A 121896-nucleotide genomic window follows, 5' to 3' on the forward strand; every position below is an offset into this window, starting at 1 on the left:
ATTCGGGCGATCGGTAGCATTACATTTGAATCTGTTGCAATCAGCTGGTCAGGTTTGCTTCACCTGGAACAAGACATAGTTTTAATACAACCTCCTGTAAAACAATTTATTTCTGTCCAGTTCTATTTACTAAATAATCTAACAAATGTATTTCATCGAGCTTTAGAAAGACAGTCTGGTTTGCAGTTTCCCCATTTTCCATCTTTGTGCTGAGCTTAGCTAATGATGATAGCTTTTAAGCATAGACACAGGAGAGATATCAGTCTTCTCTAGAGACAGAAGCATATTTCCTAAAATGCTTGTCTTTTTTTCTCTTATTAATCCCAAAATTACAAACCAGAGGCTGATGGTTTCTTGCTACTTGTCTTGTCCATTTCCCTCTACAGGGCGTAAACTGACGGGAGCAGAGCAAGGGGAGGAAGAGGAGGGCAAACACGGAGGAAGGCGAGGAGAGGATTCTTTGGCCGGCACTTCACTGTGTGAAAAGGCCGTCAGTGAAATTCTGCAGAGTCTGGCTGAACTGAATGTGGTGAAACCTGGACAGACCATCATGGTAAGATACTGTTAGGACACACAATATTTAACTGCTAAGGGGAAAAAATTAATTGAACCTGTGTCACGGGTTTGACACATTTTATTTGTCTTATTTACTACTACTATACATAAAGTTTTATGTTAAGGTGACAGTAGGTTTCTGTTATTTAGTGTTTAATGTACCAACTGAGCTCTAGGCATTGATTGGTTAAATGCACTTGTCATCTGCAAAACTGTCCAAACATTTTGTTATTCCATAATCTGACCGAGTGGAAGCATGTGGATGTTTGACAAAAAAGGGCCCAGATTGGAGCCTTGGGGAACTCCAAATGCCAGATGTGTAATTAATACCACCTGTCCCGTAGTTCCTCTTCCCGGGGGTTGGAGATGGCAGTTGAGCAAAATCATCAAATTAAGTGACCCGTATAGTATATAAAGGAAAATACTGCATATCGAAGAGGAATTCAAAAGATATCTTGCATTGGAGGGAATCATTAAAAAGTCACTTTTAGGATGCAGGTCCACCTCCTTTCTTATGCATTCTAGCATCGCTCATAATACAGATGTTGGGAGGAATTGACCACCCTGCCTCTGGGCCAAATGGCCATTCTCTTTCCAATTGCCTATCCACTGAAGTTTCCAGCACACTGGGCCTCGGCTTGTCCTGGGAACAGTCATGAGTGACCTCAGCTTTAGAGCCCGGATACTCCAGCTGAGCAAGATTGTGATGCCGGTGTGGAAAGAGCTGGGTGGGGGTCAGAGAAAAGGTGGAAAGTGAACGTGAAAGGTGCAATATTGTTCAAATATGGGTGTAACAGGGAACATTTTCAGTCTTCATAATGTTGCACTCCTCCTTAGAGATGAAGTGCCGCGAATATAAAATGGCAGGAGTTGAAATCCTGCCTTCCTTGTCACCCCCCGCTCAGCTGTCCAATCACAGCTGACCCAGTTCCACTGTCAGAAAGGTGCGGGGGGTTTCCGAAGCTGCTCAACCGTCCGCCAGGGGCTTCCGTTGAACCTTTACAATCCTCTTTTATTGTGGCAACATTTCTTGTCACGGCCACTGAACAGCTAAAGCCTCACAGCAGCAACACTCATCATAAACACCACACTCATGACATTTACTTCTAATTGTAGCTGCAGTGAAAGTTCCTCTTTGTCAACACTGGAGGGTGAGGTAGCACCAGCTCCCACTTTTGGGGAGTGTTTTTTTTGCTCCTGACTGCTTCTGTCCTCACAGCTACAGGATATCGACTGGGCTCTGTTGATTCATTACTTTGGCTGGAGTGTGTTTTGATGCTATTATCTGGGCACAGCGCTGCCAAATGGATCATTAAACCATCAAAGTACAGTGCAGTGCTTTGTCATCTTCTGCAGCACCTGACCAGATCATTGACTGCAGCTCTCATGACTTCATACACAGCTCCAGGTTGGCAGGAGATGCTGCAGATATGAAACGACCCGGTCACTCATGCGTTGGATTAAACGATATCTTGGCAGACTCTGAATCCTCATGAAATCAGGAACTGATGATGATCTTTCAGTGATATTTTGAGTATGACAGGATGAAAAAGATGGGAACATTGCAGGCTTCTAGCGTGTCATGATCTGCTCCTTTTTTGGATTTGTCACCAAAGCGAGTGTGGTAGACACAGCCATGCTGATAAAAAAAAAAAAAAAGAGAGAGTGGGATTTGAGTCGGGAACCTGAATATTCCTGCTGGCTGTAAAAAGGGGACACTTAATCCCAAAACCCCCCCAATCTGTTCCCTTTTGATTTCTGAGTAACGGCACCATAATCCCACGAAGGGTTCAGGAGCATCTGCTCCTTGCAGATAAGCAAAGAAGTGAGGGAAGAGATGAAGCAAAGAAAGAGATGAAAGCAAAGGAGATGAGGATAACGAAAAGGGAGACTGGCCAGAAGATGCATAATATACAAGATGCTGTTACAAACAGGCGACGCATCGGGAGACAAAATAAACATCTCAGAGTGTCTGTGGTGGTTAAGTCAAAGCTTTTTAGTCCAATTAGTATTTAAACCCATTAAATTCAGTTTATAATGATGTCTTAAATATTGCTTCTGGAATATCTTCCATGTGTTTGCTACAACACCATCTGATGTGCATACTACTACAGTTGCTTGGATGCTTATTGACTCATAATGGGAAAAGTGTCAAAGCCTCAATGTTCTGCCATTTATGTACATCAAGGCCATGCTTATTGAATAGTTATACTCAGAATTCGGAAGTCCAACTAAAATGTTTATAATTGTCAATTTGTTTTATGTTAATCAATTGCAGGTCTCATGATTACCATATCTTTTGTATCATTTCACCAGTATATCCATTAAAAAGGTATAAAATTGCATTCTGTATCCATAAAAAGTGAAAAGCTATTCAGTGGTGAAAAGAAAACCCTACAATGATTATTTTCATTATCAGTTAAATCACTGATAACATTTAATCAATCTGTTTTTTTTTTACACAAAATGTTCAGCCAAAGTTGGAACAATTTCTCCTAAAATGTGTCTTTAATCTGAGTTGTTCAAAATGGAAGTTGCTCTGTTCAAGAAAGTGTTGCTCAAGTTTGTGCATCAAAGTTGAGATACACTTTTTATAATGTTATAGAATTATAACATATTTAAGAGATTTGAAAGTTTGAGGTTTTAATCTGCTCTTTAGAGACAAAACCTTTGAATTTTCCAAAATGGATTTGGTATTCATAGAAGATGAAGACAAACTAAGGCAGCCTCTACTGAAGTGAATGTGCTGCACTTTATATTGTGCTACTTTGCCCTCTAGTGGTTTGATGAAGGAAGCAATTGCATGAGAGACATATACACACACACACACACACACACACACACTTCCACATATCTTCAGAGACATTAACACACAATAGCTCTGTCGCTGCTGTGAGTAGAAGCTGAAATGCAAAGCAGCTTAAGCAACATCTATATCTTCTGGATACGTGTGTTATCAAGGATCTATAAATTGATCTAAAATCCACAGAGGAAGGAGACTGAAGACGGTGTGTGGTATAATGAGCTAAGAGATCATTCCACTTGTGATGAGGAGTTACAGCGGGGAGCTCCGGGGGGCTTCAGATCAGTGGCTCTCAGTCCTGGTCTCAGCGGCTCAGAGGACTGGGCGGCTTCTATCCGACCAGTCTGTTAATTGCATTGGTCTGGTGTCCAATGTCTAAAGATGGCTTCTTATCCCCAGGATTAAAAAAATGTAAAACGTTGAAAACCACCGGGCCTTTGATTATATTTAAAGGTTCAAGTTGAGTGTGTCAGGAGAATTATGTTTGAGATTTATACGCATGACTTCAGCTTCGTTATTCAATTTTGACTATATTTCCCTTCATCAATAATATAGATTTTATTTTTCTGTCTCTGGTCAGGACTTTGATCGACGGTCCGTCTTCACTGTGACGTCTCAAGGCATCACTCCCAGCAGCCCCTGCTCTCCGTCTCTCACTCCGCTGGCGTCGCAGCACTTCCTGCAGCTTCTTCAGCAGCAGCTGCAGCAGCAGCAGCAACAGACACAGGTGGCCGTCGCACAGGTGAGAAGCCGACGTCAACTGCGGGTCGTCTAAAAAGCAGATGTAGATATGCACAAAAACGCATCATGAGCAAAGTGAGAATCTCTGAACAGTCTGTCCGACCTACAGCACAAACTGTAGCTGTAAAGAGGTTATTTTCACCAGTAGTTCATTTCACAGTTAGTGTTTTCAATCAATCATTCAGTTTAATGAAACCTCAAACTGCTCCCAGAGCCCAGATAAGGACTTGTATAGTTGTGTGTCTGCGAGGGACAATATTTTGTCTAGTTTGACCAATTACTTTTGAACAGCCTCTGGTTGCCCCCAGGAGTGGAGAGCAAGGGAGGTGGAACACATTGACCGTAATGCATCAGCTATTGGCTTTTTAATTAATCTGCCTTCATATTCACACGTATTCATTCGCTGTTAATTGAGATAAGTAGAAATGTCAACTTTTACAACTCGCTAGTTGTAAAAAAATCTGGTCCTACATGTCGTCTCTAAACTCCAACTTTAGTCTGAGTGTAAATAGTGTACAGAGAACTGAAGTCAGTCCTGGCACAGATATACACTGTCTACACTGCAAGCCCCAAAATATTGTCCGTTTCCCCCAGAGGATCATTTGTTGTCAAACAATCTCGGAGTCCATCGTCGATTGTCTGACAAGTCCAAAATGTCAAGATAATTTAATAAGTTATGCAAAGAAATGCATCATATGATCTTTGTTTGCTTGAAAAAAGACAATTAAATGATTACCAAAGTTATTTTGAGACTATTTTTCTGTCACCTGAGAAATCATTTCAGCTCCCCTCAGACTGGTTCATCTATAAATTCAGAGCCTGAACCTGACAAGTTGATCCTGACTTATGTTGTGGATTAGCCTCCTCAATCATGGCAGCATTATATAGCTCACAACATGAATCATTGAACATTTGGCTCATACAACAGCTCTGACTTTTAACTCTGTTAGTTTTATTTTAAGTTCAGTTAAAACTACATGGAGCAGATGGTGTAAATTAAAACTGGGATTATTTCCCCACTTAAGACTTGTCATGTTTTCTCTATCACACACAATGTAATTTGCATCCTCGTCACGATTCTGTCATTTTCTCTACTTTGGTAGTCCGAGGATTGAAAAAACACCTGTGGCATCTTCTGCATGAAGTTAATACACAATAATGCATCATTGTTTGTAAAATCCTCTATATTCATTTATTTATTCACAACAAAATCTCAATGGGTTGAGTTTTCCCCAAGCACTGTATGTCTTGTACTAACAGTGTTCCACTAGGGGGCAGCACCAACACAGTTATGCTAGGAGAGGTGGTGCAGCATTGGAGAACACAACCTGTGCTGAAATTAAAAATGCACAAATGTTTGTTAAACATCTCAAGAGATTCACAAGCCTTTGAACGAAATCTGAGGAACTGCAACAGATTCATGTTTACTTTAATATCCGATACTATTGATTGCGCTGCTTTATCAGAATCAACGTCTCTGAGGGAACCCTTAACCCTAAAACGCCGTCCTAAGATTACTTTGAGTCTAAGGATTACAGATAAGAACAGGATTATGAACCTGTTTTAAATCCATATCGTAAATCAAAAACTTGAGTTGTCATTGAGTGGGTACAGATAATAACTATTCAAACAATGAATCTAATTGCTATTGAATAAAATGTTCACGCACAAACAACCTGCCCTTTGTTTTCCCGCTGCAGGTGCAGCTGTTGAAGGATCAGATGGCAGCAGAGACCGCCGCCCGTATGGAGGCTCAGGCCCGCGTGCACCAGCTGCTGCTGCAGAACAGGGACCTGCTGCAGCACCTGGCGCTGCTCGTGCAGCAGCTGAAAGAGCTGGAGACCAGTTCCCCAAAGACGGCACAACCAGAGCCGCCCCAGCAGGAGCCTCAGGAGAACGGACACAGTAAGTTACTGCAGAGTTGATGTAGGAGCAGTGAAACCACTCATACCAACTCACGACAAGTCAAGGTCAGGGTCCCTCCCCATATCTGCTGCGGTCCTCGTTTCACCCTCCCCTGTTGGCTCGGGGATGATGTCGACATGCGTGACACAGACCATGATATCCCTCACTGACTTCCTGTCTGCAACAATTTCAGTTGTGCTCGATGGGGCAGAACCACAGTTTCCTGGAAGTGAGGTGATTTTCCTTCTGTGCCACCTGGGCACGTTTCAAATGAGCACTTCACTTTTTGTCCGTAATGAGACAAAAGTACTGTCTGCCAGGAAGGAGCATAAGAAAAAATTGTAGATGCCTGTTTTTAATGTTGAAAATGTCTTGATCAGACAGTAAGAATTGACACAAATCCTCAGTCAATTTGAACAGTAAAGATTGAGGAAGAAATGAAAGACGATCCATTTTGAATGATTTGATCAACGAGACATCTCCATGTACAGTTGTGAACGCACCCAAGATGCTTTGAGTTTGGATTTGAGATCCGATCACTCAGACCACATTTGGAGGTGGTCTGGGACTCGTGGCCTTTAGCAGGGTGACCCCCCCCCCCCCCCCCCCCCCCCCCAATGTAAATGCACTGCATATTGTGCTTTTTCTAGTCTCATCAACCCCTCGAGGAGCTTTACAGTACAAGTCCCGTTAACAGATTCACCCATGCAGCCCTTTTCACACTGTGCATACAGCTGTCAGGGGCACTTTAGGGTTCAGTGATTTGACCAAGGACACTCCAGCATGTGGACTGGACGAATCGAATCGCCGACCCTCTGGTTAGTTGATGACCCGCTCTACCTCCTGAGCCACAGCTGTCCTTTGTCCTGGGTCACGTTGAAGGACCCTCTGCTCACGCGATCCTCTGACCTGCGGCGGTGTCATAATGAACTCAAAATAATTGAAATTTCCATGAGCAAGTCGAATTTTTTTCTGTTGTCGTAAAGCTAATTTTTATACTCAATTTGTCTGCCTGTATATTGCATTAACCAAGACCAGACGGCAGTCGTGACTCTGTGAGGCGGCACTGAGACAAAGCAGTGATTTGAGTAAACTGCTCACATACTTTCAGCATTTTGACTTGATGATGTTGCTAAGTGTAAAGTCGGTGGATCGCTAATTGGTAATTAGATCAGTAATTACAAGTCGCTCTTAGGGGAATATCAAGGCCTGAACCAAATTTCACTGCACTCCATCCAACAATTGTCGGCTTTCACTCAAAATCACAAATGTTACCATTATGCTGGTGCTGGGGGAGTAAAGGGATCGCCACAGTCGTTGGGATAAATCCTCAGAGGACCCTGAATGTTGTCACTAGCATGGTTGATATAAGTACACATCCTGTAGGTGTGTATTCAAGACCTGCGTTCTGACTTTGCTTTCAGGGAGAATTTTGATTGCACTTTTATTTTGGGAAAAGGATTTTATGAGAGATACATTTACAGCATCTCAAAGAACGATTTGTCATGTCAGAATGAAAATGACTACACATACCTAATTCTAACCCTTATCCTAAAAAGTCTAAACTCTCAGTCAAACCCTAAACCCTATGGTGTCCATATATGTATATATAGATATGTCGGGTGGGTTTAATTGGTGTGAATAAAACAAGATATACTATTTATTATATATATTGTATTTATTATTGCCCGTGCCCCTCATAGAGTTCATTCAGAGTGCTGCCTTTTAACCCCAACTTAAACCTAAGTCTGAACCTTCAAACAGGCCTTTGAACAAGTGTGGTCCAGCCAAAATGTCAATCTTCAGGGTCTATGCTCAAAGTGGTTCCCACAAAGATAAGAATGACAAGTACACACATTTGGACCCCACTGTATATAAAGTCACACACAGCTCGTCTGTGTATTTTAAACCTGACACATCATGTTTCATGCTTGTATTAATCATGTCAGTCCTCCTGATAGAAAATGCTGCTGCAGCTAATCTCAGATACGGCTGCTCCAAGTGCTGCCACTAACACACTGTTCCTGTATGAGAACATGTTGTGGTTTGAGGTTGATTATTACCTTATCTTTTTCTTATTAAGACAAATTTTATTCATCTATTCCAGATGCTCAGCAGTCATCCGTCTCTACGTTAGCAAAGTCCCTGTCTCTAAATCTGAAGAATCACTACAACCAGACCTCGGACCAGCTCATCACCTCCACGCCGGCATGGCAGCTGCAGACCTCCCCCCTCTCGCAGGTGGACTGCGGCGAGTCCTACCTCAACCTGCTCAACCTGGAGAACTGCGGCCCGTCGGCCGCGTCAATCAACGGGAGCCTGGACCCGTTCATCAGGGCCAACGGGGCGGCGGATGACATGGAGAGGTCCTGCAGTGAGATCGTCCCGTTCACGTCGAGAAACTCTGACAACATGGATGAGAAGTAAGTCGGCTGACCTCGTGTTGATTGCAGAGAAAATGATGCTTGTTATACATTGAGGGAATAGTTGAAAGAAAAATGTTACTTCACTTTCCGCACTCATGTGTCACTGTTCTCACTCAGGAAAGTATATTAATGGATGGAGACAAGTGTTAAAGAATGAATTCAAGAATGTTCAGGACATCATGAGCTTTTATTGCTGATCATAAATTGCAGGTAAAATGCTCATAAATGTAAGTGTGTAAATCTTGCATAATAACCATGAGAAAATGTTTAAATCCAGTGGAATATCAGATTTAAATCCAGTAGCAAAACAAAAATGTCATTGCCATCAAAACAAGCATATAAACGGTCTGAGTGGGACTGCGATTAACATTAGTTACTGCTGTGTCCAATAAATGAAGCTCGTGTTAAAACGTTTTCAGTGTGGGGCAGAAGTTTGGAGAGTAAGGACAGGACTAACGTTACATTGAAATAATAAATGTAAACACGCATGGTGGTTTCATTACGAGTTCGCCCAATCAGCTCTTGGCCATTTCTGTCTGCAAAGAACCATGTATGACATCACGGGATTACTTGAATGCTGAAAAACGTAAACAATCCGTATGTGGCACCAGTCAGCTTGTGTTGGAGGTAACCACTCTACCCAGTGTGACATATGCAGCCTGTGGGTTTTACTGTTATTAGTGGAGAACAGCTCATCTCAGCAGAAACGGTCTGCAGCTAATGAAAGTGGGACTATAATCAGGGGATTAGAGAACACCGGGACAAAGGGGTCGGACAAACAAAGAGGGGATCAGGTTTGAGCTTGAAAGAGTGAATCAGAGAGAATGAGATTTAAAACACGGAAACTCCATCAGCTTTACCTCCGTCCCAGTGTTTGTTTCCAGGCTTTGAAGAAGCCATTAAAAACATGTGTGGAGAGTAAAAACTGAAAATTGGAATCTTTTTTTCGGGGGCGGGCGGTATTCATGATTATGGGGTTTTGCTTTTCAGGGATGTTTCGTTCCATTTCTCATTGTCTTCCACAATTTATTTTATGAAGAGCTTTTCATTACACTGAATGCTACTCTGATACACAAGCAACTTCTTCCTTAAATGCATATATGAAGTCGCAGAATGTAATTGCATCTAAATGAGCTTTTAATCTCTTTAAAACCTTCACGAAGACCGGCTATGGTTAAAGAAACCGATTTCCTACATTAGATCAAGCCGAGCTCGCACACAGAATAATCTCTTTAGTCTGTTTCTTTTCCTCTCTCATTCTTAACTTAACTCTTAATTCATCTTTGCTCTGTATTTTTTTTTTTTTCTTCAAAACAATCAGCAGTCATATTTCCAAGAAGAGAATGTTAAAGTCAATTTCTCGACAGTCGAGGAGGAAAAATAGTGTTGGAATCGTCTCAGCGGTGTAGTGTGTTTGGCATGATCACAGATGTTGGAATTTTTTTTGTGTGTGAGTCCGCAGCTTAGCCAGACTCGCATGCTGTGGTTTCCTGCAGCCCTGCGTCTCGGCCAATCCCAGCTCCCGTCCCCTTCACAACCTGAAACCCGACCCGCCCACATGTCAGAATACATTTTTCTTATATTAAGGGGCAGAGAGGGGGGAATAAAAGGAAAGACAAAAGGGAAATTCAGATCTCTTCCAAAGAGACATTTTATTACTGTACATTTCCATCTGAATATCAGTTTCATCTGGGGGGGTGTGGTGTGCCAGGCTGAGCCCCCTCCCTCTGTTTCCCTTTATTCGTAGTTTAATAACAACCAGCCTCTTTTCTTTTCTTCTCCTCCTGAGCTTCTCTGCTTCACCAGATCTTCTGTTTTCTGTCTTAGCACCTCAGAAATGCACCAATAGGGCAGTTTGTTCTTTTTCTTTTTCTGCTTCATCCTCCTTTATTGGCTTGAATGACAATATAATCCAACTTTATAATGCAGGATCAATCCAATGAATCATCAATCCAATGACATTAAATCAAATATATAAAACAAACAAGTTAAATGAATTATTGAAATGGCATATCCAGTGTTTTTGCTGGCAACATTTGTCAACTGTCAAAAGAAGGGGAAAAATCAAACTCATGAATTATGATAAATATCTGATAATATATTTAATCCAAGGTCATAGAAAATAATTCAAAGTAAAACGGTGTCTGTATACGATTATAAAACTGAGATTAAAAGATCCAGTCGAGTTTCATAAGCTGCATAATACAACCAATAAAGCAAAGGAAAAATACAAAGCCGAGAGCTGGAGAAATGGAAACTCCAGCTCCATTATGTTATTGTGTGTCGCCCTCCTGCCAAACTCTTTGCATTACTTTGGTGCAGTCCACCTCCTCTACCCTCCCTCCACCGCCCCCAGGTTTTTATTGCTTCTATTTGCTTTTGTTTTCTGGACTTCCCTAGCAAATCAATGTTTACAGCCTGAGTGGCCATATTTTAGCAGACGGCTACTCCTCTGCCATTCTCCCTCACCGTCTCTCCTCCACCTCTTCCTCAGTGCTGCCCATGCAGGGCGATAGAATCGTTTCAATTCCCATTATTAGTGCCCTTTAGCTCTACATCACACAAGCATTGCCGCCCAACATGGACCATAGCCATGTGTGCGGACACCATCTGGGGCCTCGGGTACTTTATTGTATGATCACTGCATATGGTATGTTGGCATTGTACTCAACACTATAAAAAAACATGAGTCACACTTTACAAGACAAACAGAAAAAACGAAGTAGGATGCTATAGTAGACTTAGATTACACTTTGTCAATAAAACAGTTTAGAGTTACACCCACAATCTATTGGAGTCATCAACCTCTTTATATGACGCACGTTTAGAGGCGACGGCCACGCCAGCAGCCTCGAGGCTGTACTTAGGCACAGCAGTACTTTTAGCTAAATACTGGTTGTACCAATGCTAACATGCTGATCACTTCTTCAAACGTAAAGAAACAGAAAAAACCAAACAGAAAATGCCTCCATGCTGCTCGTGTGGTGTCATCCAAGTGTCTATAAGTCCCGACATTCAGATTTGAAACTGCGCCATTTACACCAAGTTTTAAGCCTAAATGTCCGTTCTTACCCTCCTCCTAGTTACTGCTGCAGCTATCGCGAGTTCTCGCAGGATGAGAGCAACGAAAACTCACCATAGCTGCAGAGTCAGGAAATCACCAAAGCTGTTAGAAATACCTCATGGTGGCACTAAATGAAAAGAGGAACTGAATGTCTGTACGATGTTATGTGCCAAGTGAGAACATTCACCTGCCTTTGGTGCTGAAGTCAAGTGACCAAGAAAGTCAGTATTTATATCCGAGTGTGTGAAAGCTTGGTTGAATTTAAGGAGACTGTTGCACCTTAGCGGAGGTATGTGCTCAGAGTGGCATTTCTGGTTTGGACTGTTACAGTTCATCCTGTGGGGGAAATGAATGTGTGTCTAATCAATTTCATGGCAATACATCTTCAGTACTAGTTGTAGAAATATATGATTCAAAACCACAAATATAAACCTCATGGTGGAGCTGGATGAAAAGTCGGGATCACCAATAGTTCAATGAAGGGGAACAACATCTGGGAACCATGAACGTCTGTACATTAGGTGCCAATCCAAGTCATATGTGGACCATGAATGTCTGTACCAAATTCAATAGTGATGCATCCTGTAGCTGTGGAAAAAAAAACAATTGTCAACCTGATGGTGTTGCTAGATGAGAAGTTACGGATCAACAAAGACGATAGAATTCATCCTCTGCAGGAACGTTTCTCAGCAGTCCATCGGATAGATTGATTCAGTGTGAAACCACAGATCCAGTTCAGCCCCACATTGTGATCCCTGGAGCCACGCTGCTAAAAACTGCAGCACTGCCCACACAGAGCAGAAAACAGACATATGGTGGCCAGACTGTACAAACACACAACTATATTACTCACTAGTGACTCATGTTTTCCTCTGGCATCGTATAGAATCCACTCTCTTACACTTTGTCTCTCTTTGCCAGTATTGTATGTTGCGTAATCACATTTTCTGACCCCGTCTTCTTATCTCCTCTTCTAATTGTTTCCCTCCTCTTCGTCATTAACGTCGTCCGTGTGTCAGAGCTGCATCGGCAGCCTCGTCGGTCAGTAATCTGATTGCAGTGATCTGATCGGAGTCTTAATGGAGGATGTTGCAGTTCACTTCGTTCAGAGATGGAACGTGATGTCTTTAAGAGGATTGCAGTGAGCTTTAGCTGCTGTCAGACTCCCGTCTCGCTGAATGTGATACCTGAAGAGGTGGAGCATCGACCTGACGAGTCACTGAATATTGTTTTGATTGGGTCAGACAGGGTTGAGAAGAGCTGGTTGAAAGTTTCCGTTTTTGCCAACACTTGCATCTGACATCTACGCCTCTCACGTTCATCCACTCGCATGCTTAAACGTCCCACAAACACTCGGATGGATGTTGAGTGTTCATTTCTTTGCAAAAGCAAGAAGCTTTTACAAAACTGTAGTATTGAGTGTCTGCTTTAATCCTGTTTAACAGTCAAATAAATGATCATGCTGTGCTTATGAGAATGGGCATTTTGCTCTTTGTTGTTTAGTGAATTGGAAAAGGGCTTTTGGGTTTTTGATACCTAATACATTGAATAATTTACACACTTAATTTCAGCTTCAAAACCTGGTAACATTGAAAGAGTTGAAAGCTTTGGTAAAATTACCTGTGTGCAAGTGTTTCACATATCATTTATAATGTTATATTTATAATGTTTTATAATTAATCTTCTGTGTGTGTTTGACTGTTAGTTTTACTGTTGAAACTGTTAGTGCTCTTCTCGGCCCAGTCCCTCTTTTAAATATTTTTATCTCCATGGGACTAACTTGGTTAAATAAAGGCTAATAATGATAATAATATATGATAATACTGAGCCCTTTCTGTGCTGCAGACACCCCGAGTGTTTGTCTTAACTTCTGAAACACCTTTGCTGCTTTGGTCCCTGTATTGATTTTCATGTGACATTTATTAGGTATAAAGGAGGATCAGCAGAGAAAAACCCTGGCACACACACAGCCTGTGTATTTTTAGGCTGGACCGACCGCTGACTGAGTCGGGAAGTTACACCATCAGTCAGCCAAATGTCGCGTGGAATAGAATGCCTTTACTGTCACTGCACAGCTGTACCCTGACTGTTGCATACAAAATACATAAAAAAGACATGTAACAGAATCTTCAAGCAGATTTGGCACAAATGTGAATGAATTGCATATTAAGCCTACAATAAAAGAAAAGGCAGAAATGGGTTTGAATAATAAATACACATATATATGTGAGGAAGAGTACTGACTGTGTATAATAGTTGTGTAGTTCACAAGTCACACCAATTGTCATCTGGTTGAGTTTTTTTTTTTTTTTTTTTTTTTTACTTTTTGGTAGTTGCTCTTTCAACATGAATTGGCGTAAGCTGTTTCTCTTGTTGCCAACATGGAGCCTCTGTCACTAGATTTACAGTTTTTCAGCCTTTTAGCGACTTAATAAACCCATGTAGCACCAAATGTGTCTTTTTGAGCAAACCTGGAGAGTAGCCAGTATTGCGTCACGAGCAGGAGGTCGGGCTTGCCCTCAGCAATGTAGAATCACTAAAGCTTGAAGCAAATCATTTTTCTGTTCGCTCTGTTTGTTGAAAAAAAACGACCCACAAAATTATACAGTGTGTGTTGCATGCAGCCCACTCATCTCAGTGTCCCCAGCTTGGATCTGTCTTTGTGGATTCTACACGTGCAGGTGCCAAGTGGGAAATGTTCACATAGTGGTTACATTGAGCTCAAACCAGCGAAATCACTTGTGTTTCCCTTTAAGTCATTTTAGTCTCGATTCCTTTTAGAAATGTTGAGATACCTTTTTTTTTTTTTTTTCTTTTTTTTCCCTTCCAAAAAATTGAGTCCGATAACAGCTGATGCTAAGTACTGATCCAAAACCTGTGTATTTTGAAAAGTAAACTTGTTATATATATATATATATTTTAACAGCTGTAACTTACTAACCCTGTATGGAAGTGATGATTACTATCATTTTCGCTGATGCCCAACCCTGCATTTTTCAGCAGGGTCGGAGGCATTTCTGATCCTGGTATCGGAACATCTCGAATCACTTTTAAGTGGCTCCTCTGTAGTCTAACTGTTGCCTCTCTTTGGTACAGGTGCGAAGACCCACGCCTGCTCATCCTCTTCCTCATCTAACATCCCTCATTTCCCCCCCTGTCAGTCTGCCCAAACAAACAAACCCAGACAGCAGCAGCTGCCTTAAACCCACAACTCGTGCTTCCCATCGCCCCCTCATGCCCAGTCCCCCTCATCGTTTGCTGCACCAACCTGCCTCTCCCTCGGAGCATGGGAAGCTCTCTACCACTGCCTAAGCCCCCTCTTCTCCTCCTCCTCCTCTTCTCTTCCTCCTCTCTGCCCCTTCTCCTCCCTCTGTGAGTATTACTCATGACGACCAGCATGCCGAACCAGTGTGTGGCACAAGCATGGGACTGGGCATGTGGTGGATGAACAGTGTGGGTGATTTCTGGCTCATGTGTGGCTCTCACCAGTGATTTATCTGCTAATGGCTGCATAATAGCCTCCCATTTACATGCGGATGTGGTTCTGCAAATTCATAACCACATTAGCATGGAGGTGATCAGTGAGTCACGCATGTGTGCAGCCGTTACAGGGCTGTCTGTGTTTTGGACTGTGAGCACTTGTTTTGCCTCTCACACTTTTCGGCAGGAGAGAAGAAATGTTCTTGTCAGGATTTGGTATTTTGTCAGCGACAGTTCAGGCTGAATAGTAAAACTGTCAGAGCAGCAGCAGAGGAGAAGTACCTCTTCATGTTCCTGTCTCACACTCAGTGTTATGGTTGCGTTTGTGTTACGTTTTCATTTGTTGTTTTTTTGGCATGTGCATGTTTTCTTTTCCTGAGGTTTACCAAATCGCCATCTTCCAGATAATGGGCCCAATGACATCAGAGCTCTGACATCTTTTACTGCTGCATGACAACAGGAAAGCACACTAGGGAAACAAAACCATTTGTATTTGTGGCTGGCAATAACTGACAAAAATAGAATCTAAATCAAAAGTTATTAGCATTCTATTTTATTTACCAGCAGAAAAATAAACAGGAAAGACAAATATGTGACATGTTGATCACATAAAAATTATAATGTGAATTTTGAGTCCTTTGATGTTGCTCTGATTCTCTGATGCCCTCCAGCCACAATTAAAACAAACCACTTTAGAAAATATGAAATCTGTTTATCTCAGACTCTGTATAAAGATGGATGCCGTGGCTGCAGTGTAGACCATAAATCTCACCTTCTCATGTTAATGGATGGGACATGTAGGATCAAACTAAAACATGAAAGTACATTATTCTTTGTTTTAGGTAGTTCTCATCACACTAGTTCTCCAAGCGCTCATTTTTCTGTTTGGTTTTAATTCGTTATTTGATGCTTTTAAAGCACGTTTGGTGGAGCCCATGTATCGGCGGGACCTCGCTACCATGGCTCGTTCCCCTGATCGCTGCCGGGCAGACTTTGGCAATAACTGCGTAATATGGCAGCATTCGTGCTGAGGATATTTTGGCTTCATTTCTGGAGAGAGGGAAGAAGCGGAGAGGTGTCGTCCATCTTCATATACAGCCTGTGATTCATCTGCAAAATGATAATCTTACTTTGAAAAAAAAACCTCACTGTGTTGAAAATCCCTGCAAGGTATTTTAAGTTCAGGCAGAACTGAAAGCAGGTGGAATATGTAGATATTATTCTTTAGCCATAATATGCAATATCATTTTATGAGAGCTGCCGTAAGTGGTCCGACTTGAACAGGCTCATAATGATCTTTTAGTCGGAGAGCTGATGTTGTGCTGCACTTGTGGTAAAATGAGCACTGGAGGATTTGAGTACTTTGGGCCATATCACTGACAACTGTGTGATCCCAGGAATATTCTGCAGCGACGTGTTTTGAAGTGGAATTAACTTTGCTTTTTAAGAAGAGTGGGAATTTAAAGTTCTGTCGGAAAGCAACTTAACATCAACATGTTCCAGTTAAAGTGGTCTAATGCCCCTAATATTAAATGGTTCTAAAGATCGTACTCAAAGAAAATCAAATGTAGCACTTAAAGCTAAAAATGCCATTTCTGTTTTTTGGTCTCTGCCACAGAGAGGCTGTACATATTGATTATTGTCGGAACTCGTGCAAATACGATATGAATTATTAAATTACGTGGCTGGAATTGACCTTTATGTCAATTAGTCCGTCCTTGTTTGATTTATAGATTTGCGAGACTGAATTTCCATATTAAGCCGACTGGAAAAGTCAGACCAGAGGCAAAAAAAAAAGACAACAGTGGCTGAGCTGCAGGTACAGGCTGAATGACTCCACACTACAGTGAGATGACTGGAGAGACATAAAGAGAGAGAGGGAGAGATGGTGCAGTGAGGAGGAAGAGGAGCGTCGGTGTGACAGAAAGGAGTGCTGAGTCAAACTTATGATAATGAGTCTGAGAAAGAAGGAAAGAAAGACGGCGGCTTCTTGATCCAGATGCAAATGAATCCCCACATCCTGGAAATGCACACCTGCCAAAAGAAACTGCACATGAAACCACAGATGAATCAAACGTTTAACTGTTATACTCCATAAATATACTATTACCCCAGGGGGGAGAACAAGAGATATATCATGACATTATAAATCAAAGGGTTTCAGTTTCATTTAGAACAGTCAGCTGCTGCATCATTCTTTTTTTAATATAATTCCATCAAATCAAGCAAAATTGAAATACGTCACAGTGGTGCTTTGAGCTGAAGGCTAATGTCAGCATGCTAGCATGCTAATGTTTGCTGATTGGTGCCATGCATTAAATTCAGCTGAATGGAATTGGTGTTGCATGTAATTGTTTATTACTCATAAGTATAAGATACGTTTTGCGCTGACAATGGTGCGAGATTAAAGAACCACATCACAATTTCTACTGAAGGACACACTAATGTCCATAATTAAAAGGATCCATTCAATATTTAAGTTTACTCAGAACCATTGACTGTGTATAAAGATAAACGACATGACAGCTCCCCAAAAAGTGAAGCCAAAGCGTTTCAATCCCCACCTGGTGGCTGGCTGCAGTATAGGTCATAAATCGTTAGTTTGACGTTTATGGTGTAGATGCTGTGGTGTAAATTTGATTGTCTGCTCATGGTGGCTTTGCTTGATGGCATTCTCAATTTTCCTGGCAATACAACATAAGATTACTGACAAGTCATGTGGGCCTGCAGTAGATCAAGATGAGTGATCGCCCTCTGCTGGATCACTTCAGTCTGATGTGTTAAATTCTGTATTAATTTGATTTCAAACGGGTCATTATAGTTTGAATATGAACTTTTCCTACCACGTTCAAATGAATGTTTGAATTGTACAAACGTGACAGCCCTGTCTCCATGTTAATGGCTTGAACATGGGCCATATGCCTAAAGAGGGTTCTCATCACACTATTTGTCAGTGTTAATTTCTGTTTTGCAGTTGTTTGATGCAGTTATTTGAGTATGAAAATGGTCATGATTGACAACTGAGACTGCATCGTAGTTACGTGTTTATCGGCGACAACTTGCTACCATGGCTCCATCCTCCGTTTGCAACTGTGCAGACTCTGGCTCCAAATACTCAAGATGGCAGAGTTCATATTCAGGATATTGGATAAGGCTTCATTTTTGGATAGTGGGAGGAAGTGGAGACTCGTCATCTATCTTTAGAACCAAAAATCGTACACACAAAGTTGGAAGATTCATGCTCCAGGCAGCGTGGGTGTCTGTATAAAATTTCATGCCATTCCTTTTGATAGGTTATCCTGACCGACACGGAGCCACGCCACCAGCCTGGCTCATAAAAACTAATGATACCGCTTCTGACACAGGAGTCTGTGGAGGTCATGTCTTTGACCCTATAGTGCTGCACGTGACATTTGTTAGTATAGGAAAGGGCGGATAATTATCTGGAGATGGTTTCCCTGCACCATTACGACAAGTCGGTCATTACTACAGTTGTCAACACCGTCCTGCGTACAGAAGCAGAGACGGTAAATACATCAGCAGCTCACATAAGTTCATTATGTAGACCAGGATTCAACCACAGACCGGATTTCACATGGGAACAAAGTTAGCAGCCACCGGTTATAACACAGATGGGAGGAGTCGGGGAGGAAGTGAGGCTTGTTTGTGCGTCTGGTGTCAGGACTCATTTTCCGAGAGAGTGACCGTGTGGTTGTGCGCACTGGTGCTTGTCATGGCGTTATTGTGGTGCTATCGGAGAGACTGCAATGTAGCTATTTCTGGTGTGTGAGTCTGAGGGCAAAGCTTTCAGCTCTTTCCTCGCTTCTTTACCACCCCCCCCCCCCCCCCTTGTCTTTCTGCCCCTGTCCCTCTATATTTTCCGCAGAGGAGCTGTGGGGTGTAGATAAGTCTCCAGACAGCTGAAACAACGGGGAGCCGCAGAGAGACTGTTACTGTCTTGTCTAGTAACAGCCTGCGTACGCTCAGGTTAATGGGGTATAATGTGACTGACGGAGAGGAACACTGGCTTCAGGCTTATTCTCATACAGTACTTCTTGGTACAGAAAAGAGATGCTGAAAATGTTTTTTTTCCTCTTTATTCAAGAGCATTGTCTTACAGTTTGAGAGTATGACTCACTGATTTCACGTTTTCACTCAAAACTCTGCGCTTTCATTCAAATATACCCTGAATGTGCCTAAATATCCTGCGCTTCAGCTTTAGCTCTTGTCCTCACGCTGCGTCTGTGCACATGTGACACATCAAGTGAGTCAAAATTCTCCGACCAATAGAATGTAATGGTGTGGTAATGACGAATGAAATTGTCCTGCCCTCGTGGTTACTTTTGCTGTTGGTGCTTCCTGTTTACATAAAATACAGAGCAAAGAAAGAAGGGGTGCATCTATTGTGTTTTTATAGTTAGCAAAAGTGTTGCTAACAATAGTGTTCCCATAATGTGAAGGACTTCAGATCCTTGATTTCGCCGCTCCATGTTGACCAAACATCTGTTGGACGGGAGGCCGGTGTAAGCTGTTGAGTACGGGAGGGCATGAACCGGTTAAAGTAGCCAACCATACAGGACTATCAAAGACATGAAGCTAACACACCAAGTTATTCTTTAACACTTAAACTCTTCACTCTAGAATAAAGATGGGGGGGGGGGGACCCCACAAAGATAAAAATGTGCAAAACCAGAAAATCTCAGCATGTTGATCAATAGTTTTTGTCACTTCACTAACCAGTGTGTCTCTTCTCTTTGTTGCAGGTGTAAACAGACAATCCCCAAACTTGACCCTCCACCACCCTCCCTGAGCCGCAAGCGGGCCAGCAGAACTCTGTCCCCTGGGTCAGAATTCACAGCTGCGCCCACGCCCGAAGAGGTCGCCGCTAACGATGCGACCCCGAGCCGCAGCAGCAGCCTCTCATTCCCGGACACCACCCCCAGCTCCCTGTCGTCCGCCGACTTCCACTCCCTCAGCAACGGGGAGAGCAGCTCTTGCTCGACCAGCGAGGACTCAGGGGTTCGCTCTGAGACAAAGTCCCTGCTTTCGCCTCTGCGCGACGACGACGACCTGTTCGGGGACCGCGGGACATTTTTGACGGCCTCCAGCGGCTGTGACAGTCCCTTGGAGGAGAGAAACGAAGCGGTTGCCTCTCCCGCCGGGTCGTACCCTGCCGAGCCCCATGCCCTCGCCTCACACTCGGACACCTATGAGCACCCACTGCCCTTCTCCTCTCCTGCGGATGATACCTGCCTTCACATCAGTTTCTCTGAGGACGAGCTACTAGAGAGCAGCCAGGAAGACCCAAATGTCCCCCAGCGGAGTTAGGACGGGCTGACATTCCCCTGAAGACCTCGTCACTATGTTCTTCAATCAGCTTTTAATGCAGTACTTACTGTCAGACCCTCTTGTGTTTGCACTGGGCTCCATTTCAGGACCTTTAATTATTCTGTCCACTTGTGACACAGTACAGACGTAGCATTAATAACTAAGTGTATGAATAAAATTAGCCATCGGACAGATTTAGTATTTTTGTAATGAAATTAATCATCTTATTTACTTTTTAGTAACTAGAATGTTGAGCAGAAAACATGTAGCAACTCTTGCACTGTTAGCCCTGCGGTATACTTGCTGTTTAACAACGCGTACGCAACTGGCTGCGTCGTCAACGTTATTGTTCACGTACTTGCTTTAGGTGCAATGCGTGTTACTTGAGGACTCCAGCAGAGGGCCCACCACAGAACTCAAAGATTATAGAGCACTCTGGCCAATGTTAAGATCAAGACGGAAAAGGCGACGATTGCGAATTCGAAGGTGGTATGTCAGACCCCTAAATCAGACATGTCGTGAAAACGGCAAGCTTACTCGTCGTTCCCACTGACCCGGTCAAGGACTCGCTACTGCCCCTACATTCATGTGGGTATTGCATCTTGCGTATGTGTCACGTTAATTTCTGAAGACGCGCACAACCGATGCACCAAACAGACGAAGATTAAGTGAGTCAGCCATCGTGCGTACGCGTAGTTTAGATACGCTTGTATCTCCGGCCTTAGTCACCCATCATTTACCATAAGACGATAAGGGAATGCATTTTATTTTTGCTAGTAGTCGACATTAAAACATTATTTTGTATGATGCTTCGCTGTGGTGCAAACTGATGTTTCTGCAGATTTCACAGTGATGATGATGATGGTGATCTTGGGAGGAGCCTTGTTTTCTGAAAAGCACCTGTTGGGATGATGGGTGGAAAGAAAAGAACAAGGAGGTCAGAAGAGGGGGAAAAAGGCGAGAATTGGAGCATAGTTTGGGTTTATGCAGGTCCACTTGTGGCTGTGCAGTAGGTTTTTGTTTTATCGGAGTTGAGTTGGTTCCAGCATGTGTTGTGCTACTTGTATTTTTGGTTTTGTCAGAATTAGCCAAAGGGAATTTGTATTCTGTGTTATTGATTCTGTATGTAGCATGATTGCAATCCTTCAAAACAGAGGGATTTGTCGTTGAATGAAAACGATTTAAGTTTTGTGAGACAACAGAGGAAGAAAGCAAACCCTCAGAGAGCTAACGGCCTTGAAAGCTTTGAATTGCACCTTCGTGAGTGGGAAGTCAGTTATAAAACGAAGCCCCGGGCTCAGTGGGAAGATAATTGGGGAGTCACATAGCGCCTTGGAGAATGACAGCGTGGCAGATGGATTTTTATCTTTTCTTTCTCCTGAATGACAAGAAAATTTGTTTCTTTTTAAAGCTCTCAAGACAATTACAATGACATTGCTGCTGCACATGGAGTTTATGTTTTTAGTTTTTTTAGTTTTTTCTTAATCTAAATGTTGGGAACATTGTTTTGACCATATTATTGTTAAGTAATATAGAGCTGCAACAGTTAATCAATTAGTAGGTCATACTAAAATATTAATTTGCAACTGTTTAGATAATAGAAATTAGAAAAAATAGAAACAAATTAACCATGGTCCTTTTTAATCAAAAATGGGACCAATGAAACCATAAACTGATCAGTCAGTTAACAGAAACAATTCTGTTGATTAGTTTCACTTTATCTCAAATGTAAATATTTGCTGAATATTGAAGATATTTATAAATCTGAACATATGTAGGTTTTTCTTTTATCGATATGATAAATCGGTGGGGAAAATGATCAAGAAAATACCCAGGTATCCTAACGATGAAAATAATTAGTTGACATCTTAGAGCTGAAGACGTAGCGGAAATTCCTGCTTTTAACTTGTGTGGCAAGAATCTAGTGCACTGTTTAATAATGTTTAATTTAATGCAGAGTTTTAACCTCTGACAGGTAGAAGTGACAATTAATGAACGCGAGAGGAAAAGCAGCTGAGGTGAGAAGAGGGGGGGGGGGGGGGTGTTAAGGTGCAGGTGTAAAATTCCCACAATCGAATTTACACCGGGAGACGAGGCTTTTCTCAACATCACCTGTAGCAGGGAGCTAAAAAAGCAATAACACATGGAAGAAAAATGAATAAAGAGGAATACTCCAGCACTTATTTGTGTCAAGACTGTTTATGCAGATCACATCATCATTCATATGATCCGTCTTTGTATTTCTGCTGAAGTTACCGGTCATCACATGTCTTTTACCTGCCGCCTCATGTCGTCTGTGTAATATCTCATCACTGCAGCATTGCTAACATAATTTTATCCACCGACCGAGTTCTGGCTTCAAACTGTAAAGCCTTCACATATAGTATTCAAATGGGGGCAGCAGAGGAAATCCTCACACGCAGTTCACAGCTGGATTCAAAGCACAGCCACAGGCCTATTAAAAAAAAAAAGAGCTGTTCTTTTCATCTCCTTGGTTTGCATGTGAACAAAAATAGTCTGTGTGCTCTTGCCTCTGCCCTCTTACCCTCTGCATTAATCATTTCTCCCTACATCCACGTTTGGCATTAACAATTAAAAACTTTCTCACACGCCTGACATTTTCCGGTCACTTTCTCTGATGTTGTGCTCCCAAGGAGGTGAACCGTTTCTTCGGTTTACCTCGAGCCAGCAGAGCCTCGCCTTTGCAGCTGGAGCACGGACAAATGACTGACAGGCTTAATGTGTTCGCGGCCTCGGTGAAATGCTGTAATGAGAACAGTGAGGTGAAATCCTTTAGCCCTGAGGTGTTAGAGCTGTTATTTCCTCCCCAGGAGTTCAAACGCCACCTGGGCTACAGGCTAAAACAAGAGAATTGGCGAGATGTGTGGCGTGTTTTATTTGTGGCACAGGATCTCACCCCCCGTGCGCCCTCTCTCGACTTGGAATTCTCCAACCGGACAATTAATAATGCAGCATGTCTGTGTGGCTCCGTAAATGAAGAAGCTTCTCCCTCCACTTTTCTTCTTTCTCTCCAGAGAGGTGATCCTCCTCTCTGGAGATGGCCTCTGCTCAATACCAGTTCAATACCAGACGGTCTGATCTGACCGGATCCAATCACTGTGACACCTGCACAGAGCCACAGCTTGAAGACTGTTAACCTCGTCTCTGTGGCTTTACATAGCTGCTTAAAGTCTGACGGCCGTTGTCCATTATGTGCTCGTTAATGCAAGTTGTTAGTCTTTGGAGAGAGGCCATCAGTGATCAAAGCTCCTTGTGTGAAGCGGCTGATCAAACTGACACAGGGTTGAAGTCCCATCACTCGTTTTTCCATTTTAACAGCCGCCAGTGGAAAAGATGAGACACAAGCTTCGAAATGCCTGAGTACTACAGTTTTATTATCATGTTGACATGATAGAAATGGCTAAGTTAGGATGGCTGTTTTGATTAGATGATTGGATTTAGTGTCACTTAGGCCCAATCCCATTTCACCCCTTGGCCCTACCCCTTATCTTGCCCCTTGAAACGTAGTCACAAGGTGTTGTGGTTTAAATCTTCCCCTATGAATTGGGACAGCCCTTCAAGAAGCCGTTACATCATCAATATTCATCGCGAAAACCCGACACGTCATCAGTAGTCGTTGATGTAAACAGACAAGACAGTTTTGCCGGGGATGTCATTGTAATAACATTGTTGAGATCTTAAATATACCAATGCTACTGACTGCAGTTACTAAAGTGACAAACCTATAATCTCCAAATAGCATCTATGCTAATGCAGGTGAATCAATGACATTAGAAATCTAAAAGCTTGGATGCTCTGCATTATTTCAAGTACGAATCAAAGGCACACAGCTTCAGGCCGCTAGCAGTGTTCTGTAGACAACCCTGCCAAGATGCTTTGTTATTAGAGGAGCGCTTAGGTCGCTGCTATACGCGGGTTCAATCAAGTGCACCATATGTCTTCAAAGGGGGGGGGGGGGGCGACATGACATATGAAAATACGGGATTATCATGCAAAATGAATGCCGTCATCTGATCATGGGATAAAGCTGCTGTAGCGATGTCCCTGGTTTTAAGGGAAATAGGTCAACAACAGTTACAGATTTACGTCTTCCGTTAAAAGTAATGACATAAATCTCATCTATGTTCAGTTCTAATTACCATATGTTAGCATGCTGATCTCGCCGATTTTGAAAATGGTAAGCATTCCTCCTGCTAATGTTCATATCGCAACCACTTTGCTTGTGTACAGTGTGTATGTGCCTGTATAAAGATGGATGATGCCTCTCACTCCTATTGTTCAAAATTTGAGATATGATATCTTGATGCGGGTGCCGCCATCTTGTTCTTTTAGTGCCAGAGTCTACACATTAGTGATCGGGGGATGAGGCTTCAGTGGTGAGGTCACGCCCGATCGTGAGTCAGTCTCAGCTGTCAAACATGTTTCACCCAGTTTTATAGCTTAACTATACACTAGTTAAATCCACACTTGAACAAACATTAGAACATCAGTAAAATGACAGAAACCACCTTGCCATTGACATGTACTTCACTAGAGTTTGGCCCCTGTCTCATCCACTCACATGGAGGATGTGGGGTTTTTGACCTACACTGCAACCAGCCTTGTTTGCAACCCAACCAGTTTGCATTCAAGAGGTTTGGCTTCACTTTATGGGAGCGGTTAAGTGGTTTGTCTAAATGCTAATACTGAATGAATGACATCTGTCCAGATGGCGTTGACCTCTGGGCTGTGCCACAACATCTGGATTAATGGACCAACTTGCCCAAAATGATGTGAGCAGAGATCAGAGGCTGAGTCAAACCTCAAAGTCTGGCTTTTTCTTATAAATAAATATCTTACTATCTCTGTTTTCCAGGCAGCAGTAAAACTGATATCTGTATTTATTCTTTTTTGAGGGATTTATTGTATAATAAACCCAACAAATAGTTCAGGGCTTAGTGGAGTTTTCTCTCTCTATGTCATTTCTTTATTAGGAGGGGAGACTTTCCAGATATGTAAACACTGGCATAAGGCTGACAGAAGGAGCTGGGAAGATGAGGAACTGTGGAGACTTGTAGCAGTGAGCGAGAGCATGACTGTCATGTAGAGCTGCTTTCCTCTTGCTTTAAATCTAGATGACAAATTACCTCCTACACTTTGTACACCTCTAGCAAACTTATTGTGAAGTTGGACAAGAATAAAGTCTAGTTTTTTTTTTTTTTTTAAGGCTGTGTTGCTTGTATGGCCTGTGAGACACGTCTGGCTTTAGGTAAGGAGCGTCTGGAGCGAGGCCCTGGAGGAGACATATTACCCCCCAGGTTCGAACCATTTCCTTTCTGCGGAAATATGTTCCTCCGAGGTCAAGTGGAGGAGAAGTAATATCCTGGGTATCCAGCCACTACCTTTACAATCTGCTCAAAACAGGTCAGCCACAGTCTGAGAGCCTAGCAACTCTTGTTTGCACCAGGCAAAGCTAAATATAGCTTGTGATGAACAAGACTGGAAAGTGATGTTGGATTTGATTTTAGCCAATGGGGGTTCTCCAAAGAAAGAATCACAACTTCAATATGTTTGGCTGGTTGACAAGAGCTCTGCATGAGATATTTCTTACAAGCTGCTGCTCGGCCAGTTTGGCTTTTGATGTCTTGAAGTCAAAGTCACAGGGACAAGAGGGTTGTTGAACTGGGATGTTGGCTCCTGAGAAGTTCAGATTTAGTCTGCTGATGTAACTTTGCATAATAGAATCCAGTCTGCATAGTTAATTCCAGTGTACGGATTAAATTAGCTGTTTCTTGCACACACTACATGAGCTGTGCCAACACTTTATACATCGATGGCAATGTGAGTAAACGAAATTGCCAATAATTCGGAAGCAAATTTTGAGGCATCAGACTATTCACATTAAGCATCATGCAATTTAATTAATAAATTATCAAGATTTAAAAAATGCGCCTCAGGAAAAGATGGAATCACCTCAACTGAGCCACTGCTGCTGCAGTTTAAATATACAAACCATCGTCCTGAAACTCATTGCTATTCCTCTCCAAAAGTTAAAGTTGGCGATCAAGCGAATGTTTTGAATGGGATGCTGTCAACACACAATCTGATTGGTCAGATGTGTATTGTTCTCAACACCTTGCAAAAATCGACCTTGGTCTGAGAAAAAAAAGCCGCAATATAGCTCAGTAAGTTAAGCGCACAAAGAAAAGGCCTCTAGTGTGCAACGGGCTTAACATCTGACAAAAGATTTTAGTGGCTACCACTCAGCTTTGTTTTATATGTCACTAAACAAACAAGCCATATACAGGCATTTGGATGAAAGCATTACAAACCAGTGTACTCAACTGATGCTGACAGCTCTCCACTCGCTGTCATCTGCACTTGTGCATTGAAGAGACCTCTTGAGCTCTTTGGGGAGAGAGTCACTGTGTTTTCCGTTTAGCTTGTTGGCCTTTGGATATTACCCATGATTCCTGCTGCTGGCTTCGATGAGACTGCACATGGGTCGATAATTACTCAGCTGTTAGTGCCTGTAATGGTTTTTCAATTTAATTTATCATCTCTTTTTATTTTTTATTTGGCCCAGTTTTGTTAAATTACTGTGAAGATTACACATGCAGCAGCAACACAATAATCATAGTTGGTGAAAACTGATCTTGACTGATGAGATCAGCTTTATTTTGCCTGCATGCAGCTTAATCTTTAGGAGGATATTGAAGAACATTGAAACATAGCATGTTAGTATGAACCTGAATCCAAATGGCGCACAACACTCAGTACTGTGCCTTTAATCTGGGAAAACATCGTGGGTCAGGCTCGGACACAGAAAACGAAATGCCTGTCAGGTTGAAGTCGGGCTCGGTTAGTATTTCTCTGCCAAGAAATAGTCTGGCACACAAAATATCATAAAAACACAACATGCCGTTCCCCAACAGGGTATGATTAAAAACATAACATCAGCTCACCTCACTCTATCAACTACTAACAAATGTTCAGGATAATAAACAAAAAGCAATGAACACCCAAACACAGACCGAACATGAAGAGCAACGTATTGGAAAAAAAAGTAATCGAGTGTAGTAATTCAGGGTGAAACCTTGGCGAAATGTGAGGACAAATTTAATGTACGGATTAAAAACGTCACTGAGCAATTTGCTTTATATTGTGAGAATAACAACACAAACATAAATATTGTTGAAAGCATAACATCCAGAGGGAGTCTCCAGAATATGGTAATTGTAGCTTTTGGTGCAGAAAGTAAAGAATATGGAATTACAGCATAATATTATCTCTGGCGGGTCCAACCGAGAAAAAAAAAAGCACTGTGGCTTCTCCCGTCTGCTGCAGGCGATGGGCGGCAGTGGCGGCCTCGCATCTTGTCACAGGACATCAGAGGGACGAAGGAGGAGCGGGGCAGATTATTGCATGTTATGGAGGCTGGAGGTTTTGGCCCCCTCGTGTCTCTGTGAGCATGGATGTGGTGCAGAATAGTGATATATTTTTTTTTTAATTTGTGCTTGAAAGCCTTGAGCTGCCTGGGGAGATTTAACGCCTGGGCCATTAGAGAGAGAGAGAGCACGCTCTGAATTGAACTGGGTCCAAGGGAGTTTGTTCAACCCTGATTATTGTTTTTGTCTGTGTTTTTACAACCTTTTAACCTTCACCCGGGCACAGGATGATTGTAAGGGATTGAAACTTTAGGAGTTTAATTAACCCTCTCACTTAAAAACAAGAGAAGGTCTATAAATACAATTCACAGCCACCAGACATTCATAAATCTCATTTTGCAGTTCTCATGTGGGAAAGTGCACAGTTTATCGCTTTCAGAAACTTGGCGTGCAGGGTAAATATACTTTCCTGCTGTCACCCAGCTCACGCAACACTTTAAACACACAGGCTTCAACTGTATAGAATATAGAATAGGCTATAGCAGGAGGAGGGGCTTGTCTTACATATGCACTTCCTCATTTAGTCTAAATTCTTATTCAAAATTCACACTTTTCTCTTAGTCACCATTTCCCCTTTTGTGCCACATTGTTAGCATAGAGTGTATATAAAGACGAATGACTCATCTGCACCTCCTTCCACTATCCATAAATGAGGCCAAAATATGGCCAATAAGTGTCAACAACAGTTATAGATTTGTGTTTTCCTTTCAACCTTATATGGCATATTTCCATGATCTGCTACATAATGTTTTTCACTGTTTTTCCACTATTCAGAAATATCCTAGATATGAATGCTGGAGCTTTGGGGGATGGAGCTGTGATATCCAAGTCCCGTCCAATCACGCGTTTGACCAATCACGAGTCAGATTTAGCTGTCAATCAAGCTGTTTCACCCCTTTTTTATTGCATCAAATAACTGAAGCTTACTAGAAACATGAACAATTATATGTACGTCAGTGTGATAAGAACTACCTGAAATGACAGAAGCCATCTTTGAGAAAAATGTAATTGACATATACTTTGACTTTTTAGCTTGGTCCATGTTCCATTCATTAACATGGAGGAGGCTGGATTTATTACCTAATCTGGAGCCAGCCACCAGTTGGCAATTGAGATGCTTTGGCTTAAGTTTTGAGAGCTGTCATGTCGTCCATCTTTATGTACAGCTCTATGGTTGCTAGCAGTAGATGGCTGTGTTTCAAAGACTCCAACAGTACTTTTAAAAACCATGGTTCTACATCTGCATCTTGATATTTTTATCATGGTAGCTTGTTTTTTTTATTTTGTTGGGTCAGGTCAGTATTATATTGTGCAGTTCTGTTAATTCTGAAGCAATAATAACTAGTTTTTCATGCATCTGTCACTCAAGCAGTAATCGACAGCAGATGCACTAATGTAAATCTCATGGTGGTGCAATAGGAAAAGTTTGTAGAGTTTAACGTCTCAGAACCATGAATGTTTGCACAAGATTTAGTGATAATGAATCAAGTGGAGGTTCAGTGTCAGACTTCATCCTGTAGGATCCATCAATGTCTGCACAAAATCTAATGGTAATCCTTTTCATATTTGTTTAGATATTTTGTTCTGGATGAAAGAGGCAGAACTACTTAAGTTTATCGGAGCCACTAAACCTGTATATAACAAGATTACTTATACATATATATGTCTAATCCCATTAGCTAGTTAACTGCGCACTAACATGTTTGTGAGACCTTGTGAACTGTTCAGGCAGTAACATCTACTCTTATTATCCACAGGCCTTATTATCATGGAGCCATCTGCAAGTAATCAGATAATAACAAAAGCCACCAGACGGCCATTCTTCCCATTTCAGAAATCTTTGTTATATGAGGCCAATTATGGGAACGTCAGTGTCATCTGAGCAATTCTCCTTCATCATTGTTATTCTGAGTGTCGGGGGAGGCTGGCTGTATTTTGTATGAACAAATTTGCCTTTGCTCTCTGTCTGTGTGTGTGTGTGTGGGGGGGGGGTTGTCCTATAGACCATCCAAGCATAACAAAGTATTTATTAGCAAATTCTCTCACATTGTGCTGCTCTCATTTATTTATTTGTTCTTGCTTCTTTTAAAGCTATGTTATTAACTAAATTAACATTTTTGCAGCCGCTTAAACTAAATTCTCAGACTTCTTTATGAATTGATTTATTTGAATTGGAACAGGTTTAAACCAGTCCTATGGATTAGAAACACCACAAACTAGCGCTCTAGAGTAATTTTGACATGAGGTATCATTGCATTGGAGGACACATTTATTTTATTTGATGCTGTTTTTCTTCCTTCACCATTTATGTGTTCAGATTTAACTTAAGATAAAATAATGCTCCTCCCCTTTTAAAGCCATAAGCTCTCTCATCCATTCTCAACTCACTAAATGGCCTTTTATAGAGGGAGTGGTGCTTCACTGTTGACACTGAAATTAGTCACGACAGAATCCCTGCTTCCAAGGAAGTTGAGTGTGTCGACTGTTAAAAGTAGCCCATATTCAGACCCTCTGTCTTTAACCCTCAACTAGATTGAGGAAAAACTTTAAAAAAGAGTTTGTGTTTTTGCTGGTTTACTGGTGGAAAACAGGTTTGCAATGTGCCAACAGAGCATCTGCCCACACCCCATTTCAAACCAACACGATCATGGCTGCTGAGATCATTGCAAAAGTATTTGCTTTTTAAACAAAATGGAAAGTAAAATAGCATCTGCATCAGACTGAAACTTGCAAAGACACTTTAAGACAAGTTAAGACAATAAAGTTGACTTGACTAAGATTTTTTTTTTTATTGCAATACCAAGACAAGGAGAAATCTGAAACCTGACGAGCTCATTCTACTTTTTATCCTGTTATGTTGATACAGTATAAAATTAACCATGTACAATGTGTAACTAGCTTGTGTCCACTCGTGTTCTTAAATACACATCTGTCATTCACACCCACACCCACAAAATGACTCCACCCCACTCCCCTGCACAGTGTTACTTCCTCTTTACGTTGACATTGCACCACAGCCTCATCCAGCTCATGTTTAAAATGCAGCTTCATCTGTAAAGGATAATTTTTGAGAAAATAAAAAGAACCAGACTGAATTCCAGCATTGATACCATGGCTCTTTAAATCTGTTTTAACAGTGTCTAACATTACATAGTTCTTTCTAAACATATCTAAACTTATCTTCTTATCACAGAGAGAAAAGTCACAACTCACACCTACGAGAGAAAAAAGACCTGGGTGCGTGAGCTCTTACATAATGAGAATGCTGTAACAACATGTCACAATAATTACTTTAAACTACACTAAACACTAAAGTTATATCACACATTTGTTGTGGGTTGGGACATTTTTGCAACACGTTTAATTGACTCAAATTCAAAATAAAAATATACTCTTAAAAGTTGAATTACAGCTCATTTTCCCTGAAGTTTCCCTGACTGCTTTCTTTTTTTCTATTGTTTTTTTTTATGTATTATTTAGTGCTATACAGTTTGGTGACCAACACAAAGACACAGCACAAAACAAGACAGGGAACCAGAATTATTGATCCCCTACCCCCCTATTTGCCCTTTGGTGGATATTTCTCCCTAGATTTAGTGGTGGGGACCAAAATCTGAGCTAAAACAGGGTTAGGGTGAACCATAATGCTAATATTATTACAGAGACAGGTGGCAAATGCATTATAATATTGCTACGTAGCTGCTGAATGTGTTAATCAGTGTGTGTTTGCTAACATATTCACGGTACCAACTTACAAGCAAGAAAACAACTGCCACCGCTGATTACACAGTGTGTTTACACTGCCCTTAAGTGAACAGAAAATCTGATATCAGAGGTTTAAGGTGAACAAACCACCAACAAGCACAAGTGAATGAGTAGTATTAAGAGAATGAGAGTAGAAATGTATGAGGATCAGTTGGTTATGTTGCTTCCTCCTGCACTGTTTCCATTTTGTCTGGCTGCTAGTTTACATTCAATTCAAGTGACGTTATAGATTTGAATATTCTTTTTTGTTTTGACAACATATTCAATAATTAAACTCTGCAAAACTGTAAATGGTGGCTGACGTTTCTTCACCCATTTCTCACATCACCTCTTATAGCTCCTGAGGGGCCAGAAGCATTAACACCTTTCCATCAGCTTTCTCTCAGTTTCCTCCCCCCCAGACACCCCCCCCCCCCCCCCCCCCCCCCCCCCCACACACACACACACACACACACACACATCCTCAGCAAACGTGCGATCACCCTTACTATTTTTTATGTTGCAGAGACTTTAACAGACATCTCGTAGTTGGCAAATACAGCAGAATAGTGAAAGACAAAACAGAGGAACGTTCCCTCATTGATTTTGTTTTCCAGCAGTGAACAGTCATTTCATTGATATCCGCACGTGTGACCTTGTTTGTAATCTGCCATCTGGGTAATAAAAATGCTGAGTGCAGGGTTTATGGGAACGGAGTATAATTACTCACTGCTCCTTCCAATGAAAAATTGTGTGTTGATAAAATATGTTTGTATTAAATCAAATGTTATGGTGGATTATTTGAGGCACAGCAATTAGTTTTTCGTTTTTTTTGTTCACTGTAGCTTTACTCAATTGTGATGATTATATGTATCAGTGTTTTAATGCAATAACTTGGTCATGAGTTACATGGAGCAGGAGCAGTCTATAGGAAACACAACTGACTCATGTGTTTGAACCAGTTCAGGAGATGGATATGTCCGGTGGTTAAAGTTTGTTCTTGGTAAGTGTGCTACCTTTACAAGATACTCGTAAGTTTCCACTTATGCATTTGCTTCCTGACGTCCAGAAATATACACAGATAACATAAAATACTTTGTCGATGTTAAAACACAACTGAAAGAAATTTAATAGTAACAGTTGGAGGCCCAGAGCTTAGTCTGCATATAGAGATGGACGACATGTCTCAACTTCCTCCCACTACCGAGAAATGAAGCCAAAATATCCCAGATACGAACGCTGCCATTTTGCACACATTTTTTGGTGTTGACATCTGTGCATTGGCAATTGAAGGGTGGAGCCATGGTGCTGAGGTCCCGCCCATACACGTGCTTGATGAGTCAGTCTCAGCTGTCAATCATTTTTATAGCATTGAGTAACTTCTTTAAACCAAGATTGGATGAACTGGTGTAAATGACAGAAACCATCTTTGACTCGTATTAGGACTTTTTAGTTTGTCAACTAACATGAGGAGGTGGGATTCATGGCCCATACTGCAGCCAGCCACCAGGTGGCAATCAAGACGTCGACACTTACTGACAAAATTAGCTCTCAAACAAACATCAGTGTGATAAGAACTATCTAAAATGCAGTGGTGTAGGAAGAACTAAGACATGTTACTTGAGTAAAAGTACAAATAAACAGACCAAAATGAATTCGAGAGCAACATTAACTTTTCTACTTGAGAGTATGATTTCGTGATGTCCAGTCCATGGCTATGTATTTGTGTAGCAGAATATTTATGGCATTCATAGTGCTGCCATACAAGCCAGTAGCCAGTCAGATTTACCTTCAGCCTCAATGTACCCTCAAGTTCGGCCTGTATCGTTGATCACAAGGCCAAAACAATTGATGACGCTAACGTGCAGAACTTAACTTATGTCCCTAACATCTGCTGGCGGCTGCTAACACCTGCTAACAGCTACTGGTAGTTGGTAACTTAAATTATGCAGAAGACCTTCAAACATACAAGGTATATTCACCATCTAGTCCTATATTCTAAAAAACATAAAATGATGATTCTCTTTTGAATCCTGTGAATGAAGTGTTCACAGACCATGTTGTAATAGATTTTAGATTGTTGTATTAATACATTTACACTTGATCCACCCCATTGTAACATGAAGCGTCAACCCACAGTTACAGATTAGCATTAGATGTTTAATCGTATAGATTGCTCAGCACAGACCAATACGACTGTAAAACGATCATTTAAGACTAAGTGCATTTTGTCCATTTTAATTACATAATTGTGAGTCAGCGTTTTTAACCCTTTGCCTCTGCTCCCTGTTTATTAAAAAAAGATACTCTGTCATCGCTTATCAGACACCATGTGCCTTGGTTTTAGTGTGTGTGTGTGCGTGTGTGTGTGTGTGCGTGTGTGTGTGCGTGTGTGTGTGAGTGAGTGACAGTGATAATATCAGTGCAGTGAGTCAGTCAGTATTAGCTCAGCCGGGTGTGCACTTTCAGCTCTCTCCAAATCTGATACATTTTCACACTCAATTTAGTTCATGACATCTAGAGAGGAGCTCAGCTTTGTCTGAAGCACGAGGGGAGTAGCCTCCTTGAAGGAGAATCACAACAAGCAGACAAAAATACCTCCTGCCGCTTCCTCTGTCATTTACTCCAAGTTAATGTCTCTGCTTTTTGTTCAATTCCTGTATCGCTTCCTGCCGTGTTGCACATTCTCTTTTAATCACTGACCGCACATTAAGCTGAAAAAAGCCATATTATTATCAATAATAAACTATATCAAAGAAGACAGTATTTCTTTCCTCTTGTTATAAAATTGTTTTTGTGAATGGAAAATGGCTGCAAAGTCAAAAAGCCTAAAGTCTATGGCAAAAGTAGCTCGTCTCACCCACAGAAATCCCTGAAGCTCCTGAAGCAGCTCATTAGTAGTTTATCCAATGCATCACAATAGCCCACGTTTGCACAACACACGCCTAGCAGCCTGCCTGGCACACCCCCCCTAACAAAGCCAGGTATGGGCACGGTCACACATATGAATGTAAAGTGAATATAGCAGGTCATAGTTCACCAAAGTTGAACTCAATTTAAAGCCACGCTGCAGTTTTCCTCACCACAGGACGCAAATGTTTTATTTGCCTCCTCGCTTGCACAGATTGGATTCAAATAGGAGGCAAAGGTTGTGCCCCTGACACATTCAGGGGTTGACATTTCCAACACGCTCGTTAAATGGTTGACCAATCACAACTGAGCGGGCCAGTCGGCCAATAAGAGCAGACTGGGCTTTATCAAGAGGGGGGCTTTAAAGAGACATGTGCTGAAACCAAGTGTTTCAGGCAGGGGCTGAAAAGAGAAGCTGCAGCAATTGAAAGTTTGAGGAAGATTGTGTTTTTTTAACATTGGACAAATCAAACCTTTTCAAGTGACACATTAAGATGTGAAAACATGATCACAGAATGTCTCCTTTAAACAAATAATGCTAATAAACAAAAGTAAGCTTGTTATACATTTCTGTTTATTTGATTTACGCCTCTTGGTCACAATTTTTGCACTTCTTTGTCATAACTTTTCATCACCAGATAAGATGTGTATTTAACTTGTAATTTTGCGTATTTTTGTAATTGTTTGACTTGGCAACAAATGTCATTAGTCAACTAATAAAGCCAACAGTGCTGCAAACCCTTAACTTTTGCTCAGTATTATGTCAGATTTCCCATTTCCCATTATGTATATTGCAGTTACTGATCGTCTCCTCAACCTTTTGATTATGTCGCTCAGCTGTCCCACGAATAGAACTGAGGCATTTCCACAAAAACATTGATCACTTGGGAATGAAAGACTTTTTGAAGAATATTTACAAGAATATATGCTGCGTTATATCAGCCAGTGTCTCGCTCCAGTCCCAGTTTTTAAAATGAATGCCTCCCCCGTGGAAGCAAATCAGATTATTCACACTGGTGACAAATTGATTGGAAGGATGCTGAAGCAGCAGGAGCACTTCTCTCTGAGGGGGACACACAGCAGGAATACATCCTGTCCCATTTGCAGGGCTCAATCTCATACTTGTCACAAAGCAAAGTGTGAACACAAACGCACACACACGTACACATGAGCAAACCCATTCATCATGCTGTAAACACTGACACAGACCTGAGCCAAGGAGCATTGATTTATCTACACAATTTTTATTTAGATTGATTTACGTCTTTTAATTTGTATTTGTCCTCTCTTTTGTTTATTGGAGGGGGTGTCTGCTCTCTAATTGAAGCGATTTTGTCATGTTGCCAGGCAGCAGGCACACAATTCAATTCATCCATCCATTCATTCACCATCTAACTCCGCAGCAGCACATGACGCCCTCGTAGTGTTTGTCCTGAAACAGATTAACCTCAAAGCTTTTTACTGCGGCTGTGTTTTTCCTGTACTCTCACCACTCCATCACACTCATTCAAACAGACGACTGGAGCCTGTCGCCGACCTTGGAGAGTCGACTCTCCTGGTGTTCATTTCGAAAAAAATTAGAGAATTAAAGAATTATCCACTTTCCATTACTTTTCGTCCTGACTGCTTTCTTCACCCTCCTCTGCATCTTTTCATCTCTCTACCTCTCTTCTCTCTGAAATCTTCTCCGCCCCCACCCCACAGTCGACAGTGTGACTGCCAGAAACACACATAGGTTAAAACACACATCTCAGCAGATCTAGGTTTAATAATCGAAATATCATGAAAAGCATGTATGGTCCACCATTCTAAAATGATTAAAGGATTCAAAGGCTTCAAATTTAGCAATGCTATGAGCTTCTTATTTCGTTCTACCTGGTGCCTTCATATCTAAATATAAGAACATATAATAATAGGGGAAGTAAAAAGGGAATACAATGATAAGAAATAAGATGAGAATTAAAAAATTATTCATCACAGTGGTTAAAGAGAATGTGCAAAAACAATTGTGCATATATTCTGTTGTGCAAAAAGATGTCAGTAGTGCAAGTTTTTCTAATATTTTCATTTAGTTGTCAGTAGGAAATATAGGATATGTATCTAGAATTGCAATAACTATATCCGAGTAGTATTTAATTTATTCAGGATATGAATCTGTGGTGTCTGACCTCAACAACAAGCTTTTTTAATTAGTGTATTCAAAAGGAAAATGTATGCAAATTAAGCACCAGTTACTCCACACAAACTGAAGAAAGTATGGATTTAATTGCTACTAACATGCATGTGACCTTCATATTATTGAAGTATACCACTGAAATCTTGGACATTGAGTAAATAACAGATGCTCGCCACCTCCGCATCACACGTTTCTTTCTTTGTGTTGCTAAAATAGAAATGTGACATTTCATAAAGGCTGCAAAATAGGATGTAATCAGAGGCTTTGGGAACATAAGACACTGTTATGTTGAAAGAAATCTCCTAATAAATAAGAATAAGGACTTTTAAGCAGAACACACACTAAGAGGGACAAAGAAAAGACAAGCATTTCAAAAGGCATCAGAAGGAGCTCCCTCTAAAGAAAGGTCTATAGATGAGAAGTGTGTTGCTGGTCTCTATACATTTCTTTTAATGTCTTATCTCTGGGGTTACCTACACATCACAGTGTCTGATAAAAATGCACCACCGGAGATTCTTCTCTTTTCCTCCCCCTCATAGTAAAAAAAGGAAAGGGACACCTGTATGTGTGCGTGTGTCTGTGGTTATTGTGGGAACAAAGGCAAGCAATAAGAATAAGTTATGATGCATGAGTCACAGTCAGAAAAGTTCACAATGAAAACATTTTGCCCTTTTCTTTACTTCTATTAACAGAAATGGAAACAATGTTCGCCAGTGTGACACTATTTTAGGTTTATTGCAGTTAGACAATTCACATTTGAAATGTTGATTACAGCAGCAGAACAGAGTTAGAGACTTCATCACTCCTTCAGACTTGATTGCATAGACACTATTAATAAATAAGGATAGATTCCCTTGATTGTCATTGCACAGAGCAGAAGATAATTTTCAGAAATCCAGGTAGTACATTCACACATAACACAGCAAAGAAAAAATCCTCTCAACATATAAATATTCCTATAAATATTCCTTAAAAAAAAGACATACAGACATACTTTGCACAAGACATCCCATGCAGACCAATTAATACACTTTGGGGTGAGAGGTACAAGGTCTTGAGCTGTTAAAATTGCAGATATAAACGTAAAGTATTGTATTGTATCAGTCAAGTGGAGAATGGGCTGAGTTCACGCTGTGACTGTCTGTGCTGCCGTCGTCTGGGGAGTGATGAGCAAATATCTCTGACCCCACTGTCGGAGCCTGCAGGTGGAGGCTGGGGTGATGGAGGGGCTGAGACAACAGGAAGCCACACTGACGCAGGGCAGCAGAGGCATTGACAAGCAGAGGGAGACATGGGAAATCTTTGCTAAATTGGAAGTGCCTGTATGATGGAGGATTGTGGAGACTGAGGCATATAGCAGTGCAGCTCGCTGAACTATAGCTCACAAGTACCACTCTATTTTTATAGATTACTATTCTGTTCTTCAGATACTGAGAAAAAGGAAGATAAGAGAGAACGGCTGATAATCACTTATTGATCCCCATGGGGAAATCCGATTATTACAGCAGCCCAAACTAAAAAGAATAGGATTAAAATAAAATATAATACATTACATTACATTACATTTCATTTAGCTGACGCTTTTATCCAAAGCGACTTACAATAAGTGCATTCAACCATGAGGGTACAAACCCAGAACAACAAGAATAGAGAAAGTACAATTTCTTCAAAAAAAGCAAAACTACAAAGTGCTATAAGTAAGTGCCATTTAAGTGCTAGTGATAATAAAATAGGACTATTTGGGGACAGTAATACACACACAAAAAAACACAACGACACATAATTACAAAAGTGCACAATATTTAGGGCAGTTGTGATTTGCTTGAGCTAGTGGTGTAAATGGTTGTCTCAATGGAGCATAGTGATGATGATGGTCAAAGTAGAGCCAATGAAACAGGTATGATGATGTATATAGTTATGTAGCAATATGGTTTCAATTATAGGATATGTAATATAAATAATATAAGGATTATGAGCACAGTACAGTACAATAGAATACTCTTACTCCTTGTAATAATAATAATAATGTGATTGATGTGTTACAAGTAGGTGGACGCATTTCTGGTGTTTTGTGTGTGTGTGTGTGTGTGTGTGTGTGTGTGTGTGTGTGTGTGTGTGTCTTGTTGAAGGACAAAGTTTTGTTCTTCAGAGATGGTAATGATCTGCAAAATAATAAAGGTCTGACTTATCCTACATTCTTCACTAGAGTCTGTGTGAGAAACACAACCTGATCTTGATTCTTCATCAGACATCAGATGATACCGACAGAATCTCTTGCAAAGTGCATTGTTACAAACAATTTCTAGACAACCAGTATGTAAAAGATGCACAGGGAAAAACCCTGATGTTTAGTAACAATAACATGATATGATGCAAGGTGTTGTGCAAGGTGCAAACAACTGAGACACAATAAGTTAAGGGACGACAGGGGAATATCTTTGCATTCTCATGAATACTAATGAATGCAAACTAGAAATGCTAAGAAAGTAGCAACCCACTGATTCAACATCATGGACATTGGCTTTAATCAGGCTAAGTGTTTGCCGATATCATGTCAGTGTATTTAACAGAGGCAACCGAACAAGAGGATTCAATTAATTCTGCGTTTTACATGAAGTGTCTGTGTTGAGTAGCTAATTAACATACAGTATGCTTCAGATTTTTTGCCCAATTTATGTAAAATCTCCCAAAACTGGATGCTAAACAGGCACCGAGTGGGAAGAGGCAGAGAATAGAGGTGAGAAGAGACAACTGTGACAACAACCAGGGTTTTGGAGGACTGAAGAAATCATTACACGGAAAAAAGAGCAATATATTTACGAAATGCTTATGTCTTTCTACTTGTTAGTATTACATCTGTATGGCACATGCACACTAGGTGATAAGGGGAAGCCCTGCAGCTCCACCCTCACTGAGGTGATTGACAGTCGTGGTGAGTTGGAATCCCTGCCTGAGGCGACTGCACCTGCTCACCTCGCGTTCCCAGGGAACAGCCGCGCTGACGTACCTTTTGTGCATACAGTCGGTGGTCTCACACTTTTGGACACCCTGGCTGCAGGGCTGGACAGGCCATCTGGCAGAGCGGGCACTCTCCTCCTTTTTTGTCCATTGGTTCTTTGGCTTTATTGACACTGGCCCGATCACGTGTTTAAACCCCACCACCTTTGGGGCAGAAACTTTAGTAAAAAGTGCATCAGCAAGAATAAAATGCAAAAATGGATAATTGATAAACGCAAGGCAGGCAAGGAGGTATCACCGGGCAAAAAGACATTTGCTTTAAGCTGATAGTGCCTAATGTGCCAAACTTTTCGGAAGCACCCAAGGGTGATAAGGGAGGAAAAAAGAGGGCGAGCGTGCACGGCGAGTAGGACTTACAGGAAGCAGAAGCTGTCTGATGACTGCCTCCTCAACGATATGTAATGAGAGATGATGGTGATGAGCATTAGGCTATCACTACTAGGTACAGGAAGCCATTAAGATCCCCTTGATAAAACGGAACAAAAATGTGCACAGGGAAAAAACTAGCTGTTGTTTACAAAGTAACGTCGGTGTAACTGCCGTCTGATTGATTATAATAATTATTATAATAAAGAAGAATCTGCAGTTCATGGGGTATTGGAGCCAATTAGAACCAGCACAGCAATACGGTTAGAGTAATTAAGGTGACACGTAATATTCATCTTTAAGGTAAATATACAGTATCTCTTTTTTCCTTAAAGATGAAAATAACAAAGACTTCCAGCCACCTCATTGGTCAACAGGGTGACCTCACAGCTAGAGGGCAAAGCTTTGATTTCCTGGCCTCCCCTGAAAATGAGGAACACTCTAAAGCTGTCAGAGGACAAAAGAAAAAAAAGAACCACATAAAGATGAAATACTGCTCTAGAAGTGAAACTAGAAGATGTTGTAATTAATGTTAAAGAAAAGGAGTGGTAAAAGGAAGCGCACTGAAATTTCAGGAAGGAGACACAATAATTGTAACAGAAAAATAAAAATGTTGAATAAGAGCTTTACCAATATGGTGGAGATCATTTGATTGATTTGCCGCCTCCTTCGTGGCCCATGTAGACCAAAAGGGGTGAACCAAAAGGAAGTAGTCTGGTCCAAATAAGGTTTTAGTGATTTGGCTCACCAGCTTGTCCCACCCTTACTGCTGTTACCCATCAACGGAGCTGTAGTTGGACACAATGAGACATTTTTATTGCCCGTTGGTTTTTTGTGTGCCGTTAGCTGTTCAGCCTGATGCTTAAATTGAAAAGTAAGCATTGGATGCTTTGGATCTCATTGCTTGCCGCCACCATTACCCCTCTTTTTGCCACTGAAGGGAAATGAATCCTAGGATATGTTGGCCTGAGAAGAATGTACCTGTTGGAGCCTTTGTTGCATGGACACATCTGTTGGAGGAGCCTTCTAAATGGGACAGCCTCATTGTGCAGCTCTGACATTATCAGTGTTGAAATGCAGCCTCTAAAGGACACAGCCCCTGAATTGGGACCCATCTAAAGTTTCACCCTGGTCTTTAAGTTACCTGCCATATCATATATTTAGTAACATCCAGGCCAAAAAGCGAGAGAGTAACTTTGAGTAAACCTTGTAAAGAAGTGGAATAATGCTGGAAACTATAGACCCACACATCTGTGTGGAAGGGATGGAAAAGATTTGAGTCCAAAACATTTTCTAGAACTGTGCATACTGTATGTAAAATGTTCCCATCTGCTAAATCTGATGTATGCTCCAAATTCCAAAAACTAGAAGTTTTTTTTAAACAGTCGGAGTGACATTTATGAGGAAGGATGTGGCCATTATACAACAGATGGATGCAACAGACAATCGTAAGCCCATCTCTGAGAGCCGCTGTGACACGGAGACCTGATGAATAATTGACATCTGTTTCTCTGATCCTCCCACAGACCCAGGAGGACATCAACGGCCAGAGAGGCTGGGGAGAAAGACAGAAAGTGATTTGCATAGCGGCTTACACAACATGTTCTTAACATGAGAGTAATTATGTTGAATCATTCCATGAAGCTTAAACGTGGGCAATCAGGGAAGAGATGGATAGTGGGCCAAGAAGATATTGACAAGTTAATGCAAGTAAAGGGGAAAGCTTGAAGACACATGATACCTGGCTGCATTCATTCATTCAGTTAGTCACCCGTGTCTCCATCTGAGGGATTTCCTCTTCAGAAACTCAGCCCCTCACTTAACGCATCTAAAGGACAAGTCTGGTGATTTGTAGTCTAGTTTTCCTTAATGTCAACAAATCCCATGGAAAGTACAAAATAGGTGATTCATTTTTCCTACGAACAAGGAGTTGCCAAAACTTGAATATTGTAAGGTCGCAACCTTATTATGTAAAGTGCCTTGAGATAATGTATGTTGTGATTTGGCACTATACAAATAAAACTGATTGAATTGATGTAATTCCTCTTTACCATAGACCTTGATTACTGGCCCAGAACTATTAAAAACACATCAGGGATGATCCTTTATTCTGACTCAACCCTATATACACTGATCAGCTGCCATAACTAGAGATTGACTCCTAATGGGTCAAAGACATGTATTGGCGGGACCTCAATACACGCAGCTCAACCACGATCACTGCTATGCAGACTCAGGCATCGTCCATCTTTAAAAGTCTATGGGTTGTACCCTCAAAGTGGCTAACTCAGTATGCTAACTTGATCACTATGACAATGCTAACATAATGCTGATTAGCAGCTATAATGTTTCCCACTTTCAAAATGATAGCATAGCAAGCTAACATTTGTTATCACTTAACAAAGCTGAGGTTGATGTGATCATAGTTACATATTTAACTTAAAACCACAAATTTGAACCTCGTGGTGGTAAAGTCTAGGGGGTTACCAATGTCATTAGGATACATCCCCTGGGTACCATGAATGTCTGTATATGTCCCTGTCACAATAGCGACTGACCGACAGACCAACATTACTACCTATTTTCATGCAGCTAGTTGGGTTATAATCAGATTTTTAATAATAGTCTTACATTTATTTGGGATAAATGGTTTTCTGGTAAAAAGAAGTCACAGAAAGTACGAAACCATGAGCTAACACCAGACTGGCTTTGATCTTTTCATGGGATTGTGAATAAAATGTAGAATATCATCAGCTTTATCTTTTTATTTCATTCGTGAATCTATGTGTCATCAAGCCTTCTAGTGTGCACTTCCTTTTTTTTTACCTGAGCTCATCTTGAGACCATCTACATATATTTTAGATGAGTCCCTGGAGAAATAGCAGTCATAAATCCAAGTGATCTACAGTATGGGTTTGAAAGCCTCTCTCTTATCAAATTTGCTGGGGGGGAAGGTGATTGAGTGGCACCATCTGCCTTCTCAACGCTGCCACTCTGGGTGACCCCAACTCTGAGAGTGGGAGAGAGCTTCACTGGCATCCTGACAAGGACCAGGTAAATGTGTGTGTACGTCTGAGTGCGTCTGCTTGAGTGGGTTCACAGTGATAAGCTCTGAATCACCCTGTGATTGGTAGAGAAGGAGCCAAGTCACATGGAGAGCTGGAGACTGAGTTTACTCACGATCTGCAGCTGGTGCTCCTCGATCTTTAGAATGAACTTCAACACGGTTACAAAGACGTCTGTGTTCTGTAACGACAAAAACAACCACAGTGAAAAAATGCCCTAATGAGACTTTACATTGTGATTCTGTCAGTTCAGTGCATGCAAAACACAGATTTAAGTAGAAAAACTCAATAAAGACACACACACACACACACACACACACAAAAACACACACATGATCATTAAGTCAACATCTGTGATCACAAAGCAGTAAGCTGTAATTGCTGTGCTCCATTGTCCATCCTGCTGCTGATGAGGGTTCAGGCTTTAACAGACACATAGAAGAAATGTCAATAACGCCTTCACAACCTTATTCAAGATGATTGCTCTGACTTTGTGAAGCTTGAATCCCTTTGTATTAACTTATCAGGTTTTTGTCCCGTATTGTTTTTATTATATATATTTTAGATGGTTGTTGTAATGAATATAGGAATCACCATTGTCTTCCAACAGTTACTTGTGGCATAGAGTTGAAACTATTTTATTTTAAATTTTTCAGACACCTGAAATAAGACGAGGAGCTCTTAACTAGGTGTTTCTGCTTTGTGAGAATACATATTTATATGTTTAAAATCATATGTCTTTTATGTGAATTCTTATTATGAAAAGACACACGTAAGTAATGACCAAAAATGAATAATTAAACAATTAAATAAATGATGGCTTGAAGTTGAAATTCTTGATTAACGTACACGTACATCCAAATTGTAACAAAATCTCTTTTCATATTTATTTCTCCCAAATAAGACATTGTACAGAGTCACAGCATGTTTCTGCTTTGTCTGCATATGTTGTCGAAAGATAAATAAAACATTAAATTCAATAAAGGAGGTGGTAGGAGGAGAAAAAACACAGAATAAAAGGGAAAGGGTTGTCTCAAAGACCTGGCAGGATTGGAACAAAATGGCACTCTGCACAAAAAGATGGCTGACCTCAGTTATAGGCTGATGCAGGTGCAAGAGCAGAGGAATATGAATGTTGAGATAATAACTGACCTCCAGTGAATACTCCATAATTACATTTCTGAATAGAAGCAGAGATGCTTATGTCGTCCCGTGGGGAAACTCAAACTAAGCAGATGGATGAGGGAATTGAAATTCACGAGAAGGCACGTAGCCCCTAGAATAATCTCGATAATATGAGGTAATCCATGAACATGACAGGATTATTTGAAATCCCGCATGGGGATGTCTAACCAACATGTTCTGATACAGGGACACTAATTGCTGTTCTGTTAATATTTTAGTGCACAACAGCTGTGGAAATTATCTGGATTTACAGAATACGTTCTCCTCTCTGCAGAAAAAGCTACATTTTCATCGGCTATCCCTTTTCATCTTTCATCTGATAATTACTTTAAAGTGCTCAAACAAGCCTGTGAGAGGCTCCACAACCCTGACATGATTGTTTTCACTGGTGATTTGAGAAAGCATTACTGCAGGACGTCAGTTTTGAATGTTTGATCACGTCTGCCTGGCTGATTGCTCCCATTTTACATCTAGAATATGTGTTTATTGGTGCAATCAGCTGCGGCGAAAAGGGTCAGAGTGTGGAGAAGGGTTTTATGGGTAAATGTATTCATGTGTATGGAGCTGATGGTCATTACCAGAGGACAGAGAGGATTTCTTTGAACAAAAGAGAAAACTCTAGCTCTTTAATGGCTCCTCTTCTGCAGATTTCCTCTAAAAGAATTTTCCTTGTGATCATGATTTCAGTCTGAAGTCGGTGTTCTGATTGTCGGTGGGAAGCAAGTGTAGGGCACTAAAGAGGTGTGTGATCTTTAAAGGGTTGTGCAGGCGTGCGCGCGCGCGCGCGTGTGTGTGTGTGTGTCTGCAGTGCAAAGGAAGGGAAGAAAGAAAAGTCTTGTCCTCTATCACATGCACTAACACTGCCCTTGAAGTCCTTTTCTTCGTCTTGAATGAACATCATCAACCCCAATGTAACCCCCTGCACCTGTTCATACAAGTTATGTACAGACCAAGACACACACACACACACACACACACACACACACACACACACACACACACACACACACACACACACACACACCAGCTGATGTGTGGCTGAAAGCCTCCCATGAATTGATTTGAATAAGGATTAGGTCTGAAAGTGATGAATTATCATATTCTCAGACACTTCATCATGTCAAAGTGGTTCTTTTCATTTTTAACATTTTCAACTTTGACAAAGAGCTCGTCATATATTCAAATATATATTGAAATAATTCAATGACTCACTCTGCAAAGTCTTGCTCTTTGGAAACACACAGTGAACAGTCAAACATCATCGCCTTTGTACATCGTTAAATAAAGCACTTGTGTTATTAAGATAGACAACTGCTGCCTTCTTGTAATCCTGCCTACCTGTATATAATTTCTAACCACTACTACTAATTACAAGTGACACGTTTCCTCTCTATATTGATTCAATAAAATATCACTTCAAACCTTGAATAATATTTTTCAGAAACTACTGTAAGCTGTTGAAAAATAACATTCTCTATCTTGTTTACAAACAAACCTATTGACATAATGCCTTTTAAAGCCGTTTCTCACATTTATGCATTTTTTCCCTCGTCAAATACATAATATCTCAGCGGCATGTAAAAAGAATCTGGAACAAGATGAATAATCAGTGTTTGCTTCAACTGCTCATAAAATGTGTCCACACGGCTCCTATAATCAGTGTTGAGGGGTCATTAGCGCTTCCATTTAAAGGGTCATGAGGTCAACAACACTGGAAACCACTAGTTAAACCCGCAGCTGGCTGCAGGACTCTGAGAGCGATGAAACGTTTTAAGTATGACTCGGTGTTAAATAAAAACCCGTCTCTGTGTCCTGCTGTTGAAAGTGCGGTCGCTGCAGTGGCATTTGGCTCTTCTGTTCGCTGCATTGAGCCTCCTCAGGGGAGGACAGCTTGCTGACACTTGTGCCCTCGTTGCCAGCCGCCAATGCCCCCTTCACACCCCGAGAAAAAACCCCACGACCCAGAGAGATGTGTCACCTTTGGCATCATTTGCTGAACGTCACCAAGCTGAATTTTCACAGATTTTACAAAGTTACAAAAATATATGTTAGATTTGGGAGGCTGGGAAAATGCTAAAAAATCCTCATAATGTCATTAATAGACTCCCCTCAGCTGAGTTTTGGCAACATGCTGTGGCCCTGCTCTCCTTCTTATTCTGCATTTATTGCTCAGGTCAGCAAGACAGTGATGAATCTGTCTATTATAGGCAGCTGGTGAAGAGATGAAGAGGGGGCTACCAGGTTTTCCCTCTCCTCCTCTGTCACCATGCATTAGCTGCAGGTTAGAGGGAATTTGTCACATGGAGATTTATTTCTTATGATTCCACAAACTTACCTCATGTCATGCTGGCAGTGCAACACAACCTCTTTGTTTTCCCTAATTGTTCAGACCATAGACTGTTTATAAAGATGGATGACATGTCTCCACTTCCTCCCACTATCCAAAAATGAAGCCAAAATATCCTGGATACAAACGCTGCCAGAGTTGTGTGCAGTAGCATTCAGGGGATGGAGCGATGATATGGAGATCTTAGTGTTGTCTTAGTCTTACATAGCACCTTTCTATTGTTAATGACCCCTCAAAACACTTTACAGTACATTCCCCCACTCACACACACGTCCACACAGCTCTACTATATGCTACACTTCTATCACATACTGCTGGCATACTGCAGGAGCAGGTTTGTGTTCAGTATCTTACCCAATGACACAAATAACTAATTCAAATCAAACTTAGGGAAAAAAATAAGCATACATACATCAGTGTATATAAAATGAACAAAAACAAATTCCCCTCTAAAATTATTTGACGAGTACTTTGACTAGTTTAGTTTGGTCCATGTCCCATTCACTAACATGGAGGAGGCAGGGTTTGTGAGACGCTTTGGCTTTACTTTTGGCAGCCGTCATGTCGTCCATCTTTATACACATGGTGTCTTTGGTTCAGACCAAATGGGACACAACCAGTATCCGTAAATCAATGTCCTCGTTATTTATTTAAAATGTTTACACCAGTTTCGTTTTAAATGTTAAGCTGCTCCCAACATGTGACTGTGTGACATCAACAGCTCATTCATTTTGAGCCCTTCAGGGCACTGAAGTGTAAACTAATTAGTTTTCAAATAAATATGTGTCTTGACATTTAATTTTACTGGTGCTTCACTCATCACCTCATCCCAAAGATTTTGCCCTCCCCTGTCCATTCCTCGCTCCCTCACACAAGTTTCCCTTGCAAATGGATTTCTTCTTTCTGAAGTGTGAGTTTGTGTCGCGTCTCGTCCTCCTCTCGCCACGGCCCTCTCCGCCACTTCCTGACTAATGGAGGCTGCACACAGAATTACACTTGGCTCGTGCTGGGATGAGACGACCTTTTAAATGGACATGTAGAGGTCACCGGTCAATGTGGTTCTAAAGACTGAGCCATGATCGCAGCAGGGGGCCGGCTGCAGCTCACGAGCCTCGCTCCCCCACGGCACATGCATGTTCAAAATGACAGCTGGTGATTACTGTGCCGATCAAAGTGATGGGGACTTTACCATCCCTGTGTAAGACTGAGAGCCACAAAGCTGCGCTATCAAAGTGCTTTGTTGCTCAGTACTTGCTGAAGTGTCCTAAACCGACACATTTCATTAACTCTTTAACTCTAAACTCTGCTCTCACTAGCCACACTCATGAGCTGGACTTCTCCAAAACTCACTGATGTTGCATTTGCTCACTCGTCACTTGTCCTTTGTTTGTACAGTAATTAATTAACTGAATTTGCACAAATTATGTGAGTAGTGAAGTTATTCTTCAAGAGCTGGTGGAGAGGCAAACCGAGCTAAAAGATATTGGCCAGAAACAGGACTGTGTCTGCTGTAGATATTTGCTAATAATTTCACTGCATCAACTTTAAATTTGATTATTTGCTGTGTTTACAGCTTGTATCTTGAGATCTTGTTAAAAATTGATAAAATGGATACAAGGGCACTCGGTGCATACCTCCGCCACTTTATCACCATATTTTACATACATGTAGTGAGGTCAGATACATCCACATTATTTTCTTCATAAAATTTGCCTGTTCATAGATATTAACACTACTTTTCCATAAAGATGTCTGCATTATTTCTCAAGAAAGTCTTAAAAGTGTTGAAAAAACAGCCTGTCCCACCATGTTGCAATGAAAAATGATTCATACTCATACTCCGCCCAGTTTCAAGAACATCAGTTCACTAATGAAAACAAACATCCTTTTTGGAGGTAATAAAAGATAAAATGTTGTTGACTCCATCTTCCATTGTTTTGTGAGACCACATAACACACAGCAGTCCATGCACACCTAAATGCTGCAGTTGTAATATAATTTAGTCACCAATTTTATTCCTTCTCAACACAGCCCACAGCAACACAGGATATTCAAAAAGCCCAAGCATGTTTGGGATAACGTTTTTCATTAAGTCCTGCTGGAGGTCACAGACTTACAAGGCCTCACAGTGTCCTCCATCTTTGTTCAGTAAATACAGAAAAGACCTGGACACGCTTTAAATGACCTCACTCATAAGAATTCACCTTGAGTGTGCTTGCATTTTCCTGAGTCCAGAGGATATTTAACAATAAGAAATCAGGAATTCATGGTCATGTATTTCTCTGTATTAATAGTAAGTACAACATCTGTACTTTTTACTTACAGGCTCTGGAAGTCAGAATTTTGCTGAATCCAAATCAAACCTCAGTCGATGGCACTATATACTTCCACAAGACAACTACACTGGTAAGTGGTGTTAAAGAGAGGGCAGCTTTTTAAAGGCGTCTCTAACCACAAGGCGATGTGGTTAAGCGGCAGTGCTGTTGAATCACATCGCATCTGAGGGTTTGAGCAACAAAACTGAAGTTCGTCCTGTTCACACAAACAAGGTCAGGTCTTGGGATACAGCTGTGAGTCATGTTGAGAGAATTCCTCATCTAAACAGTGGGCTGACATACTAGACTGTGTGTGTGTGTGTGTGTGTGTGTGTGTGTGTGTGTGTGTGTGTGTGTGTGTGTGTGTGTGTGTGTGTGTACATATAGAAACAATGCACATTAGCTTCCAAGAATACCAAAGGTTCTGCTTGGAAACATAGAATGTACATAAAGATCACTGGGCAGTATCCAGAGATGAATACTCTGGAGTCTGCGTAGTAACAAGCAGGGAATGGAGCCTCAGTATGAAGGTAAACAAAACCAAGCAGGAAAAAATGAGAGCTTGAACTGAATAATTGTTGTCTTTTTAATTTTGCCCATGTCCCATCCACCGGCATAGAGGAGGTGGGGTTTATGGGAAATACTGCAGCCAGCCACCAGGTGGTGATCAAGATACTTTGGCTTCACTTTTGGCTTCACTAATGTTGTCCATCTTTAAACACAGGCTATCATTGCGGTGGGGGAGAGGGGAGGATTTTGGAGTTTGTTTTTTGAGGAGTTTGTTGCAGTGTGCAACCTCACCAACAGATGACAATAAATCCTGCTCACAGGAAAAGATTTGGGAAATTAAATGTACTGTTATTACCACATTTGGCCACAGTGGCTGCTAGTTAATGCTTGTATACATAGAAAAATAAGTATAGAAAGGTCCAATCTGCCTCAGTCATGTCTGTTTTGCTAGTTTAAATTAGCAAGTAGTAGTGAGAGATTATATATGTCTGTTTCGATACATTTTCGGTTAATTGCCAAGCTTTGAGTATTTATAGAACATATTTTTACAAATGTTGTATATATTTCAGATGATCTGTGTTTTTAGGAGCCTTGTCAAGACATTCCGCTCTGTAAATAACTACAGCCTTTGTAAAAAAAAAAAAAGACAATGAGAGGACAACTGTGATGCTACATATAACAAACTAAAACCAGCAGGGATGAAATTTGGCAGGAATGATCTCGTTTGTCCTTCCAAGAGAGATCATGAAGAACAGTGGCAGATTTGACTCAAAATCCAGGGAAAAGAAAGAAAGATTGATACAAACAAATACAACAAATCTGTGCTGTTGGGTTTTTTAGCACTAAAACTCTATGTGGTAATCTGGCAGTTGTGGACATTTGCCAATTCAATCTAAAACGAGTGGATGATGCATCCACCCTGAAGTGAGCTGGAAACACTGGACTGATTCCATGTGTTTGAATACAGGAATATGATGAGTAGGGGAAACAAAAACCTGTTCTGCTGTTGCTTCAAAGCTCAGATGAGCATGTCTCACTGTCCGGTTCTACAAACACTGTTGGACTTCCTGAGCAGCTGTAGTTTGGTGCAACAATCCCCCTGACTCAGGCTTTATGTCTACAAGGGAATAGATCTCATAGAGCAAGGAGACCACATCTTATGAGTCTATACTCGACATATTGAAAGATAACAGCTGATGGGATGGAACCCCTCAGGAGCTCTTTTGGACCAGTATAAGGACTAATGAAAACTCTACTCAGAGCACAAGTAATCGAATCTTCTCCACATATGTGATTTATTTTTATTTCTGAACATTTGTGAATATGTAATTTTTCTGTTTTCTTTATCCTATGTCTTACGATGTATACGCCCGAACAGATACCTGTACTACCACCCCTACATTTATGGATATTAGTGTAATCATTAAAAACTCTACACTTCAAATAGTTTATTTTACTTTAAAGGATAATCATTTTGGTCTTTATTAATATAAATAGAACAGCACTGAAGTATAAAGTTGACATGAAGCTGTCACTCTGCCACTTTCCCTTCCTTTCCTACTCACACCATTCATTCCATTCGTTATGGACAGCCTAACAAAGCCTTATCCCTGTAACCTTAACCATGACCAATTTAAACCTAACCTTAACTCCAACTACAATTCACATTTTACCCCTGACCTTAACCAGGGCCTCAGAACTGAACCAGCCTACAGCTTCAGGGTTTGTTTTACCTCTTTAAAATTTGCTCATCGTTTTGTGACCTTTTTAGGTAAGACTTCTACTACTTGAGGTTATATTATAAATGGACTATGACCAGATAGTTTGGGTAAATAATGCCACAAATGTATAAAAGCAACAAGAAAACTGGGTCAAAATAACTCATTGGGTTTGGATCCCCATGAGGCCAAATGGATTCTGTGCTATAGCGATGTTACCGACTTATCAGGGCGACTTTAGGGGTAACTTCGTGATGTCAGGAGTGACTTCATGGTTGACCAGTACTACGAAAGGCAGTCAGGTTTAACACCATGGATGTTGCCCCAAGCGGTTTTCGTTCGTGATTAACTTTGTGTTACTGTGTATAAGCATCGCCGTCCTCACACAATCTTACACCTGGTCTATACCAGAGGTTTATGAGAGTTTATGAGAGGTTTATGCAGGCGAGGCGGTTTGCAGATGATCAGAATCCGCTGATCTCCCCCGATCCCGTTTTATACTAAACATATAGATTCTCATCTCAGTGAATTCCGTTTCTTTGAAAACGTCCAGAGACCAGACATCTCCAATGGCACTCACTGTAGTAATGTCCTCACGGTCAAACTGTGTCTCTCGCTGTTTTGCCACCGGACACTTTGTCCTCCATCTGTGATGCTCAACATGTGATCCATGATACTGTCACTGTGCAGTTCACATGTGGTGCTTACTGCTACTCAAATACCGGATTGTATGTGTCGTGTTTTCATTTTTGTCAAGATCATAAAGGCTTTAATGTGATCACAGTCAACTATAACCAGAACCTTATCCCTAACCTTAACCATGTTCTCACCATCAGGTCTCTGGCATGATGCATTCCATAGCACCTTACTCTAACCATTACAAATACATTACCAAAGGCAAGTCTTACCCCCTGAAATAGTCCATTGGAAGTGGATTAGAAGGTGAGAGCAAGCCAAAATACCATCACTCCATAGTGCACACACATACACACACACACACACACACACACACACACACACACACACACACACACACACAGTATGTACATAGCGTCACCACCACTTCTCTTTCTTTCTCTCTCTCTCTCTCTCTCCTGAAGTCATTGCTGTGCAGTGTGCAGCCTCCCTCTCTCGCTCTCGCTCTCTCTCTCTCTCTCTCTCTCTCTCTCTCTCTCTCTCCTGAAGTCATTGCTGTGCAGTGTGCAGCCTCCCTCTCTCTCTCTCTCTCTCTCTCTCTCTCTCTCTCTCTCTCTCTCTCTCTCTCTCTCTCTGTCTCTCTCCCAGTGTGGAGCTGGAGCAGGAGGAGCGCGGCTGTGCGGCTCCACACTTTGGGATCACAGGCTCTCCGGGGCGGTAGAGAGTCCACGGCACGACCGCTCAGGTTGACTCCCAGTGCTTTCGGTCCCTCGCTGCTCCATGGACGCACCGGCAGCCTCGACAACATGCCCCTCTGAACGCTCACACACGCCGTCTTTTGTTTAGCCTGAGCGGTGGGAGAGAGGGGAAAAGTCTGCAGGATCACTTTCCATATTCTCCGCGGAGGTGAGTCGAGCGTAAAAGGGATTTTTTTTTTTTCTCCTCCTCCTCCTCTTCTTTTTTCTTTTTTCGCCTCTCGCAGTCCCCTGACTTTTTTTTATTTTTTTCCCTGGAAAAGGAAGCGGTGCTGTTTGCCCCGGGTCTACCTGCACCGCACAGCACCCATGAATTCAGATAAAAATGTGTACCTCGGCAGAGACAAAGGCATCATGCGGAAGAGAGCCCTGCTCCTTCGGAAAGGTTGCAGCTTCGAGATTACCAGGTAGGTCCTCTTCCTTTTTGTCTGGGACATGAGGGGCGATGTAAAAAAAAATGGCCAGACTATCCCACAGAAACTGCTCTCTCCTGCAGGGAAGTGGCACTTTTACATGAGGAGGAGAAGAGAATGGGTTTATTTTTGCTCATCTGTCACCTTGTGCATGAGTTGGTGATTCATCCAGTGCGCATTAGGAGCAGAGGGATGCCCCCAAACAAATAGTGTCTCCAAAGTAGGATTTGTCATGCCACCAGCTCTTTATTCCCTCCTCCGTGTCCAAACCAAACATCCTGATGCCCCTTTGTCCATCTTATCATTTTTCAAATCTCCACACCGCGCGGTTACATGCCCGTTCGGACCGTGGGGTGGGGGTGGGGGGGACGCGTTACGCACGGATACGTGTCGTCTGCACCTGACTCCGCAATGTTGACAGTGCTGCTTTCGTGGCGGGACGCTGTCAATCACCCTGTTATTGCCCAAATCAGATGTTGATTGGGCAGCAACTGCAACCCCCGGGGCCTCAGTGCTGTCCAATCATGCGCCACACAGGGGGCGCACAGAACATGCACGTTTTAATTCACCCGCTGCTCCTAAAAATAGCTTTACAGCAGACTGAGGGATCAGATCACCTGCTGCAGTCTGAGGTACCGCTGTACACCTGTATCACACGCGTGCGCGCACACACACACACACACCCACACACACACACACAGACACACACACGACTCATGACTTAAGAGGACATTACATTGGCTTACATTGATTCCCTTTGGGCTTACTCAAACCTTAACCTAGCTGCTACTTGCCTAACCCTAGACCTAACCTAAACTTAACCCTAACCTAAATCTTAACCTTAACTCAACCAGTTCTCGTTAGTATAGTGATATCTCCGCCTCCTAGCTTAAACCTTAACCTTAAACTAAACCTAAACCTAAACCTTGAACTAAACCTAAACTTAACCTAACCTAAACTTTAACCTTAACCTAAATGTTTTTGTCCCCACAAGGAAGACAAGTCCACATACGTAATGTGACTGTGTGAACAGATTTAGGACCATTGTGGACAGCCTAACCAAAACCGTATCCAAACCTTTACTTTGACCAATTCATAGCTTATCCTAACCTGAGCTATAACCACGATTCCCATATTACCACTAACATTAACCAGGACCTCAGACATCACATCTTGCCTTCTTGGCAGATAGACTTCAGCTCATACGACCTCTCTGCATGGGGCAACTGTTTTTTGTCAAACCTGAGATACATGGCCTCCTGTGGTCCCCTCCACCAGGACGACACCCCAGACAGTGTGAAGGTCTGAACCTGCTCAGCTCTTTGTGTGGTCTGTTCCCAGACTATTTGTGTGCATGTATGTGTGTGTGTGTGCGTGTGTGTGTGTGTGTGTGTGTGCACTGTGGTTTGGAGCAGTAAATATTTGGTTTCACTTTCAATGATGTCATACCAGCTCCTTAACATATCACTCAGTGTTCACAACACTCCCTGGGGATCAGGAACTAGCTTTAGGGCATCATCTTTAACCTCAGAGGTGCTCTCATTAAAGCTGCAACTAACAATCATTTTCACAATAAATCAACCTGCCCATTAATTAATTGATGTATTTAACTGTTTTTATAATTTTTTTGGAGTTTTCATTGTCAGATGAACATCGTTTTGTGACCTTTCTAGGTCAAACCTGAGCTTGTGTGTAAAAAGGACCGGATTATATTATAACCGGAGCGTAACCAGATTTAAGTTTAGATAAATAATCAATCAAAAATATAAAATACCAACAATAACATGATCAAATAACCCATTGGTGCTGTTTAAAGGTAATCTAGCTATACGTATATTGATATTGACTAAATAAACAAATGACGTTTAGTGAGTTAATACATATTACCTTGCCAAAGAGGATGTATTCATCTGCGTTTGTATGTCTGTAAGTTTTATTATATTATGCAAAAACTACTGGACGGATTAGCATGAAACCTGGAGGAAGGATGATGTATGAGTCAGTGAAGAACTCATTAAATACTGTATAGGTGCGGGTCTGGTTTGTGAGATCGGGCACTTTTCAACATGAGACTAATTCATGGATCTTGAAGAAAGAAAAAAGTCCGGCATGTTAAGGGGAATATTTTTTTATGTGTGTGTGCACTTTGGTGCAGATCCAAATAAAAATGTGGATCAATTGAATTTAAACTTTCATAAGGTGACTGTCTCCACTGAGTGCCTTTCTAGTTGTATTCAATTGACTACAATATAAAACCAGGAAACATTGAATATTGTCTCATTTGAGAGCATGAAACCGTTAAATCTTTTTGTTGAAAGAATTACAGTCAATCAATGTTTAAAATGGCAGTTTAATTTCCGTTCAATCAACTAATCATTGCTGCTCTAGTTTTCTCAAGACTATTCACATCACCCCCCCTCACTCCTCCTCCCACCTCCACGCTTCTAATTTCCTGCTATTTCAGACAGTCTGTGGAGGTGTGCAAATTGACTAATGCCTCTCGCTTCATCGCTCTATTAGCTGATAACTTTGTCCAGCATGTGTGTGTGTGTGTGATGGTGAGACCTGTGTGTGTTGGAGATCTCAACTGCCAGGTCTGCCTTTTCCAAATAAAAGTGTTAAATGTATTCAGGTTGAGAGTTGTGCCAAGCTTTCTTTCAAATTACACATCCCTTCTAATTTGCCTGATTCTCCTTCCTGTGTCGTAGAGTGCAGGGGGTTGCTGCCTCTCTGTGTGCCGTGGGCCCGGTCACATAGTATGACTACGACTTCCTGGCAGACTGTCTCTCAGACAGCAGCAGTTTAACAGACAATCAATCAGAGCCGGGCCTGAAGTGCTACTGCATGGGGAAATAGATTCTCCACCATACTGAGGGGATGTGAAAGACACTCAAGTAAAGGGCTGCTGCTGCTCAGGAGTGTGTGTATAATTCATTGTGCTGCAGTGACGCACAGCCATACAGACCCAATACATCTGAACAGCTTCATGTGCACACACACACACACACACACACACACACATATGTTAGAAACCTGCTTTCACATGCATATTAACACTTGCACACACTCTCGGGCTGAAGCCTTCCCAATATGCATGTCGAAGTGTGTCATGAGGTAGTTTCTGTCTCGATGTTGATCGGCCCTTTTTGGCTTCTCCGGGCTACAGACATCACACCGTATATAAGAACTCTCTATGTCTGCAACTATATAATGTTAACCCCCACCAAGGAGGTTATGTTTTCACCCCTGTCCCATTGTTTGTTGGTTATTTTGTTTGTAAGCAAGGTTCTGTAAAAACTACTGAACGGATTAATATCAATCTTGGTGGAAGGATGCTGCAATTTTGGTGCGGATCCAGGATTTTTCTCCCTTTCTTTAACATAACGTTTTTTTAACATTATGATGGTGTGTAAGTTGGTGCAGTTTGATTGTGTGTAAGGGGACTGTTGGGCCTTGACGGAGGCATGTGCTCTATTGAGTGACATTCTAGTAAAATATTCAATCTTTACTTTCTCTTTAATTAGCCGTTTAACAAATCTCTAATCATATGCTTTGACGTCAGTGCTCGTAATGATTTTGGATGTATTGTTTTGATACATGTTTTAAAATTTGAAAGCAACCAGTTTGTCTCGGCGGAGTTATGAGCTCTACCCAGTGCCATTCTACCTTTATCGTTGGTTAACCTGGCGATTACTGTCTTCATTCATTTTTTGTCCTACAAATTATTAGAAAACAGAGAAAAAGACTCATTGTAGTTTCCTAAAACCCCAAGATGACGTCTTCACATTGTTTTGTCTTACCAACAACATCAAACCCAAAGATATTCAGTTAACGAACACATAAGACCTACAAACCCTCACAAATGAGACAAATAAATATATACTCAATTCATTTTAATTACTTTTATGTCTAAAAGCTAATTAATGCATTGCAACACCTCAAGAACTCTCCACCTAAAACTTTAATCTACAGGTTAAAGATTATTCAAGAAGATTATTTCAAAGTCTTTGGGAAAAGTTATTTGTGTGAAGCTATCGTGATCTGTGCTGAGGCCCAGGAGCTAATCTGCTCTGAGATACACACATCACATTACATTATTATTTCTCCGGCTCTGCTTTGGACACGGTCTCATTGTGACTAAGCCTTATCTAACAAAGTCAGCGGGCTGCCAGCTGGTGGATAATCTCTCTGACAGCAGTGGCCAGAGAGTTCCAGGTGGAAGCAGAAAAGTTAATCGGACGACTGGGGCCAATTATTTGGCCATTTTTCCTCTGGTATGCTGGTCGCAGGTGGTTGGAATGTGAAGGTGCCTGCATGTTGGTTCACGATTTGTAGTTTCTGTATGTGTTTCTGTATCTGTAATACATATGTAGCGTGTGTGTGTGTGGTCGTTTTTGTTACCTCTTCTGGACCTTTCTAGCATAGACACTGACCTTGTCAGGACCAGTGGATCTCATGGGGACCAAAGCCTGGTCATAATGAGACAAATTCTCATTTCTCAGGTTAAGGTTAGTGGTAAAATGGGAATTGTGGTTTGGTTAACGTTGGGTTTAAGGCAAATTCATAGTTTCCACGTCTGCCAGTGCGTTATGGTCCTTGTGACGTAAATGTCATCAAGAGATCCCCTGTGCCGACATCCATGTGCAGCCCAAAATTTGTGACCACGCTAACTGTATGCATTGACTGCATATGCTCCAGGTACAATGTATCCACTGACTAGAATGTAATGGGATGTGAGATCACTTACGCATTCCTGGAACACGTGACAGAGGCTTATCCTCATTTTACTACAACCGGAACCCTGGTCATGTACGTGTGACTGTAACAAGTGCGCAACTCTCTGCAGCCACGGAGAAAGGAAAGTATGGTCAACCCTTGAATTGGTCATTATTAAGGTTAGGGATAAGGTTTTGGTTATGCTGTCCACGTATGGAAGTCAATGCAAGGTCCTGATAAGGATAGCTCCGCAAACTTTTGTGTGTGTGTGGCTCACTATATCTTTGCTTGAGCTACGTAAGCCACAACTAGAGCAACAAACCACTGCAGATGGTTAAGTTGCATTCTAGATAAAGAAGGCGCCATGCAGAAATAGAATAAAGATGATTCTTCTCTCTAAATCTGATTTGAGGTCATTATGGTGTTGCATAAGGAAGCAGGCACAAGCTCTTTGGCCTCAAGTCTTGATCTTGACAGAGAAAATGTCCGGATGTCCAACAGTAACAACACATTCTAACTTGTTTAGTGTCTTTTTCCATTATTTTCCTTAGCAATCAAACTATTTGTCTTTGTAAACCGTCTCTGTCGCTGAGCTCTTGGCTCTGGCGTGTCTCAGTGTACTTCCAGTCAGCCCTGGCAGAGTTTGTGTGAATGAGATTAGGCCTACAGCGACACGTGAAGGAGCCAAGACAGCACTGGCTCGACTCTGACCACAGACATGGCAGAGCAAATACAGCTCTACAGGAGACACTGCCAGAGAGACTGAAGAAAATTCATGTGTGCACACATAAAGTACTGCAAACATACAAACCGTGACCACTGCAGGACGATGTTTTCTGATGGAGCCAGTATCAAAAATCACACAAAGTCTCAGCGCCGTGCTCTCTATGAACCCAGCAGCTGATTGTGATGCGGTGGAAAAGGAACCTCATTGCGTGGAATCTTTTCAGGCTCCATTACAAAACATTTGTAGTTCATTTAAGGAAAGGCATGCACTGGCAGGGAGCATCACGGAGAGGGAAGGGAAGCTCATTCATCATCGGGCTAAAGCGGTGCGGTGTGTGATCAGAGCTTGTTACTATGGTGTGGTTTTGCATCACTAAATGAACAAATAAGGCGCCTGTTTGCAATGTAGGAAGGAACGATCAGGTATGACTCCACAGATGAGGTTTGAAGTGTGTGCGTGTCCATCAATCACTCAGCTCCGTTTGCCAATGTTACCCCTCCCTGCTTTTGCCGCCCGTGCATGCCTCCATTCCTCCACTATACACAAAAAAGATGAAGCGGCAGCTTCGCCCTGCAATCTCAGCCGCAGTCGGCGAGCAAAAATAGACCCTCGACGAGCTGCAGCCTCTGAACCTCTCTGACGCTCTTTTTCACCGACTCGCCCCCTCCTTCTCCTTCCTCCCCTGAACTTCTCACATCGAAGGTCATTTGAGTGCGTTTGCTTTGAAACGCTATCAGTGTCTTCATTAACCTCGCCCACTGCCAAAGCCACAATGTTTGTGACTACAGTTGCCAGGGGGGGGTTGTTAGCTGCAGCTTTCCGCTTGTTGGATTGGCACAAGACAGTTTCCAGATGTAGCCGAAGTGCACCGCGCTCCATTCAAGTGCACTGTAAACAAAACGGGTGAGGGAGTTGGGAGCATGTGCGTCTTTAAAAGAGAGAGGGGGAAAAAGGAGAAGGAAATATGTATTAGGGTTTGTCCTCATGTGGTTTCCTGGCAAAGCTTTTACTGTAGACTTCAAAGCGGTATGCGAACGAAGAACATGTGTTTTCAATGTCAGACATGTTTTTTAGGTTTTTTTTCAGATCTGACTAACAGACGGGACCATGTTGATGCGTTCTCAGACAAACCGGGTGAAAGTGGTTGAGGGAGGCAGAGCTGCTGGGGTCTCCCTCTGTGTTACAGTCTGTCTTAAAGCTCCCAGCTGGGAACTGGGATGATGGACATTTTTGCTGACTCAATGCACTTGACTGCTTTACGTACTGGGAAAGTTATTTAGCTCACTCTCAAACACACACACACACACACACACACACACACACACACACACACACACACATTGGACACCGATATTTTCCTCTTGCATCAGTAGAGCTGCAATGTTTAGTCGACAGATAGAGACATTATTGATTTTAAGAGACGGCATTTCACTTGTACCTGCATCTCTGTTCTGACTTCCAGTAAAATATAGGATTCAGTATAAGTTTCTTTTATTGTTTATGAAGCTTTAAGCCTCCCAATACATCTCTGATCTTCTCTGCCTCCTTTACTCCTACAACTCTCAGATCCTCTGACAAGTTCTTCCTGGCTGTTTCTTGTAGCAAAAGGCCCGGTCGCATATACGCGAATGCGAAGCAAAAAATGAACTCCACTCGAAGCCACACTGCGATTCGCTTTGCGTCAGAAATAGTTTTATTCGGCTCATCTTAGAAGATGATTAATCAGTCAATCGAGAAAATACAATTAATTAATCTGAAATAAAAACCATTGAAGAATCATCTAATTACCTATTTTTAATCTTTTTTATTGCTCACATTCGTCTTGGATCTATCTCGGTGGCTACATTTCCCAGAGATTAGGAATGTTACGCTAGTGGCTAATGCTGCTAATGTAAACTCAAGCCACCTTCAAGCAGAGATGAAGATAGGGTTAAGATAAAATAAGATAATCCCTTATTATTTCCACTATGGGAAATTTGCTATGTTACAACAGCAAAGGGGATAATAGAAATATGAAAAATAGAAAATAAAATAGTAAAAAGCTCCGTACCATTTTCTTTTCAGCCCAAACTTAAGAAGTGACGTCACAAAAATTCATCACATTTCATGCAATAGCTTTGAATTACTTTTTATTTTTTTGCACACACAGACTTTGATATGTAGAATTGTCACTCCTTTGCTTTAACATCATCTAAATCGCTAATCGAATCACAAATAGCTGCCGGACAACTTTATATTGATCAGTTAGCCACATTCACTCAAGCCTGAAGAAGATGCCGCGTCCAGGACCTGTGATCTCTCGCACCGTGTTGATGCAGTGTCGTCTCACTTGTCTGACTTCCATAGAAGGTTGTAGCTGGGAAATTGAGGCGGAGTGCGCAAGGCTCATGGTTCTGCTCTGCTCAGCCGTACAGTCAGTCCCTCAGTGAGGTCTGATAAACACTGGACTGTAATCACTCCCATATGTGGCTGCATAGCTCAGCACAACCCGGCACAGTTCAGCCAATGCGCACAATGCAGAGCACCAGGCTCATTTAGACAGAAAAATAGACTCAAATTACTAGAAGAAGAAAAAAAAAGGCTTGATTACAGCCCTATGCAAACTTTCCCTCTTTGACGGGAACATCTGCTTCCATTTAGGGCTTTAAGACACATACCTTTATTAAAATGCACTGTGCACCGCTTCGGGAAAACTTGGAGGCTGGAAAAATATTCCCCCATTATAGTTGGCTGGAAGAAAGCCAGCGTGCTGAACTGGGTATCGGCTGAGATGTGGCCAGCTCCAGCACGGCCACAATCCACATGTGTACAAGACTCATACTGGCAAAGTGAAAGTGAGTGTGTGTGTTTGAAGTGAGTATGAAGGTTCAGAGGAAGTGTGTGTGTGTGTCTGTTAGTGTGTGTGTGTGTGTGTGTACAGTTTGAGCTGCTTCACACCAGCACACTGCCCCCGTCATAACCCTCAAAGCGAGATCCAGGAGAGACGGAGGAGGAAATGGAGCCCGTGAAGGGTTACTGTTGTACATTTTTACCCTGCGGTTTTCAGGGAGGCCGGCCAAAAAAACCTCCCCTCGTTTTAAGAGAGAAAGCAACAGCAACAAGTCGTGAAAGAGATGGAGGCGCAGTTTAAAAGTACCTGTGGAGGAATCAAAGACGGGAATAGTTTCAGTGGAGGTTGTACTGATGTGGCTCCAAAGAAGTTGTCGATGTGGAGACTCTGTTTTGGGAGTTTCACCAACTGTACACAGGCCTGCTGCTGCAGTATAGTAGAGGGATTATGTTGCATGCTGCTATTTTTCCATCTGCATGGTTTACTTTGGCTAAGGAAAAACAATGCAAATACTGTATAAGACACAGGTGCACACACACACACAAATAAACAGCTGAACACGCTTTCCATTTTTCCACCAGACAGTCTTTTAATTCCTTGCGCAGTTTTTTTTATAATTTATCACAAATTGTACGGATCAGATAAAGAGGAAGAGCTGCAGTGTAACGTTTCCTCTGTGTGGGAACAACCAGTTAGAGAAGCGGTGTCACACATGTGGCAGCGTAAATATGACTCAGATATGGTCAACACTTTTAAATCAACATAACTTGTTAGAACAATGAGACTTGAAGCACGTAACCAGAGGTGTGAAACTGTGCTGAGGCACGTCGCTTCTCCGGGGCCTTTTAATGGTGCCTGGTTAATGTGTGAGAAGGTTACTTTATTTCAAGCTGCTCAAACAGTATTAGTGACTTGCTTTTAAGGCCTGATAGATAAAACAGTGATAGATAATAATTTGACAGTTGTCTTGTCTTAGATAACAATGGGCTGGTTATGGCTCAAGAGGTAGAGCAGGAGGTTGGTTGTTCAATCCCCAGCACCGAAGCATCTGAAGTAAAGAACCGTAGAAGCTGTATGAATGTGTGTGAATAGGTGAATGCAACTTTTACTGTAAGTGCTTTAAGTGGTTAATCATAGAGGTAAGTGCTATAGAAATACAGTTTCCATTTACACTGTGTCACAGGCTCAGCAATACAAGCAAAATGATACCACTGTGCGCTCTAATTGAATTGAAGCATACGTCTAGAAGTGAATTACTTTTTAATGCAGTTACTACAAAAGTACCTCAGTTGAAGGAAGTAACTGTTAACTGTACCTAATTTCAAATTTTCAGTAACTTGCCAAAGCCAATGTTGTGTATAGTTAAAGGTTCAGTGTGTAGAATTTAGTGACATCTAGTGGTGAAGTTGCATGTTGCAGCTGAATACCCCTCACCTCATCCTCCCCTTCCGAACACGAAAGAGAACTTGTTAGTTTGTCCAGTCTGGGCTACTGTGAAAAACATGGCAGAGGACCCGCACCCAAAGTAAATATAAAGGGCCCCTTCTCGGGTAGAGAAAAAAACTATTCGTACAATTTAGACATCACTAGGATCATTTCATATTAGTAGAAAGCAGCAGTAGCTGAACTTTTAACATTCAAAGTTCACATCAGACAATGTTGATCATTTTAACAATACATTGTAAATCTGCTATAATGGTTCATCACAGAACATAGATTTGCAGTGAGCAGCTCTGTTAGCCCTTTACTTTCCAGTGAGAAATATTACACCTCTAACGGATATAAACTGTTTGATAAAGAAAGCGGATTTCTAAATAAAATGAAATGAATAAACAAAAAAAAGCAGACCCATTTAGCAGACTGATGGTCTGAGGTCTAAGGTCTGAGAGGCAGTTTTGTATGTTTCATCATTCTACAGCCAACACACAGTTTCCTGTGGTCTTTATGCAGTTTGATATTTGGAGGAAATGTACGTTGTAAGTCAGAAAAAGTAGTTCTCTGTTTCATGAACTAAAGTACCCGCTTCACACAGAATGATAATGAATCATAAAATGTATTTTTAAAATTATTGAATTACAACATAAAGAAATAATTGATTATATATATATATATTTTTTTTAACAAAGAATGTTTTAAGAAATTTTGTTTTATTTACGAGAATTACTCAGAAATGTACTTTAAACACTTCAACATTAGAAAACATAGTTAATGCAGTAGAGGGTTAATGAAATTATAAATAAGTAGAAAGTGCTTGTGGAAACTGTTTAATAAACTCTTTTGTTTCTTATTTAACTGTGATAAAGGTTCTACCCACAAGAGGGCAGACTCTCCCTGTATAAACATTAATCTGACTATTGTGTCATACATAGTGGATATGAATATGTGAATTAAGAAAAGGTTTTGTCACTTTGGACCTTTTCTATATGTTAGTTTGAGCTTTGGATTTGTCAAATAGACCAAAGTGATGAGTTGCATTAAAAATACTGCAGTTCAAACAGTGTAGTAATGAGACGCCTGTTGCTCTGGTCATTCACTTTTCCACTAGGAGGAGTAAGCGCTGCAAGATGTGTGGATTCCGTTCAGGGTTTCACTCAGACACAGACAACAAGCTCACTGTGTTTCCTTGTGTCCTGCACGAGGAAAAACCAAGTGGTAACGTGTACTTTCATCTTTATACTCAGCTGTAGTCAGGACAAACGTGCACTGTCCCAAAAATGTGCACATGAGCACATGCATGTGGCCAGAGGGCAGAGGGCAGAGTGGTGTCCAGGGCCGCTCTGATCGTTTCAGACAAAAGGTTAATTCACCTGATCACATTTAATGAGAGCGGCCTCACACATGACACCGTGACATTTCACAGAGGCCACATGGTGACCCGCTGGCATTTGGGGCCCACTAGAAACAAAGGGGCCAAGGTCTGAATCCAAATCATCCTTCTGTGTGTGTGTGTGTGTGTGTGTGTGTGTGTGTGTGTGTGTGTGTGTGTGTGTGTGTGTGTGTGTTTAAATGAATGCCAGTACAATAACTAACAAAGCAGGACAGCTGATTGCTTATACCGTAGTGTACTTCTAGAGGTTTGAACACATCTGAACCAGTTTAGTGATCACATACTTACTTAAGTACCAACGCAGCAATGTAATAATACTTCATTATAGAGCTGTTAGTCTCAATTATTTTCAGTATTGATGTTTAATCTGCTTATAATTATTTATTAATTATTAGAATGCTTGTTTTATCAGACCAACATCTCCAAACTCAAATATATTCACTTTACTTTGTACATATGATGAAAAGGGCATCAAACCCTGACATTTGAGGGGCTCCAACTCCTGAATATTTAGCATTTTTGGTTGAATAATAACAAAGATTAGAATTTGTGTGAATTTACTGTTATTTGAATAATATAATAATCTTACAATCAACTAGCATAACCTCAAACTCCTACGTAGGTCATAGAACAGGCTATCCTACATTGTAGGCAAATTTCTACAGCTAGATTTAACTTTTATTTTGCATACAGGTAGTGTAATTCAGTGTGATTGAACAAGATCAATCTGTGAGCTCGTGGGAAGATTTGTAATGTTAGATCCTTTTTATGGGAAATATCGGATATTTTTACCCATGTTGGGAACCTTTGATTAAATCTTTTACAATGTATTTTATAAGCTCATTATTGTCAAGTCTTAACCAGTAGCTACAGTTGAAATGCAATAGTTCTCCCTAAAACGTAGTGGAGTGGAGTTGTAGGCTACTGCGTGATAAAGATCAATAGTTTATTTTAAAAAATATATATATAAAGAAACAGGTCCCAACAGTCTTATTAACCCAAGTTTAAATTCAATAGATCCAAATTTGCACTCATAAATATGAGTCTGCTGAACATGTCAGACTTTTTTCATCAAGATTCATAAATTATTCTCTCAGAAATTTATGAAAACTTAAAAAACGCTCGATCTCGCTGTTGACTAAAGTGAAAAAACTGCTTCCTGATCCAGGTCTGGCTAAAGTTTGATTGGCTTTTCCATCAGGCATATCTCACCCTTCATCAAGTAATCCATCCTGATGTTTTTGCATAATACAGGCAGAAAAATGCAGGTGACAAACTAGTGTCCTTGAGTAAATGTTTCCTTTCAGCTACTTCACACTTTAAACTAAATGTGCTCTTGAACTCACCATAATACTGTAGTCAATGTTATTTATATAGTCCAAATCACAAATTTAGGACTCGGTTGAATCTTTCCATAATCAAAAGAAGTCATCTGTATTGACCCCCCCCAGGGACAAATTATCCAGGGACAAAGCTTCATCAGAGAGAAGTGTTATCATGTCAGTCCTATTGATTTGCATGTTGCACCTGAATGTGTTTGACACATCAAACCCCACTGTGTTCACACTGGTAGTTGTACCTCATACAGTTTGCATGACGCTGTTTGCAGCATTGTTTATACTGTACGTGTGTTTGCTCATTTGCGTGCATCTCTATTTATAGCGAGGACTACTGTCAGACCCAGTGCGATATAGAGTAGCTGCACATCCAATCACATCATACGCTTTCTCACACACACACAGTAACAGAGGCCTTGTTTATCCTACGCGTGGGAAAGGTGCTGTGGTCAGACACGGCTTACGCGGTGAGACTAAAGGGCCGGAGTGGCAGCTGACCAGAGGGATGGCGGCGCAGCTCCGGGGGATTAGCACGCTATTGACCAGGGGCTGAGGATAACCGCCGCGAGTGCTCATGCATACACACATGCAGTTTGTGTACCTGTGCACCACAACAACCAATACTGGCACGGGCACATGGATTTGTAAACCCACACAGTATAATGCTGACACCCACATTTTATACCCTGAACTTTGAAGTTGCAGTTGTCTGGGGGAATGCAGAGCCTGGGATAGTCCATCTCTGTCAGGTCTCACACACACACACACACACACACACACACACACACACACACACACACACACACACACACACACACACACACACACACACACACACACACACACACACACGCTCAGGAAGATTGAGGGCTATTGTTTAAATTCCACCTCCTAACTAATGACGAAGCCCTCGACAGTGAATGAACACTTTCAGCCTTTAATCAGCAAATGGTGAATGAATAGCACGCCAGGTTCTTTAAGTTAATCCATGTCTTATCACAATGTAATTTTTGCTTTTCGTGCTTTTTAATTAGCTCTTATCTTACCAACCTAACCTGACTCTCCCCTTGAACCTAACAAAACGGCATTAAATGTCGAATGCTTGAAATGACAAGCAAAGAAATTAAAATGTGCAGACCTTAAAATGGCTGTTTATACACAAACAGCCATGACATCACATTGACCCTTTAGAACCAGAACAAGCGCCCAGCAGCTTGGTGACACACTCGTAAATGGTGGTTGGTCATACGGTGACACATAGCCATGTTGTCTAAACTGGGTTTGTCCATGAACAAATGACACGAACACGAAAATGAAAAGGTCACATCAATTACTGCCGTATTACTTTGATGACTTTGTCAGGAATCCTTCTGAAATACTAGAAACTAATCAAACAAGTGGGTATGTTCAGATTTTCTCCATTTTGAATCCATCTAAATCTTATTTACGTTTTATTTACGTAGGCAGTATTGATCCTGCTGAGCCTATTTGACAAAGAAATCTGGATTTCCACTTAATCAGGGCGGCACAGTGGAGCAGTGGTTAGCACCGTCAACTCATGGCAAGAAGGTCCTTGAACCTGTCGCCCAAATTGGGTCTTTCTGTGTGAGGGTTGCATGTTCTCCCTGTGTCTGTGTGGGTTTTCTCCAGATACCCCAGCTTCCTTCCGACAGTCCAAAGACCCAGTATAGTATAATACTGGAGACTCCAAACTGCCCGTAGGTGCCAGCAATATGCCGGCGACCTGTCCAGGCTGAGCCCCACCTCTCACCCAATGATTGGCTCCATAAGATTAGCTCCAGCCCCTGATGACCCTCAAAGGATTTTCATGATAGATAATGGACGGATGGACATAAAATAACATTCAAAGTCAGATTCTGTCTAAGTTGTCTTTGCTCAACTATACTATATTACAATATACTATACTCTATACTTCTACTGATAGTCAACTTACCTTTATCATTACAATTCATTGCTGCTCCGCCTTCCATGCCAACAGCACGTTAAGCCCTGAGGCAAATAGTGATTTGTGAATATGGACTATACAAATACAATTTTATTTATTTTATTGTTTAGATTAATTCATTTGATTGGTTGATTGATTGACATCAGGAAACAGACACAAACACAAATGGCACGTCTTGTTTTCCATTGTGAGGAATCTTCACCTGGACGAGTCACATTACACAAGTTCCTTCTCTGATAACAGTTGTGTTATGCATTCAGGTTAATAGCTCCTCATCAACAGACGAGTCTTTGAACAAGAAGTCTATCCTGTTCTAACTTCCCTTGTTCCAGGCTGACTTTAGAGGCGACTGTTGAAAAAAACAAAAAACCAGAACATGCAAAGGGCATCGAGCTCAGTGCGTGTCAAAGTGTGACAATGGGAAGGTGTGTGACAAAGATGAGTTTATGCAACATGTATGAGTTGTGTGTGTGTGTGTGTGTGTGTGTGTGTGTGTGTGTGTGTGTGTTTATGTGTGTGTGAGATCAGCCTTAATTTGAGGTGGGGGGTGTTCAAGTATCTCAGGTCGGTTGTTTGTAACTCGATGCTGACGTGTGTGTGTGAAAACCCAGGTTTTATTTCCAGTGGTCTCTGTAGAAAACACTTTTTACTTTTCGCCCCTTCGGGCTGTAGCAGATTACCGCTGCATTTCAATGCAAGCTATTTTTAAAGGTAGTGCACGTTCAGAGAGAATAAGAGAGAAACCGCGGTGTGTGACAGTAGCTTTAGGTGTTTTCCTTTAGCGTGCCGTGTCACAGAGGGGGGTTTCTGCTGATTAAAAATTGATGAGGAGCTGAGTGTCGTGTTGCCCGAGCTGAACATTCCTGCACTCTTTAATGTGTGTGTGTGTGTGTGTGTGTGTGTGTGTGTGTGTGTGTGTGTGTGTGTGTGTGTGTGTGTGTGTCTGAGCTACAGACATAGGCTGTGGCTGGACTATTGCGCAGGTATCAGATTTACCTCAGCTCATGTTTCACCTGCTGTTCTTTGTGTGTGTGAGCAGAGAATCAAGAATTAACATCCCTCCCTTACATGTTAATACCACATTTCTCTGTTTCCTTCATGTGTCCTCCTCTGCACATGGTCAATATCTCTCATTGCACATACAAGTGACAAGTATTTCTTTCAGTCTGTCTTTGCTTTTCCATCCTGTTGCATTACACCCTGAGTTTTGAAGACCTTAAAAGACTTTCTCATGTCAGTCTGACATCTATTGGTACTTTTTTTGGAATTCTACCATCGATCTTTACTGAGAAGAGATACCTTCCTTTTGTAATGTATTTCTTCTCTTTAACCAGAAGCTAACAGAGGATTCAGCATTTCAATTTAGACATCAGGTATCTTTCATAGTTTCAGTTTTTTTGGATCAAATTTGGGTTATTTTGGAAAACTCCCACCTCATAGGAAAAACACACTTCAATGCATTTTTGTGTAAAATTGGCACTGCGGATTTTGTCCCCCATCACTTACATTGGAACCTCATAGGGGTCTTTTCACGATCCATTGATAAGCAGATTTACAGCGGCTTAAAACTGTTTTTCGTTTTTTTACAGGTGGATAAGTGAATATGATTTTAAGATGAGCTTCAAGACATGTGTTCTTTTTGGGGGCCCTGGTAACAGGGTGTTTTCTTTAACTGCGCAAAAAACACCCTAATAACCCTATTTGTATTTCTGTTATTGGATGTTGGAGACAAACAGGAAGTTATGTGACCCTGTGGTCTGACACTAAACTATCTCAGTTAATATAACGTACATTTCTTTGTCTGTGAATAACTTTCCGTTGATAAAGAGGAAGCTACGTTTGTTCTACACGAAACATATGAAACAATAATCATTTCCTTATTTGGGTGTAATAACCACAGACTGAATAAATCAGGAAGCTTATTCTTATCATTGTTTTTACACTTTTACAAACAGGGTATGTGTCTGTGGGATCTCAAACAGACAAGTTTAAGTTTACAAAACACAAGAGTGGATGTTTCTGTAACTCAGCTTCACTATAATGAATGGATGAGTGGCAGCAGTGTAATAAAAGCAGATGTCAGATCTGTGTATGCAGCTGTGTTCTCAAGGACCGACCATAAAGTGAGTTCAAAAGTAGAAGGTAGAAAAAGAGAAAGAAAGGTAGGATATAAAAAAGTAGAACTCGACCGATGTATCAGTTTTACTTCCTAATATCAGAATCGGCCCCAAAAAGTCCATATTGGTTGGGCTCTATAAAAAAGAGACATGGAAGAGGGAGGTTACGTGAATGAATGACCTCATCACTGCCCCCTCCCTCCTGTTCAGTGGGATTATGGGTAAACCCCTGGGAGCACATAAGAGTGATTGATTGGTGAAGATCAGAGAGGCCAAAGAAAAACAGAGAGAAATTTGGCACCACTCTCTACCTCATCATTTATGGAGGTTTATTAATTGTAATTAAAGACTTTTATTTATCACTATTTACATTTACATTGGAGACTGGGTGGATTAAAACCTTTTAGTAATTATAAATACAGAGGTGATATCTCATTAGAGCTTAAACCTATAATTATGAATTGTTTCATTACCAGCATTTGTAACTTAAATATGTTTTTGCTTCACTGACAAAAGAAACTTGTTAAACAGTTCAAGAAAAAACATTTTAATTGGTAATGCACAAATTTGTTTTTTTTCTTTCAAATTAAATGTATCTATAGTGTTTATATAACTTGTTTATTTAATTTGTGTGTTACAAATTGAAGCAATTTTTTAAAAGTTGGTAAATATATGTTTGTGTACCTGGCAACCCCAATGTTCTTATTTGTAAGTGTTCTAATAATGAAGCCAACATCTTGTCAACAGACGGATAGATAGATAGATAGATAGATAGATAGATAGATAGATAGATAGATAGATAAAATATCAAATTTATTTCAAAATCAAAGCTGATATCTCTTAGTTTAAGAATAATTGGCCGTGGAGGTTGAAAAGCTGCAGGCAAGTCTTCCTCTAGCCTCACAGGGGCGGATCCAGGGGCAGGGCCGGGGGTTGGGCACTGACCACAGCTGAAATCTAATTGGCCCCTGAAGTGCCCCTGTCAGTGGCCTTTTTCTCTTTTTTTTTTAGAAACTACTCACTTATTAACAATAATAATTGACTATTATTTTACGCAATGTGCTCGAACAAGGAAGTATCTTCAAAATATATTCAATGATGTGTGGCTTTGCTCCGAGCTGTAGCGCTAACAGTAAACAGGGAATGACTTAAATGTGCATCTTACTGAATCAGGAATTGTGCATCCTTGTTGGACATGTAATTGGCCCCTCTGTGTAAATTCTGGCCCCTTGATGGCTCCCAAAAAAATCCTAGATCCGCCACTGCTGCATCCTGACATCACTTAGAACCGTAGCTGCAGGAGGCTTCGCGTAATTGACGGTGATGTAACAGCAACTCAAAGAGGGGGATAAAAGACGATAAGACTCATCTGCTCTGAATGGTGCCTTTTACTCTGCAGAGCCCCGAGCACCAAAAAAAAAAACCGCGGTGACGTGTGTGTGTGTGTGAGTGTGTGTGTGTGTGGGGGGGGGGGGGGGGGGGGGGGGGGGGAGGGGGGTGGGGGTAGAGGAAGCAATATAGGAGGAGAGACAGGGAGAGGGGGGGATCACTCAATAAACACACAGCTCCGCTCCACCATCATGCTGTGGCTGTGACCAGTTGCGCGCAAGAGCCAGGAGGAGCCCGTGACGCGTCCGAGCAGCAGCCGCGGTTCGATCAGCTGTTGTCGGTGATGTACCTGCGCTCTTAGCCGGAGGAGGAACATTCTGGAGGAGGCAGAAAGGGGGGAAAGAGAGAAACAGACGCCGGCTTGTTGTTGTCGCCTTGTCCGCTGGACTGACATCGCATGGGGACATGAACAGTGTGGATCCAGCCTCTAGCAAACTGTTGACTTTCTATCAGCGGTAAAAAACAAACTCAGACATGCAACTCTGCTCTTCCCTGTGTGTTTCCTGCATGATGCCACATCTCATCTGTTGAATGCAAAGCTCTTTCTGCCGTCGCTCTGTCATGTCCCTGCAGCACTGGCATATTTTTACGCATAGCCAAAAAAAAAGAAGAAGGCTGATAACACCTGCTCCTGCTTTACGCAGCATTTAAAGTGCAGTTATTACCCTCCGGCAGTGGCTTTCTAGTGTTTACAGTGTTTGTGTGGAGTGTCATACTTGTGTGGATGTGCATCAAGTGCATGATTTATTGATCTTGTTTTTCCATTTACTGCGGGATGGCTGGCGAACTGAGCCGCCACTGAATCCACAAGTCCTCAGTGTGGAAGTATTGACACTCCGGCACAGACTCTGTCAGCCACAGCAGCTTTTTTAATTAAACCACAGCAGCTGCTTTAGTTTTATTCAACTGTTCAAACTGAATCATCCCTGAGCTGATCTGTCTTCTTCTTCTTCTTCCTCCTCTTTTTTTTATTTTTTCCCGGGTCATTACAGTATAGCCTTTATGGAAAATCATGAATTATTCATGGCGTGCTTTTCAGTCTAAGGTAGACTGGAGGTGCATGCAGCTCTGACAGCAGCAGAATACCGTGTACGGGGCAGAGCATCCGGCTTTAACTGTGCAGTGGAGTTCAGACTTGGTCCAAGGTTACTCTGCTGTTGCTCATTCCCAGCCTCTTTACTGTTGATGGATCTGAAAAGTGCCACCACTGCAGCAGCTCTTTACCAGATAAAGCAGCACCGTGGGGCACAGTGACACTTGAACACAGTCAATGATGCCTGTAGCTCAGGTGCATGTTTCCGTGTTGTAGAGAGAAGAGCCAAAGAAAAGTAAATGAGAATTAAATTCATTAAATGCTCCTGTCATGTTGCTCCCGTGGCATGATTTTGTTTTGTTTTTTGTCACTAAATGATTGTGACTTATTAGTTCAGTAGAAGCTGCAGCAGAAAAGTGGTGGGTTAGTGTTTTACTGTGCATGTCGTGCACCCAGCAACATTTGTAGCTGTAACTGTGTGTTTTGGTGCATGCATCAGCAGAGTTTACATTTGAAATGGTTTGAATCCCAAATTGAACCTTAAGAGAAACACGATTATGAAACAGTTTTCATCTGCATCATTTAACATGTGAAGCTCACATGTCTGCAGTGTAGGAGCTGCTGCAGAAAACATTCCACTGACATTTGAATTATTTAGACTGTCAGAAGCAGCTGGGAGTTGTGGATGTACTATATGTGTGAGGTAATTCTGTACTAGTTGATGGGCTTTTTTATGTTTTTCATCGTCGTTCTCTGCAGTTCTTTTTGTTCTCCTTTTGACACAATCTCATAAAGAGCCACTTTAGGGAATGATCTAAGAGTTTAAAGTGATAAATGGATTGGCTTTTTCTTTTCCTGAGCACGAGGAGGTTTAGTATGATGGGCAGCAGTGTGATTTACTGTATACGTCACTTTTCAGTGGATATGGAGCCTTTCAGTGGCCACTGACCATTGCCTTATGTGACAGAAACCACAATTTGTAACCTTTCCCGTACTCCATTACTGAATATACATTTTACCTCTTTCTGTTTCAGAGCTATTTATCTTTGGTCAAAGCTTTCAAAGTCTTCTTTTTTCTTTGGCCAAAAGCCATTATGCTGCTGGAAAGCAAATATCGGAACTGTGCAGAGTTCGAGTTATGATTTCCAAACATGCGGCCATAGCTTTGAATGCAGGATAATGGTTTCAAGTGTGTTACATGTCACGAAAGGGCGGGTCTGTTATATTTGAATTTGTATTTAGGCACAGTGTTGTGCTAAATGTGGAAGTTACAGTTTATCCTGTGGGAAACAAAGTTTAACGGCCAACTATAGCTGTAGCAATATTTAAGGATATAATATATAACAATTCTTCATTTAAATGTCTGAAAATGACCTGCGATATATATTTTGTTGACTTAACATTCTCCCAAATTTTTTATGTTCAAACTGAGAGAAACCTTGTTATATTCGAGGTAGCGGGGCGCGTCATTTTAGTTGCCTTTTAATTGCGTCATATCAGCGTGACCCGATACTTTCCCCGTCTCTGCTGTAACTCCTCTGGCAAATGATGTAAGACGAAAGAATAACACACTGCTAGCCAGTTAGCCAATTGTTTATTTTTTTCCTTATTTATTCATTGCCATTTGTTGTATAACGTGAATAAAACATTAATACATAACCTCATTCAGGAGGGTGGCACAGTGGTGCAGTGTTAAGTACTGTCCTAGTTCGAATCCTGGTTTGGCCTTACTCTTTCTGTGTGGAGTTAGCATGTTCTCCCCGTGTCCGTGTGGGTTTTCTGCTTGGACCCCGGCTTCCTCCCACAGTCCAAACATCTGCAGATTGGGGTTAAAGTAACTTTAAATTGACAGTTAGTGTGAGTGTGAATGGTTGTTTGTCTCTGTTTGTTGGCCCTGTGATACCCTGTGATACCTGGCCACAGTGTACCCCGCCTCTCGCCCAATGTCAGCTGGGATTGACACCAGCCCCCCCCCCCCCCCCCCCCCCCCCCCCCCCACGCGAACCTCACAGGATAAGCATTATAAATAATGGATGGATGGAAGGTCCTCATCCAAGAACAAGACTTGCGCCATAGTCACCTCAGGTGTATTTTCATTAGCAGTAGTGGTGAAGACAACACCTCCCATGATCCCACGCTGCTTCACGACGTGAGGTCAAACTAGGTCTTTAGTTACTTTTACTGTTTTAATTGGGAGACCCCCGGCAGCCGGGCGAAGTTACAAATTGTTAAAAGTCTTTACTTGAGTGGTGGACAAACCAAAATCATGTCTTAAAAGAGAAAAGAATATATAATGGATATAAAATCTTATGATATCACTGCTCTCTGAGATTTATAGTTATGAAAAAAAAACAACCATGGATCAAACTCAGAACTTACGATTCAGTATTTGCAGTAAAAACATGACTGGTACAAGTTTTAGTCCTTACTTTGGTTACAGTGTCACACTGATTATCACTTTTTGAGTCCGCGTACACCGTACTATACTGTACTTGAAGTCTGAATGTGTCAGCCTCACTGCCCCGCGCTGCCAGAGCTCTGATGACAGGTACACGTTCCTCATCAGACTGGAGGCACTTTACTCCCTTGGCTCTTTCACTTCTTTGATGGGTATTAGCAAAGCTTGACTGTTGCTCTTCTTTTTGATCTGACAGACACTATCTTGTTCACCACAGAGTACACCTCCTGCATGTGCAAAATACCATGGGCACACTGTTCACATGTACATTTAAACATCACCAAAAGCCTCAAACTAATGAGAGCTTTCCAGAGGAGCTTCACCGGGAGATGATGAGGTGGTTTTCTTTAGGAAGGTTCGCTGGGTGGTGCCACTAAATTATCCCCCTCCGACGTACACCCCCTCTCATCACCCCCCACTCAAAGCAAAGGTGAAGGGTAGGAGAGATAGCCACCTGAATGCAGAGAAGACAAAGTGGGCACTTATTAAGGTAGAATGCTGTGATGGAGTCCAGGTTGTGATGGGGCTTCAGCAGACCCCACCCAGATCACCGAAGCCAGCGGGCAGCGAGTAAGGAAGCGGTGATGGATACATCCTGCAGTACAGACACACTTTAAGATATGACCTTTAAGATTGAGTGCACATTATGTATAAACAGTCCCACTCTGGCTCCATCTCCTCCTCCCGCAGAGAGGCGGAGAGAGAGAGAGAGAAACCTGACCAGAGAGGGAAGAGTTGGGGGGAGATAGGCGAGGAGTGGGGGGATGTGGTCCAGAGAGGAGGAGGAAGCAAAAAGCATGCAGGTCATTTACACCCCTCAGACAATCACACAGACATTAGATTCAAACAAATACACAATACATACAAAATACAAACAGCAAATACCCCCCAAGACCTTTTTTAGATTCTTCTATTTGGATGTTGGGTAAAAAGTGCAACAGGAATTTGTGACGGCCCGTTACAGAATGCTTAGTGAAATAAATTCATCCTCATTAAATTGTGTTGTGCCGTCACGGCCGCATATGTGTGGCGGTATATCTAGGTTTTTGCGCAGCAGAATAAGCCTGCTGTAGTAATGACACATAATCTGCCTCGTGTCTCTGTTCACATGCGTGGGAGAGGCAGATGTAACAGTGACGGATGCGGGTGGTGCTGTGCGGTGCGAAGTGACGACTGAACCTCGCCTGCGACCCGGTGGGTTTTGGCACGTTAAGATTTAGGTGCAATTTTACGTTTCTGCTCCTAGTTTTTCCAAAGTGAGCTCCAGTGCACAACACCTGTAGATTTGTATCCTGCTTATCATTGTCATTTGAATCCTTGATGCCTTCTTAGAAACCTGCTGTTTAACTAATCCCTCAAACCACCTTATTTTTCTTGATATTTTTCCAGTTTAACCAGTTTAACCAGTCTCCTTGCATGGTGTGGGACTTTGCTTTGGCGTACCGTACCTCTTGGCAATAATTCTGTAGATTTAAGTAGATTTATATTGCATTTAGTATTACAAAGAAATCAAATGCTGTAAAAGAGCTGTGTGGCTGTGTGTGGATCTTTTTCTTAAATAATATCCCAGCTTGTTCTTTCTGTTTCTTCTTACTCTAAGATTTTAGACTTTTTACAGTGCTATCTACTTAGATCAGGCTGGATCAATAGTAATAGAATCAGCATGACTGAAGATAAGAAGTGATATATGGGTTGTTCAGTGGTACATTGTTACGTCGACCAGTTCACTGTCACAACACTGAGCCTTGAGTCTCCAGAAAAGTTCTTGTGGGGTCATTGTGCTGCAAACTGCTTTGCAACTGAACCTTTAATTCACACGAGTGTAGCTTGATCACATCGCATCACTGGCATGTATCATGAACCAGAATGACCCGTTCTATTCAGTCACGTTTATAGCTCACTTGCTTGTTTGGCTGGTGTTTTAAAGCATTACCAGCTTAGTCCCACCCTTATTGCTGATGCCAAGCAACAAAGCTGCTGTTGGACTCGATGAGAAATGTGTACTGCTAGCTGTTCAGTTGAGTTGAAGCACCAACTCTCTGAAAAAGGGCTTGTCACCGAAACACTATGAATCCTGGGATAAGTTGGCCACCTGTTGGAGCCTGTGTTTCTCGGGTATGAAAGCACTTGGTCTTCAAATGCAGCCTCAGAAGGATGCAGCCCCTGAAATGAGACACAGCTTTAGCGGTAACTTAGTCTAGCGGTTTCCCCCTGTTTTGGTCCCTATGCTAAGCTAAGCTTATTAACGCTTGAATGAAGCTACTGTTGCCAACCGCCCCGTAAAATACGGCTTCGTTCCGTATTTTCACACGGGCGTTTTGTGTGACATAGATTTGTGGGAAACCCTCCTGCTCTGTGATCCCTCCGCCTGTCTCTCAAGGCACACGTCACAACCAACGAGAAGCATGAGTGATAGTGTTGCTAACAGCGGTGGGATATATAAAAATGTTGACTTTCGAGCACAGTCCGCCAGCAAAAAAGAAAAGATTGCAGAAACACAGAAGATAGTGGGAAAATAAGTTTCAATGGCTGGGATCCTGAGGGGACGATGTCTACAAGGCCAACTGCAACATCTGCCACCGTGTGTTTTCTATTTGTCACAGAGGAATTTGTGACATTAAACAAAATGCATCCGGAGAAAATCACAAGAGGAGTGAGAGGCTGCGTAGCGCACAGGGAGCACTCTCAGAGTTCTTTGTACCTCCGGCATCTCAAGATCATTTTTTAAAAACACAATTATTGACATTCTTTTATCTGTGTCTGCATGTTTTGCACTGTTTCAAGTTATATAATGAGTTCACGCCAGAGATAGTTTTTTTTTGCTTCAAATATAAAATATGACTTCAGTTAGCATATAAAATTATATGCTAACTATAGTTCCATTTGAATGCATAGATTTAAGGCACAGATCTTGTCCCATGACAACAAGATCTGCTGTTTTTCCAAAACTATTAAACTTTACCTTCATCACCGCTGCCAAGTAGGTTGTGTTTTCCCCCTTGTCCGCCTTGTTTGTTGGTTGGTTTGTATGTTTGTTTCTAAGCAGGATTATGCAAAGACTACCAAATGCATTTCCACGAAACCTGGTGGAAGGATGGATCAGGTGCAGATTCAGATCAGGGAGACAGATCCAGGAATTATATATTATCTTCTTTAACATTGTGATATTGGGTGTTTTTGACACTTTCACAGATTTCCCTGATTAGTTGCAGTTTGATTGAATTAAAAGGGACTGTTGGGCCTCGGCGGATGTGTGCTCTTCTAGTTCTTAGAAATCGATTTGACGGAAAGGGATCTGTGTCTTTATTGTGAGCTTTTCGACAAGCAACTCAGATAAATAACAACGGTAATAAAGTGTATTGTTGTAGAGATTTTTAGTGCAAATGGAATTTCTTTGTCAAGCATTTTATTCAATGTGACACCAGAGAGAAGTAGACTTGATGTGAGATTGTGTTCCCTAATATAGATCTACGCTGCAAGTGGCTTTTAGGCCCATGTAAATATTGATATTTAGTAAAACGCCTAAGACGACTGTAAAGTTATTGTATGACGTTTTTAAACGTATGCCTTTTGCATGTGTGCCACTTTCCTTTACATGTGTTAGCGATTGTATTCACTCTGTGTGTGCGTTTTACTATTCGACCAGCAGTCAGCTCTCCCAGCCAGTCTCCATCTATCACTCGGCCATAATTCAATCAGGACCCACATCTCAATCAGAACTGGGTTGGCCGCCACTCCCAGCCAGTCGCTGTGCCACTGCCGGCCCCGCCACGCCAAAAGACACACAGACAGGAGGAGGGGGAAGAAAGACAGAAAGAAAAAGAGAAGGGAAGGGCAGAGAGAATGAACGTAGCGGGAAGAAAGTGGTCATGAGCAAGGAGACGAAGTGAGGTTAAAGGGACGGGAGAAAAGCAGATGCTGCGACTGCCCCTCATGTACGAGTGATGTCACAGTTACCGTGTGTTTATGTGGTTTGATGGAGGCCATGTGTGTGACCGTGTGTGTGTTTGTTTTGCAGCTCTGCCTCGGAGGACCTGGGCTGCAGGCGTGGAGACTTCAGCAGGAAACACTATGGGTCGGTGGAGCTGGTGAGTCCCACCCACAACGCACTCATCTGCTTGTTGCTCTCTTTGTGTCTCAGCGTCTCTGTCTGCTCATCTTCTTTCCCCTCCTCCTCCTCCTCCTCGTGATCTCCCCCCCCCTCCCCTCCTGGCTCTCACTCCCATTGTGCTCCCATCTTTTCTGTTGACACTGGGTGGTCAGCGGAGGGGGGGACTTACAAGTCATGACGTACTGGGTGTGGTCCAGAGATGTGCTTATGCCAGAGTGGATCACGGCGGGTGCTCGTTCAGCGCCTCCAAAGTTCCTGTGTTGCTGATGTGAAGCTGCTGCTGCACAGTGTGTGTCTTTGTGGTTGGCTACAAAGCTGTTGAGTCATTGTTGGTTCGAGGGAGTATGCACGAGTGTGTGTGAGTGTGTGTTGCTCCTCTGAGTCTGTACATCCTGATAGCCCAGAGGAGCAGGAAGTCCTAGAGTTTTGCGCTGCGCTCGTACTTCCTACCAGAGACATATTATTGGAGTGCTGCTCACTGCTTGTCCGACAGATTAGTGTTGAGGAGAAACCACATGCTGCCTATCAGCGCCAGCAGACTGACACCACACACTGTACTGCTGTCTGTGGGGGGGGTGAGCCAGGATGAGATCAGGACTGTTTTCCTCTTTTGCACTTCACATGCTGTTATGACTTGTTGTATTCATGAGTCATGTAATGGATGAAAACATGATGATCACAGGTGTAATCATCCCAGGTTTGATGCTAGTTTCCCCACGTCTACGTGGGTTATCATCAGGTACTCTGGCTCCAGCCTCCCACAGTCCAAATATTGGGTTTAGGTTAATTGGAGACTATAAATTGTTCATAGGTGTGAATGGTTGTTTGTTTATGTATATTGACCCTGTGATACATTGACTCCATCTTCCCACGCCACCCTCAAAGGTGAAGAGGAATAGATGATGGCTGGATGGATATGAAATACAGCAATTAAAAACACATTATATATAGTTAAGTGAGGCAAGCAGCAATTAATGAAAAACCAAAGTGTGTGAAAGAAATTTTCTGTTGTATCTTAGTTGACAAGTTTGACTCCAGATCATGTTTTGAATGTCTCAAGTCAAGTGGGAGATACTGATTCAAAGAACGGTCTCCTTTATAACAGAGACCAGCGTCTGTGACTCATCCTGTTTGTTTTGTGGTTGGCCTCATAGAAGCCACGGCAATAAGAGCATGTACCTCCACAGACACAAATATGATTCACTCTTGTCCCCACAGCTTTCAGATATGCACTGAATTCCACAGTTCCTCCATATGTTCTGCAGAGGAGGTGCATGTGTGAATGCAAATGTCCGAGTGAAACGCTCCGCAGTCTCTGCTGACTTTTTATCAAATCCAGGAGAAGTTGTGGGGGGGTTGATAACACTTCGAACAGGCGACAGACGCAGAAAGAAAAAAGAAAAAAAGAAAACAAATATCTCCTGGTGGAAAAAGGGTGTTATTCACATAGAGGACACAGACTAATGTGTCAAGAGAGTTTGTGGTGATAAGTGTGTTGCCACGTGATCTCCGCAGCAGCATGAATACATCACTTCCTGCCTCTTCCTGCGGCACCCGGCTGCTCCACCTCTCGCCTGAATATTGCGGAGGATTCGTTGCTGTTGTGAACGTGTCTGTGTAGAAAACCTCTCCCTGTGCATGTGTGAAAACAGACTCTGTGTAAACTCCGTAACCAATTCTCTGGATTCTACCTGCAGCTGGTGTCTGAAAACGACTTTACAGTATAAACCAACTACTTGTGACATTATAGACCTATAATATGTAATTACATTTGAGTGTATGTATGGAGCGTTGCCAAATTTTGAGATACATACTCTGTTTTAAGTCATTTTGATAATAAACATTTGCATTAAGAGGTTGTGTGGATCAGGAACACTTTGGGAAAACACATTTCTGTGTCTCTTATTTAGAACAGATTGTTTCTATCAGGGTTTTCTTTTTGCTTAATGATCACATCCGCGTGCTCACATTTAGCGTGTTGATGTTTAGTTAATACTCCATTTACCATATACATATTTGTTTTCTTTTCAAACAATAAAGTTGAGAATATCATTAGTTTTATACACATTCAAAAACAATGAAAAGCTGAAATTTGGATGTGCCGGCACAAGTCAGAGGATGAAAGTCGTAACGATTCATTCTCTTCAGACAGTTTTTACCAAATCTCATCACAATCCACCAACAATATTTACATAACTTCAATGAAGAAAAAGTTATAACATCATGGATGCACAAGAGGAAAAGCCACGGAGTCGGCAAAGTCATTAGGCTACATCGTCAGGAGACAATGAATATCTCTATTTCCAAAGTAGGTATAAAAGCTATGTAAAGTTACAAAAATAAATAAATGAGATAAATAGATAAATTACATCCTATTCCTGATTCCTATTCTTGTTACATGCAAAAAGTCAAAAACAAAGTAGGGAGTTGAATTCACTGAATACACTAAGGAGTAAGAACATCAATACACTGCTGCTGCACACACACACACACTCACACACATTGGCCATCAGCCCATATTACATGCCCAACTCACTGCAGTCAACACATGAGAGGTTCCCACAAACGTCAGCTCACACTCAAATACACACAAACCCTGCATGACGGCCTCTGCACTCGCAGGTAGAGACAAACAGCACGAACACACAGGCATCTCCCGCCCTGTTTTGTCTCCTCGATTCTGTCACACCTCCACGGTCCACTCTCAGAGGCTTAATTGTGCATTGCGCACTAGAGCTGAAGCCGACCGCAATTAAACCCATTTAATCCTGACACAGCAGCTCTGAGAGAGTGGTGGTGTTTTCCCACTGAATTGAATTGTCCTTACTCGAGGCCCAGAGATGAAGGCGGTGACGAATAGGGGGAGAAGTGGGCGCCAACTGTGTCTGAAGCTGTGTGCTGTGACACACAGGGAAATAAAGGCATGTTGATTCTGTCTGTGTGTGTGTGTGTGTGTGTGTGTGTGTGTGTGTGTGTGTGCGTGCGTGCGTGCGTGCGTGCGTGCGTGCGTGCGTCTTTGCATGCGTGTGTATGTTCACAATTATTTGTCTCAGCTCTGTGTTGCATTGCATGTCGCAGTTTACAGCAATAACTGCAACTGAGACTAGTGTTTGTGTGTGTGTGTGTGTGTGTGTGTGTGTGTGTGTGTGTGTGTGCGTGTGTGCGCGTGTGTGCGTGTGGTGTGTGTGTGTTGAGAGGTTATAGCTGTCAGTCCTGCACAGTCACTGGTGAGCAGACGGCTCCTCTCCCACCTGCTTACCAGTGTTACTGTCACTGCCTCGGAGGCTTTTCACTGCACTGTCACACCGAGTTTATTCCCACTCTCGGCGCGGGTGTGTCTCATCATGCGTGTCGCCGCCTGTTTGTGTTTATTGACATTAAAGTGAAACTGTGTAACTTTTGCTGAACAGCGGGCAACGTGGCCACACGTGGATATTACAAGATAACGGCAAACTGCGTTTTCCTTCGTGAGGATTGGTGCGTTTAATTCACATTTTGTTTTTGTGATACATCTGTTACAAGTCATGAACTGTCTCGGTAGTTTCAGCTACACAGTAACAACATGTAACTAAGCTAATATTGCCCACTTTTGTGTTTTGTTATCCACTTGGACGCAGTTGAAATTTTCTTTTGGGCTCAGTGTTGCCCAAAAGAAATTTTGCATGTATTTGACACTTGCTGAATCTGCCGGAATCAGAGATTCTGGTCTTGGTAACGTGGTGCAGTGATGCTAAATTTAGCTGCAAACTTAGTGTAACGTAATTAGACCTATAGCAGTGCTAACTAAACATAGAGAATTGAGTATATAGCCGCCATTGTTGTTGTTGTTTCTGGTGCATGCTCATTACACAAAACAGTAAGAATGCGTGAAGTAAGCTGTGATGTCATCGTTTTCAAAATGCTCTGTTTATCATGTACACAAGGATACACAGAAACTAGACTTTTTGAAAAAAGTGCACTTTGGAAGGTGAAAGGCCCAAATGCAAAAGAAATAGTTTATTTTGCTAAATATCCCCGTAAGTGTGGACAGGGCGTAAATCTGGGCTGTGGAGACCAAAGCTTGTTCTAGCTCCTTTAAACCATGCATTACTTGGTTGGATAATTTTTTTCTCTATAGCATTTGGTAATGCATTTGGAATTCTTCAAAAATACATGTGCATCCTTGAAAGTAATTTAATTTTTAAGACATGTAATTGTATCAGTATCTCTCAGGTCTCTCTGTCTTACTAGAACATTATAATGTACTGTATAGCGGAATAAAGGCTCAGTGCCGTTTCTGATCATAACCCCTGTCACATGTGTGAGAGCATCACACCTCTTTAAAAGTCATTTAAAACACCTCAGAGTGTTTGGTTACTCATCCAAACATCCTAGAATATGAAACTCTCTCCCTCTATCTCTCGCTGTTGTCTGTCAGTCTGTCCCTCCTGCTCGTCTCTAACTAATCGTATTTCACGGCAGCTGTCGCTCTGCTGCTGTGCTGTGGGATCCCAGGCTTCGCTGCAGCATTCGAGGGCCCTTATGGCTGCTGCACCCATACCAGCGTGTCTCCTGGATGGGTGGGCGGCCCACTGGCTTCAGTCCTAGTCATTAGTTTAGTCATCACCAGTGTTGCCGTGGCATCAATGGGCAGATATCGACATGGGGCCGTTGTTATTGGTCCTAGCCACAGGCAACGTGGATGCTAATCCGGGTGCAGTCGATGGCTGCATGGCAAACAGCCACATTACAGACGTTGTTAGTCTCTGATTTACATTCTCACCTCTGATTCTCCTCTTGACAGTGGTAGGTTGTTATTTCATGTCTACATATACGTTGTGCAGTCCTTAGTTTGTCTGATCTCAGTAACACAGGTCACAAGCTACTAACTAATCACATATTTTTTTAATTGATCCAAATGGTTATACTACAGAAGACTAAATCTATTAACATGTATTTAAAAGATGAGTCGTGTCATATTCTTTCTTTTTCTTTTTCTTCTCAAGTTCTACAAAAAGACCAAAACCAACATTGTGTTACTAAGAAGAATGGTCTTTGTATCCACAGTAGCGTGCTCCTCAGAACTAAAGAGCTCCATTGTTGTAAAAAAAAAAACTATTAAAATCACAATGGGTGTTGGTGTCACAGAGGAATCGGGCTTTGACTACACACTCCATGTTCCTTGGTTTTGGTTTTTCCTGGGGTTTTCTGAGGATAAGAAAAATACAGAACATCATCAGATTTGTCTTTTAAGCATAGAATACAGTTTATATTCATGATTGGCACCAAGCAAAGAGACTCCTACAGAACAAATAATCTACCCATGAATAAACTATGATCATATATACTTAGCAATTTGGAGAAAAAACAGTCAGGACTTATTACATTATTATTATTATTATTTTTAATTGTTTCCCACACTCACATCTGTGTCAGTTGACTTCTTTCTTTAAACGCAGATACTGTTTTTATTCCACACTCTGACCCACTTAGACATTTATTTCAAACCACTTGAATTCTCTGTTTTATTTGATCAGCGCAGCCTTTATTCATAACTCTCCTGAACTCATGCTTGAACTACTAACTGTCTTACCTTAATTAGGCATACACACAGAGACACACATTTAGATTTCCACACAGTATTCAGCTAAATGAGGCCTCTGAGTTGTACCTGATGAACATAGCGTGTTAAATAACAAAGCTATATTAGATTTTATCAGTTACAGCCATAGGTGATAAGGTACAATCCATTTTGTTAGAGTATTTCACATAACTGGCTAAAAGCTTGAGATTTTCATGTTTCACACTGTTTGATCCAACCATCACAAACTCGTATTACTCATATAGCTTATTACACTTTACTTTCAGTTTTCACCCACTTTTAGAAGTAGCTGCCAAAATTGGAAGCTTTGCAGTTGGGTGTCTCTAGTTGAAAAGTTCCTTGAGTCATAGTTAACTTCAACGATGGAAAATTGTGATTCCCTTAAGCTTGTTCCTTTTTTATTTTAATCAAAAAACTGATATTTTGTAATGTGTTTGTTAATCTGTGGTACTGATGATTTAGCCGGGATGATCCAAGCTGTAAAACTGAGTCACATAATATACTCTATAGAGAAATAATGAGATATTTACTTTTTATTTTTGTGAAACTCAACAGAGTGATTTAATAATGAAGAAAAACAATTTCTTCATTTCTCTGCACCACCTTCCCTTTGGCCTCTCTGTTCAATCTAACCCCTCCTGTCTCTATTCCTTTGCTTTAGCGTTTTCTGCCTTCTCCCTTCTTCCACTCTTGATCTCCTTAATTTTTCATCTGTCATTCATTCCTTCCCTCTGACTGTGCACCTCCCTCTCTCTTCACCCCCCCCCCCCTCCTCCTCCCTGCTACTTACTACTTCCCTCCTCACCCTCTGCCACTTCCTCTCCTGCTCCGCCGCCCACGCCTCCGTGTTCTCTGCCTTCCTGGAGGATCGTGAGTGTGCATTAACAGGCCCACTGATGAGATCAATTATCTATCAGCATTCACAAAACGATTGATTTAATACCCCAACAAACACACACACACACACACACACACACACACACACACACACATCTCTCCCTGCACTGCAGCGCTCCTTTGTCCTGTGGGCCTTGGGGAAATCGGACGCTCTCTGAGTACGCGGTGAGCCTGATTGTGTTTGTGAAATGTTCAAGTCGTGCCCTAAAGTGGGAGCTGTTTAAGTGTGCGTTGTAAGAGAATTTGTGTGTGTGTGTGTGTTCCGTCTATAAAGCTAACCCCTCGTCCCATGGGCTTACGCAATGGGGAGAAGGCTATTATTCTTTTATCATTCGGCTTTTTGTTGTCACTACATCCCTCTTTGACTTTTCTCCCTGTTGGCCTCATCCGTCATTCTTTCCCTCTCGTAATACGTTTGATGCCCCCTCTGCCCCATCCCTCCACTTCTCTTCCCCGACAGCGGTGAGACGTTTTATGGGTTGTTTGTTAAAGTGTAGAGGCATAACCGGCTCCCCCGTCTCCCCTGTTTCCTCTCCTCTGCCTCCCCTGCAGGCCCACAGGGAATCGCTGGGAGTGCAGCTTTTTCCATCTTTGCGCCTCTTCCGTTGCATGATTTAGAAGCAGAGGCTGCGTGATGCATGCATGTGTGCGACTGTGCCGCTAGACAACACTCACACACGTACATGCACGCGCACACCAACACACACAGACTCCCCAGGGCGCTTAATCTCTCCCCCTCGCCCCCTCTCCCCCTTCTCCTTTTTCATTATTTTCACACAAAAACAGCAGAAAGCTTATTCACAGACAGCAGCACAAACATTTAACTAAACATGCACTTAATACCGAATGTCATCTTTTTCTCACATGCACACACACACACACTAAGGAGGCGGTGCATTGCTCTGTGTGAACACTGCATTGGTTTCCCCTCCATTGTCCTGGGATTGGACAGTTGATGTTGCAGGAGGAAGGAGAGAGAGATGGAGGGAGATGGAGGCCTATAGCTCCAGCGTTCACTTTCCATTTCCTGCACGCACACGCTCCGATCCTGACAGAAGAGCGGCGCTCATTCGCTCACACGTAAACACATGCAAATGCAAGCACTTACCACCACATGGGGAAACATGCAGAAAATATATTTGTTTTTCGGGAGGGGGGGCGTTAATATGCATATGAAAGGGGAGAAGGCAGTATTTTCTGCCGCCTCTCCTAAGACACCAATTACTGCACAGAGACCCTGTCGTTTATCAGAGGCTCCCACCTGCAGTAAGCATGCGTGGCTCTCAACCTCTGGATTATTGTATTATCTCTATATACAGCGTCGGGAGGAAATGCCGCCCGTGGTTTACTTGTGTGCATATCAGCGCTGAAATGTCTCATTCATGGGAATATTTTATATTGAGGTTTTTTCTGACAGGATTGTTAAATAGCATGGCCTGTGTTCAGTTATTATGTTTCAAATTAGACTAATCAAATCACGCATGTAAAACAAAAACCTTGAAAACAGATTGTTATTCAAATTTGCTCAAATACATTGATTTGGGCAACAGGGTTTTGTAAAATCACAATACTTATTACCCTTTCTTCACAATAAAGTCAATAAATCATCATATTGAATTGAAATGATTATTTAACTGATCAATTAGTCGATCGACTGAGAAATTATTGGCAACTTTTATGTCAATCAAGCAAAATTCCAAATATTAGCTTTATTTTTTATAGCTTCGTATTTTGAGGATTTGCTCCTTTTCTTTATCACGTGACAGTAAACTGTCTCCAGGTTTGGTGCAAGGTTGTCTTTTACAAAAATACAAACAATAAATACAGCATATAATCTATATAAATTAAGTGTATAAGCCAGTGGTCGGTATCAGACAGGTATGGAAAACCAAGCACATTGATTATGGAGCAAGTGAGTAGGTGAGTGGGGAAGACTTGGGTTGAAGGTGGGAAGATATGAAGTCAGTGAAAAGACAAAGTTGGGCAGAGGAATGAAGGAAAGCATGAATAAACTGTGACGAAAACAGAAAATGCTTGAAGAGCAGACATGTGGATAACAAGAGTGATGAGGTGTGATTATAATATGAAGAATTATGCTGTTTAATTGATCTAAGAAGCAAAGATCTTTGTGCCTGTTTGGGATCTATCTTTTTCTTTCATCACTGGATCCAACCCTCTAATCCGGCAGCATTAGTACTGCATATCAGATAAAGTTTAGTATGAACAATAAAGTGACGGTTACTAATGATTTGAGTAGAAAGCCTCTCTCTCTCTCTCTCTCTCTCTCTCTCTCTCTCTCTCTCTCTCTCTCTTTCCATGATAAGCGCTCTCTCATCACTCTCTCATCTTCGCACCGTCTGACATGATCTAATGAGCTGTCGAAGTAGGCCATGCACCCACTCTCCAAAGTGATAAACACTGTGCTCTGCGTAGTCAGCCATTCACAAAATGAGTTTAGTTACTGTACTACCTCACTTTAGCCACGTTATATCTGGGATAATGAGTGTTAACGTGCACATTAGTGTCCTGGTTTTTATCGTATTTGGGATGCATTGTTGACATGATGCAAAACCTGCAGGCTTGTTTAAGTTTCTGTTAGAGTACATGCTCAGAATAAAAAGAATACTTCAAAACCCAATTAATAAGTCCATAGAGTAATGAGTCTATCAGAAGAAATAAAATGAAAGTGTTCAATTGCTATTTAATCATTACTTCCCCCAAAGAGGGTTTGTTTTCACTGCTGTCTGTTTGTTCATTGGTTGGTTTTTCTGTTTGTTTGTGAGCAAGATAAGACGGAAATAAGTGTTTCATTTGAATGTAATGTGTTTTGACAGTTATTTAGAGAAAACAAGACATAAAGACGTCATCTGGGACACTGACAATATTATATTTCATGGATTCAATGATTAATAGAGAAAATAATTAGTAGGTTAATTGATAATGGGAATATAGATAACTTAGTTTCATTATACATCAGAGGTCAGTTCCACTACATATTGCAGCTTTTCACGTTCAGTCCTCGTCTACCAGGAACTTCCCTTTCTGGCTCCTCAGGACTATTTCTGTCCATCTGAACGTATGACAGTGTGTACAGGGATAGAGCCACGCGACAGCCTCTTCTTTATATTTACATGTAAACAAAACAGAGACCTCCATCGGTGAGCGGAGCAAAATAAAGCACAATTAAGTCAAGACGGTCAAAGAGCAGAGGGCAAAGACACCGAGAAAAAAGGCAGAAAAGACAGAGATCAACAAGGGAGGGGAGACTTTGTTTTGTTGCCTGGCAACACAACATCAGTCACTGTGTTGGGTTTGAAAAGGAAATGAGGATGTGAATAGTAATAGTATGAACCTGGTTTTGCCCATTAGGATGAGAAGAAGATCGTAAATCACTCAGTCAGATGAGCAAACACTTGACTCATTAAATTGGGTCGAGAAATCAATATGTAACATGTTGGATGTATACAGACACTAGTTTTACATCAACTTACATCACATTTGCCTCATGGGGCACAAAAACATCCTCTGCTTTAAACCCATGACTCAAATGAGAAAGAAAAATAAAATAAAATAAAAATATATACTATTTTACCTGCGGGAAAAAATGTACATGCCTCTCCAGGAAGTAAAGAAGTGCAATAGATGTTGCCTGTAGCAGAGCATGTCAACTAAATATTTACAACACTGATGAGAACTGGGTGACAGCTCTACGTGGCCACAGCTGCAATCCTGATGAACCTAAATGATACAGCTCTTCTAAAACCTGTTCTAAACAGTGAAATCTCAAGATCTCTGCATTATTCCCTGAAAAATTTACAAAGATTTAAAATGCCCTGATACATGTTAAGAAAGTGAACAATAAATTCTGAACTCGCCCTTTAATCCACATCTTCAATTCACTGGCTTCTTCCCAAGCCAAGGCCCCATCGCTCCACCAAAGTTGGTGGAAATCACTTTGGAAGTTTTTTTGCGTAATCCTGCTAACAAATAAACCAACAAACAAACTCAGGAGTAAACTTATCTTCCTTGGCTGAGGTCATTATTGTTTTATAGGGAACACTGTGGACACATATTAATGTACAAAGTGTTGTGGAGCCCACAAATGGATATAGCTGTCACCCAGTTCTCATCAAACTCTCAGCAAGGAAGCCAGTAAGAAAAGCATTTCTTTAGGTTGTATGATCTTCCACAGTATACATTCAGTTTTCCACCTCCTGTGTTTCCCTCACATCGCTCACGATCCTCAACTGGAACCATTTCACTCTCGTAACGTCTCCTCTCTAAGAAGAAAGAGGTGAGTCAGCAGGAGACAGAAAATTGGAGCGATAAGTAGAGGGTGGCAGATAAAAAAGAACATGAAAAAGGCGTCTTTCGAGCAGAGGGAGGTTGGACCAATCATCACAGACTTAATTATTGTTGATTAAAGGACTGTGGAGACGTTGATAATCCACAAAGGGGAAGGGTGCTTGTGTTCGTGGAGAGGACTCGGGCCACTGTTGTCACACAGAGGTGATGCGTCCGCCATGGTTCCTCTTCTGTCCGCGATGACAGCCATCTCTAATGTATTTATGACCTGCTTATTACTGTCTGCCACAAGTCATGATCTGTCATGGTTTTAAACGTGTCTCCGTCTGTGTGTGTGTCTCTCTGTCTCTCTTCTCAGCTGATTTCCAGTGACGCAGATGGGGCTATTCAGAGGGCAGGACGCTTCAGGGTGGAGAATGGCTCATCGGATGAGGTACACAATTTAGTATAATACACTTTTGTGCACACATGCCCAATACCCATTCACTTAGCGAGGTAACAGATGAACAACACCAATTTATGCAGTAAATGATGCATGAGGGTTGTTTTGTTCCATTTTTTAAAAATTGGTTAAACATATTCAAGCGTAATTGCATTTGGTAAATCGATTTGAGTTTATGGACAAAAAACTAAAATGATTGCAATTATAGTTTTTCCTCTTGTATCTGTGTAAATCATACAGAGTTTGGACGGTTACATTTATAATGTATTTAACTACTGATTACTGAGTGTAATCTGTTAGGTATTCAGCTACATTACTCGTTAAGGTGAGTAACTGAACCCAGGAGTAACTGATGGTGATTTATATATTTTCTTGACCTTGTATTATTTTAGAGAATTATGTAAGATTGAAAAACACAAATCATCTTAAAAGGACGAGCAATTGTTTTGATATGTAAATCTCTACATCTCCATTTTTTTCCCTCATTAAATATTTTTGCCGTTTCTGGATTTAAATTATTTATATAAATAAAAAATGAGCTGGTTTGAGGCCCACGTTCAGACATATTCCACCTGTTATTAGAAGTTGCAGGTTCTAACGGGTTCGATTCAACAAGTGACAAACGTAAAATGGTAAATACTGCTTTACTGAATGAGCTGCATTCATTTCAAAACTTGTAAACTGGCCAGAGTTTTGATATTGCATAATGCATATACAGTATGTAATTAAAAAATATGGATAGCATACAGTTTATCTTGAAGAAGAACCTCTGATGACGTGTCTGCCACAGATGTAATGATCTCATCTCGACCCTCATTATCACTGTCTATAAGACACTTAACCTGTATTTTATATTGATAAATTCATCAATATTCATCGACCTGCTGCTCATGATGGTGAATCTGTTCTTAAATAATGTAGATGGTAAGCCTTTACTGTAACCTCCTCCTATTCAGCATTCATAGTTAGTATATAAACATTTAAAAAGCATATTATAACACTGTAACTCTGCTCGTGCTCTCCCATTACCGAGTGTAAGAATACATAATTAATGACTATAAAATAAAACACGGCTGTACTAATATAAAATGTCTTCACGGGATATAAAGGTACTTAACATGAACACTTTTTTCATGGGTTGTAAACAATGTACAGAATGTTCTTTATAAATAGGGCTCGGCAATAAAAAAATCAATTAATAATAATACAATTTTCATCAATAGAAATTAAAAGGAGGAGTCAAAAATTTGTGTTTTAACTTAAAAGATTAAATAATGTAAAATGTATCTTGATATTTGATTTTAGATAGTGTAATGTGTTCCCACCGAGGTCAATAAAGTTCTTCTAAATATATTTCCACCAACTACATCTGCTGTCATCATCGTCCCAACTCACTGTAGACTGACAACATTTAACAGCTTTGTGACAACCTGGCCGACAGCCAGCTTCCTGTCCTATGTCCGTTAAAAGTCATGTTGAATTCCTATAATACCAGCGTCCTGCCAACATCATGCTTAACAAGCTCTGGGGAATAATGTTTTCAGCTATGTTTCATGTTTATTGCAACATCACATCTTAATGTGATTCCATCCCATGCCTTTGTCTTGCATAATTGCAGTTTCTAGGGTGGCAGATTATAAAAGACAAAAGGTTCTTTTCCAAAAATCCACACTGTAAAAAGTCAGACCATAGCTCAGTGTGTCTGTGCTGTGTGTGTCTGCTTCCCTGCTCTGTATCATGACTGACCATCCTGATGACAACATGGTGTGTGTGTCTGTGTGTGTTTGTGTTTGTGTTTGTGTCTGTGTTTGTGTTTGTGTTTGTCAGACTTCGGACTACACTCCAGGAACCTGGAGGAGAACCGATGTCCATCTGGAGAATCCAGAGTACCACACCAGATGGTTCTTCAAATACTTCCTGGGAAAAGGTCAGTCCTGCTCCGCTGTGCTCTGTTCCTGCTCACACACGACGTTAGTGTGAGATAGAGGGAGAAATTTAGGGGCTGAGGTCGAGCGGGAGCATGTAAGCCGCCCGTCAGATGCTGCAGAAATAAAACATCAGCTGAATGCATTCCCCCGTTCCACAGGATGCTTCTTATCTTATGAGGTCAGCCTCGTCCTCATGCCGAACCGCTCTTCATTCAAGGCCAAAACTTGTTAGCATCCAGTCATATCCCCACTGAGAGTCTCAACTACACTCTCATCCCACACGCCACCAAGGGAGGACGCCCGTGGAGGACACGCAGCCTCAACACAGGGAGCAAAGGCTTGCCTCTAACAGATACACATGTAAGGTCTGACTGTGAGCTTCTGAAACCATTGAGAGAAGCCAGAGATCATTAAAAACATAGAAATGGTCATTCCATCATTTCACTGCTGTCATTAACATCTCGCCTGTCCGTGTTGACTTGCTCTGGCTCAAATCAGGAAGCAGACAGGCAGGGATAAAGGACAGAAGATGAGATCGGTGCAGATAATTGCGAGGCAAAGTTTGGCTGCAAAAAGTCGACAAGAGGAAGAAAAGAAATGCCCCTTTTTTGCTGGGGTCATGTTGTGATCATGCTGTACGGCATGGGCAGTTTACAATGAGCTGTGTCCCGGCTCTTGGCTCAACCTGTTGGACTGCAGCTGGGCCATCTGTGTCTCGCAGCCTGAGCGGAGCGACTGCAACACACGACACAACACGTTATGTACTCCAGGCCAGTTATTCTAACACGAGAATATCCTTTCTGATTAAGCACCCAATACAATGGATGGATGACCGGGGATCTTCACAGACACCCAATGATTTGACATCGGAATGATAAGGCAAAGATCAGTCACTAAATCCGTATTTTATTGGGATCTGCTTCACCAAATTGCACACACTCATTAATATATTTTTCCTAAACATGCCTGATTTTATTTTCATCAAGACATGAATGAATTATATGAAATGCCGTATTTTGCAATGTGGAAACAAATATCCTGGATCCACCCCCTGACCCAGGTCCACACCAAAATGTTATCGGTTCTGAGCCAAGGCATTTGTTTTTTACATTTTGACTGATTTCCAAGGGAATAGTTCATGGATCTTGATTAAAAGGCACATTTAGGTAAGTGTGTGAAATTAGGTGCAGCTTGATTGAATTCTAGGGGACTGTTTGGCCTACCCTGTTGGGATCTACCCCGACCATCTATCCTCCCACCAAGTTCCATGGTGATCCATCCAGTTGTTATTGCGTAATCCTGCTAATTGACAATCAAATTCAGATGAAAACATAACCTCCTTGTTCATCTGTTCTCTTGCATCAACTGTTGCGATAATTCCTGATTGTAGAGAATGAGATTTCTCACACAGAGAATAAACTCAAGCCAGCTAAACGAATAAACATATAAATGCAACTCAACCTTGCAAAGTCATTTCTTTCCTGCAGCATAAAAAAAGAGCTAATGGCAAATAAACAGAGCTGGAAACCAAATGGAGAGAAGGAAGTGAGATTGTGGAAACAAGGGAACATTGGAGGAAAAGAAAGAATTAGACAAAGGAAGAGGAGTACTGCAGGCAGACGTCCTGCGTCTAATTGGGCTGGCGGCTCTGTTCAGGCATTGTTTCGGAAGATGTTACCCTGTCAACCAAAGAGGCAGAGGCACGAATGTGTGACTCTGCTGTGGTGTCGTCAGGCGATCTTTCTTTGTGCCAGTGTCACACACACATACAGAGAACTGGACATAGGGGGATGAATAAAAGGGAAGACAGGACATAGAAGACAAAAGAAGAGAGACAGCAAGGGGATGAAAGGGAGAGGATATAAATTAGTCGTTTAGAACATGAACATATAGAAATCATCTACATGTTCGATATCCAGTGTATATTTGTAATTTTACATAATAATATTATATTATTTCTTTCTCCTTCAGTCCACCAGAACTATGTGGGTACAGATGCAGACAAGAATCCCTTCTACCTGTCAGTCGTCCTCTCGGACCAGAACAACCAGCGGGTTCCTCAGTACAGAGCCATCCTCTGGAGAAAGATGGTGAGTGATTCACAGTACTCTGTGCTATTTCATTTCTTAATTTAATAATGGATGATTTTAACTATTTGTACCTCAAACTGTTCTGATCCCCATCTGAGGAGATAAGAAAGGAAATATTTGTTTGGCGGAGCTACGGACAACTCGCACATCTGAAACATGACAAGAGGCCTGAAGTACGGGAGGAGTAGTGGGTCCCAAGAAAAAATGCTCGGAACCAAGAATTTGTTTTATCATATGTAAAATCGTAATCTGAAAAGTCACTTTTAAAGGAGATGATGCTTTTTTCGGGTTTAACTTTTCCTCTTTTGTTGGGGTTGTTTGTGAATGTAAAAGGTCTAAGTAAAAGAGTCCAAAGTCTGTAGGAAAGTGAGCTTCACTCCCCCACAGAAAATACTCAAGCTCCTGAAATGCTTCGTCAGTAGTGAGGCCGATACTTTGATGTCACTCATCCAAATTCCCCACATTTGCCTTATACACGCATAGCGGCTAGTCTGACACTCAAGTATAGTAAAACTACCATATGATATTAAGTTCAGTAGAAAATATACATAATTACCTTACTTGACTCCCCCACAGGATCTTACCATATCAGAAAGGCAGGTACTGAAACTTTTTTTTCTCGGGGACACAGATTAATCTTGAATGTGCGCATCTTCAGTCGCAGCGTGGGTGGTATTTCTTCTGTGATCTAAATATAAGAAGGCACAAAATGGCATCTTGAGGGACTATGCTACTCCAATTTGAGTCACTGCGTGTGTAGGTGTGTTTGTGAGGGAGGAACGTGTGCATTGTTGTGTGTTGGTAGTGTGGTGACTCAGCTTCATAGCTCGGATCTAATTTTGGTCACCAGACTCATCTGGAACCTGATTAGGGTGCTGCACCTCCGCTGCCTGATCACATTGATTTGTCTTGTTTCTGTCAGACTCGAACCGGTACAGGATGTTGTTGTTGTTGAACAGAACAACTTTGTTTGGCTTGAACTTCCCCTGATTTAATTTGTTTGGCTAATTGAAAAGTACGTTGTGTGCTCTGAATATCCCTCAGGGTATTACTGAGGTCGCAGGGTATTTTTTTTTTATATTGCGATGCGAATCTGCAGCAGGTTTGTGGCTGGGTAAACCTTTAAGATCCCACCTCCACAGCCTCACAAGTCATTCTTGAGAAATATGTTTTGATCATGAGTTACTCCTCAAAGAAAAGGCCGTTGAAGCCCTCAGTGCAAACAGTCCATAATCCCTGATCTATGTCATCCTTGTCAGGGGACTCTGAAGATCAGCCTCCCGTACAGCCCGACCAAAACACTATCGGTCAAGTCCATCCTCAGGTGAGAAGTGCAGCCTGGAGCTCCACACTGACACACTGCACTCTGTACAATATATGTACGAGACTTAATCTTGTAATTCATAATAAATAAATCTAGGCCCTATCACCCCTATTGGTTTTCACTGATATCTTTTTTTATTTATTGTGAAGAGGGGGGGTAGATACATTTGAATAGCTTCTAACTTTTCATAGGTAAAAACAATCTTCAGATATGTATGTTTTAAAAAGACATATTTTCTGGTCAGTCAGATCTTCAACAATAGTTTGACTGTAACAGGATGAAATAAGATGTATGAAACATGAGATTATACGTTCCTCAGGCTGAGCAGCGTCACTCCTCAAGCTCTGAATGAGTACAAGCAGGAGGAGAAATCCCCTGTGTCAGGTGTCATCTCTCTGTGAGCCCCTTTGGGCTGTTCGTCTTCCATTAATCCCTAAACACCTGCTATCTGTTTTCATCACTACTTCCCTCACTCCTCCTTCTCCTCCTCTCCCTCCTCCCTCTGTCCCTATTCCCAGTGCAATGAACATGGACAGGTTTGAGAAAGGCCCCAGGGAGATCCTCAACCCTGAGATTCAGAAGGTGAGAGCGTCAACCTGCTCTTGGTGAAATGTTTACACTGGTCCGTTTCATGCCAAGTCTGCTCAGCAGCACCGAAACTATATGGGAACCTCGGGCTGTGTCATCTGTACCTGCGGTGCTAGTCAGTGGAGATTATAACAATAATATGAATGTCTTCTTTCTTCAGGATCTGCTGGTGCTGGAGGAACAGGAGGTATGGAATGACACTGATTAAATGTGTTAGGCTAAATGTTGTTGGGGTTTTTTTTAAGTATCATTTTCATTTATTCGGGATGGAAACTATTTCTTTTGTTAGGTTTTAGGTTCCCAGTCGTCTTCACACGCCTACATATCATAACAGATACCCACATTGTTGCGTCTTTATCTGGGAAAAGAATGCTGTGGAGGTGGGGGGGCTGGGAGAGCACCTTCACCTGAACCAGAGGATCAGTCAGCGCAGGTGAGAGCTGTTAGCTGATTGATCCTCAGCTTTAAAAGGGAGCGGCTGAGCTGTGTCAAGAGAGACCCAGACAAACAGGACATGAGCGAAGTCACAGAGAGACACAGAGACATGTGGGAGAGACATTGATCTGCAAAGCTTAGACCTTTAAGTTTAGTTTAATTTACGTTTGCTGACGTGTGTGTTAAAGGTTCAGTGTGTAGAATTTAGTGACATAAAGTGGTGAAGTTGCATGTGGCAGCTGAATCCCCCTGACCTCGTCCTCCCCTTCCAAACATGAAAGAGAACCTGTGGTAACCTTCAGTTTACATAAAAACTCAAAGGGTGTTTAGTTTGTCCAGTCTGGGCTACTACAAGAAACATGGCGGCCTCCATAGAGAGGACCCCCCCCCCCCCCCCCCGATGTAAATATACAGTATTTCAATATAAAGGGCCCAAATAAATAAATAAAAACAACAATTTGTATAATTTAGATGAAACACACTTGTGAAAACATCACTCGGATTATTTTGTATTAAAGTTCTGTCAATAGATCCCTTTCACTGAAATCTTACACACTGGAACTTTAAAAGACAATAAAAGAATGTTAAAACCTGAATGTTTTTTCTCTGGCTGCTGTGGTGAGAGCCCCATGACATGGTCAACTGCCACAAATGTTATCTTAGATTTGCAGGAACTACAGTTTTGCTTTCTAATATTACACCATCTTTACTACGCCGCTGATGTAAGTGCACAACAAATATATTGAAGTCTATTAAGTCTCTCTTTAAGTCGAGATCTATCTTTAGCCTTATTTCTAGGGAAATGCTAGTAATTGGAACCTCTGTTTGTGAAAAAACTTCATAAATTGTTGATTACTTTGAAACCCTCAAACACTCAACTATTTTTTAGGGTTCTGTCAACTTCAAATTTGGTGTCCTTTTTGCCAAAGACGGCCAGCTCACAGATGACGAGATGTTTAGCAACGGTAACTCTCATTATACTTTTTCAATGTCCAAACCCAGTGCAGGGATATTTTGACATTTTGGAAAATGTGTTTCTTCTCTTTCTTGCCAAGAGTTACTGTAGATGAGGAGATTCCAATCTTGCATATCCATGTCCAATATGAAGCTTTAGTTTTAGCTTAGCAATGGGAAAATGCTAGCCTGGCTGCTAGCTCGTACTGAATATTTAATAGAGAGACAAGAGCGTTATTAATGTTTTGAATCTTCTGGATCTTCCCCAAGTCACAAAATAAATAAATAAATGTCTTTCCAAAATGGTCAAATATCCCTTTACAATAAAAACAGCACCACAACAGAGGATAAAGCCACCTTGTGTGTTTCAGAGACGGGGAGCGAGAGCTTTGATAAGTTTCTCAATCTGCTGGGTGACAACATTACGCTGCAGGGATGGGCAGGATACCGCGGAGGGCTCGACACCAAGAGTGAGTGAGCGCACATCTGCTGAATTGCAATAATAATTGTCGTCATTTCAAAAAAATAAAAATAAAATGGTAATTTGAATAAGCCAATGTTTACTCTCTGTCGTTGTCTTGTTTCTTTGTACCTGCAGATGACACTACAGGAATTAAGTCCATCTACACAGTGTATCAGGGCCATGAGCTAATGTTCCATGTGTCCACCATGTTACCCTACTCCAAAGAGAACAAACAGCAGGTCGGTGGCTAACATGTTAAACAAAGATGGTGAACTTGATAAATATTATACTGTATGCACTAAATGTCAGCATTGTTTATTAAACTCAGTGTTGGCTCTTCACCACCTGTGTTTGAGGAGTTGTTCAAACTTTCAATACACATCGGTCACTGGTGGGAAATCTTGTGCAATGTCAGTCAATGTCGTCGCTTCGGGGAGAAAAGAGAAGAAAGGATGAAAGGATCATTGCCGTACTGCAGAGCTCTGTTCTGCAATGTCAATATTATTGAGTATGATTTAAAAGGCCTGGTGCTCACCAGATCTGACAAGTGGTAAGTGATAAGTGGATTTCTCCCTAAGATATAAAAAGACATTCTGGCTGTCAATAATTCAGAACAGTCTGTGTGCTTGTAGAGCATTTCAAGTGTGGCTGCTGGTCTGTCACTTGTCTACCATCCACCTGAGTGACAAGAACTGCAGTCATATGGAAGAAGATGACTGTAGTTCACATCTGAGTTTCTCTGCAGTGTCAATTCAGTTTGACTTGTGCAGTTCTACTGTTAAAGTCCTCCACCACGATTCAAAACATTTGGATGTAAGGTAATAGTTTCTAGACTCGTACCAGTAGGGGGCTAAATAAAGGATTTATCCTCTTTAGAGTATGAATGTGCAGAGGTGATCTCAGAGCTGTATATCCCTTAGATAGTGAAAGCTTGTGTGCAAAGTTGGCATTTAAGCTAGGTTGTACCCGGTTGGGCCCCTAAAAGACAGCTCACTGTATTCAAAAAGGAAAGGGTTCATCCTCTGGGAATCAGGAATATGTGGGTTAAAATTCACAGAAAACGTTTTAATACATTGTCCTTGTGTGTTAGTGGAACTTATGACTGGATGGTGGTGCTAGAAATAAAAGGGGAGAAAAGAGAGTCACTAAAAACTTAAGGATTCACCCTGTGAAAGCCAGGTTCATTAGTTTCTTTCTTAGACAAGGTCGCACAGATTGTTTGGATTCATCCATTGGGGACCATGAATATCCATGTTACATATCATGACAACCAGAGTATATCTGTTGGTGAGGTGTCTTTTGCAGTGTCATCGAGGACAAAACAATGAAAAACAAAAAAACTAAAATGTATATATTAAAATGTGATTGACAGGGGGAGCATATGTGGCAAAGAGAAAATATTAAAAATAAAAAACAAACCGGTGAGACAGGATTTATAAAGATGTGCTTGATGTTGCTCCTGCTCTGAAGTTGTGAGATCAAAAGGCTGAAATTATCCCCGCTCCTCAACGTGTTTACGGAGAGCTCGGAAAATGTTTGCTGTTTGAAGGACACCCTCTTATGCACATACACACAACGTCCCCATCGTTGTAGCACCACTTGTTTTGTGGCCTAGAACTTAACTGTAGATTTGTTCTCTTCACTCTCATCTGTGTCAGTCCCACATACCACAGGCAGCTGTTTGAGTGAAAAAGCCCAGATACACCCACTTAAAACTATCGTCCCACGACTAAACAAAGTTACCAACTAGCTGGAGCATTTTGCATTTAGGTAACCAGATATTTCCCTGAACAGTTTGCATTGGTCGGAAGTTTTGAAAGGTGATGAAACGTCCACACGAGTGTAGGGGACAGCTGAATTCAGGTGCTCTGAAAACTAGAGGAAGTTTATTATTGTAGTTTGGCACATAGACTCCATGTTAGTGGATGGGATATGGAAAATACTAAAGCGTCAAAATACACGTCAGATACATTTTTCTCAAATATGGTATGTGTCATTTTAGGTACTTCTTATCACCCTGATGTTTGTTGTGCAAATTTTCAGGGTGTGTTCCTATATAAACGGGGTTAAACGTTATGATGACAGCTGAGACTGACTCACGATCTGTCAAGCGCATGCGTCGACAGGACCTCGACACCACGGCTCCATCCCCCGATCGCTGCTGCGCACACTCCGGCTCTAAATGCCAGATGGCAGCGTGCGTATCCGAGATAATTTAGCTTTATATCTGGATAGTGGGAGGAAGTTGAGACGTATCGTCCATCTTCATTTACAGTCCGTGGTTCCAGCCTCAGACTTGTTCCACTTATCAACACAATTATCAGTCGGAGCTGCAGCAGTGGTGTTGCACACAGTTTATGGAGGTAGTTACGATATTTAAAAGCTGCTTTGCCCCACTGATTGTCACAATTTGCGTAAAACATGTTCTTGAAGTCATAATTCACAGCAATTTACAGTTTCCAATGGTGTCATTATATCTGAAAGATGCTCCGTATAACTCCAGCACTTGATTTTGTCAGGTGAAAAAAAAAACATGACTGTGCTAATTAGTTCCCTGTAACAACTTTATAAGGTGAAAATTTATGAATGTTGTGTTTGAGGTTTGTTGCTTTGCCCTTGTGTGATTATAACATCAGTAAATCCACGTACACAGACGATCCCTGTCACATGAATCACAGTCTACTGAGGTTGAGCTTGTTTTTTTCTTTTTTTGTCCTCATCTCTGCTCTTTCCTCTCTGGCAGGTGGAAAGAAAGAGGCACATTGGAAATGACATTGTCACCATAGTATTCCAGGAAGGGGATGACGCATCGTCATCCTTCAAACCATCGATGATCCGATCGCACTTCACCCGTATCCTTCACACGGACAACGGCTGTCAGAGGAATGAAGTGGTGACCATCAGCGTCAGCTAAGAGGATCTTCCCCTAATGAACAGAGACCACGTCAGCCCTGTTATTCTGATGAAATGTGTGACTGCTGCTATACGATCAATGTTTCCTTTACTTCTTCCTCCAGATATTTTTGCATTAGTTAGGTATAATAGCCAGAATGACAGTTACAGGTGAGTGGCCTTGATTCATGGTGATTGCCTTCGATTCATTCATTATGGTATTTCATTCAGACTTCTTTTCACCCTTGTGACCTGAAAACGTCTTTAATCCTGCTCATTAAGTCCTTTTAATTGTTTTCCTTGATTTAAAATGGTGCTGACTTGACTCTACCGTACTGTGGGATTTACTATGACCGTACTGTCTCTATCACAGGTTGAAGATTTTCTCAGAGGAGAGCGTTCCACTGTTTGGACCCCCTCTCCCATCTCCATCTGTATTTACTGATCACCAAGAATTCAGGGACTTTTTATTAGTCAAATGTAAGAAAACGGCATCACGACATGATCAATGAATCTGCGTCTTTTTCGGAAAACTAATCTTTCTTCATCTCTGGCAGTAATCAATGGAGAGAAAGCCACACTGGAGACGCCAACGTTTGCCCAGAAGCGTCAGCGGACCCTCGATATGTTGATCCGCTCGCTCTACCAAGACCTCATGCCTGACCTACACAAGGTACACCTTTGTTCCTGCCCTCCACGGCAGTTCTTGTCCATTCATGTGTGTACTTTTTTTCTAAAATGTACGTACACTAGCGCACACTGCAGTTCTCCATCTCCAACTTGTCACTTCACTCACTGGCAACGACTGTAGCCACCGCTGAGCTGCGTTCTGCTGTATTCCACTGCAGCCCTCTGCATACTGCACCATTCCGACTGGATACTACTGCAATGCTGACTTTCTCATCAGGGCTCTCCCTCCTCACATCAGCCTTGTTCTTACTTATCTTGTTTTTCCCTCCTTTCACTGTTGCTGCTCCTAACACAACTAAATTCTCACTGCGTTACACTCCTGCTGTTTGCACCCCCTGCCAGGGTCAGTTTCTAAGACCCCTCTCTTCTTTCTTTTTCTGTGTGTGTCTGTGTGTGTGTGTGTGTGCAACATGTGGGCTGTCGATGGTTCCACGTTTAGGTTCCTTTTTCTCCCCAGAACATGTTAAATCGACGGTCATTCAGCGACGTCCTGCCCGAGTCTCCAAAATCAGCACGCAAGAAGGAGGAGGCACGGCAGGCTGAATTTGTCAGGATAGGGCAGGTAAGAAAAATGTACTCAAGCACACACACACACACACACACACACACACACACACACACACACACACACACACACACAAACTCATGAACACCAAACAACCAGAGCTCTGCAGTAAGCAGCTAGAAACACTCAGATGAACAGATGCCTTAACACCTTGAAACTAGGATACACACTGAGAAAGGTGGGTATGGGCACACACACACATTAGCACACACAAATGACATACAGGGACAAATACATCCGATCACCTAAGAAACCAAGACACATCCAAAAAGATGTGTTGATAACATTCATTCATCGCACCGTTACATTCTCTATTATACATGAACACAATTAAGTTAATATAGATAGAATAAATAGAATATACAATTATTGCGGAACTAACAAATTAAACTGCTTGTTGTATTTTTATAATAAAGATATAACAAATACCAGAGATGCTATGTAAACCTCAATATTGTAACCCAACTTGTTGTTTTATCTTCCTTTATACATTAACAATATATGTATACATATTCCTTTAACTATATTTGATTATCCCTGGTGGATCCTTTTTCTTGCAACTTTGATACAAAGAACATGTTTCCATCTTTTTTTTTGTGCTAATGTTCAGTTCTAGCCCTTTTTAGGACAATATTGTTTTTTTAACCCACAAAATACAATGGATAGCCCTGAGTGGTGTCATATCAGGCAGCATATTGACCCAACAACTTCTAGCAATAAGGCGAAGCAGTATGACTGTAGCCTGAGAGGGAAAACCCAGGGCGAAAAATAAGAAAGATAATGTCTCACTGCTGCTCCTTAAGGTTGTTGCTTTGCACACCCAGCAATAACTGAAGGTGACCCTGAGGATTGTATCAAGTCTTTTACCAACTCAGATCCTCTCTCACCTGCTTTACAGCGGCTGGACACAGATCTGAGTAAGAAAATCTACCTGAGAAAATAAAAGTAGAATGACAATTTACCAAAAAAGAAAGCAATATCTGTGTTAATTCTCCACAGTATAATATCCACATGAAAATACATATCCACCTCAGTTACGGAAGATAAAAATCAGTTAGCCGTTAGCTTATTTGCGTCTGCAGTCCCTGGACAGGAAAATCGAAAAGCAAATACTGATTGTTACCCTAATGAAAACAAGACACATATAAAAGTGTGCAATAATATAGCAACTCCTTTTTCATTCCGATGAGTAATAAATGTCCTCACAGTCTAAGGAGATATATAATTCCTGCTCAAATAACAGAATGTGGTTTTGATAGATGGTTACTGTGCATTGGAAATGTGATGCAGGTTTTTTGTTGTGGAGAAGATGTAAGATTTGAGCAGGTATCATTTACAATAAACACATTGCAGATATTTTGGACATACACACTTATCTACCGGTCCTAGAACTCTCTAGATTTGACACATAATAATCAGTAATGTGAAGAAACCGAACAAACAAAGACCTGTAACTGCCATAAATTCATTTAGCAGCTTTTCCTCCTGACAGGCAGCTGAATTAACTGGACACTGTGATACCATGATAAGAAGAAGCCTCTGTGCCACAGTGCAGTAATCATTACCAGGCTGATGTAATCGCCATTACACCTCCGTTCTTGACGCTGACGTAACAATTATATAATTATATAGGAACAAAATCTGAAAACACAAGGGGTGTCTCAATTCAGGGGCTGCATCCTCTGGAGGACGCACAGTATACCAGTCTCACGAAGACGCCTCCTTCGTGGGCAACTTAGACCGTGAAGGCCAGACTGAATCTTGGAATTACTCTTGTCTGGTCAACAAAGGAATACCAAGATCAGCGTCACCAGCTTGTCCCGCCCTTATTGCTGTCGCCTCGTAATAGAGCTGAAGTTGGACAAGACAAGATGGTTTTAATGCCCCTTGGTTATTTTAGCATGTGTACTGTTCAGTTGAGTTGATGCTTGACACTCAAGCGTTGGACGTCTCACTGTTTGCTGGCACCATTACCTCTTTGAAAAACAGTTAGTCACCGAAGTGCAATGAATCCTGGGATAGGTTGGAGCAAGGACACATTTGAAGAAACCTTCGGAATGGTACAGCCGAGTCTGCCTCAGTCTAGCCTCCGAAGGATGCAGCCCCTGAATTGAGACACAGCTACGGACATGAAAAGAGCCAATGTTGTCGTCTGTAGTGTTGAACCTACGTGATCTCTGGCATTTTGGAAATTTGGCAGATAAAACTGAAAATGTCTGGCCTGTTGTGGTAACAACTTGTAACATCCACACTTACCAAATGTTGCCCGACAGCGTCCCAAACCTCCAGAAGGATGAATGTGGCCTGTAAGTTTTTCTGTAAATTGACGAATTACACAAAATAAGAAAATGGTCTTTCACGACCACGCACTTACTGCCAGGAGATATTGGAGATATAGGATATAGGTCATCAAAGTATGCACCTTTTAAAAAAAATGAGCTCTAAAGACACATTATGCCTCTAAAGAAATTCTGTCTCTTTTTTCATTTGTCTGCCGACTTCATTTACCAACCCTTGTTCTTCATTGTGTCACCATTTGTGTTTTCTACCTTGTTTTCCTCTTGTTTCCGACACTCTCTGCTCGTAAACACAAAGCTGAGGCGTCGACACTTTGTGCGGATAACAAAGGAAGGTAGACGTGTCGAGTCATTGATTATCCAGTTTTGTAGAGACACGGCGTTTGTCCTCAGCTCAACTGACTGTTCGCTCGCCATTAGACGCACATTACACGCTGGGATTTCATGTTCTCGTGGATGCCTGATAAGCTAGAATATATATTTATTGTGGTTACTTTCTGAAGGATGGTGAAGGCACACAGCAGAGTGAAGCCATTGTGCTGTTGCCTGGTATTGATTTCATTATCTCCAGATTGCCTGTTTATGCGGATTTGTAAATTGAAAGGGCTGACAGCGTAGCTTGGATTGGAATTTGTCATCGGATCAGATGCTTCCTGATTTGACATTTGTGCAAAATATTTTCCATTTGAATGGATTTGTTTTTATTTAGTTTTGCATTTCCGCCTCAGTGAGCTGTCGGTCCCAGTCGTCACGGCCTAAATAAGCATGGAAACCAGGAAACATTAATGACAGGCCAGTTAGATATTAGTGATGGAATAAAAAGGTGCATAATTCAGCGGGCTCATTTCGCCGCTGTCCTCCGAGTGATGCATTTATATGCATGATTCACATGCAGCGCAAACTCATTAATCCTGCACAGGGTCAGAGATTTAAAAGGCTTGTCCAGACATTATTTAATAACTGTGACATTATTTCATTAGAGGAGTGAATCTGGAAAATGCATGCGGTCTCAAGTGGTACATGCTGTGTAAGCCAGCAGCCGGAGAAGTAAAGAAGCACATTTACTTCAAAGATTGTGCTTGCATACAATATTAAACAGCTCAAATAGTCTTTTTTTAAATGATTTTTTAAAAGGAGTAAAATGATCGATGAAGAAGAGCAAGCAGAGATAATTGCGGTTCATTTGTGAAGCAGAATTTTGGTTCTTCTTCTTCTTTCCTTCCCCATGAATCATCTCATGACCACAGATTTATCTCCTGACCCCAAAAGTCGATGCATTGATATTTACAGTCTAATAATATTACATATGTTGATGTATGCTGTGTGATGCAAAGGTAATTTTTCTTTTGATACTGCATTGGTGGGAATTGAATATAGGGCTTTACTTTTACTGGACTATTTTTATATTTTTCATACATTATATCTGAGTTTTGTGTTAAACCGGATGCCGTTTCCTCTCTATAGGCCCTGAAGCTGAAGACCATTGTGAGAGGAGATGCCCCGACCAGTCTTGTTACCACAGGCCTGTGCAGAAAAGAGGTGAAAAGTCTTTGTGGGTCTTTGAGACATTTCACTGCACAAAATCTACATCTTAACAAGTCATTAAGTTTGTTTATAAGCAAGATTACGCAAAAACTATAGCTTGACAGATTTTTACGAAACTTAGTGTTAGGATGTGGTATGCGGCAGGGAAAAACCCATACAACTTTGTGGCCGCTCCAGGAATTTTTTTATCATCTTCTTTAACATTGCAAAATAGGATGGGTTTTTTTTGACATTTTTTACTGATTTCCCAGAAAATAATTCATGGAGCTTGACGGAAACAATCTGGCACATTTAGGGAACAGATATCTATGATTGTGTGCGACTTGATTGAATTTAAGGGGACTGTTGGGCCTTGGCGGACGTATGTGCTTTTCTGAGTGCCAGTCTGGTTCTTTGAGAAATAAGTGAAAATGACGTTATGCTGGATCTGCCCCCTGATCCAGATCTGCAACAAAATGTACTGGATTCTTATTGTTCCCGTAGCTTTTGCTAAATCTTGCTTACAACAAACAAATAAACAAACCAACCAACAAACACACAGGGGTGAAAACGTGATATTTAATATATTATTCATAATTTTTAATCTTGTGGTTTATTATATTCTGCCAAAACAGCTGGATCATATTTCTAATTGTACACCCACACATGTCTCTGTGTCTTTATCCGCCGCAGCCATGGGAGTCCCAGTCGTTCTGCAGCACGTTCCCCTATGAGATCGTGTGCGCCGACTCCTGGGGTCAGTCTCTGCTGGTCGCCACCGACGCAGCGGGGGTCATGCTGCTGGATGGTGAGGTCATCCTAATCAATATCGCCCCATGTCCTCTAAAATAGAGCCACCCATCCATATCCATTCGATACTGTGCTCAGCAGAATGCCAAGGCCAACAGCTAACATGATGATGATAATGATGTTGTCCATGTTTCAGGCCCAGATCCAGCTTCATCCAACGCTGGTGAGTGTGCGATCAATACTCCTGTTTCTTTTCCTGCTCAGAGGATTTATTTAACATATATTTCAACCAGTATTTATCAGTATTTTACTCGTCTTTTTTTTAATGTATGCATTGTGTTTCAGAGACGCAGGCTCTGCCTCCGGTGCAGGTGTTCGACAAAACCATGGTGGTGAAGCAGATGCACGTTCTCGAGCCTCAGGACCTGCTCATCACCAGGGCCGACAAAGGTAGGATGCTCAGCACCTCCTCGCTGCATCATCACAGAATACCTCCCCACGCCACCGTCCTTTGTCATCCGCTCATTCTCCCTATTTTTGCAGCAGAACCGTTTGTATTTACAGCAGATCTTTCTCTCTCGTCATCCCTACTCCTCCCTCTCATTTCATCTCTGTCATCTCTCTCTGTGTTGTCGAGTACCTACTTACCCTTTCCACCTCCGCTGGTCCAGTGAACACATTGATCACTCGCTGTGATCTAAGGAAGCTGACCTATAGAGAACCAATCCCCGTCAAGTGTGTGTGCGTATGTGTGTTTCAGAGATTGTGTGCGTGTGTGTGTTTATCCTCGGGGAAGGGCTCGACTGTGAGTGCAGCGGGCTTTAACGATAGATATGCAGACCAACAGACAGATAAAATGAAACCTGCAGACATGAAAAGGATAGAAAAGACACAAACTGTATACACAGCAGGTTGCTGTGTAATAACACACATCTGTACAATTTGTCGCATGTTTGCTCCGACCAAAAGAGCATGTAATCCATTACCCTGCTGATGATTAGCTAACCCGGCTATTGACAAACAGGATTGACTCGGTTTTGATAGCTATTATGTGATAGAGGCGGAAACATTTGTCACCACCATGCATGTGTGTGTGTGTGTGGCGGGGATTTAAATTTCTGGGAGCACGAGCCCTAAGAAGCCATATCGTAATCCGCCTCGTGCAGTGAAGCACTATTGTCTGGTGTCTCGTGGGTGGAGGCTCAAAGCAAAAACAAGTGAACCTTAACGCAGGACAGCAACAATGTGGATGTGTGTTTGTTTCCAGGGAAGGACGCTCGGGTCTATGTGTTCAGACTCAACACGCTCAAGAGAGGCCTGGAGGAGAAGCAGCTCGTCAGGAGCAAGTGTGACAGTCGGGAAAATAAACTGGAGAAAACTAAAGGTACAACACGAGGCGCACGCTGCAAATGAATCCCTGCAACAGCAGAGAAATCTGTCCTGTATGCTCAAGAATCCTGCTTTAATTCAGGGTTTAAAAATTGGTTTTGTCTTAAAACAAAAGCCGGGTTCACATTTTATCTTTGAAACAGGTTTTGCTTGCTGCAATCATTTCTCTTGTTTATATACTGGCCATTAAATACCCCCTACTATCATCTATCTAATGATTCCACATATCTTCTTCTGTAGTGGCCTCGCATTTCGAGGACAGTTCATCTTATCCGCTTCACACTTGGCTCTTGTATTGTTAAGGGCCCAAGGAAGTGCAGTGTTGGATTTGGTTCGATTGGGACACACGATATGTTCAATATTCTGAATAAGCAGGAAATCAGTGCTCTGCAGCTGCGGTGACTGGGAATGATGAACGAAAGTGACGTTGTTGATAACGACAACAGCAAGTTCACAACAAAGGAAACGACAACTGATCCTATAGCGGTTATTCAGTCTAAAAATTCCACGCTCGCAACCCCCCCCATTCTATCTCTGAGCTTCTAACCCCCTTCCTCTCAGCTCACTGAGTTATTAAAATCTAGCATATTTCTTTAACCCACTTGATTTTGGTATCATTAGAAGATAAACACAGGCACAAAATGCCCATAGGAGATATGTTATTTGTGTTGTTTTTGTCTTGAAATAAGCAAATCCATTTAGTTTCCTCTGAATAGATGTTTGGAAAATCATTTCCCACTTTTGTTTTTCAGATTTTTAAAATCAAATCTGAACAAAGTACATCAAGACGAGTTCCCGTGCAACAAGTTTAATATATTATATTTGCAAATGGTGCTTGACAAGTTTATTTATATTTGACAAGACATAAAACACACGTACTCAGCCTGAAGCAGGATATTGTGACCTTAATGAAAGTCGTTTCCACTGCTGGTGGTGTGATGCCAGCTGTTTGTGGAAGCATCGATCTGTGGGATGATGCCAGGGAACAACACCTACAGCACAACACATGTCCAATATACCTCCCGCTCTCTCTCTCACCCCATCCTCCTCCTCTTTGTCCCAGGCTGTCATTTGTACTCTATCAACACCCACCACGGCTCCGAGCTGAGGATTGTAGCAGCCATCAGGAACAAACTCCTCCTCATCACCAGGAAACAACCGCGCTCCGAGGGCTTCAGCGCCGTCTCCGCGGGACCAGACTCGCCAGTGGAGGAGTTCCAGTACATACGGGTACAACCAATGACAAATGAGAAAATAATGAAAAGAAGGAACCAAAGAATTTGATCTCACTTTTAAAGATAATTTCTCACAAAAGTTTACATTTCTTTAAAATGCATATTTCTGTCTGGGGTGAGGTCACAGGTGACACACATCATAAGGAGATGTTTTTATAAGTATTATATCTGCCACAATGAGCATCAAACATTTTTAAGCCCACAGATAATGATACCCATTTAGATTCTACATGACTTTCTGAGGATATCAGGGCACGTTCAGGGAACATTAGATAAGCACCCAACAGATTCACCTAGAAATCAGAAAATATTAATGTTCCTTACATTTGAGAATCTCGACATTGACGTTTCTTCAGTATCAAACTAAACTGTTGATCGTTGTCTCAGTATCTGAAATAAGGAATGGCTAATAGCTGATTCAGCAGACTTAATAATGCCACCACATGCGAAAAAAACAGTAAAAATAAAAATAATATTCTTATATCAGGAGTAGACATTTTTTTATTATTAACTTGCTCATGTTGCAGAGTAATTTTTCGTATTTGTTTTAAGTGCGGCCCTGACTTTAAAGACTCCTGTCCTAAGCTATGAAAACATTATGTACAGACAAACGTACATATGTCTGTTAAAGTAATTAAACTAACGTGTGTGTGTGTGTGTGTGTGTGTGTGTGTGTACCATCCACCCATCAGGAGATCTGTCTGTGTGACCCTCCGGTGGTGATGGCGCTGGTGGACGGGCCGACGGGGGAAAATGACAACATGATCTGTGTGGCCTACAAACACCAGTTTGACCTGATCAATGAGAGCACTGGAGATGCCTACCGGCTACATCACGTAGACGCCAACAGGGTGAGGCACACTTGCACACGCACACAAAACGCCGGTGGTTTTCCTTTTTCTTTTCATCGTCCTTTTTATTCATTTGCTTTCATGTCGATGTGCTCTGCAGTTGAGCAGAATAGAGACCTTCAGTTGACCCAGTTAGTCCCTTTATTTACCTCTCCGATGAGCAGGCTGCTTTGGTGAATCAACACGTTGTCATTTACAGAGAGCAGCTGGGAGGAGACGTGAGGGATGAGGCTGCTTGGGGATGAACAGCTGCTCTAATAAACGGTCTTATTCTGCTAGAACCATTTCTCATTCGACAGAAACAAGAATAATAATAATAATAATACAACAAACTCAAGCAGAAATATCCACTAATCAGTTACAACATTATTAAAAACTAGAAGACAGATAGACAATAAAAGGGACCTGGGGGCCCTACTTCAAACCAAACTCAACCAACTCCCCCACCCAAGAAAGACAGTACACCAAACCTCATCATTCCAATTTTTGACCCATTCTTTTATTATCAAAATTATAAACACAGTGCATACACATAAATAATTGAAAGGTAGCAAAGTATGGGGTCTCGTAAGGGCGTTTCTGAGCGTGGTGTCGTTGCAGTCTCCTGTCGATAGCCGATCACATAATTTAAAGGGGTTCGCACAAAGTTGTCGTTGCTGTGGAGTCACGTAATGAGCCGTTCTCAGAGGCCCCCTCTCAGCTCTGGGCCCCAGGCTAGTTGCCTGCTTTGCCAACCCTGTTGCAGCGCCCCCTGCCCTGAAGGTTACCCTTTACTTTAATCGTATGTGACCTGACATTACTTGTTAAAAACAGTGTCTCACATCCGACCTTTGAATCCTGCTGAAACGATTCCACTAAACTGACTCCTCTCTGCCTGCAGGTAAATTTTGTAGCAGCCATTGATGTGTATGAAGACGGCGAGGCGGGTCTGCTGTTGTGTTACAACTGTGAGTCTCCCTTTAACTCTGAACAGTTCAGATGTTGTCTCATTCAGGTCTCTTAATGTCAAAGCTGAACCTTCATGTTTTTTTCTCTGCAGCTGAAAACCCCTTCACCCAAAGCTCTAGAATATTTAGGGTCAGAGACATTCTACTTTAGTTTTAGTCTAGATAAACAACCAAGTGGTGCTTTCAATCCTTTTCCTAAGGGCAGATACAAACAATAGTAAACAGAAGAAACTACAATATTTAATTTGAAAGTTGAATTTGTTTCCCATCTGTGTTTTGCAGATAGTTGTTATTATAAGAAAGTTTGTCCGTTTAACGGCTCCACGCCCATGATCCAGTCCAACACCTCGGACTTCCACTTCAGCTGGAACCAGATGCCCAACGCTATTGGTAGGTTACCACGGCAACAACTATTGAACCCCACCCTGCCCATGCTGCTGGCCTGGCCAGAGCTTGCTGTTGCCATGGGAACACCATGTGTAGCCACAAGCATCGAATTGGCTTGTCTGATTACTGTGTGTGTGTGTGTGTGTGTGTGGGTGTGTGTGTGCGTGTGCGTGTGCGTGTGCTTTTGTACTTGGTTTAATTAATGCAGGAGATGATGAAATGATGAAATCACAATTGGTACAAAACATGAAATCCTAAGACTGTTGAAAACAACATGCTGCTGCTCTAGGCTACCGTGCATCCAATAATGAGCCCTGCTGTGACACATATATTTACAGTAGCTTCTACTTTTCAAGCTCATTATGACAGTTACCTGTTGTACAGAGTCAGAAACTGAACGGCTTTTTAATTTATCTGCATTCATATGGATCTAAAACCCCTAAAAAAGTATGTTTGTGTTTTGTGTGGACAAACGTTAGAGTCGTGTGGTAAAAGAAATGAGCCCTGATATCCAATGTCTACACCTGAAGCCCCAACATGTTGGCCGCTGCCCCCAGAGTAAAGGGATCAGTGATTGGTTGTAATGTCTATTTGTGGCTTGTTGTATCATACGTTTGTGTGCTCTTTGCAGTTTGTGCATTTCCTTACATCCTGGCCTTCACAACGGACTCCATCGAGATCCGACTGGTGGTGAATGGCAACCTCGTGTACACCGCAGTGGTTCCAGAGCTACAGTTGGCTGCTTCACGGGTCAGTACGGTCGACACTTATCATATAAACTTTCTTTTGAGGTTGTTTATTTTGTTTATTTTTATTTTTAATTCTATCTTAAGCACTGGTCAGAGGTCAGGTAATTGTGTAGTAGTAATGCATTATGTTCACTCTTCCAGGTTGTGAGTGTTTTCAGTGTTTTCAGGCCACACTGCGTTCTAGAAGTAGCTGTCTCAGCTTCCTCATTTCAATCAATCTTTATTACCCCAGTGGGAAATATGGCTGGTGATATGCATGGCTACAAAGCAATAATACACTCGTAATTCATACAGGTAGATAATTTAAAACAGACCACAGTGCACCTGGCATCATATAAATACTTTTTCTTTCTCTGCTCTCATCCAATCTCTTTGTTTTTTCATTTTTATTTTTCATCTTTCGCCCCCTGCCTCCATCATTTCTGTCCCCGTCCTCTTAATATTTCCTGGAAGGATCTCATTTCCTCTCTCTCTCTCTCTCTCTCTCTCTGTGTCTGTTTTTCCGCCCACAGTCGGACATCTATTTTGTTTCGTCGGCTCCAGTCAGCTCGGCCTCCAACTGCAGTTCAAGAGATACCAGCTCCCAGAGTTCCCCGCAGACGCCCACCGGCTACGAGATGCCCGTGTTCCCCTCGCCGCTCGGTGATGGTAAGCTCTGCAAAGCAACAGCAGCAGAGGAGGATGATATTAGTGCCTCAACGTTACAGGTCTTTGAAATGTCTGAGTTGCCTGCAGACCTGTTTGACTTTGGATGTTCTGTTCGCCCAGAGCTCGAGATCCATTTACATAAACTTGTCTCAGCAGAATGGTTTATTTAAGCCACAGCCACTCCCCCCCCAGAGTTAACATTACTTTCCCTGATTTGAATTATTTGTGATATTTTATTTCATTTATATGGCTATTTCCATACATAAGTCTAAGTCTTATGAGAGATTTTAAAGTATTCGTATTGCTGGCTACTCGTCGTGGAAACAAGTCTCCTTTCTTTTTTGCTATAACTTATATAACCAGACAGTTTTATCATTACATGACAAAATAAAATTAAAGCAACGAAACGTCTACAGTGATCGGTCAACAAATTGATTTTGATGCAATATTAAAATGACTGGAGGCCTACGGTCGCAGCAAAGCTCGGAACTGATTTGATCTGGAAATTGACTGGCACTTGCATGAATGTGATTTGCAGTTGGAGGGTCGAAGCATGCAAAGGCATCATCTTTTAAATTCTTATTAACCGCAAATTACAGAAAGAGGAACCGACTAATGACCCACCGCCACCGCCGCCGCCATTCAAGGGACACAATACATAACCTCAGAGGCAGAGCATGCTTTCAAGGATGATTAAGGATCAATACGAGCCCCTCCCTTCCAGCCTCCAGCCCACATCCACTCCCCCCTGTCTTTTATTGTAGATTTGACCATACAGGGTCCCCCCCCTCCCCCAACACTGACCACCTCAGATCTGAAACTGAGGTGTGTTAGTGATGCACAGCTGTTGTCAGTGACTTGCAGGTTTGTCATTCAGCGAGAACGATGGCCGATGGCAAAGTCAGCTTCGTAAGGCTCTGTAGCTGTAACAGAAAGGACACCATGTCTTCCTCCAACACATCCATGTTATTCAGACGGCTGCGGCGAAGGACAAAGCTTGAGGAAAGAAATTATTTAAATGTCCTGGTTGTCTAGCTGCTGCTGCACCATCAAGGCGCTCTTTTCCTGAGGGGGGCGGGGGGAGTGGGTATTTACAGGTCCCATTAAGGCTAACAGGGGGGAAGGTCTGGCTGTCGCTGCTGCAATTAGCTGAGGAAGGGCTTTATGCTTTTAGGCTGGTCCGGGCAATCATTTCTCTCGGAGGGATTCTCATTTTCCCTCCTGTTTTCAGCATATGATTGTGCATCACTGGGACCCGATCACCTACTGTGTGCGCCTAAATTGTATGTACTCTGTGTGTGTGTGTGTGTGTGTGTGTGTGTGTCTTCAGTTTGTGTAACCCTCTTCTTCATCCCTGGTTCAGATTCAATACGGATCCCCTATGGTACCAAGCTTTCCCTGTACATGTCTAAGGATGCCGAAGGTACTGCAGGATTCTCGTCCTCAGCTCATGAAAACGCTCATAACACTGCCCCACTCACATGCACGTGCTCGCAGAGTATATCACCCTGTCTGTTCCAAGGCGGCATGTTGACTTAAACGTTGGTTGAATGTTAAGTGAACATTATGTCTTCCCCACCCCCCCACCCCTTTGTGTCTTAGAGAGAGAGGGGGGGGAAAGGGGAAAGTAAAAAAAAAAAGATAACGGGGGATGTTCGGAATAAGAGGAGGATGAGACGCAGGAAAGGTATGCATGAGTATGAGGGGGGGAGGGAGGGGTTGTGTACAAGCAGGAGGTGGGGAGAGAAGGAGGGAGGGGGGAAAAAGGGAAAGAGGGAAGTAGAAGACACGTCTGCCGCAGCATGATTTACAGATTGCACTGTCGCCATGGAGACTTTTGTCAGCCCTCGCTTCGATCCAGAGTGCTTGTCCAAACAGCGGTGCCACAATCCGAGGGTGAGGGTAGGTGGGGGTGGGGGAGGTGTAGCAGAAGATGCAGTGGGGGGGAGAGAGAGAGGTGGAAGGGGTGCTGACAAAAATCCCCATCCTCCGACTGCCTGTGCACCTGCTGTATCTGCTCCTCGGGGAGGGGGTTTCATCTGATGTAATCGCATCAGTAACGCCAGCGAGATGTTGTTACTGATGTGGCTGCAAGACGCCGCCTGCCTCCGCTGGCTCAAACGCACGCCAAAAGAGCCGACAGCAAAACGAAAGCATGCCGTCCAGGAGAATTCAACTTCCCTTAGTGCCGAAAAAACCCCACATTCAGATTTTTTTTTCGTTTTTGCCAGTGTGACGGAGCATGACACTTCCCCTGGTCCAGAAACACACGTGGAATATATCGATCGCTTGTGATTGCATATTCCAAATAACTGCATGCTTTTCCTGCATTTTTGCTTTTATTATTGCCCTGTTTTGCCAGCACGGGTGCAGGAGGCAGGATCTGTAACAACACTAACACAGTGTACCTGTCAAACAACAGCAGTGACCCTCTATTTTCCTCCATGGCTCCTCATTCACCTCTTCACCCGCTGACATTTCAGATGAGACGGTGCTCTTTGTGCAGCGCGTAGCCTCCACATTGACTCAGTCTCATCCATGTTGTCGCTACCAGCCGGTCTCAGCAGAGCAGTCTGCCGCTGCTAAACTGCAATACTGCTCCCGGATGGCACAATTGGGCACTGCAGGTTGGCACGCTGCAGCATCACTAGCAGTGTGTCCCCTTTGTCAAACTCCAAACATCCATTTAATTTGTCCCAAACAGACTTGAAGCACTTAGCGTCTCTGCGGAATACATGGTCTGCTCTAACTGGCTAAGAGTGAACAGTTATATTACGGCTGATTAACTTTAAGATCCCATGCTGTTTCAGTAAATAGGACTATTAATCACGTTAGTCTTTATTTGACTAAGGGAGTTTGTATTGCATCAGTTTGTCACCTCTCAATCTTGTTAAAACGCAATATGAGTGTGAGTGTGAGAGAGATTTTGGATTTAGGACGTTCTGCATATTTTAATTCATAATCTACCAATCCCATATTTTATACAAATTACAGTGACTGTTTTGCAAATCACACCATAATCACACCACATGTTGCCCCATGTGGTAAGATCATGCTGTTGCAATCACGTGTGTGTTTTGAAAACCTTCTCCGTTGATGCAGTTAAGGACTTTTTTTAAATTATTGACATGACCACTCCACATTAAGATTTTGACATAGACAGAAGGTTTGCTTGCCGTTGTCTCTGTAAATTTGATTTTCTGACAATACAGGACATGAGAGCAACGCTTTATTCAGCCGAATGTCGCAAGGTCCTTAAATGCACCACTGAGAGGAATTGTTCAATATTCTGGAAAATGAGTTTATTCACTTTGTGGCTGAGAGTTAGATGAGAGGACTGATACCACCACTCATGTCTGTGAGCTAGTATGCTCTATGATAAGGTGGTAGGTTGTTAGCTGGAATCCACCTACCTAGTTTAGCTTTTTCACTTTAAGCTAAGCTAACCACCAGCTAGCTCCATTTTTATCATACAGGCATGAGAGTGGTATCGATCTCCTCTAACTCTGAGCAAGAAGGCAACTAAGCTTATTTTTCCAAAATGTCAAACAATTAAAATTGTCATTGCTCCTAACACCATTAACATGCCATAGTAATTTTGACCGAAAATAATCAAAATTAAATACGCAAACTATTAAGCAGCGTTGTGTCTCAAAATATATGGTAGGCTTTAAATGCACATATGCATTTTTGTAGCCAATGGGGTACGACATGCAAAAAACAATTTGGTGCTTCATTCAAGGAGTTTCATCCATTCCTCATTCACTGCCACACATTCCTCTTCCTGTTTGTCTCTTCCTACGCCCATCTTTGCTCTGTTTATTTCTGGTTTTATGTATTTTCTCATGATCTGCCTTGTCCTTGTCCTGTACTTTCTTGACTCTCCTCCCCTGCTTCCTCCTTTTCCCAACCCTCTCTTACTCTCAGGTGAAGCAGCATGTAAGCACATGTTCAAGATCCCTCTGTGTAACTTGGTCGGCCGCAGCATTGAGAGACCCCTCAAGTCCCCGCTGGTCAACAAGGTTATGACGGCGCCGGCTCCCACCATGGTGCCGCCGACTCCCCTCATCTCTGCAACACACTCACTGTCCCTGTCACGCATGGAAATCAAAGAGATAGCCAGCCGCACACGGAAGGAGCTGCTTGGTAAACTGAAAAACTATTATAACTCTACAGTACATATATAACCCATTGTCAGTATGCTAAATGTATGGCTAAAACCAGCGGCCAGGCTATCTTAGCTTAGCATAAGGAGTCTGAACAGACTCAACTAGCTCACAAGTTAACAGAAGCCCACTGCCAGCACTGCCAAAGGTCACCTATCAGCGTGTTATGCTGTGCTAATCCTTGACCAGGAAGCACAGGAAACTCATTAAGGTCACTGCTGCTGAACAAGCAAAAAAAAAACATTTGTAGTTTTGCCCTTTGCGAACTGTGTTCAGTCTTTACACTCATACCTGCTGCACACAAGAGGATTAACAAAATGACAAAAAGACATAAATATATAACTGTTTTATTAACAGTTAACGATTAATATTTTAATTGTGACCATATACACACTAGATGATCTTGTCAAGACTTACGAATTTGGCATTTGAACATTTGTTTTCTGACTGGCGATTCTAAAGAAACTGGGAAACATGCGTGCTCAATCGTGACCATAGAATAAAAAACAAAATGGAGGCGTCTCCCAGGGTCCTCAGCTAGCTTTGCTTGTTTGTGCAATGTCTTGCACTAAAAACAGGACCTACGTTTAACAAGCGCTCACTGTTGTCACAATTCCACAAGTTTGTGCTCGTTTTCTACCGTCCAACTGGTCCTGTAAAAAAAGTCTTATTTACTCTGTAGAGGGGCTATTATGGGTTTCTGATCAACCGCCCAATCACTGTTCTTGTCATACAACACGATACCCCCTTATTTCCAATCGTTATATTGATATTTACGTTTTGAAATCAATGAGATTAAGCTTATGTCTGTGAACCCCTCGCACTACAGTATCATTTGGCCAGATAATATGTTCAGACCAGCCTCAAATCAGCAACGCCCCTGCAATTTAGGCCTTATTCTAGCCGAAATGTGTCAGATAATCCTCTAGTGTGCAGCCGGCATAAACCAAGCGAGCTGGCTGTAGCTTTGCATTTCCCAAATGTTGAAATATTCCTTCAAGTAGTGTCCATTTTCTGTTACGTGACACCAATGAAGGCTTGACAGAGGAGCCAAGTGGGAAGCCGGACAGTGGAACAGTCAAACAGAGGAAGATGAGCAAGAAGAACACTGAGGAGGAGCCCAAAGCGCGAGCACTGACGTCAACAAACAGCGACAGGTGACAGTGACAGATTCCGCAGCGGCTGCGCATTTAATTTGTTATATGATATTTGAGCTTGAGTTCTACCTTTCTGTGCACAGCAGGTTAGAGTCAGAGTCCTTTGACGCAGACCTGGACGTCCAGCTGCATTGTTCGTCCAGTTCGGAGGCTGAGCCAGAGAAGGCGCTGCTGCTGGGGGAGAGCCCGCCTCTCGCCAGCGCGTTTGTCCTCTCTACATCCTTCGAAGAAGATGTCCTGGACCTAAAGTGAAGACAATCCCATCGTGCACTTCTCTGCCCACCCACTCCTGTACTGTCACCATTATTTTTATTGTTTTGTTTTGAATCCTTTGTTCTTGTTGGTTTTTTTGTTAGTTTGTTTGTTTGTTTGTTTGTTTGTTTTATATCTACGGTCTCTCCAGTCATTGGACAAGATGGGTGCATTGGGAGTTAGAAGCCGTGTCCGTGAGCCTGTCAGTCTTCGCGAGCTGTCGCTCAGCCGCTGTGTGTTGGGTGTTTGTGTTGCCCCGCACGAAAAATACCCAAAGAGGCGATGAGGTCATGTCAGATGCCGTGGTTTATTCGGAGTTCTGCAATGTTTTTCGAGACAATGTAAACGGTTTGATCCCAAACCTCAAACTGAATGTAAATCTACACATTGAGGCACGGCTAAAGCCCTCGCGTTCACAATGCCCTCGGAAGTTGCTAGAGCTTAATATGTGTTGTATATTATGTGATTATTTCCAATCCACTTTCAAATGTTGTAAGATATGCATATGTGTGTGTGTACATCTGTTTATACATGGAAATGCATACACAGTGACAGGCATGTGTGCTTGTCATGCCTGTGATGCATATTTATAGATATATTATAAAAATCCATTTTATTCCCATATTTAGTAAAAGTATGATGTTTTATGCTGTCTGCACATGTTAGTCCTTATTCTTCTCCTCAGTCACAGCACACAGGTAGACAGGGCTGGAGGCAAAGTCTCCCACAAGTGCCATTTCCCATCATCCTTCACTGAACTACACCTCGAACAGCCACAGCACTCTGGTGTCTGACAGTAGCAGCCATGATTGTAGTCAACGTTAGTTTACTACTGTGACCCACAGCTCCGTTCATTCACGATACCGGAGGTACGCTCGCAAAGTCACATGTGCTAAACATTTCACGCCCTCATAAGAATGAGGCGACATCAAATCTGCATGAGCCGCCTTTGCTACGAGTATTCTGAGCCAAACCATTGGCTTCTTTGGAAATCATGAGGTCTGCAACATGATACCAAACATTAAGAGCGTGAAGCAAAACACAACCCGAGACAACAAAAAGGCACAGGAAGGGAATAAGTTTGAGACAAAAATCTAAAAGATCTGAAAATGGTCAAAGTACAATTTTGTCGGAAAATAAAAAATGAGCCAACACTAATCATGACTAATTATGACGCTAAAGTAGAATTAAAAAACAGAATTGGTAACTATGACCGAGAAGCATGTAAAATTGAGAAACTTTTTAAAACAAATATTTGGGATCAGCACTCCATAGGACCAGGCATTTAGAATAAATGTTTTCTGTAATTTGAAATCTTAGACCTGCTGTTTTGATTCTAGACGTCCTGTAAAAGACCGACTCACAGCTGGAACCACTGGTGTCCAGCTATTGGCCAATTCTGCCGACATCTGTGCTTTTTTATTTCCCCATTTTAACCATTATAAGTCCTTTGACAAGCAGCTAAATGTGTCTTTAAACCCAACAAAGACACATAGTTAAAATTACTGATCAATAACCAAACATTTGATTCATTATACTCGCATGTTTTTGTTCAGATCCTGGTTTAGACTTCCCAACTGATCATCATTCATTCAATATCAAAGTCATGAAACAAGTTTAGTGCAAGTATTTTACTTTGATAAAGTTGGATGAGACAGATTAAAGAGATTAAAAGAGCAGCACAGACTAAAATATTATGACTGTTAGTAATAAATGGGTCCCACATTTCCCATAATACCCCTCATTAGATCCGTTCCCTTGACCTCCTCTGCCTTCTCAACGCCCACTTCTTTCCCAATGCTTTCTTACCAGTTTGCAACGCAGGCTTTCTTTTGACAGAAAGTCCTGCGTCCAGTTATCGTTATTATGGATTTCTGACTGGAGATAAAATTCATCTAAATACAACTGGGAAACTCTGATTTCTCTAAAAGTTCCAATATATCAGACTTGTCATTTATTAATACATAAGTACACAAGTATCTGAAAAGATAACTAATAAGGATGACTCACATCAGCTAAAGATGTTGTGTTAGAGTTTGATAGAGTTATCTTGTCAATAAACAGTATTTTAGTCCTTACACAATCACCTGTTTACTCATATTACCAAATCTTTCCATGATGTTCCATTCACACGTTGTTGGCAGAGATTAAGAAAACAGCCTTTATTCTGACCTGGAAGTGCTCACACCTCATGATTTACATATTTTTATATGGTGCTTTTCCCTCAGACAAACTTGTGTTGTGTCACCAGATAAACAGCTTTTGTTGTGCTTCTTATTTGTAGCAGTTTGTTACCAAGGGAAACCAACAAACTTTATGGATCCAATAAAACTACTCTGGATCTTATTTTTATCACTAAATTAGAGATACCAGCGTCAGACTCCTGTTATCTATGACTGACGTGAGCCTTTTCGCCTCCAGGCCGCTCCTAATTACGATTTAAACGATGTGACGTCAGCCCGGCACAAGTCTCGAGCCCAAACTGAGATAACCCTCAGCCCTTTATTACGGTTATTTTCTTTTCTTTAATTAAGAGAAGAAGAAAAAAAACTCCAATGGTAACCACAGAAAACATTATCTGACTTTGTTTCCACAGGCAGAGTAGTGCTCGTCATGGCAGTTAAACAGAACCAGTGGAGGGCCCCTTTAAAGTGAAAGGAATTATAAAAACATACAGTTAAAGGTGACTAAAGCCATTACTACCAGGGTTTCTAGAGGTTTATCTCCCATGTGGCTCTGTTTGAGCAAACAGCACTGCAGCCACACAGGTCACATGTAAACAGTTCCCTGAAATCACCTCAGAAGTGGCAGAAGCTCACAGGGATTGAAAAGTTTGCTCTCGGTCTCAGATCACTCATACAAATACACGTTTTCTCCACTGAGAGCGTTGAATCGGTCGTGTGTGTCTGAATCTGAAGATGAAACTCTATTTTTTGAGTAAATAACAGAAAGTCATTAAAACCACATCAGAAAGCTTAGAGGGTAAACAAGCTTGGGAGCAGTGGTACTGCCTACATGCTACCTGTCTGTATGAGAGCGCCTCCATGTGGCTGTTTCACAACACAGCAGCCTTCACATCCTGCATGAGCCTCCTTCCATCCTCCCTTTTCCCCTCCTCTCATTGTTTCCAATGTTCTCCTCCTGCCTGTGTCAGTGTGAACCGTCCAACACTTTGACGAACTCAGAAAACTTAAAAGGGAAGATGATGATGATGAAGGGAGTGTAGGTTTTTTTTAAGGAAATGTACTTAAAACTTTATTGCTCTGGGTGAGTGATCGGGGGAAACACTGTTTCTCTTATTTAATTTTTCTCCTCTATTTCTGCCCTTGTTTCTACCTCCCCTTGGCATTTTCACTGTTTGTTTTGTTTGTTTCTTTTTTTTTGGTTTGTTTATTTTTTTTGTATTTGAACCTATATTTACTGTTTAGACTGTTGCTGAACCTCTCTGTGATATCAAAATGAAAGAAAATGAACAAAAAAAACACCAAGTGTCTTAAAATATTGTATTGCCATCGTTTTTAATGCCAAGTACTACTTGTAAATGTTTGTGTATCAAATGTGGCCTCAAATGAAACTGAACTATATTATTATTATTATGATTATTCTTATTAATATTATTTGAGCATTTATTTTAAACAAGTGCTGTAGACCACTGCTGTGAAAGTAGTTGATTCTGTTCATTGATATGTAATAAATATTTATGAAATTTAAACTGTCTGATGTTTTTGTTTTTAAAAATCTTAAGTGCAAGGATTTGTACAGTTTAAATCCTAAAAAAAAAAAGCAAAAACCACAACAGCTAAATGTGAAAACACAACAGCAAATATGAAAACAGAACAACAAATCACAAAACACATGGACAGTGCGTCCATCCAATCAGCGACAAGTCTTGTCGATAGCAAGAACCCATCTTTTCAGTTAGAAGTCAATGCTGTTCTGTCATTTTGTGATTTGCCATTTTGTTGAGTGTG

General features: G+C 41.8%; 2 protein-coding genes across 8 annotated transcripts in view; both read left to right on the plus strand.

The window, feature by feature from the left end:
- si:dkey-34e4.1 (carboxyl-terminal PDZ ligand of neuronal nitric oxide synthase protein) overlaps positions 1 to 20395 on the plus strand; it is a 56728-nt gene extending 36333 nt beyond the window's left edge. Inside the window, exons 8-12 of one of the 2 annotated variants that reach the window (XM_034602200.1) lie at positions 387 to 553; positions 3939 to 4100; positions 5800 to 6004; positions 8112 to 8427; positions 19738 to 20395. In XM_034602200.1, coding sequence (XP_034458091.1) covers positions 387 to 553; positions 3939 to 4100; positions 5800 to 6004; positions 8112 to 8427; positions 19738 to 20302 — 1415 coding nt within the window. In that variant the 3' untranslated portion in view covers positions 20303 to 20395. Of the gene's footprint in view, positions 1 to 386; positions 554 to 3938; positions 4101 to 5799; positions 6005 to 8111; positions 8428 to 14590; positions 15759 to 19737 lie in introns of those variants that run through there. The other variant, XM_034602201.1, reaches the window with a different exon arrangement.
- Positions 20396 to 52372: 31977 nt separating this feature from the next.
- On the plus strand, positions 52373 to 118572 carry garnl3 (GTPase activating Rap/RanGAP domain like 3). Of its 6 annotated transcripts, none has more exons than XM_034602265.1 (32): positions 52374 to 52646; positions 52759 to 52902; positions 78327 to 78396; positions 89561 to 89635; positions 91472 to 91571; positions 93544 to 93662; positions 94922 to 94986; positions 95505 to 95568; positions 95735 to 95761; positions 96899 to 96974; positions 97335 to 97433; positions 97562 to 97665; positions 100170 to 100278; positions 100444 to 100489; positions 100692 to 100798; positions 100876 to 100991; positions 101448 to 101570; positions 105335 to 105409; positions 106088 to 106202; positions 106341 to 106367; positions 106490 to 106594; positions 107412 to 107528; positions 108597 to 108763; positions 109461 to 109619; positions 110500 to 110566; positions 110849 to 110956; positions 111585 to 111703; positions 112215 to 112350; positions 113714 to 113773; positions 116278 to 116496; positions 117553 to 117673; positions 117757 to 118572. In XM_034602265.1, exons 2-32 carry the CDS (start codon positions 52805 to 52807, stop codon positions 117923 to 117925), a joined length of 3162 nt encoding a protein of 1053 aa, XP_034458156.1. In that variant the 5' UTR covers positions 52374 to 52646; positions 52759 to 52804; the 3' UTR covers positions 117926 to 118572. The 6 variants fall into 6 exon arrangements, with proteins under 6 accessions (XP_034458163.1, XP_034458156.1, XP_034458158.1 ...); XM_034602267.1 differs by having other exon boundaries at positions 101466 to 101570; XM_034602266.1 differs by having other exon boundaries at positions 52375 to 52646; positions 117760 to 118572.
- Positions 118573 to 121896: the final 3324 nt, after the last annotated feature.

Source organism: Hippoglossus hippoglossus, chromosome 12 (genome assembly GCF_009819705.1).
Source record: "Hippoglossus hippoglossus isolate fHipHip1 chromosome 12, fHipHip1.pri, whole genome shotgun sequence".
Classification (NCBI taxonomy): domain Eukaryota; kingdom Metazoa; phylum Chordata; class Actinopteri; order Pleuronectiformes; family Pleuronectidae; genus Hippoglossus; species Hippoglossus hippoglossus.

Bases quoted from the DNA above. Each gene is read 5' to 3' on its own strand.
- garnl3 (XM_034602265.1), top strand. From the start codon at position 52,805: ATGAATTCAGATAAAAATGTGTACCTCGGCAGAGACAAAGGCATCATG. The intron at 94,987-95,504 runs GTGAGAAGTGCA...CCCTATTCCCAG, and splicing joins TCGGTCAAGTCCATCCTCAG to TGCAATGAACATGGACAGGT. The intron at 106,368-106,489 runs GTGAGTGTGCGA...ATTGTGTTTCAG, and splicing joins TCCAGCTTCATCCAACGCTG to AGACGCAGGCTCTGCCTCCG.